The following is a 144,179-nucleotide window of genomic DNA, read 5'->3' on the forward strand; positions in this document are numbered from 1 at the left end:
GTTAAACTTATCTCCACCTCTAACAGCTAGAACAGGGAGTGTCAAGCTATCCCCAGAGGATACACTGGATGGCTTTGCACAGTATGAAAATCGCAGGAAAGTCTTAAATGACTCCAGTTTTATAAAAATAAAATGCACTGCTTTACCACACAGGAGATCTCAAATTGTGTGTCTCATTAAGAGTTTAAATGTTATCCTAGATCCACTGTGAGCCATAAATTTAATGCACGTCTGATGGCATTAGATGGGAAAATGGAGACTGTGGAAATATCATCTGTAAATTAAATCTAATTTGGCTTTATGAGGTAGGACATAAACATTTGGCTCACATATGGAGCATATACAAACAGTAACTGTAAAAATATTAGTATGAAGTTTAGATTGCCTTTCCTTCTGATACTAAGTATATTCTGCCAAAATGTTTGACATTTTTACTGTAGGTGTGTTCTCCAGTATTGCTACTTTTACTTTGTTTCAGTATGCAAATACTTCTAATACACTGGTACTCCTCAGAGTTGTCACAGTATTTACAATTGGAAGTGACTAAATATATTAAACCATATTTAATTTTTAGGTACTTAAGATATTTAAGGGAAACTTAGTTTCTTACTCCACTATGCGTACTTTTTAAAAGACTAGTAATAATCTAATACATAAATATGACAGTAAATTAGTCATAGGGACAGTATGAGTACATTATTGATTTTGCAAATGCATATTTTTGCTTAACTAATATTTTCACTGCAGTACCTCACTTATAGCATTTCTAGCTTCCCACAGAACTACACGGTGACCCTGCAGTAACTTTGTATTTCTACTCCGCATTTCAGGATAATATACTGCGCTTTTTACTCTGCTTCCTACAACTGCAGCCATAGCCAACTTGAAAGATTAAGATTCATAATATAATTGCTTAGTCACAGGGGATGTTTCATTTCATTTGTGTGAATTTTACTAAGGTGAAATTTGAATGCAGAAATTTTACGCTGTTGTGCTGGGAGCGCCAGTATGGAAATTGAGATCTTAAGATGTCGCACTACAGACGCTACTGAGAAACATGGAAATGTCTAATACAATGGAAATTGGTTGGGTTTTAAACTTGCTTCACACAATTACTGACAAATGCATGCAATAAAAGTCCTTTATACACCAGTCTGTGTCATATGTTCAAATAAGCAGGTGAAAGTCCTTATGTCAGTACTGCACGGTTGATCTCTTTTGAGGGCCAGGCATGTTTTAACCAGAGAAGCTGAGATTAGCACGAACTGTGCACAGTGTTCTCAGAGTTCTGACATCCAACATGTCAGGCTCATGAATCACACTACAGGCTGGGCAGGTAGACACATGAATACACCCAGGTTATTCTTCTGTGGGTGTGTCAGCCTCCCACAAACAAACTGCAGCTAGGCATATAGTTTTTTTTTCCCCCCCGTGTTGCTATGGTCATTAGTTTAGTTCTAACAAGGAGCTTAGGGTTGCAGCAATAATCTACAAGTATGAACATCCACAGATTGGATCAGATGATTCTTTATTACGCAAATAACTAAATTTACAATAGTAAAAACAGTAACCTTTAAATTAGTCACTAAAATATGTCCATTAATACCATCATGTTCTTCAATAGTTTACACAGAAATAACTTGTGTTCAGAAGTGGTAAATGATCAAACATTGCACTTTGATGGCATTCACTTACTGGAATAAAAATGAAACTGATGAGCAAAGCAAAATGAGCACAGAGCTCATTTGAAATTTAAATCAACAAAACCCAGACACATTGGCCTTGTCAACTAGGTCACTGCAAAAACAAGACACACAACTGCCTTTTTTGCATCTGGTTTGACAGAAAATGAAGAGCAAAAAAGAAGGTCAGTAGTCATTCTAGACATGTCGTGACAGCAGTGTTCCTTTTTGTTCATTTAGAAAGTGAGCCCTGAAAAACAAACAAAAAAAAAAAAAAAAACAGAGCTTTCAGGGTCGATCTTGTAAAAATTCCAGTGCCAATTTCTAAACAAAAACACCAAAGCTAAGGCACTTGACATTGACCTTTGCAAGTATAACACAGCTGGAGATGCATGCTTTGTAAAACTCAGAAGGAAAAAAATACACAAGCACTTGATTCCAAACCATCTGTTTAAACCATATAAATGCAACCACTGGCAACACAAATGCAGTGTCGATTCCTTTCCATCATCTACTTGGAGCTCTCAGTTTTCATGCAAACAGGTGTCCCAAAAGTCAGGCTGCTAAGCTGTGTTTATCACGGGACCCTGTCACCCCTCACAGCCACTAATGGTGTGTCAGACTCTTCTCTGGTTGCACCAAAGCAACATATCTGCTGATAAAGTCCATCTGCCACTGCAAAGTCACTGACATCTGTCCTAATTCAAAATCCACCCCAGGCCACAAATGAGGCTTGTGGTGCATTCCTTTTCACTAAAACACAAAGAACAGAAACTAGAAATGCAGAGACCAGACACGTAGGCATCAGAAGCCCAAACATTTTCCATTCCCGGGTCCATGACAAGCTAGCAGTCAGTCCATGTAGTCGAAGCCCTCAGGGATACCAAAGGCTTTATCAATACGGCTGTCATCGAAGGCAAACTTCTTCTTTGTCCAGGACTTGATGGCAAAAACATTGTCTGAGAACAAAAATTAAAAGCCATTAATTTCATGAAAAATACTGTAAATTTACAGCAAAGTGAATCTGGGAGAAGAATATTATTCAGGGACAAAATCATCTGCTCCTTTCAGAAGCAAAGCTGTTTAGATGAAAGCTGGGTTACTATCACTGAAGATTTAAGTCACATTAGAGTGGCACATTTAGTATCTATTTTCTAGTTTTGTATATCTGTGTATGACATGTAATTTTAGGAAACAGAAATGTTCCTTATAGTCTCTTTGTTTCCATTTGACATTAACAGGAACTAGAAGAATTGCATTTGCACAGCCTGGCCAGTTTATTAACTTCACTCTAATCTCAAATTCTTCAGCTAAATGATGTATGCATATAATAGAGTGTATGTTCATTTAACTATCTGAAATGAAATATCTTTAATCTGATTTTTTTATAGTTTGAAGTCTTCCTAGCAGACTCATGTAAAACTACTTTTTTTAAACAATTTATATTTTACAAAAGCCTATCATAAAACTGTATTCTTCATTCAGATCATGTCAATAAAAATTACTTCACACATTTCATGTTTATTTCACTAAAAGCAAAATGTCTATATTTTAGGACGTTTTAGAAGCTGAAACTGTCTCCAGTTTCAAAAGCAGAACAGCTTCCTGCAGACTAGCACCCTTCTGATCAGGAGCCTAAGCCAATGAAGTCTTACTTGCACTTTTAGTGATGGCTGTCACTTCAGTTCTGCATGATCAGGTTTTACTGTTCTCCCCTTTTGATATGACAAGCGATTAAATGTGTCAAGGCCTGTGTGGGCAGCCACAGACGATTCACTAACAGGGCTGCTATTAAAGTTACGGTGGTCTGCTGCAATCCACCATACGCTGAAGCAGTGCCAATAGAAACCAGTGGTGCAAGTGTAACGTTTTCTTTTAAAAAACAAAAAGGCACCGAGTCCCAGCCAAATTTTCCATCAAGCCTACAACATTTGGCTGTGCTGTGTCGTGTTTAGGAACAAACACAAATCTGACAAAACTGTAGCATTAGCTATAGCAACACAATGTGAGAACAATATAGCTTTTAGTAAAAGACAGTGTTGTAGTTGTACTAATTCAGCAGCTGTGCACAGTGCTGTAAGGAAACACTTTTATGCTAGGCATTTTAGTTTCATACTGTCCAGCCAAGAAAAGGGAAGTACAAATCGTGAGTGAGGCAGAAATGACTCAGTTTCTTTAAATGCGCTTCCTTCCATGTAAGCAAAGCAAAAGCTTTCCACCAAAACTGACATGACTTTGTTGACCAGCTACAGGCAATGTTGATCCAAAGAGTCAAAAGACCACAGGCTTCAATGGGCACCATGATCCCAAAAGGGTCAGTTGTGTCCAAGGTTACCACTCAGGTCAACAGATGCACACACACAGAGCCCGAGTGCTGACTACTTGGAGTGATAACTGGACAAAAGGTGTCCTTATAGATTTCACTTTGGGAATTCATGTGCTTTAAACAGTAATGAGTGATAAAAGCCCAGCTGCTGTCATTATTTTCTTAACTGGCATTCACCTTTTCTCTACAACTGTGTTGTTAGATGCAGTGTAGAGCTTTGACTAACCAGCATCTTCAACAAAAAAACAGTACAACTGGTGGACTCGCCAACAGTCCAAAACCCCACAAGCAGTGAATACAAAATAAAACAATTCTCACTTTTGACAAGCATTACAAACAGATATTGGACATTTTTGGTTAGTAAAAAAAGATTTTGTTCTGTATTCATTTCTGCAGCTTGAATCACATTAGATGTGCGTGCATATAAAAAGATGAGATGACTCACCGGTCCACCTGGAAACAGCTTCTTTTGCTATAACATTTGATTTTTCTGCAAAAAAAAAATTTTGGATTAGTATGTGCATCCAACTAGTCATTAACCACTTATCCAGAGGTAAGTGATAAACAAGCCCCGGTGTAAGCATATGCAGCTTTGCAGATGAAAAGCATTTTTTTTTGTGTGTCATCAAGACCTTCAATACATCTGCTGAGCACCCAACAGTCAATAACATCACCTGTAGGTTTTGCTTCATTATGTCATTAAAAGTGTCATATTTCCATTGATGTTGTGGCTGCTGAGGTGTGTGTGTGTGTGTTTAATCTCAATACTTTTAGTAACCTCTGTAACAGTGTTTTGTGTACTTTTCCTATCCTTTGTTTCTTATGACCTTTGGTGTTTGTAAGCAAGGCTTACACACTACGCAAATACAAACCAGGCCAAACAATTAAAAGCTTAAAGTGAAAACTTCAGTTGACACTTAGAATTCCCCAGACAGGAAAATACTTTCTTAAACTAATCTAAGTCCAGTAGAGTATATTAAACTGACAAAAACATTGAGGGGAAAAAAAGAAGAAAAAATCTGGCAACACAAGCATAAATGAAGGCTGGCAGCAAACCATCTCCTCTAAGGAGGAAGGTACGGTCAGGGATGTGATGGTTGGGTGGCCACAGCTGTGCTCTATAACTAAGTGGTGGTATACTATTAAATTAAAGTGGACACTATCCTACTCTTCCCCTGCAGCTACAGCAGAGCTTGAAAGAGCGCTTTAGACTGTAAAAAAACTGGAACGGAGCTGAATAATGTGAATATTAGGTCAACCATAAAGCTAAGATCCTAAGACAAGCACAGACAACGACATTAAGTTTCCAGGCACCTGGAAAAAAAAAAAAAAAAAATCACATCACGTTTCAGTAGAAGTAGTAAAAATAATCTAATTTAATCTGGCTGCTGCACTACTGCAAAGTGTTCTACAATAGCTGTGAATCCAGCCAACAAAAATGATTTGAGTCTAGGTTCAATTTCCAACAGGTTTGGAGGATTTCTTTCTTCTTTCTCGTCCTTCAGGAAACCTAAAAAAACTTCAGTACCACTAAAATATCTGGTAGGATTACCACAATAACTTATTGGTATCTATGGATGTGGCAACCACTGCTAAACATGCAGAGACCAGAAGACACAAAGTTTGGTTTTCAGGTAAGTTATGTTTATTGATTGTACCTATGTGTGTTTGTGTCACTTTGCGCATAGCATGCTGAGTTAGATAAGTCGTGCTGAGGTTAACGGGCCAAACTTCACCCATGCACATCGTGCAGTTCTTTATAATTTCTAACTTTGCACAAGTCAGCTAATTTCCCTTATTTCCACAGCTGGAAAACTACTGGAAATCCAAAAAGGCATTAATGGTTCAAATGTGAATAGTAATCCTGTTAATAACAGCATGGACAACACCCTTGAAGATGCCTAATGAACCATCATGTGTATAACTGTCACACATGCAGGAACAAGTCTTAGCCATATCAGCAGCAGACATTACATAATGTCATATAGCTGGATACAGCTTTGCTGATGGTTATCTGTTAACAAAGGTGTGTGTGTGTGTGTGTGTGTGGCACGCCTAGCAGTAAAAAACAAGATCTGCAGACATGTGGCAACAGTAAAAGAAAAAAAAAAAAGAATTTAATGCTAAGAGCAGGTCAGTTCTCTCAGTCTCACTAAGGTTGGATTAATCTACTAAACTTTTTGCTCCATCTGCATTTTGTTGTGTTAGAAATGTACTCATAATATCCGTTTACAAAGAGTATTACAACTAATAACCGAATACTTGATAACTGAAAAAAGGCTGTTCCTTATAGCCTCACACCATCCTCCTTCAGTTACACCACTGACTGTGAAAGTATTGCTTTCTAATTAAAACATTCAAAATATGTATTGTTGTTGACTCAAGTAAAACATAATTATATGCTAAAATTTGTGTTGTACACAATCCTAGTGTTTTTTTGTTTTTTGTTTTTCAAAACTGCTTTTTTCTGATTAACTTCTTTGTTCTGCTTGGATTTGAAGGTTCAGCCAAAAGATTTGGCCACAGTGTAACGCAGCATAGCAGGTGTGACACCGTGATCCATTTCATACACTAACCTAATTAAGGTTTCTAAAATCAGTATGTGGAGGTGTGCATGAGCAAACCCAAAAGCGTGGTTGTATAAATAACTGTCAAAAGCTCCACCACACTCCATCTTCTGAACAGACCGAGAATTCAACAAGTTTAATTTTTGGTTTTTGATTTTTGATTTTAGAGAGGTGTGAAAGTAACCGTACGCTCATTTTCAAGGATGTCGACTGCAGTCCTGCTGATCTGAATAAAATCAAACAGAGGTGTTTTTGTTCTTTCTACAGCGTGCACGATATTTAAAAAGCCCATCGGAAAAGCTCACCTAGTTTCAACAAAATTCTGCATTAAATATATTAAACATTACGACCTATATGATAGCATGATTTACCGTCTAATACACTGGTGACTGACATGCACTGTCAAATATTCATTATATTACATACTTTGTGTTAATAACTAAGATATCTATCTGCATTAAACTTTAGCTGCATCCACACAGGAAGTGGGTGGCAGTGACGTGGGACTGGAGACAACACAGGAACTCCATGACCTTTGGTGACTTCAGGCAACTATAAGTGAAAAAAACAGTAGCAACATGAAGTGGACGGGTCATGAGATACTTCTCTTAACTTTGAGGCGAGTGATTCAAGCGGTTACCAATGAGGGTGCAGGATATTGGTAATTGATATATGACAAGGTGATAAATACATTAGAGGGTTATCAAGCAACTGGAGCCTGGAATGCACCTAGCAGCTAACCGTCAGCTTCAAAGCGATGTGTAATGAGCGACATGTTCCCTGTGTGCACACAGCTTTAATATTTGACACTACTTTAACACTACTTACACAGCAAGTACTATAGAAGTGCTTTTTACAGGGATTGGACTTTGATTCATGTTCTCATCAATTAATAGTCTGGTCTATGGAAAAAAAATTTCCATCACAATTTGTTAGGTGACATTCTTTAACATTTTTCTTTTGGCCAACAAAACAAAAAATACTTTAAGATCTAAGCCGCCAGAATGTGTTATTGCTTTAAATTTTACTTTAACATTGACCATAATTTGGCTTAACTGCAGCGATACCGTTCTTTATCATGTCAGCCAGACTGGCCATAAATAATTTACCACGTCCATATGACCAGTATATGAGACAGCGCTGTCCCGGTGGAGTGGAAAAAAACAGAACTGTGGGCAGGAACTGGAAGGTGCGGGTAAACAGACCAGATATTTGTTTGACACCACAAGTCACATGGGTAGATGACACCCCCCCCCAATAATGCAGGTCAGCGATAACTTGAAAACAAAGCATTATCAGATTTTTGCAATGCCATCAATAGTTTTGTCTGTTGTGCAGCTCTCTCATGTAAGAGGTGTGTGACAGCCAGTGAAGTAATCTAATGCTTTTAAAAGCCTTTCAATACCAGCCCTCTGAGCTGAGAGGTCAGATGTAGTAAGGTTCATTTGACTGCACTAAAAAAAATAGATATCTAAGTCTTTCAGACCTCTGTGTCAGCAAAAGGCATTACGCTTTGCATCACTGCACCAACACTGAACTGGTTTGAGGTTTGTACTTAAAAAGGTATATCCTGAAAGCGAGGTGACTGACCACTTGTTATAATTTTTTTTTCACTTCCTCAAACATTTAATCTGAACCGTGAGAATCTTTGACCCCACAGCTAAACATGTTTGCTCTCAGTGGTGCATTCACAGGTGTCTCGCACACCAGGTACACACCTTAAAACCTTGTTTGAACAATGTGGCACATGAAGATCAGCTGAGCCCATTCATGTTGGCTGCTGAAGAATGTTGTGGTTTGCAAACAAAACAAAGTTGACTGGTAATGCAGGCATTTTTGCTCTACATTAATCACAAATGGGGTTATGCACTACCTGACGAGCACAGAAGATATGCTTTGACCCACTTTGGCTGTCACAGAAGAAATACTTCCCTTTACCTCTACAAACCTGACACTGGTGAGGTTAGGTGCACACGGAAGTAAAAAAAAACTACACTAAATGTAACTGAGAAGCAGCAGTTATTTTCAATTTTAAACTGCGTCGAAAAACAAAATTAAAGCTAAATGGAGCCAGCAGCCACAGCAAATTTCTGATAGAGATAAAGACATGAAGGGTGCAACTGTTTATCTGTTATTAGACCACATTTTATGAGTAATCAATGCAGAAAACCATGAAAAAAAGGCACCACTGTATTCATTGGCACTCATTTCACCTCAGAGGTTTTAATGTTGTGGCTGACTGGTGTATTTCCCTGGTCACTACACAACCTGGCCTTAGAAATTTTCCTAACATCCCTTAAATGCATTTAAAAGCACCTTAATTAGCTTTCAGTGAAAGTGTGAGGAGGGAATTTCAAGGTGGGAGATCCTGTTTATGTCTAACATTGACTTGATGCTATTGATCAGAGGCCAGCTTCAGTGGAGCACTGATTACGGAGGTGTTTTCTTCTATTATTTCCACTAATGTAACAGTCTTAGTGTTGAACGGCTTAAAAGGAGGATGAGCATTTTTCATATCTGCCAACTGCACCGGAGCCTTCTTTGTATCACCCTAATGTCTGACACCGTGTGGGAGGCTACACTGAAATAATACGGCTCCTACTGCACAAATTTGAGTTCATTATCTGGTGTGAAACCATTTATCCACATTAGGCTGAACACTACAGAAGCTGCTCGAATGCTTTGCATCTTGGATGACACCCAACTCTTTCCTCTACCTCTCCTTTTAATAAGAGATCCTCACTAGATGCAAAACAGTGCCATCTGCATTGATAAGCCACGTGAGGCAGCAACTGATTACATTTTGTTAAATAAACATTAATTGAATAACCACACATGTGCTGCTACGACACTTCTGCTTTGCACTATTTATTCCTGCATTAACTTAATTGCCAGTGATATAATAGCAAGTATTCCCAATGATAAAAAACAAACAAAAAAAAAAACTTTTTTCATAATGTAAAAGAATCCCACAGCTGTAAAGTTTGTGATAAAATATTTAAAGACAAATAGAGGGCCAAGTACAACAGCAGTCTATTACAACACTAACCATGAACTATGACCTCGGCAGCACAGTCAAAATCATTATGCTGGTAACATTTGGACTGTGCTACATTGCACATAAGGCTTAATGTCTCCCATCAGTAACTGTAAGTGATGTGATTGATGCTATAATTTAAAAATGACCTTTTTTTTTTTGAAAAACCAGTTGGTCTGCAGCTGTACTCACTCATCTCCTTGACGACTTCGGGGTCACATTCCCGATACTTCTCCAACTCCGCCTGCAGCTGTGTGCGCTCCTCTCTCAGAGCCCGCAGCTCCTTCAGCAGAGAGCTTCTTTCTTTCTGCAAAGACAAACACAGATTTCACACATTTCGCACATTAAAGATCTAATATTCATTTTATTTCACTGATTTCATTTTGAATTTTTGCGCCACCGTGTGAACACATTCTTACTGTATCCTGACGTCCCACTTTCGCTTTTTCAACCGCTTTCTCTAGGGATGCTTTCCGCTGCTTTGCCTCAGAAATCTTTAAAGTACAACAGTGTTTTGTTAAAGCTAACCACCAATTCATACAGTAATAATCAGCAGACAGCTGAGACGTTCCTGAAATGTGACATAAGTAAACCATGAAGCCACGTCTGCTGTTCACAACATGGTTGTTTCACCTGCAATAATACTGAGAGTGACCAGTAATATGCTGAAACAAATCAGCACTGGAGCCCTTGTAGCCTATTAATACAATGAATACAATCACAAAATCTTAATGGTGCATGACTGCTTACCCATGTACCAGACTCTTAGCCAATTACAGTGCTGTTAACTTTACTGTTCAAGCATACAATACGATTACTTTGGCTGCAAGACGGAGCTGGGTTTTATTATAACTTTAAATTGCACCTCAACTTTTTCCACACAGTCCTTGGGTCAACGCTTAATTCTCATCCTTGTATTCAAAACATCAAGCATCGCTCTATAAAATGAACACAGTGTGTGATGATCTCAGTGACCAAATGCTGCGTTATCTCACACACAGCAGTATATTGTGTGGTACAACCAAACATCATCCTTATTTAGTGAGAGCTTGCTACTTTATACGTTCTGTCCCAGAAATCTGGTGGCTAACGTTCTCTGAGGAGTCGCCGCCCTCACACCATCTGTCAGCCATGAAACGGGAGGGAAGTGGGTCATCACTGAGGACGACACGCTGGTGACCACAAATAGTTACAACTGGGATAATTCTTTTAAACCATAACATATCTGACAAAGAAAAAAAATGCATATCTAAGATATATCTTTTTCATACTCTGACAAGCTTCTTGTTAATCAGCAGCTGTTTTGTGTTTTCTTCCCAAATTCTCTTTTCACTGTTAGCAGAAGTGTCTTCCAGGCAGCACTGACCTCACGTGGTGACCTTATTACTGTAAACCATGAGGGAGAAGCTCCCTCTGAAACCAGAAAACCCAATCATCTTCTGTGAAACTAAACTCGATCTTATCCTTTCGTGCTATAGCGCCTATACTTTACATGAGCTGTAATACATGGCGATCAGACTAAAAGCGACTGCGCTCACCTGTTTTTGCAGCTCCTCCAGTTTGTGCTTGCGTGCGTGTAAGGCTTTACTGGGAAAGGCCCAGTAATAGTTGGATGTACCTACTCTTTCACAGTCCACCATGTTGTCATCAACCAGGCTCTGCAGCACTTCCTTCACAGTCATGGGAGCTGAAATCAGCAGAGCGCAAACATTAAGATGGTTTTTAAGTCTCCAGCATTAAGCTGTATGCTCGTGGAGTTAACGGCATTTCTAAATTTTTGATTTGGTTTGGGGATGATTCGCTCTCCTGCTTTATAATGGAGTTATAGCCAGTACAAGCTAGGCAGTCTCTACATCTATTTGTGAACATAAAGCAGACCTGATGTTGGGCTTAACACTGAACTCTGCTGAGGATTTACAAAACATAAGCCATCATAAGGTCTAACTTTTACTGTTGGAAATGTATGCTGCTCAAATTACAAAACTAAACCCACACATCTGCAGCCTATCCGGCTGTTTCATACAGATCTGAGAGAACACTGCATGAGAGGATGTAATAGAGCAGGAGCTACATCTTGAAAAGTGTCAGCAGTGAAATGTGATCCTCCCACACGCTTTGCTCCACTGTTAAACTGAAAGAGCTTATCTGCTGAGAGGATGTGGATCCAGCAGCAAAACAACAGAATTGGATGGAAAATGGGGAAAACTCTGGATGATTAACCAAAGTCCATATGTGCTTGTTTGTTTCACTCTCATTCACTTATGAGATTCAAGCAGCTTCAAACTATTCTTCCTCTTAACTGATTAGCAGTATGTTATTACCGCTCTTTTAATCCAACTAGTCCCTTTTGTCACATTTCTGCCCTTTATACGGGGAAGCGTACCCACAATGCGGATCTCTTGTTGCCCCCTTCCCCCATCACGCAGTAATGGGGGTCAGAAACATGTGCTTTTAATCATGGCAACGAGATCCAGTTTCTCTAGATTAATGTTGTGTCCAGTTTAAAACAGAATCCCTCCTCAGTTCAGTCAAACACACTCAACAGTTTCATTCTTCAAGGCGATTTAGCGCCTAAAAATAAAACTTTGTATTCTTATAAATTTGGTCCCAAAGTCAGGCTGCAGAACCAAAAGCTTTCCACACCCCTGTGAACTATGAGATTACTGCTATTGATAGGCTTGGTTCTGCTTACACAGACTAAAGATGGCAATAGCCCCGTCCTGGTTGCCATGGCAATTTTATAAGCATATCACCATAGTGTTCTCAAGAATTCATGAATGTGCAGCGCACGTTTACGGCATTCATCCATCTCCACGTTTTTGTCATTTTTCTGTCATATTCTGATTCTGTGCTGCTCTCACTGAGGTCTGTTTTAATCATGCCTGAAAGAGCACGCTGCCCACAAGCCGAAATATCAGTTTGCACTCAACATTTACAGGTCACTTAGAGGAAAGGTGTGATTGTGCAAGTCTCTTGCGCATCCTTGTGAGTTGTTCAGCTCACTAAAAGAAATAACGGAAGATGAAAATGGAGAACAAAAAAAAATAAATAAAATAAGGCTGCTAACGCTAACACTTTAGGTGTAAGATGCCCGCTTTCAGTCTGACTCACTCGGCCTAAACTAACCTCACACCCGATAAGAGGAAGCTTTCAAAGCTGCTGCTTCATGGGGGGAAATGTTAAATGTGAAGCTCTGTTTGTTGCTTCCAGGTGTTCTTTTCCTCTGAGTTTATTACAAACCAACATCACAGCAGTAAGATCCCCTGATGAGCGATCTGGCTGGATGAAACATGACCCCATTCTGGTCAATGGATCTAAACATGAACAAATTAGAAAAAGGTCTGGTCTATGAAAATAACTATTTTCTAAAAATAGACTGATGTCTCAACCAGCCCTTAAATAGACTTTTACTAAATAATTACTCCAGTTGAGCATGCAAAGTGCTTTCTGCTACAAATCTCACTGACACAGTCATGCACACATTCATACAGTGCTTTTAACTAAGCCTAAGCACTTTGTCAAATGACTAATGATACATGCAGACTGGAGTTGCTGGGGATCAATCCACCAAACTTCTGATTAGTGACAACCCACTCTACCACCTGAGCCACAGCCACCCCAATTAGAATTCAACCAACAGGACACCAGTAGAGGGCTTACCTCAGAGTTAAAGACTTCTCTTTGGTAAAAATGTTGTTCTTTACTCACCTATGCCCTTTGACTTCGGGGCAATCTTCTCGATGTCTTTCAGCTGAAACACATCTTTCTATAAAGGCAACAAGAGAACATGTTCCAGGGTTGTTGTTGTTTTTTTTAAACTAATATATCACAAATAAAGAAATTATTTAACTGATTTATATACTTCTACATTTTCTTTTTTCTAAATGGAAGATGGCTTTCTGGAAGGTAATATAATTAACATTTTGATGGTAAAATCAGATATTTTAAATTGCAGTTTATCCATTTTAAGGACCTACGAGTATTTAAATTTCTGTACTTTGACTGCCCGATTCAAATGTTGAAAAGCACGCTCCAGATTTCCTCCGTATTCTATTATTATCAGCATTACTTCCTGTGCAAGGATATAAACAGTGAATCAACCAACCATCTGCTGCCTGACCTGAGGCGTGTATTAAGTTTAGAGATTTAACTAAAACATTTTTGAAAACATCAAACTCATCTTATAAAGACTGTGTTAAAAAATAATTGCATAACAATACTGACCAGTATAAATAACACAGCAACACATAATAGGACAGAACACCTGTCAGGACATAAGATCCCACACACATATTTCTGTACTATATTTTCTTGCAGCTGTCTTGAGATTTCTAGTGTACATATTCGGAGTCTTAGCATACATATTATTTATTAATGCGATTTGCACTACTCCGTTGGATATGAAGTTTTGCACTCATAAGGGCTCACTGTGCACCTGTGGCCCTTTTACTCTCACTTTGTTGTTTATTTACTGTAGACTGTAGTATTTTCTTATTGTTGTAACATTAATTTCCCATACTGGATCAATAAACTCCGTATCTATCTATCTATCTATGAGGATATGGAGGCTAGATCACCTGCAACGGGAAAACTCACAGATTCAAAGAAAATCTCCATCATGCGAGTTCTCTTCTCCTCCAAACTCAGTCCTTTCTTCTTTGACTGTAACAGAAGGTTAAATTTCATTACAGGATCACAAAGCAGTAACATGTGAAGGCCGATCGACCAATTAGGACTGAATTACTAGAACCTGCCATTTACAGCTGAATGAACCAGGTGAAATAACTACATGAAATACACTGGCAGCAGGGGTATGACTGTCCTGAAATACCGGTCCAATGACAGTTAATGTTAAGTCCGGAGCCCTTTACTAAATGTACGATGTGAAATAATAGATGCTGGTTGGTGAGAGTAACGCTGCTGGTAGATATAACCTATAAGCTAGCTAAGAGATGATAGCAAACGGCTACGTGAACGTTGATGGTCTTCACAGCAGGTGAGCTAAGGCGAGCTTCTGCTTACCATTTTAGGATGTAGATTGCACCAGCAACGACCACTAACATCAGCGTTTTAGCCACCTGAATGTAACACAACGCGGTCGTTAATTATTTAACGTAAAGAATAGAAAGAATAGTCGACAAAGCAGCAGAGCGGGGAACCTAGCAGTAGTGAATTTCCCGCGGAAGGCTGACAGGTCAATGTTGCGTTTAAGCTTCTCGTAAACTCCTAAACTAGTAAAGTCATCGTAGGTTTTTCTGTACATGGAGGTACTGTCCGCTTGATAGAGACACAAAAACCAATAATAATGCCCACATACGGAATCCATTAAACACATTTACTGTTAAGTGTAAACACTACGTTTGCATTCCTGGAGCTCGCTCAATACTGAGTATCACTGAAAAAAACTAACATTATCCAGATTATTTCCGAGGGGTTATGAAGGCAGCATTGGGGAGGAGCGCTGTTTTTGTTTTGTTTTTTCTTCTCTTCATAGCTTTATATCGCCCCCTGTCGTCTAATAAAATAACAGTGACTGCAGGACAGACCAGAGAAGCACTGAGCAAGAAAACCTTCTATGGTCAAAAGTACCCACACCACAGCTTTACTTAGACCTTCCCATAAAAAGGGCGTTTCCTAAGCAGACCAAAAGGTTTTATCTGCAGCTAACGAGTAACCTTAAGGTCCTTAAACAGTTTTTATTAAAAGTGATAAGCAAACATTTTTGAAATTACTAGTGCAGTTCATTATTTATCAGATCTATAGTCCATTTTCATAATAATAAATTAATCTTATTGCAGCACATCTATTACACAAAAGCACTATTCTTTTCTGTGGGCACTTTAATTCCATTTGGCATTACAAATATGAACAAGACAATGGAAAACAAACAATTTTCAGGGTCATGTAGAAAATCCATGACCCATTGCTGGATAACAAATAAAGACAATTGTGTGCTTGAAGACAAACAAGGCTTTCTAATAGGGCCACAGTGCATTCTTACAACACACACCTCAACTGTTGGACTTTCTATTGGATCTTTGATTGTGAAGATAGACACATTGTGTTGCTAAAACACAACCTGTTAGTCATTCTGCAGATTTTATTTGAAGTTATAAGAGCATATGAAGAGGAGTGAAGGTGACTGCAGTTCTGCGCCTCTGCTTTCAGCGTGATGAAGAAACCTTTCAGCTGGGGACTCGACGCACCCTACCGGCATTCTTCCAAGCATTTAGCTTTTCGCTCAGATTCTACAACTCAAGGCGTCCGCACATGATCACGGCTGAAATGTTAAGAGGCGTCATACACAGCCTACACAGCAGAATTCAGCATATCAGGTGGCTTATGTTTGGTAACCTTAATTCATACAGTCACGCTTGTCAGCATACTGCTGTTTTTCAAAGTGATGACAGAGAGATCATTGGAGGGTTAAAGGTGGTCAGCTGGAAACAGTTTAATATGCACAGTTTAAGGTGTTCTTTAGTAAAAACAGCATGCACAAAGAGGTCTAATCATGCTTGAAAATACCCTGCTATGCCTACTTCTATAGCAAATAGGCAAACTGTGAGGACTCTTCGGAGCATTTAGCTGGAAGCTGCAGTTGCTGCTACTAGAAATGCAATTTCATTATTTCCCAGGTGACTAAGGTGTCTTTCACTTTAATTATGATTTCACTTAATACAGCCAGAGATTTTAGGAACAAGTGCAGAAGTTTTGGGGGTTTTATTTTTTTTTTCAGTTTCAAAGTTCTGCCATGTGGCAAAACCACATTAAAACTTTTCCAAATCCCCCACATTAAGATGAAAATTGAACGAGGTCTCCAGTGAGCACCAATCAGCAGGAGCAATCCGTGTGTGTGTGTGTGTGTGTGTGTGTGTGTGTGTGTGTGTATAAGGTAATCTCGCTTCACTCGCACCACAAATAAAGTCTCCGTGTTAGTTGGGGATGGCAGATGGCACAGTGACAGCAAGGATGAACAGGTGAGAGGATGAGCGCAAAAATCTTCCAGTCGCTCTGTACTAATGTGTGTATGTATATACATATATGTACACTGTACAGGCTGTGCATCGAGAGGAGATGGGCTACTGCAGGTAGCGGTAGACTTTGAAGCAGTGGTTGCCAGAATCGGCAACCACAACATGTCCGTCTGAAGTGAGCGCCAGTCCCTGCGGGCCGTAGAGGGGGTCCGCTGATGTGTTGATGTAAGAGAGGAACGAACCGCTGCCATCAAACACCTGAGAGAGAGAAATATCATCACTGCGGGAAATCAGTTTGTTTTATCCATTTGGCTTTTTTTTTGTTTTGTTTTTTAACGGAAAATGCAAAATAGTTGGCTATAAAGTATAAAAAGATGAAAGATTTCACAAATAGGAATGATGCATAGGGACCAAAATAGGTAGCAGGAAGCTGTTGTTTTAACCTCCCAAGACCCGAGCGTTTGTGTGGGAAGCATGTAACGCGAGAGGTCTGTGTCGAGCAGAATGAAATATAATGTGCAGAAAAGCCAACTGTAATGTCCCCACATGAGGAAGCAGGATCTCAGGAGGGTAAAACTCATATTTGTAGTTTACATGCCATATATCGACCCATTTCTATACATAAATATACTACTAATCGTGCTTCATTGGACTGTATGATGTAAGACCGTAAGGTGGTATACCATTTAGTAAAAAAGAAAATCAAGCAAGCATTCTATTAAAAAGGAGTCTTCAAGGTGTGGAAATTATTCATGAACACACAGTGAAGCCTGTCTACGCTTGCTGACCTGTATCCTGCTGTTGCCCCAGTCTGCCACTATGATGTTTCCATTGACGTCCACCGCCACTCCCGTGGGGGCGTTGAACTGGCCATTGCCTTCCCCATTAGAGCCAAATTTCAGCAAGAATTCCCCTTCTGTGTTGAACACCTGCAGTTTGGTTTTCAAAGAGAAGTAACAGAAGAGAGCGAGCATTTGTTACCCCAAAAAAATAAGCATTTCTGCATGCAGGTGTAGTCAAATACACAAATTATTACTTCTTTCTCTCTGCAGACAAAATGTCTCCCACTTCACTGAGTGTGTTTAAGTTCCACGTCACTGTTATGTCAGCCTGTGAAGTTATCAGTGAGCATCTGATGATTTCGGCCTCCAGGGGCAACAGCCAGTTAGTCTGAGGCTTCCTGTGCAGCCAGTGGATATCCAGATAACACATAGCTGATATCCAAGCCTGGACTTACTGGCCTGGCTTACAGTCTGATAAATGGTTTTGAGACTGCATTCTTAGCCAATGCTTTCATTTGTTGCTCTCCACACAGCCTGTACGCTCAGACATGATTGATCAGCGCTACATGGACTCTATAAATGGACTCCAAACTACTTGGAATGTCATAAAATCCTGGTCCAGATGACAAATCCCCCCCCCCCTTTGGTGAATGTGGCAACAGCCTTTTAATCTGAAGCACACAATTACAGAAAGAAATGTAAACACATTTTGGTAGAGGGTTGGAGCCTTAAAGTGGAGACTAACAATAGAACATCTATTTACCAAATGTTACAAAAGTTGCCTAAAAAAAAAATTTTTTTTTAATTTAAAAAAAAGTTATATTTGTATGTTTTTCTGAGGCACTGTTGGACTTTACATTGAAAGTGTATTCCTGTAATACACATACACTCCTCTGGAACTTGCCTTTACTGAGTGGTTGTGGAAATCTGTCACAATGATCTCGTTGTTGTTGTTGACGGCAGCAAAGTGGGGGCCTGGATTAAAGAGAAATTTGAAAAGGTTTCAGATCTCATTGCCGGAGTTTTAGTTTTGAATGCAACAACAGAAACAGCTGGGTTCAGCAGCTTTTACATGACAGATGTTTATGGGGGACATGCGGCTTAAAAACCAAATGCAGCAGCAGCAGAAAAAAAAATACATAGATATTACATTTAATGCATTAAAAAATGAAATGTTGGAGCCTGATATATCAATATATCAGTCAGGCAGTTTGCCATTTGCTGACATACTGGTACTGACATTTATAACAACTGATAACTGTAAAATAAAGATGAGACAGGAGAAGCTCCCTTTAATCATGCTTTGAGTGTTAATGTTGTATAATTTGTCCACCAGGAGGCACTTTGCAGCTTCTCTGTTAGCAACAACCAGCTGATCCGAGCAAGTGTCATAAACAAGTAATCCATGACTTTTGTAAAAATAAAATGATCTCAATGACGACTCATAGCAAAGAAAAAAAATCATAGAATGATTAATGAGACAACATGCAGTTTTAGGCACACTTTAATTAATAATGCATGTACAGAAAAATGCAAACTTGCTGAAGTTGCTTTGACTGTATTAATGATCTATTTCATAAAGTTTCCAAGCACCCGCCTCATCATGAGGTCTTTTTTTCCTCTTCATTCAGCATGCAGGTTGGAAAGAGACTATAGGGGGAGCAGTGCACGGTATTACCATTGAGTGTACCTGCAAACTGCCTGTCACCGTTGCCACGGTTACCAAACTTGGTGACCAGCTTGCCGTTGACCTGGAAGATGAAGACGCAGCAGGACTTGTTGTCGACCACGATGATGTGGCCGTTTCTGTCCACCGACACGCCTTTAGGACCCATCAGCTTCCCTGAGCCAATCTTGTTCTGGAGAGAGTTTACAGCTGTGTTACACACGAGCACCCCCACTGAACTTGAAAATCTGCACTTACTTTAACAGAGATAAGGGGGGCTGAAAGGAGAAGCCAAAAATCACTCTCTTAACACCCCAAGAAATTTGCAAACGAGGTGTGAAAAAGTGTAAATCGGCTGAGTGCAGGACTCAAGGACAAAATCAGCTCGACTTCCTGCACAGCTGTTAGGCTCTTTCGGGAAGCGGTGCAGTGGTGGCACCAGTATTTATGGCAGGAACCCACATGGTACTATGCTTACTATTACTGTTCTGAGTAAAATTACACTAACTGACAATAACAAAGAAATGATGAACTTACCTTAAATTTGCCTTCACTTGAAAAGATGCTGACCCACTTGTTGTCGTAGTCCGCGATGATGATGTCGCCGTTGGGGTGCACGGCCACACCTGTCGGACGCTGCAGCTGACCCGGAGTCCGGCCACGGATGCCGAAACGACTTTTGAACTGGCCATCGTTGGAGAAAATCTGCGTTTGGTTTAAGATACCGGGAATGATTTCAACTCACAAGACTGTGTTAAATATTAGATTATTTTCCAAAGCTGCACAAAACTAAATCACATTTTAGACTGGAGAACAAACATAGTGCACATGCTGTTCGGCTCCTCAGAGTTTAGCTTGTTTAGCGTGAACCACTCACTTCTTACTGGTCCTGAGCTTCAGCACAGTTTTTACCTGGACACACTGGTTGTTGCTGTCTGCTATCAGCACCTTTCCCTGAGAGGAGGCAGCCACTCCCTGCAGATTAGTGAACTCCCCTTTGTTTCTTCCTTTTGTGCCTATAGGACATGAAATATAATCATGACCTGTAAGTTTTTAACAAAGTCCAAATCATACAGTAAACGAAATCTGATGTTCCATCAGCAATAAGCTTTCTGTTGTAGATGTATTTATGCTGCATATTACAGCAAAATAGAAATCCCCAGGCCATTCTGATTAACTTTTATTGTCTTTAGTATACTTTTTTTTTTTGAGTACAAATTGGTAGAAAAGGTGCAATAAATGCATATTAGTACTTCCAAGAGGACACGTTTATGTCTCCAAAATGCTTGTTTTGTCGACACTCAAAGACAGTAAATGTAAAATCCAATGAACACTGGACTGAACATATGAGAAGCTGAACAAATTCTTCACATGTAATTTTTTTTTTGTTTCCATCCCTCGTTAAAAAGCCGTTCAACTGACTTTTGATTGACTTGCCTTTAGGTTTAATGTTCAGCCCTCCGCCTAAGTGCCGTTCTTACCAATTCTGAAGATAAGGTCGTCCTCAATGGGATTCTCTTTCCTCCTCCCTGTGCTGTACATACTGGCCGGCCTCTTGATGGCCTTCTGCTTGATGTGTCCACTGCCTGGAGACTTGAGCCTCTTCTTAATGCAATCTGAAGTTGGTGATACATCAATGGATTTGGTGGCCTTTATCTTAAAGGGACTTCCTTTGATGTCTTGGTCATATAAGCGTAGAGATAAAGTACAAGTGCCCTCTTTAGGAGCTGTGAACAGGTACTCGTAAGTGCCATTCTTGTTGTCAAGTATGTCTCCGTCACACTTGCTGCCATCAGGTGAAAACATTTCAGCTGTGATGACTGCGTTACCCATCTTACACAGCTCTCCATCTTTGTCCTTGGTGGTGACGGTGATGGAGGTGGGCACACCCACCACACAATGCCGCAGCCCCTCACCTGTCGCCACAGTCTCAGAGGCCACGGCGTTGGTGGTCACAATAGTTCCCAGGTTGTGGATGGACTTCTTTAGTCCCTCTGTTTCCACGAGGAAGTCCAGCTGGTTGTTCTCGCCGGGCTGCAGAGGAAGCTCCTGGCTGGCCAGCTCAACGAGACGCTCGCCCATCTGCTTCTTCACCAGCAGCACCTCGGCCTCGGTGCCCTGGCTCAGGGCCTGCTCGGTGAAGTTGCAGCTGCTGGTGATGCCCTCTTGGCCCTGCAGCAGGGTATCCAGCTGGGCTTGAAGCACCTACACATGGAATACACCAGGGGGCAGCAGGGCGACACTGAGGTTAGATTAAACTAGTTTAAAAGTTTTGTGAGCAAGCTGTCAAAAATAATTATTCTTCCTTTCCTGTAATGATTCCGTTGATTTCATTTTACTAATAAGAAAATTGTGAAAATTTTTAATTTTTAAATTAAAAAAAATTGGGCAGCACAGTGGCACAGTGGTTAGCACTGCTGCCTCACAGTTAGAATAACAACTGGAAGGTCTGGGTTTGATTCCACCTTGGCCCAGGCCCCTCCCTCTCTCTGTGTGGAGTTTGCATGTTCTCTTCAGTTTCCTCCCACAATCCAAAGACATGCACTTACTGGGGTTAGGTGAATTGGCTACTCTAAATTGCCCATAGGTGTGAATGTGAGTGTGAAAGGTTGTTTGTCTCTCTGTGTTGGCCCTGCGGCAGGCTGGCGACCTGTTCAGGGTGTACCCTGCCTCTCGCCCTATGACAGCTGACCAGGATGAGCGGAAGCGAATGAATGGAAAAAAAGAAAATTATTATTTTTGCCCTCTAGTCTCTTTCTAATCTCAGATTATATTATTGCTAATTTGCAGTTGTAATTCTCAGGTTAGGAGCAAATGTGTGGCATTAATTGAGCATTACAGGAATCTTAGTTCATTAAGTTGCTGGTAAAAAATACAATACAGTGAAATCATAAGGTGATTTATCACATTACTCCACTTTCATTTGATAACAGTTATTTTACAGTGACCACACTGGTGTTTCAATCTAACAGCTTTTTAATTGTAATTTTCTTTTAGGCCCTGGAAATAAAATGTGAGACATAATTAGAGCCGCTTGCCTCGTAATCCTGGATATTCAGACAGATACCCCTCCCACAAGGAACCTACCAGAGGTTTCTTCTGATTTCCTTCAGCTTTTTTCAAGACCACCAAAAAATGTAATTAGTAATGTAAAAAAAAAAAAAAAAAAAAAATGCCACCCCCTGTTTGCAGTTTGATTTTTCTTAAAATGGCTTCATACTGTATTTCCAGCAGTCACTGGTTAAAAATGACCTCAGTGTAACTGAACTGCAGCTAATTTAGTCTCATGGAAATTCATGTGAAGCAGCAAATTATAAAGTGCGATCTTAATGCAGATGTTTAAACTGACCTGATTACGTGGTAACTGAGGATCGGGCATTGATCAAATATCATGAATTAATCAAATCCTCGAGTCATCCTATAATCTTAGTGTAAAGATGAATCCTCCTGAACAATATTATGCTAACACAAGTCACAGTTACCCTCTAAGTGTGCACAGTACACTCATTAAAGCACAGAGACAAACTCACCGGCATCTGGCCATCATCACAGTCCTCTTCTATTCCCCAAAGAGAAGCCATGAAGCTACTTATCTCAAACCAGTGCCCAATGTTTCATCCAAACAGCTATCTCTCCCCGTCAACTCATCCACACAGTAAAACTAAGACACTCTTTGTAAAGATTACAAGAAGAGAAATTCACAGTAAACAGATAAAGTGTTTGCAGCCTGAACTCCAGTCCCTCCCTGCACGTGACACACCCAAATCAAGAGCGCATTCAGTACACTGGCTCCATCTAGCTGGAGCAACAACACAGCTGAGCCACATATCTGACTTCCCCCTGGGCTGCAGTGTTTTGATTGCACACCAGCCGCTCAATTGTAAATCATTAGTTGCCCATGTGATACAACTCCCCGAGGGAGCGTCAGCAGGCTCTAAAGCCAACCAAGTGATTGGCTGACCGATCAGTGTGGCACACCAGCTCCCACCCCAGCCCTGCCTTTCAACTGGTTGATAGCCTATCAGGCCAACCGAGCCACTGATTCACAGATAAGCAAAAGCGGCCCGTTGAATAACCTGTGACAGGTGAAAAATCTATGTTGTTTGCTCCAAAATGTGTTCAGTTAATAAGGCTCGTTTAAAAGCACAAAATTCAAACACTATCATGACTGTGACACCAAAAAGTGCGTTCAGTCACAACACTGAAACTTCACTCTGCACCCACCTTCTGCTTGAGGCCATAGTTGACCTCCAGCTCCATGAGTAAAACGCTCTTGCGGACATTGAGGGTCTTCTGCAGCTCATCAAAGGTTGTGTGGATATCATCCTCGATGGTGCTCTTCTGATTGGTCAGCTGCTGAAGAATCTCTGACAGCGTCTGCAGGGCTGAGTCAATCTCTGGTAACCTGAAGGCAATCGGGGAAAATGTCAAGGTCATATGACAGCATGGGAAAATAATCGCTGTCACTGCCCTCCAGATAATCTGCAGTGCAGCATTACATTATTTACATAATACTGCTGCTGCTGTACCTCTTCTTGACAGCATCTAGCTGGTGCTGTAACGAGGCCTTGTGTTGTTCCACTACATCTTTAAGAGGCACAGTCGGGTGCTCTCCATGTTCGCCACTCGTGCACTCCTGACACATGGCTGTCTCACATGGAGGACAGTAAAACTCCATCACCTGCAAAACAGGAAAAGCAGAGATTTGAATTGAAAATGGGCTCGAGTCATAGACCTAAATTATTTAGCCGCATAAACATCAAGGATGTGAACCATCATCCTCCAATCACCACCTGATCCTGGATGTTTACAGTCTCCTTTAACGTCTCCATCAGCCATCTACCAACTCTGCTCTACCACCAGCATCTAGACTCTGGAGTCCTGTCCTATTTCCTGCCTTTGTTCAGGACACTGCTCTCTACATCACTTCACCAGTCTATTGCACAAACTCTTGCAGCACATCAATAAATAATGTTCTTTACTTTGAAATGATCTCTACCTCTTGAATCATGCCACTAACAGCTCCTTCAATAGTCGGCTCCACACTGATATGTCCTCACAAATATGGATCAAACTGCTTTCAAATTATGTACAGACATAACAGCCCCTCAGATGATGAATCCTAATGACTTGGAGATCCCCTGAGCTCCATTCTGAACTTCATATTTTTAACTAAGTATTGAAGCTGCTGCCATGGTTGTAAACTATTCTTTAAAAAATAAAAAAAAAAAAAAAACTTAGTCATAACAAAACAAAACACAGTATGTGTTTGATTGATCTCTCACACAGCTGTTTTAGCTCTACTCTCTTTAAGGCCCCTTAACTTTCTTCTGACTGGCTGCCCCTTGTCTGGTTTCTGCTTGGGAGCTTCCTCCTCTTCCTGTAGTGCGGTTTCCACAAACCAAATGTAAACCGACTAACAAACATGTTTTCTCATTCTTGACTGGAAATGTCAACTCCATGTCAATGTGTTAATATGCACAAGCTTAAAATGAACCTGTATGTCATGGAGGAAGAATTTGAGCGACAGAGTGACAAACTGAAAGTGTGAGGAACTCTTACACTGCCTCCATGGTTGGGGCAGGAGAGCAGCTGGCCTGTAGCTACAGTGGTGATGTTATTGAGAGTGGCAGCCTCCTGGCTGCAGCTGCCTGGCGCCCGTTGCAGCACGTCCATGAGGTTGGTGATGAAGAAGTTATTCTGCAATGCCGCCACACCCTTCTCCGGCAGGATTGAGGTCTGGCGGCACACGGGGCACGACAGTGTGAGGCTGTGGGCAGGGATATAATTCTGCAGGCACCTGGAGGAGGACAAAAGTAATTTTAAAAAGACTGTGGCTAAAGCAAGATTGAAATGCCTTTGAGATATGATACATTTTCTCTTTATATAGTACGAATTATCAAACTAAAAAAACAAAACAAACTCAATAACAACAGCTGTTTGTCCTTCAAGTCAAAGAGGAACAGCAGGTCAAACTCTTTACCTTTGAGGCCATCTAGTGGTTGGAATTGTTCAACATTGAAAGTGATTCACAGCTGCACTATCAGTGACATCCACGCAAGGCAATGAATTCAAATGCAATAACTGTGCTATGAATCCTGTCACTGTGAAGCTTTTAGTGTGCGGTGTGTGACACTGACACTATATCTGAGAAGGTGTTGATTAAATTGCAGTGGTCTTGTTACGGCCTCATTATCTGTCCTAATGTAACATTAATCCATCCGTTTCTTAACCGCTTGTCTAACTCAGGGTTGGGGCCTTTCCCAGCTGTCACTGTGCAAGAAGTAGGGTACACCCTGGACTAGTCACAAGTCCATCTCAGGGATAACACAGAGAACAACCATTCACACTCACATCCACACCAGTGAACAGGCATAGGGAGAACATGCAAACTACACAGAGAGGCCCTAGCCAAGCAACAGATTCAAACCCAGGGCCTTCTTGTTGTGAGGCAACAGTGCTACCCACTGCACTGCTGTGACTGCTTGCTTGCTCAAAGCCGTAAAAAACATGTATGTTTCAAACAAATGTGTCAAATAGTGCGCTGGAAAAACAATTTAAAAAAATGACCCCAAAGATCATAATCAAATTACAGGTAATGTCATGAATCAGCTGTGTGGCAGGCAGGAAGGAAGGAGGACCCCAATGCAGGATACAGCAGACAGAGGTAAGAAATAAACTCAGCTTTATTAGGCAGTGCTAACAACATAAGACAACACCACCACAACAGGCACTGAAAACACGGGACCTAAATACACGGGAGGATAACGAGGGAAGTGGAAACAGCCGGGAACACAGGTGACGCTAACTACAAGGACAGGACCAGGGGAAGCAAAACTGAACACAACAGACAGAGACAGGACGACTATCAACATAAAACAGGAAGTAACTTATATAGTAAACACTGACTAGACACCTGATGATAGGACAGAGGTATAACTGACACCAGCACAACAGAACACAGGGGAACAGAAACAGTGAAACCATAATAAAACAGAACTATATAACCAGAACATAGAATACTGGGCCACCAGCCCAGGAACATGACAGGTAAATATAGTGCGTGGTTAGTGGTATCTGGCAGCTCAACTACAGAATGCTTCATAACCCTTTTAGTTTGGTCACAGTGCTAAATGATGGAGCTGAACATTTTAATGCTCATCCCAGTTTATATGTGTGAAACACAGCAGCTATGCTCTACAGAAAGAATTAGAAACTCTTGTATGTTGTTCACTGTAGCTCCATATTGATGCTCCAGAAACAACCAGAACAAAGAGGCACCCACACACAACTACAATTTGTCTTTTGTGTCAGAAACAAAGGCCGCTTAACAGAGAGGATGAGATCAACACATCAGAGTCAACAGCAGTGATGCAGACCTGTCTCTAAAACAATGCACAAGTTTGCAACAATGAGCTATTCATTTAAAAATCAATTATTGTTACTGCATATTCCTCATGCTGTTATAGGCTATACCATTCCATGCATTTGAAATTGTAAAACTGTGTATAACATTAATAGGATTAATTACAGCAGTTTGGTAACTCTACTCACCTCTCACAGAAGGTGTGCAGGCAGGGCAGGACTTTGGGGTTCTCGTAGCGGTCCAGACATATGCTGCAGATCAAGAACTGCTTGTCAATTTGGCGGACAACAGGACTGGGAATAGTGGAGCCTTCACTGGCCATCCTAAAGCTCTGACATAGAAGTCCCTCTTCCTCTTACCCTGCACCCTGCAGAATGACAGAGAGGGAGAACAACACTGGTGAGGACATAACAGAATGGCACCACATATGATCAAACACACAAAGATCTAATGGTGGTGAGTGGAAATCTGTGGGTCATAAAGATTGGCGTTTGAGGCTGAAGGCAAAGACAAAATGCTTTCTTCCTTCCAGAGGGGAAATACAAAATGCACAAAGAGACACATCAATCAGCACCTGTGACTGCAGGCTGTGACTCAAAGACCAGAGGCAGCGCCTGCAAACAGCTTTTCAATCAACAGGTCATCAAGATAAAACCATATCTTTTTTTAAACAATACACACTATATTGCTAAAAGTATTTGCTCGTCTGCCTTCACACACATGGCCTTGAGTGACAAGTCCATGTGTGCGAACCCTATGGATTCATAGGGTTTAATATGATGTCGGCCTACCTTTTGCAGCTATAACAGCTTCAACTCTTCTGGGAAGGCTTTCCGCAATGTTTAGTAGTGTTTATGGGAATTTTTGACCATTCTTCTAGAAGCACATTTATGAGGTCAGGCACTGATGTTGGATGAGAAGGCCTGGCTCGCAGTCTCTGCTCTAATTCATCCCAAAGGTGTTCTATCGAGTTGAAGTCAGGACTCTGTGCAGGCCAGTCAAGTTCTTCCACACCAAACTCTCTCAACTATGTCTTTATGGACCTGCTTTGTGCACTGGTGTGCAGTCATGTTTGAACAGGAAGAGGTCATCCCCAAACTGTTCCCACAAAGTTGGGAGCATGAAATTGTCCAAAATGTCTTGGGATGCTGAAGCATTAAGAGTTCCTTTCACTGGAACTAAGGGGCCGAGCCAAACTGCTGAAAAACGCCCCCACACCATAATCCCCCCTCCACCAAACTACACTTGGCACATGCAGTCAGACAAGTACCGTTCTCCATGGCAACCACCAAACCCAGACTCATCCATCAGTTTGCCAGGAGAAATGTCTCCACTGCTCTAGAGTTAGGTGGTGGTGTGCTTTACACCACTGCATCCGACACTTTAATTCAATTCATTTAAATTCTATTCTATTTTATTTATATAGCACCAAAACACAACAAACACTTGCCTCAAGGGGCCTTATATTGTAAGGTAAAGACCCTACAATAATTACAGAGAAAACCCAACAATCAAAACGGCCCCCTATGAGCAAGCACTTGCAACAGGGGGAAGGAACAAAAACTCCATTTTAACAGGAATAAGAAAGTATCCATCCATCCATCCATCCATCCACCTCCCTCAGTGTTACTGGAGGCCAAGGTAACGCCATCCAGAGTAAGTATCTGGTTAGTCACTGTGTTTCTAAGCTTTGTAGGACCGAGTACAATAACTTGATCTTAATTTAGAAGCAGGAAATTGGAGGTCATCGAGGCCTTTATGTCTTTAAGACATTTGTGCAGTTTAACTAATTGATGTGTGTCATCCGGCTTCATGGATAGATAAAGCTGGGTATCATCTGCATAAAAATGACAATGTATGCAATGCTTTCTAATAATACTGCCTAAGGGAAGCATGCAAAGTGTAAATAGAATTGGTCCTAGCACAGAACCCTGTGGAACTCCATAATTAACCTTAGTGTGTGAAGAAGACTCCCCATTTACATCAGCATCACCTGAAGGCTTTTCAGGGAGTTTTTGGGACAGCCTGATAGCAATGATTTACAATAGTCCAGCCTGGAAGAAATAAATGCATGAATTAGCCTTTCAACATCACTGAGTCAGGATGTTTCTAATTTTAGAAATATTGCACAAATACAAAAAAGCAGTCCTACATATTTTCTTAATATGTGCATTGATGGACATATCCTGGTCAAAAATGACTCCAAGATTCCTCAAGTGTTGCTGGAGGCCAAGATAATACCATCCAGAGTAAGTATCTGGTTAGAGATGGTGTTTCTAAGGTTTGTAGGGCTGAGCACAAGAACTTCAGTTTTATCTGAATTTAGAAGCATGAAATTAGAGGTCATCCAGGCCTTTATGTCTTCTAGACATTCCTGCAGTTTAACTAACTGGTGTGTGCCATCTGGCTTCATGGATAGCTAAAACTGGCTAACTATGAAAATGTATGTAATGCTTTCTAATAATACTGCCTAAGGAAAGCATGTAAAGTGTAAACAAAATTGATCCTAACATAGAACCAGGTGGAACGCCATAATTAACCTTAGTGCATAACTCCTCATTTACAAGAACAAATTGGAGTCTATTAGATAAACATGATTCATAGTACCTTTAATACCTATGGCATGCTCCAATCTCTGTAATAAAATGTTATGGTCAACAGTATCAAAAGCTGCACTGAGGTCCAACAGGACAAGAACAGAGATGAGTCCACTGTCAGAGGCCATGAGAAGATCATTTGTAACCTTCACTAATGCTGTTTCTGTACTGTGATGAATTCTGAAACCTGACTGAAACTCTTCAAAGAAACCGTTCCTCTGCAGATGATCAGTTAGCTGTTTTACAACTACTCTTTCAAGAAGAATGGTGATACTTGGTGATGTAAGGCTTGGATGCAGGTGCTTGACCATGGAAACCCATTCCATGAAGCTCTCTACACACTGTTCTTGAGCTAATCTGATGGCCACATGAAGTCTGTAGTGATTGACTGCAGAATGTTGGTGACCTCTGAGCTTTATGCACCTCAGCATACCCTGACCCCACTCTGTGATTTTACATGGCCTACCACTTCATGGCTGAGTTGCTGTCACTCCCAGTCACTTCCACTTTGTTCTAATACCACTAACAGCTGACTGTGGAATAGTTAGCAGTGAGGAAATTTCACAACTGGATTTGTTGCACAGGTGACATCCTATCATGGTACCACACTGGAATTCATTGAGCTCCTGAGAGCGACCCATTCTTTCACAAATGTTTGTAGAAGCAGTTTGCATGCCTAGGTGCTTGGTTTGTACACCTGTGGCCGTGGAAGTGATTGGAACACCTGAATTCAATGATTTGGATGAGTGAGCGAATACCTTTGGCAATATAGTGTATAATGGACTTTACGACATTTAAATTTCCATTAAAAATGAGAGAATATTTGAAATAAGCAGAATTTTGGTTTCACAAGAGGCAGGTTAGCGCAAAATACTAGACTGACCTTGTGTGATGAGATAAATTTGTTTCAATCTGCATTTATGACAGCAGCTAGTGTCATTTTTGGCTTGTGATCCTTCACAGCAAAGCAATGTTTGCAATTTAATCAGACCACGAGCTGGATAAATATCAAGGCAAAACAGTGTGTGTTGTGTTCCTTTCTCATACTGTTTAAGCTGAATAGCTTAAAGGCATATCCTGTTCACCACACTGGTACTGACACAGATGCTGACATTTATACATGTCACATGGCATGTATCTGGTCCACATAGCATATATTTTCATTGTAATTATTATAAAAATCATTAATATGCTTCCGTAAAATCTACTGCCACTCATGTTGCTACACACATCCTAACTCTTATGTCGGATTACTGCTTTGCAGATTACCTGCAGAGTGTTGATGTGGTTAGAAACAGTCTAATCAGTGCATTTGTTTTTGTGATGAGAGAAATGTGAGCAAAATATACAGCCTCCTTCATGCTGCTCATTTTGATATAATAGGTATTTATCTTGTGACCCCTTATGTTGGTAACCACTGCAGTAGAAGAGTAGCATGTGAGCTGGGGATGTGTTTGTCATAAAAAGCACTTTAAGTGCTAAATATTTGATGAAGAAGTGAAAGAAAGGCACTCTGCTTTCAGGACACATTAACGAAACTACCAGGACAGCTGAACAGAACAGTTTCCAACGTGCCCTTCAGTTTTATCTGAAACACCTCTTCCTGGCATAATTTTCTCTGTGCGATACTCCTGTTACATTATCTGGCAGCTAACTTAGACACGGAAAGTGTGTCAGTGCTTTTATTGTCTCCTCACATTCAAGGCGGGCACAGAAACAGGCCACCTCTGCTGCTGAGAGGAAACCCTCAGGGACGGCACTTCTTTGTACGCTTCTCCTCATCCTATTTTCACTTAATCTCTCTCTTTTATATCCACATCTTCTCTCATTTTCCTTTCTGAAAGCAGACGTGGGAGCCTGTAATGTTATAAAGTAGCTGCTGGGCTGCCAGTGGGTTATCATCAAACTTTCCGGAAGCAGCTCGGTCCAGTTAACAATTGTGACTATAAGATCAGCTTGGACTCACCAAGCTGATCTTATAGCCCATCATCTAAAACCAGGAGCATTTTACAACTAAGAGGATGATGAACAACAATAAATGTGTATAATTGAAATAATGGCACATAGAAAACAGATGCAAGTGAGCTTTGAAAGACAATCTTCCAGCACAGACATACACAAACACAAAACCTCAAATCTCCAGCTGTAACTTACCAGCACCAAGGATCAGATTAAGCAGACGATCACAGCATCAAATATGGCACTGATTTACATTTTTTAGTTTTATAATCCTGCAGAAAGCTACAACAGGGAAACAAGCAGAGCTGTGGTGACAGTGCACAAGGTTGCAGCAGCCACACAACGCTTCCCTCTTACATAATCAGATCCGCACCAGCTGAGCGGAATAATTCCTGCTGGATTGAGCTGTCATCCCACACGCAGAGGAAGGTACACATGACAAAGTGTGTATTTTATACCAAATCAAATGATCTTCTATCACAGAATGACTCCATGAGAAACAGTCATGCAAAAAAAAAAAAAAAGGGGGGGGGGGGGGGGGGGGGGTTCTGGGCAACAGCAGCTATTCCAAAGAGTTTCCTACAATCATATTATGATCATTAATGATATAAAAACTTACAGTGCTGCATTTATGGAGCGATCAACAGGCGTCATTCACTCCAGTACATTTCAAATGAGTAAAACAGAGACAGTCTTCCTGTCCTGAATCCTTCTTCAACTCATATCAACCTTGACACGAAATGATGCTTCCCTCCAGGTTAACAACAGAGCTCCAAACATGAGACGCCAGGATGTGTGTGTGTGTGTGTGAGAGCGAGCCGGCCTCTCCGTGTGTTTATGGGCGTGCACACACGTGAGCAAAGTTAAGGAGGGGCAATCCAGCCGAATTGTATTACACTTTTTACATCACGTTTCCCCCTCCCTCCCTGCGTTACTTTCCCTCACCACTTCCTCTCCTCCCATCACTTGCATTCCCTGCTCAGTCTGGCTCATCCATTCATCTCCCTCCTTCCTCTCTGTCTGAAGTAAATGCTGCTTCACTGCAGCGCGGCGAGCGAGTGCAGCATCCGGAGCATGTGAGCGAGCATTGGCTGATGCCTGGTTATCTAACAAATGGGAAAAAAGGGACAGCAGTTAAGGGTCTCCGTCACAGCCAATAGAGATGAAGCCGCAGCGATCTTTCTGCATGTGTGTGGGTGTGTGTGCAGGCTGCTGACTCATTGTACATGAAGAGACTGAAAATGAACACATGAGGAAATTTAGAAATTAAATATGAAGAGAGGAGAGTGAGATGACAGAGAGTAAATATTGCCTGGTGAAAGGAAAGTATGGTGATAAGTGTGTTTCAAATGTGGCAAAACCAGAGGTCTTGGAACCGCATTTACATCTTCCATCAATAAGCTGTACCTTCATAAAAATTACAGTATACAAGGGACACACTGTCTCTCCAGTGTATGAGACAGAAATAGACATAGGTGTCACAGTCCCTTGACATAAAACTGAGATGCTGCCTGCATTTTATCAATCACTGCACTGCATCTCTGTCATGGCTATTTGGTCAAAGCTTTCTGCATGTACAAGGATGGATCACTTAAACAATGAAGCAAAGCTTTAACCTTCCGACAACCTCTACAGGCATCAGCTGGCAGGTTTTCCACCTAGAACATTGGAGGCACATGAGTATTTGGTCAGTAAAGAGGATGGATTTAAAGGCCTAATGGTGCGTGACTCCAGTGGGTCTGTGACTGTACTCATTAACAGCTGTTTAGTGGTTAGAGAGTGAGAAAGAGAAAGCTCAGTAAATGACACTTGATGCATTTCTTTGACACAACTATAAAAGGTCCAGTTTTTAATGTAAGAGAGAAAACAGGGACGGATGCATCATTTGCCATGAGGGTCACTATCACAGCTAACTTCAGGCAAGTGGCAGGGTACACCCTGGAAAGCCTGCCTGTCCATCGGAGGACTAACACAGAGAGACAGACATCCAATTTAGAACCAATTTGTTTGTTTGTTGTTTGCAGTGTTAAGGAAGCAAAACAACCACCAAAAATTCTGAGGAATATTATATTGAATATACAGGAAGAAAACTGGCTTTAAGTATGAAATTATATCATATTTTCCAAGCACAAAAAAAAAAAAAAAAAAAAAGCCAACCCTGCGGTTCTTAAATTCTCTTATTTCAAATCCACGTCAAAAACAGTTGATCTTGAAGGAGCTTTTTCACACATTTAAGCATGCCTGGCAGCTCCACGGCTGTTCCAGTGATCTCATCTGAGCCTCTGCCAGACTCAGTGAGCTCAGTCAGTCAGAGGAGTGGGACACAGAACAAGAAAAAACAATCCAGGAAAGAGAATGAAATGCTGTGTGGGTGTAGCTTCCACATGCAGGCAAATGCAATCAGTTTCTAAAGCTTCATCTCCAATTCAATACTCTGAAGGATAAGGCCGTGCAATTTTATATTTTTCTCATTGCCAGCAAATGTATCAAGACCACTACTTTTCTGACTTCCATTCAATGGCACTCAGCCCCAAACCCACTACCTTCACCTGCAATGTATGATGTAGGCATGATCAACACAACCAGCTGAAGAATGAGGAAGAAAAGTGATTTAAGTGACTCTGAACGTGCTGTGACTTCTGGTGTCAGACGGGCTGGTCTTAGTGCTTCAGAAACTGTTGATTTACTGGAATTTTCCCCCACGACCATCTCTAGGGTTTACAGAGAATGGTCTGAAAAAGAAAATATCCAGTGGGCTCCCGGCTCACTCTCCGGGTGAAAATGCCTTGTTGATGTCAGAGGTCAGAGGAGAATGGTCAAATTGCTTTGAGCTGAAATGCTCCTTTTTGGGACTTTGAGCTGTCAGTTAGTACACATGCATGAGAGCTCTTATGGCAACACTCCACATACTCCAGTGCCCATGTTCTTCCTAACAAAAAAACATGTTGCAGTTTTAATATTGGAAATGAAAATCCAGCTCAAAGATATATAAACTAAATCAGGCTCTGGCTGAATGGACAACATGTTATCAGACACATTTTATTTGATGAATTTGGTGGTTTTGATTATTTCCTTTAAAACATTACCAGGCTTATCCCATTCCTGCACAATCCTGGAAGTGTTTAAAATCAATTTACTGAGTGGTTATAGAGGCTGCCTTTGATTTGGATAATGCAAATTACAGCCAGCCAGGCATGCCTTAAACACTTTTGCGTTTGCTTCCTTAAAGGCACAGACTAAAATCAAACATGTCTTTTAAATATTCATCAGCAATCAAACTAATTATCTTTCCTGATGCTGTCAAATGCTGGATTGGATCAATAGTGTGAGCAAACATTAAAAAAGGGCAGATAAAAAAGGCAGGGGAGCTCATAAACAGGCAACTGATTTAATATTTGCAAGTAAATAAGCCCTACAATGATGTCTATAAATACACTCATAGAACAGAAAGGCTGCAGCATTACCTGCCTCAGATTCAAGGAAGGTAACATGAGCATTACATCAGTCTGGACTAAACGGCAACATGAAAAAGTGACACAAACACACAGAGGGGTAAACACATCACTTCACCTGTTTCAGCTGCTCTAACGTCCGTTAACCCTGACACTTAAAAAACAACTACAAGCAGCAAAAGGATACAAACTCAGTAATATTTCAAACTTCTACAGGAGCACAAAAGAACAAGACCTACTTTATTTTACTGAGCCAAGTCGTAGTTTTGAACCATTTCCACTCACCACTGTGAAGAAGAAACACACACTTGTCTTTACTGCATTTTACTTTAGACAGTGGTTTGTGTGTTACCCCGCCATGTATCCCACAGTTCTTTCCAGAGCACTGACCCGCCACCTCTCTCTCTAAACACACATTACGCCGCGCAGTGACGACACTGCCCAGGCTGAGTGATTGTTGTAAACAACGTGCTCGTTCCTCCATTTTAACTGAACATGTTCATTAGTAGAAGATAGTGTTTTTGTTTGATACAGTTCACCTGCCCATTATTGAGCTATTATATCGTTTTTATGGTGAATTTGTCAGGTCCAAGAGTCCAGACACAGGCAGGTTTACTGTTGTGCCAGCTGGTTGTGGAGTCAACTGAGAAAAGAGTCACCGAAAAACCACTTGCCCTTTGTACAAGTTCAGTAAATGCAAGTAAACTTCAAATTTAAAACTTTTAAAAAGAAAGCTCTTTGAAAGAACATGTGTGAATTCAAACTTGGCCAATATTTACCACAACTCAGTGTGATCTTAAGTGCAAGATAAGCTACAATACAGCTGGAATATTGAGAACATTTCTCTGCATTATCTACAAATCTGGAGCTGGGAGGCAGTTTGCTTAGCATACACACTGGAAGCAAAAAGTCCAGCTCTGTCTGATAAGGTTCAGGGGTAGGCCTGCTAGCAGTTTTTAAGCTTTTATGGTGATCTATTTAGTTGTGTGGGAGTTGCACTTAATTCTGCAAATGTCAGATGTAAATTCAAAACCAGAATGTGAATGGCTGTGCTAATGGGGAAGTCAGGGGGATTACCAAAGCCATTAGGATTCATCTTGTGGAAAAGCATGAATGTCCCTATAGCATTTTCCACACATGTCCTGCAACCGCAAACTTTTCCAGGCATTGCCCAGCAGAGCAAACTACTGCAAAGTCTCTGTGATGTGATGTGAAACTGCACTGAGAACGTGTTTGATGGATACTATCTCCTGTTGTGTGCTGCATATGAGAAAGAGCATCTTTGGATAATGATTCTCTGGACACTGTCTGAAGTTCATGTGTGAAACCAGCTCATGTGTGTGAAGACTTTCAGCCATTCAGGTCTTCTTGTACACAAGTGCCAAAACACAGGTCACCGGAACCTGCTGGATTTGTTTGAATGTGTGTCTTAAATGCTTCAATATATCCAACTGGCCGGCGGGGAGACCAGGACAGATGAGAAAGGGGGTTACCTGACAACTCACGTGACCCCAGTGACTCACATGTGACCTGAAAAATTATCAGGGTGCTGAAGAGCCCACAAGAGGTTAAATGTTCCCCGCCAGTCACTTTGGAATAAAACCTTTCACATGAGAGATTAAAAATCCTCAAGCGAGTCCAGTTTGCCTTTGATTAAGCAGAACATCTACTGTGTGTATAAAATACCATCTCAGTCAAAGGCTAAACAGTTCAATCAGTTTCCCCATCACTTCCAATCCTCATGTGTTTATGAGTAACGCTACCTGCATTCATGCAAGCATAAAGTGTTTGTTTTACCATCTTTTTCGGTACTATACTACAGTATGACTGTATTTTGCTATTAATTGAGAAGGATGTTAAGTTTATGATCAAAAATACATTATGGTAAGGCTTTATATTTAATGCACAAGCATGAGAGTGATGTACGAGTACAGAAAAGGCTGTACTCACTTGTCTATGTGCTATCCATTCATTCTGGGGACATGAAATAAGCCTAGAATGACTTTAAATTTCAAATTAGGCCATTTAAACATTTAAACACAGGCTTATCACAGTCCATCATAAAAACACGAAAAAAGACCCAGCAGTTTGGACTGACTGCAGAATTACATCATCCCATTTATCATGCCCTACATGACCATAATGACTACTTGTAATAAAGTGACAAATGGCCTCCCACTTAGCTGCCTGGCAACTGTCTTCATTATGGTTGAAATCACTATGATCAGGAGCAGACAACATGAACTCAATACTAAGCTGACTGTGCTGACTCTCAAGTTTGTGTTATTATACCTGTTTATGTGTTTGTTTGTTCTCTCTCTGCATTTATTGCATTTTAAACTATGTTAGCATGCAAAGCCTGGAGCTCTGCCAAAAGGCTTACTGCCTGCTCTGTTTCAGTGGAATCTGGGGATTTCCGGGCTTTTAATCCTGAAGAGGGTGACATAAGCCCCACCGTGAATTATAAAAAATAAAAACCTCTCTCATTCTAATCTAAAGCATCCACGGGGGGGGGAAGGATGATGAGAGATTACAGTGGCAAAGCGCGCCTCCAGCCTGAGCGTCCCCTCGTCCAGTTCCACATCCATCTTCCCGCCTTTGACATTTTCAGACACCAGCAGCAAATTTGAAAACACAGATGAGAGTGTACTGGTTCATGATGTTTTTAAAGCTTCCGTTTGGACAGATTAAAGACATTTGCTACCGTCTGTTTCTGAGAATTGTGGATTATTCTTTTTGAGAATTCCTGTGAATTTCCTACCAACCCTCAAGGTTTCCCTGATGAAAGAAAATGACTGTGCTCCGAGTGAAGAGTGAAGAAGGAAACTCTGTGTCCCTGCGTCACTCGGCTGTATATCTGCCAACCATGCACTCTGGGGGCACAAGATAAGAAGGTGCTCCGCTTTGTCAGTGCATGTATGCTAACGGCTGACCTCGAAATAAGGCTTACAGATGTGCGAGCGCAAGGCCGCTATAAACTGTCCATGGTGCACATCTGTCAACCAGAATTCAGTGATGCTTGACTGGACATGCAGACAAAGCACTCTTCCTTAGTAAAAGAGTAACAACATGAAAGAGGGAGCTTGTTTTTGGTTTAGTTGATCTTTAATCTGCAGTTTGTACTGATCACATTTGATATATATGTTTATATATTGCAAGGTATGACTTATTTCAGTGAGAACATGCTTTGTAAATATTATCACATTCAATATAAGACCACAAACAGGAGTGCATCAGCTTCCCTTTGTGCAGGGGTAACAAAATCCACCTTACAGTTCACTAATATTATGTAAAGTATAAAAACAGCAGCTCCCAGGCTCTGTGGTAGATTATTTTCTTTTTTGTTTTTGCTGTTAGTTAGACATTAGACTCCAGGAAGTTGCTCCACCCAACCAACTGGTTTTAATACATGTAAATGGATTATACATTTGGGAAATAAGACGAATCACAGTGATGTGAATCAGAACGTACTGCTCAGACAATACGAGCGACAGATCGTCTCTCAGTTTAATGATGCTGTGAGGTGTCACGTTTTATCAGATCAAGCGGGCTGTGTGGGTTACTTTTGTGTCACTTCAAACTAAAAGTATAAACTCTTTTAGACTGTATTATAATCAAGAGGCTGTTCCACTCGCATAGTTTGCAAAGACTTCTAAGGAAAAACTTGGAGCTTTTTAAATAAACGTTACTTTCTCTTCAGCACACAGTATAGCATAAACATGTTGCACCTGCTACTTCTAAAGCCAGTGAGCATCGTAAACAGGAAGCAGCAGGAAATGAACGCACACAGATGTGCCATGAAAGCATGCCTGCTGAAAGTAAACAATAGATGTTTCACCACATGAACACCTGAGAAAATGAGAAGTGCAGCGAGAACCTGTATTTCTTGAATCACCTCGCCAGATTTCCAGTGTAACAGCCTGGAGTTACAGAAGCATCTTTTTAAAGAATCCTTTCCTGTTACAGACTGACAAACAACTTTTACATGCTGTATTCTGGACGGTTTGACTGCCTTTAATTAACCATAAATCTTTCCTTTATTCCTTCCTCTTGTCATCCTCTTGTTACCCACTCTTTCCAGCCCTCTTCCCCACATTCAAAACATCCCACTTACCTAAACTCCATGACTGCTCTCCTCTTCTGTTCTCTCTCTCTTCACTGAGGTGGAAAACAAATGCTGCTGTTTGTCACCTAATTCTCCTCATTTATGATATGCTGTATTGTGTCCAGAAGGCAGTAACAAGAAGGCATGTGAGAGGCCTGAGCTGCTACAATAATCCAAACAGACTGACAAGAGGCCACGGGTGAGCAGAGACAGAAGGGGAGGGCAATACAGCGGTGTAGAGGAAAACAAGGGACCAATCAGAGGAGCTAGGGAGGCTGGAGAGGGCTGGGCTTAAAGCTAGAGCTGCTCTTTAACCCCCAGTGAGGGCAGAGGCTCAACTAGCGTGGAGCAGAGACAGATAAGGAGAGACAGAGGACAGGGCAGCTGACAGAAAGAGAATAACTCAAATGTGCCAGCAGGAGCCAAATGATTTCATGTTTTTCAAAGTGAAAGTGATATCCCAGGTGCCAAACACTACCCCCCCCCCCCCCCCCCCCAAAAAAAGAAAAAAAAAATTACACTAAAGCACTAGAAGTTAGTTGTTTTTGGTTTTTTCTGTTTTTTACAGTATGTTAGTGTGTAGGCACAGGACAGCACTCTACCCACTTGCATGAAGGGCTTTATGCTGATTTGCTGTATACTTGCCATTCGAGTGTACTGGGGCTCTGCTTTTCCTCCAACACAGCTGGAATGACATCATGTTTTTACTCAATAAGTGAAAACTACCAAAGCCAAAATGTTTGCACAGAGTATTTCAACTGCATGAACTCAGAGTTTAAAACATACTGTAAGTATATCCTGAGACTCTTTGATGCAAAAGTTAAAGAGCAACAGTTAACCAAAGTCACAGTAATTGAAACAAGATGGTCCCAGAAAGCCATAATAACTGGAACAGTCCTCTCAATGATGCAATCATATGTGGAGAACTATAGTTCAAACAGCACAGCTGCAGTTATTAATCAGCAACGTGTTGCTATCTGCCCCGTTTGCCTCCAGATGAGGCAAAGCTGATAAAAATGCAAGCAAACAGGACAACTCAGGAAAGTCAACAGGGAGAAAATTGCTGTTAAAAAAACAAAAACAAACAAACAAAAACCGCTTCAGAACCATTACAAAACGGACCATGTGATGAGATTGTTTCCTTAGCTGGCAAAATTTATGTGGAAATCAAGATGTGGTCAGATCTTTTAATGACTTCTTTGAACTGTTCTTGTTCCAGGGTGGAAGGATTCTACAGCATACATATTTGATTTAAAAGACAAGAATTGGGTGCACAAGTTGAATTTATTTTGGATTTCTTTAATCCACACAGGGTCAAAAGTATACATACAGAATCAAATATATACTACACCCTCACTAATATTTGGTTAAATGTCCCTTAGCAAGTTGCTCCTTGACCAGATGCTTTTGGTATCTATCAACAAGCTTCTCACATAATTCTGGCTGGATATGTGAACAGTCTTCTTGGTAGAACTGGTAGAATTCATTTAAATTGGTTGAAAAGAATATGCAGAAGAGAATGGATGGATGGATGGATGGATGGATGGATGGATGGTTTGTTTCCTGGCATGGACCTGGCTTTTAAGTACAGTTTTCAATAGGACTGAGGTCAGGGCTTTGGCAGGGCCATCCATCCATCCATCCATCTATCCATCCATCCATCTATCCATCCATCCATCTTCTTCTGCTTATCCAATTGAGGGTTGCTTTGGATGTAGCCTATCGCAGCTGCATAGGGCAAGAGGCGGGGTACACGCTGGACATTTTGACAGTCTGTTGAAGGCTAACACACAGAGACAGACAGCCATTCACACTCATATTCATGCCTATGGGCAATTTATACTCACCAGTTAAATTAACCCCAACAACTGCATGTCTTTGGACTGTTGGAGGAAGCCGGAGTACCCAGAGTATTTGGAGAGAACCCATGCAGACAAGGGGAGAACATATAAACTCAGAAAGGTGGGAAGGTGTGTCTGTGTGGGATGGCCATTCCAGAAGCTTAATGTTAGCCTGCTTTATCTATTCCAAAACCACGTGACGTGTGTTTGAGATCATTGTCCTGTTGGAACACCCAATTGTTTCCCAGTTTTGGGTCTTCTTTTGGACCTCTTTGAAGTGGTGACACATCCAAATAACTTGTACTTATTTACAATTGTTTGAACTGGTGATCTTGGAATCTGCAGTTGTTTAGAAATGGCTCCAAGTGACCTTCCCAACTAGTGTAAATCTACAGTTTTCCATCTTAGATTTTCAATGAGTTCTTTGGACTTTCCCATTGTTCTGAGTATTGGTCAATCCAATGAGTGCTGTCAAACAAATCCTTTTTATACTGGCAAACAGAAACTATGAGAAACTATGAGTCCACCATGACCACTAATGAGAAGTTAACAGGCTGCGGCCTTACCAAGCTCAAAGACATTGTAAAGCCTTCAGCAATAAATAAGTGAGTATGTGTGTATATACATATACTTAGCCCAAAAGTAAGGAAAGTTGTGTCTGATCAATTATTTCTTTGGTGTAAGAATGCTTCTTGAAAATAAATCTTATACCATTGGAAAGCCTGTTTTTTTCCTCTTAAATGGTGCCAAATTTGTAAGGAAAATGCATTTATGGGTTGAGGAGAAGAGTTGAGTATGTGGATTATACAAACCAAACTCTGTCCTCCAAGATGACAGCTGGGTTTATCAGAGACTACCTCCAGAATTTGGGAGTGGAGAGGATGGAATGGCCTGCCTGCAGTCCTGACCTCAACCCCACTGATCATTTATTTATAACACGGGCATCATGAAAAAGAGGTCCTGGATGAAAAAGAGGAACAACACAATGTCTATAACTGAGGCTCTAGAAACTGCTAAACAAAGGCTCACAGCTCTGCCCAGCAGGCTGAAGAGCTGTACAAGGGAAACAAATGGCCTTTTCTCCAAAGTTCCATCCTGAGTGTACTCTCAGCTACAAAGGAGTAATAGCACAAGGGCAGACCCACCCAGAACAGAGAAATGCTAGAAGAACATCTGGGAGAAAGAGGTGTCACACAGCACCAACACCAAGTGGCTGGTGGACCTAAGAGCAGACTGCAGCACCCTCCCAGACCAAGAGCCAGTCAAGATCACAAAGGCAGACGTCCAACAACAAGTTTCCAGAATGAAGAGCTGGACAGCACCAGGACCTGACATGATCCACATATCCATGTCCACAAGTATAAATTTTGTCAGCAAAGGAAACAATCTTGATGGGTAGGGGTTTTGGTCACAGGTCACTGTCTTTTCATATATTTGTTATCTCTCCGAATCCTGATGCTTTCTGTAATTTGTTATAAAATCTAATGAAAGAAAAAAAAAAGGAAACAATCTCATCACATGGCTCATATTTTAACAGTTCTGAGTTTGTTTTTTTAAGCAATTCTCTCCCTGTTGACTTTCCTGAGTTGTCCTTTTTGGCTGCATTACTTCATTGTGATCTTATATATCAACTTTGCCTCATCCGGAGGCAAACAGGACAGACAGCAACGCGTTGCTGATTAATAACCGCACTTCTGCTCTTTGACCTATAGTTCTCCGCATTTGATTGAAAAGCCCCCAAAATAGCATGACATTCATGCCCATGATGAGTGGATGGAAACTTCTGACCACAGCTCTAAGTATGAGGCTCTAAATTTGTTTTCAGCTTGCCATGCTTTTGGTCAGTACCATATATCTTAAGAGGCCTTTTTAATATAAACAGTAGAGTGGTGTTTATATTATTATGTCCTTACTGATTTTTTTTTTTTGTTCCACATTTTCAAAACCATGATTGTAAAACAAGCATCCTGTTCTGTCCTGCTCTTGAGGGGCAGCCTTCCTCTTATTGTTTGCACATCTTTCATATTTGTATCTTGGCAGAGAAACATTAGCTGTTCCACGATAACAAAATCACTCATGGTGTATTTTCAGACCGTACACACACCCTCACCCACACTTTCCTACGGACAGGAAGACACTTTCACATAACACAGACGTGACGGTCCCCAGAGAATTTCCTATTTCTTGAAAGCTTTAATCTTATTGGCAGGCCATAACCAGTGTTTGCAGTAATTATCCAAATGCATCTGTCCCCCCCACTCCCACTTAAATTGATTACTTAAACAAAGAAAATGACTTTATACAGAAACAGGAGCACTGTGATTCAATTCTTTTTCAGCACAGATTCATATCACTGTGTCACATGTATTACTGAGTAACAGGAAACCACCAGCTGAATATGTGAAAGAAGAAGAAGAAATGCAGTGCAAACTAATCTGAAATGGCTCATATTATTTCATGCTAAGTCTAACAAACTAGTTGCTTACTTCTGTGTTTTCTACGGATGAAGACTGAGATGAAGCAAAAAAGAAAAGAAAGTGGAAAAACAGCTTGAAATGTTAACAACAAACACACTATGTACACAATTATTGGCTGCTATGAAATACCCATTTTGGTTTATTAATTCTGCCTCTTCATCACTCTCCAAAAAAGGCAAATAAGCTTAAAACTGCCAAGGAGGGGCATCTGGTGTAAACCTCTGCTAAATCAAACATGCAGATCTACCTTATATAAGTCACTCAATACGGATATGTATTTGGGTTTGGGGCCATTAGTTCATAAGACATGTGATGCCATCACTATTGTATTGACAATACCCTTGATCCAAGAACAGGGTAAAGGGTGCAAGTCACTCAAAAGTACTTCCTTCTCCTGTTGCTTTCCAATAAGAGAAATGACTCAGACACACTCAGAGGTACTACAGAGTTAAGAGTGACTAAGCTGGTTGTTGTCCTACCTTAATCGCTTAGCTTTAACCAGACAGGCTCTGAGCCCTGGCAGAGCTCAGAGCACTGGGCCCATTGATCCTGAGAGGTGACAGTATCACTGTGCAACAGTGCAGAACAGTAAGCCCTCAGGGGTTTTAGTCACTGTGCAAGAAAAATATCAATACCACCACCAGTCAACAAGTAATGAACTGTAAAAATATGTCAGTCAATGTCATCTGCTGATGATACTGTACGTAGCAAAGCTATCTGAGTCTTAATTCAGCTACTGTTTGTGTGTCTCTGTTGGTTTTAACTTCTTTGTGTCTTTCCCACCTTTTGCAACAAAAGCTGTTTCATGGGCAGATGTGGCTTTTTCTTCACTACTTCTCCATTGACTGAACAGGTAAAAGGTGTAGAAATCCATAAGGTGGCATTTGCATTTGGAAGCGGTTGCTACAAAACAACATGTGGTCAGTAACACAAGTGAAACAGGCCATCTGCTGAAGTTAAAACAATCAGAGAAAGCAGGAACACTCGAAGTGGACAAAAATGAAAATCAAATCTCAAGAGAAAAAGAACACAATGGTGAGCTGGGCAACAGAAACAATCCTGGACATCCATGGAAGACAAGAGGATGATCACAGGATCCTTTCCATGAAAAACTAAAACAAAAAAAAAAAGTATACAAAGTCTGTATAACACAGTACGGGTGTGATGCATGGACATGCGTGGCTTCCAGTGCCACTTAATCACAAGTTAACTAATGATATAAAAGAAGACAGAAGCTTGCAGATGAACTCTGAAGCAGAGCTTTATATTCCAAAACCCTCAAGCGAGCCCAGTGACTGACTTATTTCTCGAGCAGTGCAAGGATATTGCTTCACCTGCAGCAGAGTACACTGCAGTGGTGGCAGAACTGTGCAGCTTTTACTGCATCACTCTCCACTTTTTCTTCCCACAACCGTTTACCGCACTGAAACATCTCTAATGTAACAGCAGCTGCCATAGGAAAACTACTGCTCACACATCAAAGACTCTCTCTCACACAGGCAGGGCAGGCATATGCAGTGACACTTTAATCGGTTTAGTTTATCTAGGAAGAACGGAGCCATCAAATGACATGAACATGGCTTTCTGAATATTCTTAACATTCATGTAAAATCCCAACAGTTTATCAGAGCCAAACACTTTTAGTCTTCTTTGATTTTATTTTATTTTTTTAACTTTTATTAATTTATAGGGAATCAAAGGAATAGTTTGGTATTCAATTCATGCATTGTTTAGAGTTAAGAAGTTTGTTTGATCTGTAAACTGACTGCAGAGGGAGAGCACAAGTTCAAAGTTAACTTATTAGTACGTTAAATTGATAAAATCAAGACAAAATGATTTTATAAACTGTTCTACAAGGTGCATATGGTGAGAATATACTGAGTGTGAGCGGTATCAGAGAGGTATCTAAAGTACTTCACTAATTTAGCATCGCACTCCTAAAACACTGTTGGACTAACAATGGACAGTTTACATAAAGGGATCAAAATCAGTGCAACAGAAAAGAAAGATCATCAGGTTCCTCGGGCCTCCCAGCACCAGCTGCAGACTGTAAAATCATCTCATCCAACTCTCAGCAAGACGATAAAGGTGTGTTTTCTCCAAAATGTCAAATAGAGGTTTGGTTACTTCATTTTTTTTTTTCAGACAAATTTTTTTTTTTAAATTAATACAGTAAATTACCGTAGAAGGGCGCTTGGCATCCTGCGGTCAAAAGTCAGTCTTTTTTTAATGAACCCTGCAATCAGAGGGCTTCTGAATGAATCCGATGTTTCACTGGAGAAATGAGTGCAATTTATCACAATACTGACTCAGGCGGTTACTCGGGAGCTGTGCAGCGCTTAAAGCGTTAGTTGCAGCAGAATCTGTGCTGCGATTCCACTCTGAGATGAAGATAAAGTTCACAGCCAAATATAAAACACTCACCAAGAACTTAACATACAGACAGACAACACCGTCAGGACCTGAGTCTGCGCACTGAAAACATGAAACAAAATCCCACAGGCTCTGTAACTCACCCCTCCTGACTCAGCGCTCAGCAAGTGCATCTGTGGACACAGAGGTTCATTCAAGTTTTCACAGATTTAAGATGCTGGGCCAAGCACGATCCTGCTGCGTGTCCCGCTGCAGATTTGTCCCGTGGACCTGCGCACTACTCAGCGGTCCATATAAACCAGCAGCTGGACACTTGCGCTTTGTATGATTGGATGTATATGGTTTTAACAGATTAAAATTTCCGAAGCTTTCACTGCGTGAAGCCTAACATCACATCAAATCAAATGCAATCAAATCAAAGTGCGCACGCTGGTTCAGACCCAGCCGAGGCCTCCACTCACCTAAAAGCAGTCTTATCCGCGTTAAATGTGCCAAGTTCTTGTCTCTTTCCCTGCTTAAGTGGACCGGTCGTTTCTCCCCTCCGTCCCTCCGTCCTGTGTGCTGCTCTGCGCTCAGACTACAGCTGAACTGAGAGCCACTTCAACTCACTTCCACTTCACTTATTAAAGGGGTCCGCTGACATTAAAAGGGAAAGGCAACAGCAGCCGGAGGCAGTCCAAAGCCATCAACAATACATTCACGTGTAAAAATAATCTATTATCCAAGCATTTTATTTTCTATTTCTGCTACAGTGTTAAACATTTTTGTGACTTACTGAGGGGGGAAACTGGTTTTATCACTTAAGAAAAGTGCCTAATATTTATACCATAATATAATTAAGAGGAAAGTTGGCTTGTGTACTTTGTAAAACTGATATTTTTTTTCTACATACTTTTAAAAAGTTAGGTTTGCTATTGCTAAAAAAATTGTGTAAAATAGCTACCAATAATAATAATAATAATAATAATAAAACAAAGGACAGTTTACTGTAAGTGTGACGATGCGGTCAAGGTTTCTCTGAATATCAGCTGCGACAACGCCACCTGGGGGAATTTCACCCCCAGGAAATACAGGATTTATTAAGAAATGGGTTCAAAATTAGAATCGGAGGCTACACAGGTTTGAATAAACACCAGGGCGAGAGATGGTTCCATGGTTAGAAAAAAGAATACTTAAAACAATACTATTTAAAAGTCCAAACATGAAAACATAAGGTGACTTGGCTGTGGCACTAACTGCGCACCAGTTGAGGAACTCAGAATAATAAAAAGCAAGAGGCTGGGATGGACTTACCGGCACCCCGAGGCCCTGACAAGAGGAGAAGGAAACAAGCAAAAACACACAACGCCACATAAGCAACAACTTCCAATCAGTCCATGACTCCTAGCTCACTGACGCTTGCATTTAATTTTCAGTCATTTATTTAACTTTACAAGTGCCCCTAATTTATTTATTTACCCATGAACAGAGCAAGTGGCAACCTCCGTGGCTAAAAAAAATGGAGTGCCACAAACTGCAGGTCCTCCAATGAGCACTTGATGGCTTTTAAAATGCTTTACAGAATTAAAAACAAGCAAGTTTACAGTCTAGAACAAAAAATGGGTTTTGAATTCTATGGATAGTTTTAACCGCAATAACAACTCTGCAGAAAAAATCTTATCATCTAATGGATGGATATGTATGAAAGGAAAGGAAAGGAAAGGAAAGGAAAGGAAAGGAAAGGAAAAACACCTTTTCCCCCAAAATGTGGAAACTTTATACAGTTCCACCCTCTGCAGGACTCCTGATGGGAGTCTCAGCACCAGCTGTAACTGTGGTTTCCAGTCAAGCCCCTCCCTATTAATGCGGGAGGTTGTTGCATGGCAACTCTACATTATGCAGCTGTCCGTGAAAGGCTCTTTTCAGATTAAATAGAAAGAAAGAATCGAGTTATTTGCATTCCTTTTCCATTAATGATTGCGCTTGATGCAAGAACAGGCTGTGCAACGTTTATTGTCTGGTGTGTATCAGAGGTGGGGGAAGGGCAATACATCTGAAGACCTCACGACTATTTTAGAAAACTAATGCAGTGTGTGTGTGTGTGTGTGTGTGTGTGCACACAGTCAAAGGGCACCTGCTTAGCATGCGGTGCACAATCACAAGCTCAGAGCAAAGATTTCTGTTTCTTCTCAGCATCCCACCTCTGTTTCCTCACAGCTAAAGAGGTACAGTGACAGCTCAGAAACACTTTAATAAAAGCTAAAGAGGAAACACCACAATACAAAAGCAAACCACTGCATTTGAAATTTCACAAAGTGCTCAAGCAAAAGCACAGAAGCATCAGCAAAATGCACCCCCAGTAAAAATGCTTGTTCCTCGTTCTATTCCTGCATAATTTTACTGAGGCATTACATTTATTTAGCAGTGCTGTGGCACATTTAAGGTGCTGCTATTAACCAGCATTTATGTCTAAATGATTTATTATTTACTTAATAATGAAGTAAAATGAAAGAGTTAAACACAAATAGTGGACTGAAAACGTCCACTGTGGGGTACTGAGGTGGCCGTAGAAATCTCAAATTATATTCACATACTGTAAAGTACAAGTACTGCAAAACTTAAACTGTGAAAACTGTATGCATTGTGTTTATATCCACAGCTGATTTGATTCCTTCTGTGTTCGGTTTAGAGTCACGGCAGCAGCTTGAATTACTTTTCAAACACAACAAAATGTAACTTGATGGAAAAATCAAAATCCACTGATGCCGGCAGTAAAAAAGCTTCATTTCTCTTAAAAATCATACCCTCATGGGTGCATATAAACAGTGACTAAATTCCACACTAGAGTGTAAAATAAGGTTTCTCTGGCAGCCTGTTTTTTTTTTATTTTTAGGGCAAAGCCAGAGTGTGCAGACTGGAGTTTTACCATTTGACCATAATTTCATATCACACTGGTCACAGCTGACTGCACCTGCTGCTGTTATTAGCTCAGCAGAGCATGGCTGGATTAGCAGAGGGCTCTGTGAATGGCTGCTGAATAATTGAGCAACTTCTTTTGTCTCATTCATGCTGTTTGTTGGAACATGTGATGGGGACCAAAATTGAACCAAAAAAAAAAAAAAATTAAATGTTCCAGACTTGAGGCTCTAATTTGGCCCACAGTTATTGCAGGTAAATGTTCAATGAAGTTACTGCACAGTTACCAGGCAAGCTACTGATACTAACAAGATGTACAGTAATGCTAAAGAGCAGAGAAATCTCTGTAGTGTAGCAAAACCAAAAGCTTGAAACAGAACACATTCCTCTGCTCAGCAAATATCAGATTGGCCAATCTTATGGCAGCAACCAGATGCATTTAGGCATGCAGACGTGCTCAAGACAACCTGCTGAAGTTCAAATGAGCATCTGAAAGGGGGAGAACAATGATTTTAGGTGATTTTGAACTTGGCCTGACTTCTGGTATCAGACAAGCTGGTCTGAGTATTTCAGAAACTGCCGATTTACTGGGATTTCCCACACAACCATCCCTGGGGTTTACAGAGGATGGTCTGAAAAAGAAAACATCCAGTGAACAGCAGTTCTCTTGGTGAAAATGCATAAGCCTACCTGAGTGTTGTTGCTGACCATGTGACCTTTATGGCCACAGTGTAGCCATCTTCTGGTGGCTGCTTCCAGCAGGATAATGCACCATGTCACAAAACTCAAATCATCTCAAACTGGTTTCTTGAACATGACAGTTAGTCCACTGCACTTAAATGCCCTCCACAGTCAAGGTGTGCCCAATAAAGTGTCTGATGAGTGTAAATGAGAGTTCAGGAGTTGAACTGGAATGTAGCTCTGACAAAATTATTTCAGAAACCATTTTTGATGCAGTAAGTTGTTCGCAACAATATTTGGCATTGAGTCAATGAAAAAGCAGTTTCACAGAGTGACTAATTTGCTAATAATCTAACTATTCCATCTGAATATCTCCTTGGTTCATAGCTTCGTAGACAAGCAGACAAAGTTTTTCTTGTCTTAGTGTAGCACGAGATTTGAACAGTAGTGACTAAACTAGCTTGGGAGAGATGCATTTTCTTCCATAACTTCAGTGAGTAAGAGAACATCCTCACCTCATGTTTCAGGTCCAGGCTTCTCTCCAGAGTGCTTTCTCTCTGTGTCAGCTCGGGGTTTGACTTTCACCACACGTTCATGAAGCTCTGAAGACAGAAGAAAGCTTCACTCAGATCAGCTCTTGACTGTCACTCAGCCTGTTACCTGCTTACATGTTACCAGCTGGTTGTATTTATAAGTTAATTTATTGCTTTGCTCCCCCCGTGAATCTGAAGAGCTGCGTCCAAGCAGTTGTATCTAAGCTGGCTGCTAATCTCAGTTCTCCGCTGTAATCACAGGTAATCCCTAAGGCTGTAGTAAGTATGAGTACGTGAGTATGAAACCCTAGCATGTTGTTTGTGGGCTGTAGAGGCAGCCGCACAGTTACTGTACAGGCACACATTTGTTAAAGGTCACAGCGATGCAGGAAGAATAATAAGCCGTGACAGTATGTCCTTAAAGTGATACAGAGTAAGGTCATCACCGGGGCAGTGCAGTAAAGCTCTGACTGGATTATCACATGATATTTAAAAAAAAAAAAAGACTATCAAAACACAAATGAACCTGCATCAGCCCCAAATTCCAAAAATAAAAAAAGAGTTTAAAGCAGAGGTGATTTTTCATTTTACAACTTCATTTGTGTCTTTTTATGCTTAACACAGAAAAAATTGGATGCAAATGTTCATAAATAATTTCAGCTTCTCACTCTCAGAAACAGCTGCTGCAGTGAATGTCCAAACTACAGAGGTTACAGAGGTAGTGATTCACTCCTTTTAGGCATAGTGTTCCTGTATGGGACCACTTCTGTTGTGTCTGATCCCAGGTATAATCCCAGGTATAATCCCAGGTGTCTGCATCATGATGTTAATATAAAGAAGAACATCTCTTGGATTTTTCTTCGATCCACCAAACAACCCCCCAAACCTGCAATTATTAGATCTTTCTCTCTCACTGTGGCCAACCTTCAGCAATGAGACGACTTTTACTACCTGCAGCAGTGAAAGGAAAAAGCTTGCTCTTCAGGTGTCGCTTTGAGCTGTGGGCTAAAGAGGGATTGAGAGGAGCATAATCCATCGCACATGGCTAAAGTACCTTTGATCTAGAGATAAACGTGCCAAGTCACGAGCTGCTTGATATCTCATGCTTTAAAGTGGTACTTTGTCTGGAAGAGATGCAGCCCAGTGTTGAGCCTGCACTGCTCACTGTACTGAGTGGCCATAGTAAACCCTACATGCAGTAGTGTTATATCATCCTATAAAAATCTGCTTTAAAAATACAGAAATATTATAGTTATGGCCCTGGCAGGCCCAGGACTTCCTCTTTTTTTCCTCCCTCTGTTCTCTCTCTTCTGTCTGTAGCATCTCTCTCTGGCATTTCCGTGCTGCTCCCTCCTGCGGGTGGAGTTTCTTTTCCCCAGGTTTTCTCCACTGCACCCGTTCTGCATTAACTCATTGGCTCATGGCATTTAAGGGCTGGCTTGGGCTGCTACTCTCCATCAGATTGTTGTTGGTCATGTCTCCCATGCAGGGATGAAAGTAGTTTTCCCTTCCCTTAGCTAGTTTGTTAGTTATGCTTCATGGTTGGCAGAGTGGAATATTTAAAACTGGTTAAGTCACAAAGGCATGTTAAAAAATTTGCCTAAGTCACTTATTCCTCTTATGTTACATAATTGACAGGCATTGTTATTAGTATGTCAAAAGTCAGTAATATGATATTTATTAATAATTTCACTCAAAAAGGTTATTGCAGGGGTCTCAAACTCCAGGCCTCGAGGGCCGATGTGCTGCAGGTTTTAGATGTGTCTCTGCTTCAACACCCCGGAGTCAAATATAGAAGTCATTAGCAGGACTCTGGAGAACTTGACTGCATACTGAGGAGGTAATTCAGCCATTTGATTCAGGTGTGTTGGATCAGGGACACATCTAAAACCTGCAGGACACCGGGCCACGAGGCCTGGAGTTTAAGACCCCTGTAATAACCTTTTTGAGTGAAATTATTAATAAATATCATATTTTCAATATTTAGTTCAGTTTTTTGTGTTTTCTGAAAAAAACCTGAAAAATGATTTGGGCCATTATTTTAACAAGGTGACAATATTCAATGATGATGAATATCGTCCATATATTTAACATCAACTGATTTTAAGTTTTTTTTCCTTGTTGTCTGAAGTGTAATGTGCAGTGTTCATAATGCACAATGTGCAATGTTGCACAGTTAAGCAGCATTTGAAGTGCGATTTATTGTAGAGGAATGCGATTAATGGTTTCAAATGCCTTTGTTACTGTTTCTGACATTGTCCATTAAACAGGCATAAAATTTTATTTGATATCTGAGTGTTTCTTAGGTTTAGCCTAGTCGGTTAGTCAAAATGTTTTTTCCCTTTAATCGAGTAAAAAATTAGTCGCCATGAAAATCCCTAGTCATTACACTGTTAAAAAGCACTGCATTTGGATAAAATCAAACACAGCATATTGGCACAAACACCTCATACCAACTGTGAGCACGGTGGTGGAGGGGTGATGATTTGGGCTCATTTTGCACTCACATGACCTGGATACCTTGCAGTCACTGAGTCAACGATGAAAAAGTATTCTAGAGTCAAATCTGTCCAACATTGGTAAATTAGGTCATGAAACAGGACAATGATCCCAAGCACAGCAAGAAAGAAAAGAATGAAGCAGTTACAATGACTCAGTCAAAGTTGAGACATCAACCTGATTGAAATGCTGTGGTGGGACCTTAAGAGAGCCCTGCATAAATGAATGCCTGCAAACCTCAATGAAATAATAGAAATGCCATAATGAAGAATGGACCACAACTCCTCCACAGCAATGTGAGAGACTGATAAAATTGTATTTGCTTGCATACTGACATTTTGAAGCTTTGGGTTTGGTATTTTAGCCACTACCAAATTGTTTTCAAGAGACTAAAGTGACCATCTTTGAATGGAGTTAAAATGCTAGCTAGCAGTGTTAGCAAGCTCCATTAATGGGCTGTCAGTGTGTAACACACACAGATACATGCTAATGATTAATCAGCACCCTTCCTTCCCTGCATTTCCAGCTAATTCCCCCAAGTTTGTACCAAGAAGCAAAAAAACTAGAGGGACAAATGTTTGCAAATAAAAAACTGACCACAGCAAAGAGTAGGACCCGAAAGGACATGACCACAACAACACTGGCCACTTGCGTAGGTTACATCGTAGCTAGTCTATCCGACTATAGGGGTGTAGCCTAATCTATATTATAGATATTGAAATTGAGCAGAATAACATGAAACACAATTAGTTAATCTCTCTTTGCTTTTAATTGGGATATTTTGTAACAAGCAGGCAGACATTAAACGTAACGGTGAACCTTTTAAAGGCTGGCCTTTGACGAAAGCCTCGAGCTCAGAGGGGAGAGAAGCTAGAGAATTGAGGCTCCAGCATAGCAACAGTTCAGAAACAACTTGAAATGGAAAAAAAAAAAAAGCTATTTATTAACTGATTAAGTCGTGTTTTAGACTGCTTATTGCTAGCAGATCTATTCTGACCCAAAGTGCAGCCGTGACTGGTTCTGAATGACGGCTTTACAGCAGACAGCTGCTCCCACACTTCCAGGTACTACGTACGGTGCAGCATCTTTTAGTGGTATGCAGTACCGGACCGGACCGGCTTACTTTCACCCCTGCTCCCATGTCTCTAACCAGTCATTGTGTTTTTCCACTCTGCTCTCTGGGTTGTTCTCCAGTTGCCGGCCCGAAGCCTGAAAAGTGATCAACCTGTGGTCTTGGATTCTTGTAGTCCTGAGGAGACTTCCAGTTACTCTTGCCTATTCCATATTATTACTACAGTTTAATAACTGTAGTAATAGTAACTACTAATAAGTATTTATTTGTAAATTCAGAATAAATACATTGAAATTCCATTTAATTCTAGGGGAATCACACCCTTAGTCACACTAATATTGTACACTAATATTTCTGGGGGTATAGTTTGATTGTTGTGAGTGTGTGTTGTGGTTTCCAGTGTTTATGTGATTGACACATTCATTCATCCATCCATTAATTTTCTTCCACTTATCCAGTTCAGGCAGGCTGCGGCTGGAGCCTGTCCCAGCTATCACTGTGTAGAAGTCACCAGTCTGTTGCAGGGCTTGGCTGAGAATAGCCTTAAGGTTTAGCTATGAATGGCTGGCCATAGCCAAGACTCCTGAAGAGATTAAGCGTGTGTGGGCAGTGTTCATCTCCACAGAAGCTGTTTAAATGTAACTGTGTCCTGCAAGGAGAAGAAAAATCATGATCAAAATATCAGATCCTTGATGATTTTCAGTGTGATGTGTTCTATTTTCAGTTAACTACATATTGAACAAAAGATGTGATCATTGATTTTAGAAAATGTACTCATACATTTGCCAATCGAATCTGTTATTATTTACTCAAAACTGAACTTTGAAGCAAACTGTGAAGCTGTGTGTGTGTGTGTTTTTTAAATGACACCAGTATCTGTCATTTTAGAGGAAACTTTCTTATTTCCACATGTGATGAAAATTTTAAGATTCTGCTTCTTCTCTATGTCATGCTGACCTCACCAAATGAAACACTTTTTCTGTCTCCATGTAATCTTTCAGATATACCACATGTTGATGTACTGGTTATCTTTTGCACACAGTGTTCTGACTGGGATTGTGGCAGATACATAACTTGTCTCTATATACTGTAGGCTCACAGTGCCTCTCTGTAAAAACAAAAACCATGCAGACCGCTGTCTGTACTGCTGTTTTTGCTGTAAAACTTATATTCTATACATCACAGTGCAATACAATTGTTTACAGTAAGAAACTGAAGTTGTAAATTACAATGGGCACACTGTAAATTAACAGTTTAATGCAAGCAAATCCAGTTGCCAGTACCTCATTGTACAAGAAAATGTATTACAGTGTACTAATGTAACTGTAGCTGGGACGTCCTCTCACTTGACAGGGATGTGTAGACCTCACAGCAAAGGAAGCCATTGCTACCAAGACTGTGGCTGATTTTGCCATGTCTTCCTCTCTTTGTATTTTTGAGCCATTCAATGTCACATGGATTTCTTTGACAAGGACCCTGTCAAGTGGGAGGACGTCTCAGTTAGCCCAGCAGGTCCCTCAAGAAAAGGAAGTCCAGCCAGATCTTCATTGACATCACATATGCCTGGCAGAAATCTTGTTGATGGCCTTGGCAAACCGTAGATGTGGATCCTTTAAGGTCACTGGTTGAAGCACTGAAGGCTTTCGTGTGCAGAGTTTCTTCAAAATTCTGTGAAGGATTTCAGGCCAGTGAGTTTCTTTGCAATCAGTCGAAACTGATTCCATAAATAATCTATGCCATCCACCTGACTCAGTGAAGGGCACCGAACTGGAAGAACTTGAATCCCCCCGAGGGACAATCAGCTCAAGACATTTGTGACAGTCATCAGCCACCTCTGGGTGTCCAAATATGAGACTTTTTTGCTGTCCTCGGTTAACTGCGATTACTTTTTTAATGGTTATTGAAATATAATTCACAACACACGGGTCATGGCACAAAAATAAGGGTTATGTGGCTGAAAACGAACTGAAAACTCAAAAAGCCCATACTAAAAGTTTAACTTGGCATTTCAGGTCAACTCTGTTGCACCACCATTTCACCCAAGAGTCAAATCATATGGAAACTTTACAATATTTTCTACAATAGTTCATCAACATAAAAAGCTCTTGCTGATCATTTATAACACCATCTATATGAATAGTTTTCATTGTCTCTTGCCCTCTCAGAAAAAAAAAAAAAGAAGAATTTTGGCCCTGATGACAAAATCAGTTCACTGAAAGGTGAATAAATGTCTGTATCCCACAATATTAAGTAGACACTACAGAAGGGCTTAAATATCAAAATCAATGTGGAAGAGCGGACTGGTGTAATTTCAAACTTTGAGCCTTTGATGGTTTTCATGATCATTTATACAGTTGTCAGAACTTTGTTTAGTTGATGTGTATGAACCTCAAAAATATTCTCACACAGAGTGAATTCAGGTCTGGAGTTGTAGTGCTTTAACATTCTGTCTTTAATAATACAGGAAGAGACCCAGCTTTCAGATTGATGGTATCATACCATTAATTTTGTGGATTTATTTTAACATTCTGCAATAAACTTTGGCTTTTTTTTTTTAAATGAGAAATGGCTTTATTACAGGGGAAAATACAGCATAGGATGTAGTTTATGAAGCTATGATGAGGTAAGGTAGATAGGGACAGAATAGCTCAAACATAAGATACTCTGCTGCACTCTAGTGGTGCACACACCAGAGGGGAACGCTTACAGACTATTGTATTGTTTCATACACTGATTTACTAAAATTTATTTTACTCATTTTAATGTTTCTGTGATCAAATTGTGTTTCTACGGTGCAGGATTAGTTAGGTGCAAAACTTTCTGAACTTTTTTTGCAAAAATCCCACCAATTGTTCTCACCACAACACATCATGCTATTAACGCACACAACTTGGAATTAAAGTCACTTCTGACATTATGTCCGCAAGACTGCTCAGCAGATCAGATTCTTCAGAAATTCATGATACACACCAGCTGCCCATCTGTTCAGTTTGAAAGCACTGGTTCTCAAACTGTGGGGCGGGCCCCACTGGTGGGGCACAGAGCCACTGTAAGTTGGACATGGATGATGACGGGAAAATATTAAAACGAAACCAAAACTGAAAGAATATGACTTCTGAAAGGGCCATAAACAAGCATGAGTTTGCTGATGCTAATGTGCTGATCTTCCATCCACTAAATTGGGGGGCCAAGCAGCAAGGCTGCGGGCACCTGTAGTGATTCTAGGTTTTCTTATTATATCATCAACTTTTTTCCTCTCCAATGGGAGTCTATGGCAACTCCCAGAACCGTCTGGTCAAAAGTTGTGAAATTTGGCACACTTACTCAGGACACTCTCATTCTCATTTCCACCAAGTTATATGCCACTACATTGAGATCTCTAATGTCACCATTGGGGCAAAGTTGGACTTCACAGAAGTTATCAGTTGGATTTTTGATTTTCAAAAAGCAATTGCCCGTCAGAGCAATCAATCAAAATTGGTGGCAAAGTTGATAGAGTTCATACCTCAGCAACGCTTTCATGCTTTAAACTAAACTTGGCACATAGACTTGGGACCCTTTCAGAAGGAAGCACAATAATTTTGGGGACATTTGATCTTTTTTTTTTGGTGCAATATGGTGGCTCAAAGTGAAACAAATTTTTCACAGGTTGCAAATATTGTCAAATTTTGACAAAACATGGTCTATATGATCTTCAGAACAAAAAAGTTATAACATTTCACACAAAACATTTGTCTGCAACAATGAATCAATGAACAAAGCAGACTAAAAGGAAGTGAGCTTATATCTCAGCAATGCTTTGGCCTATCAAGACCAAACTTCACAGTAGGCTTCTGGACCCCTCCCCGAGGACATACTAGGAATTTGGTGTCATTACACCTCTGGGGGGCGCCTTAATTAACAAAAGTGTGTTTTACAGTACAACACTTCTTCCTTGCAATTCTCACAACTTGTTTCCTAGCAAATATCGCATCTCACTGATTGGCCCCCTCATTGCTGCTTGCAGCTATATGTCTACTTGGACTCTTTATTTATTGTTAATGATTAATTAAGAACTGCATCGAGTGGGGCATGAGCTTTTCTGTGTATGGAATAAAAAACCTTCAAAGAAATGGAAAGAGCAAGTTTTCAGTTTACACAGCAACGTGATTTATTTATTTATATCTTTGATGTCATCATCAGAAATATAAAGTGAAACAGTAATAACACATTTCGCAGCCCTGCGGTCTAGTGATCAGAAGTGATCAATTGCTTTATGTATTGATTTATTTTCTCCCCATCGTGGAACTTCAGATTTCAAAATGACCAAGCACAGCAGTAGAGCACCTATTTGCCTCGGCTGAATCAGATCAGAGTACAAATACGTCCTTGGGCAATAAATGCTACAGTAAGACACGTTTGTTGCAGTAGAGTCAGCATGTGTACATAATGAAATAGAAAAGATAAAAATGACTCACTGGACATGTTATAAAGTCACATAAATTTTAAGCAGCACTACCAGTTGATGCCTTTTAAACTCGTAACATGACAAAAGTGTTGGTGTACGGTGCTGACAGGACCCCTTAGTTTGCAATGGAAACTACTATGGTATTACTATTGTAACCATCCTTAGAAAAGGAAATCGTGGTGAGAAGGGCAAGTAAGCGTTCAAATTCAACAGCAGCTCTAATGCTGTGAGCAGTTGACATATAATGCAAAGGGCAGCCACTGTACAGTGTAAACTGTGGGGGAGAAAAGCATCCCTACACCTGATGAAGTTTTAAAATAGTTGGTGTTTTCATTTTGTAACAGAACAATGAGTGCTTTTAGAGCAAGAGAGCAACACTCAGAGCATGAAGGCAGATATTTCCATGACCCACCTGGGTTAGAAATACTGTTACTTATGCTAACGATGCATTTTTCCCCATATTTGAAGGTGGCTTTTTTCTTTTTTTTTTTTTGTCTGAGTTGTCTAAAAAGGGTTTAAGTTTACAGGAGGACAATCTTTCAAACACTCTAAAAGTGTCAGTTAAAGTTCTTCCAAAACTTTCAAACAGATCAACTTATTGTTTACGGACAGACACAAACGGACATTTACTAATTTCTGAAGTCACTATTTTAGTGCTGAAAATATAAGGTAATGAACTTATTTAAAAACAAAACAAAACAAAACAAACAACCAAAAAAACAGCTGGTTCAGATGGTTGGGGAAAAACAGCATTGCAAATGTTTCCTTTGGTTTAATGGGCTTCAAGGATGGGCTTAATTCAGATATTTGCTATTGGTGGGATTTAAAATTCCTGAAAACGTGTTGATAGGAAACGCTGCAGCCCTACAAAAACTTTACTTGAAACTCTGTGAGAGGAGACTCTAAATTCAGGTGGCATCAAGCCACACACACAGTGGTTTGTCACACTGGGCCTAGTGTGTCATCAACCCATCAGCTTCATTTGCATGACAGGGAACAGGAAGACACAAACAGCATGTCTGCACCCTGCAAGTCAGGGGCTCTCAGCCCTATGAGGATATGCATGATAATTTTTAAATATCTGTGCGCACACATACTTCACTCTCTTACTCTTATTTTTTTATGCAATATAAACATATGGATGGATGGCATAAAGTGAGCAGCAGAGTTACTGATTCACTTTAATGCGATGGAAGGCAGTAAAGTTTCTACTCTCCTTTTACAATCAAGGAGCTCCTACCGGTGACGGATCAGCTACATTAAGCTTTAAGGCAATGCACTTTTGAGAGTGATGTTGCCATAAAGGCAATGGCACAATGTAGTCTAAAAGGCAAGTGGTGCAAAGTGGTCAATGGTGCTGCACTTTTGTCTCTGTGTTTAAAATAACATTACATTTCTTTTTTTCCGGAAAATTAAAGACCTGCCAATATTTGAAAAGCAGAGAACGTCATCTGACCGCTCCTGTTGCTGTGATGAAGATTTTTACTGATTCCTTAAAAGCTCAACCAGTCATCTGAACTTTAATGGCATTTCTCAGGTTGTAGGTTTGTATAAAAAAGAAAACCTTTGTATGAAATTATAAAATACTTTTACCCCAATGTGAATGAAAAAAAAATGGTTTGCAGGAGACCAAAGCAGACAATATCACGTGAACCATCAGCAGAAACATTTTGTATATTGCTATAAAATACACTATATGGACAAAAGTATTGGGGCACACCTCATAAGTCTCAATAACTTCAATCTCTGCAATGTAGAAGAAAATTTAATAAAAAGGTTATAAATTTATAAAAAGGTTATAAATTTAGTAAAAATTTATAACCTCTGCTATTCCCTCGGCTATTTTTGTTCACACTGGTGCAAGTATTATTTTATATTTCCATACATAACAATGCATTTCTGTTATTCTTGAACCACACTAATTTCTGGCTTAAAGAAGAGAAAATGCAGCCACAGCCTGAGAAACAGCCGAAACGTGTTATTTTGAATGTTTTCAGACGGTTAGAAGTGTTTCTAAGCATTTCTGGAAAAACATTCAGAGCAGTGAAAGGTGTTAAATGACCCTCTGAGTGTTTTTTTTTTAAAGTAATGAATTTATCATCAGGAATAAACTGAAATGAACTGATTCTGTTTTCTGAGGATCCTCATGACAGCAACAAACTAGATCTGGGCTGAATTACAACCACAAGCCTAGAGAAAATATGAGACGACAACGTTCACAGTAGAAAAATGAGATTGTGACTGAAGATAGAATCAGAGTTGTTTCTGTTGCGTTGGGTGTTTTTCTTTCACAGCGTTTGCATTTTTCACATATTAGCTGCAACAGGAAACATTTCCCGCGTGCATGTCTACTCCATGACATTATGGAGGAGTCCTAACACATTTACAAACTACTTTTACAGTACGAGAAGTACCACAGTTGGTATACACTGGCATAATATGTGTGACTTCTATATATTGTTGTAACATTAATACGGTATACCAAGAATTTCTTAAAAAGTGACACTGCAGTTATTTTTTTTTTTAAGATCAGATTTCATCCACATCTTCATCATGCAGAACCAAAATCAACAAGTCTACTTTTACTGCTGGTACAAGGCCACTGCGATCGTTCTGAGGTATCAAGCAAAAGAATCACAAAGTAAACAAAGCACTGTTAGTCTACAGGAAGAAGCTGCAAAACTAAAAGACACCGTGACAGCAGCAAGTTAAGGTACAACAAATCTCGTAACCCTGAATGAAACGGACACTGGAACTCAAATTTGTCAGAGCTAATTAGCAGCATTACATAGTGGTGTTTGACGTCGACAGCATCACAGACACTAGCACATATTGTACACAGACAGCTAAGCAGGCAAAGAGGCTGCACTGTAAAAGCACCAATTTGCCAGTTGTCTGTTTAGTTTTCTCCCAACCTTTAAAAAGATTCTTTATATGAACACAGAAATGTGCAGTTCATTGCATCTTGTTCTTTGCAATTCGTAAACTGATACAGAGTCAGCTACTGAAGGATTCTTACATTGTGAGAAAGCTTAATATGTTTATCAGATCTTGTATGATATGCATGATATGAGTGGATAACTCTGTCTTGCAGTCAGTTTTGGTTTTACTTCCAGCTCGGCTTCCTGCTTCTGCTGGATGTCACCAAGTCTCTGGGCTGCACAGACTTTTCGGAGAAGCTGCTAGATTTACGGATGTCCTCACATGGTGTAGCTGGAGGAGGGGTTTCGCTACGGTGGGTGCTGCGGCTGGTCGCCTTCACGCTTTGCACCCGTCGCAGGCTTGTAGCTTGTGGCCGCTCATCGCTGGTGTGACCTGTGTATGATGCCCGGGTCTGCTTGTGTCGACCCAGGAGGGAAGGGCTGCGAGACGGGGTGGACGGGACTGATGGAGGGCCCAGCTCCTTCCTGGTCCTTGAAGATGATGCTACAGTATTACGGGCAAAGCTGGGGACATCAGAAGTGTTTTTTGCACCGTGTGTGTGTGAGCAGCTGTTCTCAGAAGATGCCCCGCCCTGGGTCTGAGCTTGAGCCTGCGCGAGGGCTCTCATAGTGGAGCGGCACATCTTCTCTTCAGGCGCAGGCTTGGGGATGTTCCTCAGGGGTTTGGCGCTCGGCTTGTGGATGGAAGCTTTCCTTGGCGTTGAATCACGTGCCCATCTAGAAACGCTGCCTGTGAGGCCACCTCCCCTCAGGGCTTTTGACTCATCAGGGGGCAAACTGGAGTGCCGAGGTGGTCTCGTTGTCTTCTCGCTCCTTCCTCTTGCTGGGGTGCTCTGGTCACGGAGAGGCCTCCGTGTCTCTCCGTTGTCATGCACTGTAGGTTTCTCTCCTCGCTTGCTGCTACCTGTCCTGGTCAGCTTGGTGATAGGCACGACTTTCCGCATACCCTGGTTCTCGTTGTTGGCTAGTGCTCGCACACCGTGGCCTCCGCTACCCTTGGTCGCTTTGTTGCCTTTGCTCTTTGTGGGCCCTGGTTTTCGGCTGTTCCTTTGTGCATCTTTCCCTGCACCCTGTTTTCCTTCGGCGGTATCACAGCTTTCCGTGTCCCATTCTTCTGTGGTAGTAGACGGAGTCATGGATGTTGCATCCACAGATTTGGGGGCTGAGAGCTCATTGGTTGAAGCAGACTGGTCATTGGGAGACATGGACTCCAAATTAGAGGACAGAGAGCTCGGGTCTTGCCGATTCTCCTGATCTTCGTTATAGTCAGCTGTTCTAAAATGAAGTCCTCCTTTTGTTGACGAGGTTTCCACCTCAGAGCAATCCAAGGTGACAGAGATGTCTGTTTCTGTGCAGTCTAGTATGTAAAACACTGGCTTCTTGTTGGAAACGGAGGTGTCTAGGGGAAGAGGGGTATCGCAGGTTGTTGATGAAACTGTGCTGTAGTCCTCTTCATCTCTCTCTCTCTGAGGAAAGACCCCAGCCTGAGTGGGAGAGGCCATTTTATCGTCCCATGCTACCTTTGGATTTGCCCCCCTTTCTAAAACTTTATCATGTGAAAGGCTGTCCAAATTCTTGGGAGGTGACTGTCTCTCCTTTTCCAGATCTGTCACCACAACATCCCCCTTGTTGACAAAGTGCATGTGATTGCTGTTATTGTTTGGACTAGGTAGGTCAAAAGCCTGAGGAACTCGGACTAAAGTATGCTTCTCTACACTAACATTCATGTGGCCAGTAATTGTTAGGCTGGGTATATGATTAGGCTTCTGAAAGACACAAAAGGGCCGAGGCAGAGTGCTGCTCTCTGACACAGATGAGTAAATGTTGTTGTTATAAGTGTCCTCGTTATCATTTAGCTCAGAGGAAGAAAACGTGGCCAGTGCGCCGATCGGTTCAGTTTCTGCATGCGGTGATGTCACTTGTCTGTCACAGCCCAGTTCCCGGTTGTTGTCCTGGGCTAATATCCAGGGGGTCATTCTCCGCTGAATAGGGCGGCCTAACCGAGGTAGGCTGTTAAACTTGGAATAGTCAATGGGATTCCCTGCGCTTCCGAACAGCTCCAAGTACCCCTGGAGGTCACGATCTGCTATGGAGGTCATGGTGTGCCGGTGGCGACGTGCGCTGGCAGAACGTTCCAGCGGGATGTGCGGACTCTGAGACCTCTGCTGGAAGAAGTCCAGGAGGCCCTCCTTGGTGAGCATTTCTACGTCGTTCTCGCTGCTGCTCCGACCAAATCCGCCGCTCTGATCCACGCCCGACCACGCAAAACGCTTTTCCTCTAATTCTTTGAGACGACGCTGTCTAGCTGCTTCCTTCAACTCCCGGTCCACATTGTCCTGAGAGAAACAGAAATATACGGAAATGAAGAGTTTGGAAAACAACGACAGATGATGATGACATTCAATTAAAAGAAATAATTTCAAGCATTACTTTTACTCTAAATTTACTAATTTTCCAAATTCTCTCAGTTATTTCAGCAGTGGGTCACCATGCTCTCATGCGCGTGTGCGCAATTAAAACACATACGTAGGACTGACAAGAAATTATATCATAAATTACTATATTAAGCCAGAATTTTTGTTTCACTCAAACAGACCTTAACAGCTTTCTTGAATTTGATGCAGAAGTCCTGAAAGATCCGGAAGCACTCGTCCAGCTTGAAGGTATCCTTGTCTTCGCAAAAGAAATCGATGAGAGTGTTTCCCTCTTTTCGCAGATCCAGCCTGCGTCGCTTTAAGTCCTGAAGTGTCCGTGCCGCACTCTGAGACAAGACACCAAGCACACACACACATTTTTTATTCATAGCATGTCATCCACTTATATAGAAGTCATTATCTATAGCACTTAAGTCAGCAGCTTCAGAAATGTACAGTGGCCGGGCTCCAACTTTCTTTGTGCATGTCTGTGTACATAATGTATTGCATAATTGCTGCTGCTTCACCTGCAGAAAGGGCTCCAGCTGCTGCAGCAGCTCCTGGTCTCCTTGAACCTTCTCTTCCAGGGATTTGATTCGGACATACAAGGAGGAAAATTCTTCCTCAATGCTTTCCACTGAAATTCTACATGAACACAGTAGAAAGACGGTAAAAAACACACTGGTACTTGTTACTGCATATAAAATGATGACACCGCTGAGTGCAAATTGTCTTTCTAAGACTGTTTAGAAAATATGTGGCATGATTTTGCTGAAACTGTTAAAAAGGAAGACAGGACTGCAGGGAGAAATGCTTTCACAGTCTCTATCCTGAGGGCAGAAGGGAGGAGTAATCCTCTGTGGTGCAGTAGCTGCACTGACAGCACACAGAGATGACCTTGTGAAGCTGACAGAGCCTGACTGTGCTGTGAATATGATTCTTGTTCTACACTTAAGTTAGATGTCAGCCTGGTTAATGAGGTTGGACTTGGCCGTATCAATAAAATACCAAGGCGGTGCTTCATTATGTCCTTGATCACCAAATTTGGCTGTTTAATAAGTGTGATGGTGGTTAATTTGGAAATTTTACAGAGGCTTGTGTCTAACTGGCTGCAAAAGTGATAATGGACTCTTATGTTTCTCATTGGCAAGAATTTGATTCCCTCCAATTACCTGGCTGCACTCTGGACGTCTTGAAGCTTCTCAGGAAACTTGAGCAACTTCTCGTCTTTTTTCTTTGCCTCCTGTGTGGAGATACACATGGTACAGTCAACATCTAAATGTCTGGTTTTATACAAGATAAAGTGGCCCAGTTGCTGTGTTAAAGGCCTAATCTTTGCATGGTTATGTAACTGCTTGGCAAGTCGCTCTTGGTGCTTTGCTGTTTCCTGTCACCATCTGCTGTCCACCTGCTCTCCTGCAGACTCAGAGGTCAAACACAGTTTTTTCAAGCAACACTGCTGTGAAAGATTCCTTGTGTCAGACTTTCTTACTGTTATTGTACAGTAAACTTTGCTTCCTGTGGGTTTCGACATTTGTAATTTAATCTAGTGTTTCTCAGTTCTGTTATTCTCTTTTTATGTTTTATATTTAGTTTCGACAAGTGCTACAAAAAACATTAATATAACTATTTATCTTTTGTAAAGGTAGCACAGTAGAGGTTTGAAAGCATTCAAATGAACAAGTATTTCCATCCATCCATCCATCCATCCTCTTCCACTTGTCCTTTTCAGGGTCACAGGGGGGCCTTGAGCCTATCCCAGCTGTCATAGGGAGAGAGACGGGGTACACTCTGTACAGGTAGCCACCCTGTCGCAGGGCTAACACAGAGCGACAGGCAACCATTCACACCTATGGGCAATTTAGAATCACCAATTAACCTAACCCCACTAATTGCATGTCTTTGGACTGTGGGAGGAAACTGGAATATCCACACAAGCATGGGAAGAACATGCAAACACCACACAGACAGGTCCCAACCAAGGTGGATTCAAACCCAGGACCCTCTTGCTGTGAGGCAACAGTGCTAACCACCACACCACCATGCTGCCCTCAACAAATATTTCAACATAAAATATTTCTCTGAAGCCTTGTCACATACACTAATTGGCCACTTAAAAAAATAAATAAATAAATGTACACTTCGCCAGTACAGAGTAGTACCAGGTTAGGCCCCTTTTGCCTTAATTCTTTGTGGCATAAATTCAACAAGGTGCTGGAAACATTCCTCAGAGAGTTTGGTCCATGTTGACATGATAGCATCACACAGTTGCTGCAGATTTTTCAGCTGAACATCTGTGATGTGAATTTCCTGCTCCATCACATCTCAAAGGTGATCTGGTGACTGTGGAGGCCATTTGAGCACAGTGACCTCGTATCATATTTAAAAAACAAAACAAAAAAACCCAGCTTAACATGATTTGAGCTTTGTGACATCAGAAGACTAGTACACCGGGCAGCGGCAACAATATTCAGGTAGGTTGTGGTGTTTAAACAATGCTTAGTTGGTACTAAGGGGCCCAAAGTGTACCATTGCACCAGCAGCAGCCTGAACAGTTAATAGAAGGTAGGATGGATCCATACTTTAATGTTGTTTACAACAAATTCTGACCCTACCATCAGAATATTGCAGCAGTTTGAACTTCAGAAGGTTATCTTGACAATGTCTACATGCCTAAATGCCCTGAACTGCTGCTATGTGATTGACTGAGCTGCATTAATGAGCGGTTGAAACACTGTGCCTAATAAAATGGCCAGTTAGTGTAAGAGCTCCATGCTTCAGTGGTTCTGAAACCAAGACTGAATCCACATTACAAACATCCACAATCTTGTGTCCTAATGGTGTTTTGCGCATCATAGTGTATACTGTAAGTACAGCGTCACTAACCATGGCCACAAAATGCAGCAGGTTCATCCCTGGCTTGTTGGCTTTGGTGTCAGCCAATGAAAGGAGGGAAGACAGCTTGAACCCCACAGCGTTCCCTGCATAGCCACCCTGAGAACAGAGCAAAATTTTACATGGGGAAAAACACAACAATATAAAATAATGTGAAATAATAAGGCTGCACTTATATAACTTCATGAGTGATACACTTTACTCTTCTGAGCAGTGTATTTGCTTTGTTTTCCAAAAAATACTGACAAGAATTTTTTTTTTTTTAATTTGGAAAATGTACATTTTTTAAAATGCTTAGATCAGAGGATTGAAATCAAACTTCTCATGTGTGCAGAGGCAGCAATGATGTGTTAATGTATATGAACATAATCTGAGCTCTTACCGCATTCATGATGTTTCCGGCCTGCAGCACCAGATGCAGGATGGCATGAAGCTCCTCACAGCTCATCAGCTCTTTAAGAAGATATCAATATAAACTCAATCACAGACTCCAGTGCAGATCACAGTGATCAGTTACAAACCAGCTCATTTTCATTTATCATTACCATACAGGAAATCTATCTGCAGTAATAATGTGTCCATATGAGATTCAGTCATTAAACTAAAATTACCTACTTTTAGCACTTTAAAGGAACAGGGTAAATGATAGCACATCTAAAAGTTTTAACTACATTTTGTCATAACACTTAATTATTCCACACAGTGTTTAAGTGATTGCCCTGCAATGCAGTGAAAAGGTCGTGGTACTATAGAGGAGGGTCTTAAGAAAAATCCAATACAGTACAAAGAGGTAAAACAGTGACTCGGCTAAAATGGCAACCTGACTCAACCCACGGCAGAACAATAACATAGAAAAGGTTTCCAGATCAGTCAATCAATATTGTGATTATTGTAAATTACATGTCAATTTTAGCTCCACAGGGAAAAAAAAAGAAAATAAATAATATTGGTATACACATTCATGTCCTAAATGAGATAAAACGTAATGACTTTTTGGATCCCAGTGATATCTCATCAAGTGCTACCACAGGTCATTAGGTCCAGCACTTTGTTATATGACCCATGCAAAACAAATAACATTCCCATCTAGCTCAGCTGCACTTTGTCTTAATGCTAATGAGTACAACACCATGCTAAACACCACATAATGAGGTCACTGTTAACCAAGCAGCAACCCGTGTCCAAGTGTCAAAACTGCAGTTCCTAAAGTGGCCACTTGAGGCTGGCTCCAAAAACAGGACAATCGCCAAAGAATTAAAATGTCCAGGTTTAAGCAGGAATAAACATATTCATGGTACAAAAACATTTCCCTGTTTATGACGACTGTACAGAGGGTGTTTCTGTATAACACCAATTCCCCAAAAAGTTGGGACAGAGTAAAATGCAAACAAAACAGAATGCAATGATTTGCAAATCTTATAAACAATAGAATTGTTTTTATTCACAATAGAATACAGAAAAATATCCTGTTTAAACTGAGAAGATGTACCATTTTAAGAAAAATATTAGCTCAGTTTGAATTTGATGGCAGGCTCAGAAAAGTTATTACAGGGTTATGTTTACCACTGTGTAGCATCCACTCTTCTTTTAACTGTGTGCAAAAGTCTGGGAACCGAGGAGAGCAGCTGCTGGACCTTTGGCAGAGGAATGCTGTCCCATTATTGTCTAATGAAGGAGTCTAGCTGCTCAGCAGTCCTGGGTCTTATATTTTTTTAGTTTCATGATGCGCCAAAATTTTTTTAATTGGTGAAAGGTTCATGTTGAACAGGCTTTGGCCAAAAACAGACAGTGGCCTTTCCGGATATGGTTTCTTCTTTGTACGATGGAGCTTTAACCTGCATTTGTGGATGGCACTGGGAACAGTGTTTACAGGCAGCAATTTCTGGAAGTGTTCCTGAGCCCATGAGGTGATTTCCATGACAGAATCTGTTTTTAATGAAGCACAGTCCAAGGGCTCAAAAATCATGGGCGTCAGTCCCAATGCCAGCCTTGTCCCTTTCGCACAGAGATTTCTCCAAACTCTCTTCTGATGATATTATGTACTGCAGATGATGAGATATTCAAAGTCTTCACAATTTTACGCTGAGGAACAATTACTTTGATATTGTTCCACAATTTGTAGATGGAGTTTTTTGAATACTAGTGAACCTCTGCCCATCTTTACTTCTGAGGAACTCTGCCGCTCTTTATACCCAATCATGTTACTGACTTGTTGCCATTTAACCTAATTAGTTGCAAAATGTTCCAGCTGTTTCTTTTAAATCCCACTTACTTTTCCAGCCTTTTTTGAGATTTGTTGCTGCCATCAAATTCAAAATGAGTTTATATTTTTCATGAAATAGTAAAATGTCTCAGTTTAAACATTTGCAAGTCATTCCATTCTGTTTTTATTGACATTTTGCACAGGGTCCCAACTTTTTTGGATCTGAGGTGATAACTCATCTCTTAAATTGTACTGAAGCCTTTTGCTAGCAAAGATTAGCATCCCATTGAATGTCAAAGTAAATTATAGATGCACAATGCTAACAAAGTTAGCTAGTCTACAATAGATGATAACAGCACCAGTCCACCTATTCAATTTTGTCTGCTTATCCAGGGCCGGGTTACGGGGGCAACAGTTCGTGCCAGGAAGGGCAACTGGTGTGAAATTCTGCCAAAACAAACATCTAGATCTATCTGCTGTGACAACCCCTTGTGACAAGTGAGAAGCACAAAGTAGCGTTCATTGATAATACATTACTCAACTGATATTAGATATTTTAAAATCAAAATCCTACACGTGACGCCTTCTCTTTCCCTTCTGTCCTCACATCACGTTATCTCAGATGACACGTTCCCGCTTTCTGTTCACAGCTGTTAACAGCTCAAATTTCTGGGTCACCTGCCTTGGTATGTGTGCAAAAGTGGCAGAGCCAGAGTGTGTTAGTATTACCTTTAGTGGCAACACGGACGACATCGATCTCACGGCCCATCACACCACAGGATGGGAAGAACTCTTCACGGAGGACCATGGCCTCGATCCGAACCTCGAACCTGTCAGAGACGGAGCACAGAGTTTAAATCTGAGAAGATTTGACTCTCTGGCTCAACAGCTAAGATTCTTAAGAGGAGGCAAACTGTTATTACAAACCACCAGGCACAGAGAAATGCCCCCTGCTATCTCCTGGAGAGTAACTCAACATTCCAGCTTACTGCTGAGTGGCGGTGAAAGTTAACGGCTTTGAGCACCTCAAGATCCTCATAATATTTCCACATCATCATTTTTAATGTAGGGTAACCCAAACATGACTTCTGAGTAACTTCATTGGACAAATGCTGCATTTCATCCCCAATCAGTCTGCATTAATTCTCCATAATAACCTCTGCAGTGACTGCATCCTCTGAATTACACTAATGCCATTTTAATGTGCTATCACACAGTGCTGCTGAACAAAAAGGAAATTCAAAGGGAGTTAATTAGTCCGCTTCAGAAAAAATGAAAACAGGTTTTCAGCTGAATGAACTGAAAACATTATGTAATACGACACTTTATACTTGTGGACGGAACATTTTTACATCCAAAGGAAGGCAGACAAAAATGAAGTCCAGCACAATATATTTTTTATAAAGCTGACAGATGTGAGGATTCCCCAGTAGTACTAGTATTACTGAATATGAACACTTGTGATAGATGAAATATAAATATATAGAAATAAATATAAGTCAGTGCAGAAGTAAGCTCTTCTGCACCTCAGTTTTGAGTCTTTATCTTCCACCAACTGTCAAACTGCTGCCTTCACATTCCTCTTCAATGGAAACTGGATTATATACATGCCCATTGAGATCAACTCACCGTGGCAGCTGGATCAAGAGATACATAAAGGAATCAACCAGTGTCAGCTTGTCTGGATTGCCTTTAAATGCCTGCAGCTTCTTAATCTGCAGAGAGAATAAAGAGGAACAGGAAGCTCAGCAGGATATATTGTTCTCAGTCCACATAAACTGCCTTTCATCATTAGCTTTGCTCTGTGATTCAAAATCTTTAGGCTATTCATACTTTGCTAAAAATCACACAGACAAACACAAACGCCGACCTCCTCTGCGTCAGGCAGGAGCTTCAGCAGGTCTTTGAGCAGCTCTGCTCCGTAAATCTTTCCTTCTCCTTTTCGTATGTCTTCAACAATGGAGTGGTTGGATCTGAAAGACAGACCGCTTGTTTCAGTAAAGTTCAGTGATAAATTGCACAGGTGCCCTCTTTAATGCCTGCTCTCTGTTTACAAAGGCACAAAACCCAGCTTTTGCACAGAGAGTCGGGTGTCTCTGTTTGGAGTTCCATCATTAACAGGAAAAACAAACCAAGACTTTATTAGCAATAAAAATAAAGTAGAAATCAGTTTTTACAAACCCTTTAGATGCAATTACAGCAGTTATATGTGTGAGGGTTTAACAGACTATAAAGGACAATATTTAGTAAGCTGACACGTTATATGATCCAACTGCTTTAAAGTCTTCAAAAGGCTCCAATACATGTTTATTTTAACTGTTGAGGCAGCAATTTGCTGTATTAGGTTACATTAACAGGTTTTTTTTTCTCTAGGGTGAGAACATGGTAAAGCATAGCATAAAAAGGAATTATTTACTCCATGTGATTATTTTATTCCATTCTTAAAAACAAACAAACAAAAAAAAAACAACTCAGTTGGAGACAGAGTCAAAGAGGATTGAGATGGTTGGACATGTGCAGAGGAGGGGTAGTGGATATACTGAATAAAGGATTGGTAGTGAAGGAGGACATGTAGAGAGTTGGTATGACAGAAGAAGATGTTAAGGACAGGGTGAGATGGAGGCAGATCTGCTGTAGAGAAGAGACTAAGATAGGATACTGTTCTTAGAAAGAAATGAAACCAGCAGAGGTTCAAAGCCTCGGTGACGCTCATTAAGAACTTCCACCACTTTTAGTCAATGACACATTCACCTGTATTCGTTTTTTGCAAAGATGACATTAGATTGGATGGCGGAAACTCCAACACACCCTTGAATATCCATGAGAGAATCCGCAACCAGGAGGGAAACCGCATGTTTCCTCCTGAATCCGAGGTTTGCCTAACGGGGGGAATTTTCATCTCCAGTACTGTGGCGCAGGCTGACGAGTGTGAACACCCAGAAATTGGAACACACCTTTGCGTGTCGTGGTACTTTAAATATAAAGAAAAATTATCTATGCCGCTGGGCAATCACATTATCTGGCACAACAAGAAATCTAATTTGCTTAAGCTCTTGTTTGCACCTCTGGCTGGTAATCTGGTGATATCAGTGACGGCTCAACATCTGCAGGATCTGAATGCTTATAATTCAACGTAACAGGTGTATAAAAAATGATCAACAGACCGAGGTGGAAATAAATAAATACTAAAATAAACTGTAGATTTAATTCACTTTAGGTTTGAAGGTTTGAATTTTTAGATGTTTTTATACAGCATAAAATGCAGCTTATGGTATATTTGGCCCAAATTTAGTGCAGCAGCAGTGATGATGATGATGTGCTGGGCAGAGGATTGATACATGCCCCTTGAAATAAAAAGCCACAAACAAACGTAAACACTGACTGCGATGAAGTCACTGCTCCCATTCGGTCTTGACTCAGTGCAGTCAAATATCATTAAAATACTGTGGAGAGCCATGCAAATAGCCCGTCAGGCAAAGAGATACCTAACACACATTTTGCTCTCTATTCTAGACAAGTTATGTAACACAGTCCTGGTCAAACGCACTTTAAAACTTCCCAAACCAAGCAATACATTTTTAACAATGGATGCCTAAGAAGGTTTATTAGACTACCTGGCACAGATTTTGATCCTTTTCTTAGTTATATAAGCTGAACAGATTTGTCTCGGTCCGGCACTGAAACACAAAATAAGAATGTGTTCATGATATTGTTAGCGTCTGATCTGATGGAGTCTGTCCTTGGGAAGTGCATGAAGAGCTGTATAATAAGTCCAGCAACCTTTCTTACAATCTTTTGCTGATTAGTCATAGAGAACTGTTTGGTTATAGGGTACCTCATTGCTCTTCTAATAATGGTCATTTATTCCTCTCCCCTCAGTAACTGTTTTTAGATTGTCACAAAATCAAATTCTATGTATTCTTATATGTGGTTTAATCTTCTGGACCCTAATACTGCATTTAATGCTGAGAGCAACAAAAAATTATTAAAGCTACAATGCCACCAACCCCACCACTGATATGATGCTCTGGTGTTTGTCTAGTACATGTGCGTGTGTACCTGCAAACATTTTCAGAACTGGGTTTGGGTATAGCGCTTTTCATGTGATCACTCAGCGCGCTTTAGACTACAGGTCACATTTTAACCGTAGCGCAGCGGAGAATGTGTAAACTCTACAGAGAAAGGCCCCAGCCAGGAGCACCAACGTTCTCACCCATCTGATCATGTTTGTGCACCACTAGGATTTTGTACCTTGCTTTTTTACTCAGGTAAAAAGTGGGAGACTTACTTTTTAAACTGCTTGAGGAAAATGCCCACGTTCATCCCCCTCTTTGAGTCAAGGATGTTGATCTGAAAAAAAAAAAGAAAGATACGATCATAAAACCTTAATTTTGTTGAAGCTGCAGTTTAAAAAAAATACAGTGAAACAGACATGTGCGAGGTTCATACCTACTTCATTACCAAGCTTGTAAGGCGCTCGCAGAAAACAGGTGACTGTACAGTACATTCATTTTTAAAAGGCAACCTCCTGAGGCCCAATTACTGCTTTTAAATAGCAACTGGGCACTTCTGTGGTTTGAACCAAAGATGCACTGCATTGGCTTCACTGCATTGGCTTCACTTTTCACACCCTGACATCCATCAGACTATCTTCATCGTCTAAGTTACCCAGTATTGGACACATTTGCAGACACATTGGGAGTGAATGGACATCATATTTACAATAATTAATAACTAGTTCAATAGAATAATCTAATCTAATTTTGCAAACTGATACCTGATAAGTAACTGTTTGGTTTGGTAATTCATGCCTGATTCTTCACCCCAAATTCCTGTTTCACTGTCATATCAGCAGTCTAAACTTGCCAGTAATTGTCAGAAGCTCAGTATTTTAAGTGTCCGTCTTACACCATCATGACAGTCACTCACCTCATCTTTCTTGCTCTCCTTAAAGGAGCGTGATCGGGATACACGAGTCGACGTTTCAGGTGTTGCTGCTGACCCCCGTAGACCCGTCACTGCCTCCTCCTGCTGTCCGAACAGCTCCTCCACGGAGCGAACATCGATCTGGTACTGCTGCTGCCGCACCGCCAGCGTCCAGATGTTCGGCTTCCCACGCACCTTCTCCTCTGGAATAGGCTTCCAGTAAAAGCTGCGCACGCGGCGCTTTTTCCTCATATTGTGGTTGGTGGATGTCGTTGCCAGGGGCGGAGGGGGCGGTGGTGCCCCTGGGGGTGGGGGCGGGAGGGGCGGGGGTGGCGGAGCTTCATGATGGGTGGTGTCAGAAGGCAAGGTAGATTGAGCGTGTCCAGACATAGAAGATGGGTCCGAGGTAGTGATGGAGGAAGTGGTGCAGCTGCTCCCCTCACTGCTGCAGCTCTCTGGCTCATTTGTTGTGGATGGACAACTCATAACAAGCATCACAAGGATGAGCAGTCAGCATGCAGTCTCTGCGCTGACACAAACTAAACAAATATGCGATGAGTATCTCCTGTATTTCCAGAGAAGTCTTCTGTTAGGTGCATCAGTTCACAATGCTGCAGCGTTGGTTGGTGTTTCTTCATCTAGTCACTATGAAAGAACTGCATCCTCTGATTCTGTCCATCTCCATCACTCAGGTGGTCATCCATCGCCCTAAGTAGAGCCTTTGAAGGATACCTCCCAGAGGCAGAGGGCAGGGGGAAACAATGGCCATGGAGCTACAAGAGCAACAAAAATGACATAGGACAGGATTATAGAGAGGTAGTCATGCATACGGTCGTCATCGGGAATCTGGAATTTGAGGAAATTAAGAAAGGGCACGACAGAACAAAGATGAGGGGTACCGAGTCAAAGGGGCTCTCAATGAGGGAAATGGCAAATCCTGTTCTTTTCTATTTTTGAAGGGCTTTGAAGTCAGGCTGTGGGGTGTATAATGGTCATAGACACACACACACACACACACACACACACACACACACACACACACACACACACACACACACACACACACACACAGCTTAGCTTCTGTTACACAATTTGCTTTTATTTTTGAACAGTTCTCATCTAACCAACCACTACAGGCTGTATCCCAAAAGTGATGAAAGAGGTAATACCTGAACATGTGAAACAAGTAACTTCTATTTAAATACATTTTCTTCAACATTAATCCATTTAATACTCGTAAAGACAATAAAACAATTACCAAAAATCCAGTAAGAGTTTGTTATCTAAATCAGAGGAACACATAGCTAAAACTAGAAAAAAAATGAGTAAAATTATGCAAAATTTTTTCAGACAATTCTTCAAGGTAACCATGGAAAAGAATACGAGGTGCATATGTGAAAATGCTCACGTGACGTATTATTATCTAGCTTGGCATGCTTTTAAATACAGCACCTGTATTTGTACTTGTGACCAGAATACTGAATGGGACATTCTGTTGGTTGAAAATGAATCAAGTCACAGGCAGCAAAATTGTAACTGCACCTCTGACCTTTGACACAACTGTGACATTTCTGTGAAGTAGCTCCTGATATGACACCATCACCATATGCTGCTTACAGTAAAAAAAAAAAACAAACAAAAAAAACTACAATACATTAATTTCTGTGATACTCGATGCATCGTGATATACTTCAACACAAGTAAGAAAAGGGGCGCCTGGGTGGCTTAGTGGTGAAGCCGGCGACCACATACACACGTCGCATTGCGGTGCAGGCGGCGTGGGTTCGCGTCCCGGCCTGTCGCTGATTTGCGCGCGTCTTCCCCTGTATCTTTCCCCTATTTCTCTCTGCTGTCACAAAAAGCTGCTGTGGCCAAAAAAGAAACAAAAAATACAATACACAATCAATTTGACTCATTTACTGTCTAATTTTCTTTCTCCTGCTGTCCAGTCCTCCATTTTCTGCCAGTTTCTTCATCTTAACTGCAAATTAGTTAAAGTCTGTTCCCTTTATCCTCAATTTTTTCACCACGAGGAGTCATTAAACAGTGATTCTGTCACATTTCCAGGAGAACCCATATGTTTTAATAAAAGCCTTGCTGTATGGCAACAGTGGACTGATAATGTATAGCAAGAGGGTGTGATGAGCTATGCTGCTGTATCAAACTTTTATTCATCCATCCACCAGTTAACCTAAACCAGGGGTCGGCAAGCCTCGGCTCCGGAGCCGCATGCGGCTCTTTCAGGCTTCAGCTGCGGCTCTGTGCAGCTCGCGGAAGTAAATTATAAGTATCCAATTGAAGTGCATTTTATTTTTTCAGTTCGGTTTTTGTTGTAGTTTTAAATTGGAACATTATTGTGATCTTGAAATATTAAAATAAAATCATTTTATTTATTTTCTCAATATATGCATCACTCGCGGTAGCCGCTACCAGTTTCTGCTAGTATTTGCGGCTCTCAGTGTTTTGTTTTCCGTGGAAACCAGGTTCAAATGGCTCTTTCTATATTAAACCGACTCCTGACCTAAACCCACTAATTGCACATTTTTGGCCTGTGGGAGGAAACTGGAGTACCTGGAAAAAACCCCATGCAGACACGGGGAGAACATGCACACTCCACACAGAAAGGCCCTGGCCAAGGTGGAATTGAACCTAGGACTTTCTTGCTGTGAGGCAGCAGTGCTAACCACCACACCACCATATCAAACTCTTAAGTGCACCCTGTCCCAAGGACATTTTAAGTCTGCCGACCCGGAGTCTCTGGAAGTTGTTACAAAAGTAGAGTGCTTGTCACCAATGACAACATCTCCTATGAGGGCCTGCTTTGTATTTTTACAGTGTTACAGGCAACTCTAACACTGCTAGAGTGACTTGCTTGTGTATGCGTATGTGATCTGTGTCTTTAAGTTCTTGGTCTTCTCCCTTGGTGACAGATACCTGTGAGGTAGATGGGCTGGAGCTCTTCCTCAGCTCTCTGGCTTTCTTTCCCTCACTCACTACCTAGCTCTCACATTGAACCCCATATTGGTTGCACTATTTTGTTAATAAATGATGTTCATTAGAAAGTAAGCTGGTGTTGTGTTCCTCCTTGTGTTGCAGCCCTTCGAGCCAGCTGCAACAGCTTTTCATTGTTATATTTCCATGGATAGTGGTCGTCCGTTTGCATGTGCCCGCAGGATGAGCTATTGCTATTAGTAAATGCATTGTTAAACATGTCTGCTTACCACCAAACACATAAATCCATTCAATTTGAATATAGTGCAGATATTTGGGACATTGTAAATTCTTGTAGCTTTATTCATCTTGTTTATGAACACTTTGGAAAATTCAGCTCATTGAACAATCTCTGAAACGAGTGACGAAATGATAATTTAGTCTGTGGATATTAAGAACCACCACTTAGGCCAGAAGGAAAGGAAGTACTTGAGTTTCCCCCTCTTGCCTTTATTAACTGAATGCCTGCACTCACTGCAGCTCTCAGTTGGAGGGAAACTGTGTTAGGTTTCAGGAGAAGACATCACTCACTGCCGGAGCCGACAGTGATCTGATACTCCTCTTTTTAAAAGGATAAATGAACAGAGGATCTAACAGAAATCAGAAGATGAATCAGACATATGGTGGTGACTGTGCATCATTTCCAGCACCTTGAAGAAAAAAACTTATTTTGAGGGGAATTAATCTGAGTCAATATCAGGCAATTGTTGTATTAGCAAATATTTGGTATTGATAACTGTCTATGTGGTCACTCTCTGGTGATTTCTAGAATCACCGCTTACACAATCATAACATCTTAGTGGTAGTCTCCCATTGGTTCACAGCCTGATCAACATGATACTCACAGGTTATTACTAATTAATAAAGCAGGCATCACTAATAGCCTCATGTTGCCAACATCAGCCCTGTATGTTCAGGTGCCCTGTCCTCAGAACTGGACCACACCATCAGTCATCTTTAATTCATAAGATGGTGAGAACATCTGACCTCACACGGAGTCGTCTCAGTCTTCCGTGTGGAGACGTGGCCACTCACAGCAAAAGAAGTTACACTTCCTGCTGCTAAATGTGCTGCTTTAGTATCTGTTTACAGTGTTCCCAGTCATATCAGCTTTAAAGGAGCACTTTTTTCTTTCTTGCAGAAAATTACATAAGAAGATTAATAGCTTGCATGTTCATTATTTATGAAGCTCCAACTAGACATCGTTAGTCCACAGTTATCAAGTTTCAGAGTAAACCATGTGTTCAAAATTCAGACTGTGGAACATCAGAAACTGAGCTTTTGATATTCACTCATTAGGTACTTTATTATTAGGTGCATCTGTCCAACTGCCCATTAAGCTGATCACAAGGGAGCAACGCAATCCATTTACACATGTAGACATGGTCAGGATGACCTGCTGAAATTCAAGACATGGATTTACAGAAAATGATGTGCAAACCTAAGAACAGGAAACTGAGGCTACAGTTCACCAGGGCAATACAGGATTGGAAACAATGTTGCTACAAAATATTAAGGTTCTGAAGGCAAAAGGCATCCAACCTGGTACTAGCAAGGTGTAACTAACAAAGTGGTTAGTGAGTGCATATCAGTCACAGTGAGTACCTAAAGAAAAGAGCTGTGGTTCACATTAAAGGTGAATTCACAGCTAATTCTCTGCAATACATTGACTTTGTGTACAACAGATAACCAGACTGATTCCAATATCACAACATTTCAGAATTATTAATGGTTGAGGTTTTTTAATAATGATAGACAAGAGGCTGAATGATCATTACGTGACTATTACTGCACATCTGGCAACGCTGCAGCTAGGAAACAGTTAACTCTATAAACAATTAAGACTTGGAAGCACCATAAAGACAACAAACATATCTTAATTCACTAATTGGCACTTTATAGCTTGTTAACTTCATCTGTACAAAGCCATATTGTCCTATTATGGTGTCCTTTATGGACTACACAAATGAGACATAAAGTGGTGTTGATAAGGGCCCTTCTGACAGATCTCTTTTTACCTAAAAACAAATCAAAGTTAGCCCCCACAGGATGAACATCTTCTCCTGGCTCTAACCTTGTGTCTAGTGGATCATCCTTTTAGCTATAAAGCCAAGAGACAGTGTGCCTTCTTTATAGCCTGAACTTATGGTTAATTTTTTATATGAATTAAATAAAAATAAATGTTGATCAGTGAGCTTTAGGTGGAGTTTTTGTTCAGTTTTCAGACAAAGCCAGACCAGCAGAGCGGGAACACGTGTGCCAAACCATTCTTTTAAAACTGAATCCACACTTTCCCGTCAATGTGAGCACATTTCAATGTGCTCAGGTACAAGGTACATTAGTTCTGCCTCTCTAAAGAAATAGGCTCAGTGTCAGTGACTGATTTGTGGTATTTCACATTCATTTAATGAAATTTCATACTGCACGAGGGGACAACCACCGACATTAAGGCAGTAACCAATGTCATCTGTCTAACATGAATCACAGAGGAGGAAAAACACCTGTGAGTAACACTATACCGCGAAGTCCTGAGGGAATGAACTCAGATGGTTTCCAGGTTCCATACATCCACCTGCTGCCATGAACGAATGCAGAGCTTCATCTAAAACATCCACCTGCTGTCAACCCAGAGGCATTCCCACTCCAATCAGTCTTCATTAGTGACAGGGAACACCACGCCCGCTATCATTAACTGACCCTCTACATTTAACACAGCCCAAGCTGACAAAAGCCAGTGTCTGTCCTCTACAACATCCCTTGCCTCCTAAAATACATCACTGCTACTGATGCAATGAGAACCAAAGCTTCAGTACCAACTGGACCTGAGTGGGGTTGTTTGACCCTGACTAGTCTGCATATTTTTTCAGCTCAAATCTCACCAAATTGTAATTTTCATATTATTTATTCTCTCAGGTGAATAACAGTCCAAAACTCAAGAATACTGAGTTTATGAACGGAGGTGGAAAAAAAAAGCTTTAATCTGAGAGAGATGAGAGAACTGAGAAGAAAAAGAAAAATTCCCTCTGGCCTCAAGAAACTTTTCTAAAGTTCAGCTTTGTGAAGAGAGTTGAAGAGGAGAACAGGAAAAAGAAGTTCTCTTTTCTTTACTGCCTTTAGGGACACTCACTGAGAGGTGAAAGCAAAGCCCCTGAATGAAGAAACAGAAACATAGCAAACCTTAACCCAAAGACCTGTGAGAGATGCCAAACCTACAAACAACACTGAATGATAATTTGAATGTATGAATTTGAGTTGATTAGCAAAAATATTCAAACATAATTCAACTTTTTATTTGCATATAGGGCCTCCTCCCTCCCTCCCTCCCTCTGGCCTTCCCACCTCACTATTTGGAGTGCATGAGGAAGGTGTTATGTGGTAATGTGCATCATTTCCTCTTTTGTCTTTTCTGCATTTGTCATTTGTGTGTTTCTTCTCATGAATTTCTTTACCACTTTTCAAAATTGACAAACAGCTGTTAAAACACCAAATGAGAGCTGTAGGCAGTCTACACCAAAGATCACAGCAGCTTCTCCAGAGACGTGTGAGGGGTTCAGCAGCCTTACACAATTCCATATGAAGCTTTTTTTTTTTTCCCCATTCCTTGCTGAACGGATTCTAACTGGAGGTCCACTATATTGCCAAAAGCATTCTTTCCTCATGGCAGTGGTGTAAAGCACGCCCGCCACTGGACTCTAGAGCAGTGGAGACGTGTTCACTGGAGTGACAAATCACACTTTTCCATCTGGCAATCTGATGGATGAGTCTGGGTTTGGCGGTTGCCAGGAGAATGGTACTTGTCTGACTGCATTGTACCAACTGTAGTTTGGTGGAGGGGGGATTATGGTGTGGGGTTGTTTTTCAGGAGTTTGGCTCGGCCCCTTAGTTCCAGTGAAAGGAACTCTTAATGCTTCAGCATACCAAAACATGTTGGACAATTTCATGCTCCCAACTTTGTGGGAACAGTTTGGGGATGGCCCCTTCCTGTAACAACATGACTGCACACCAGTGCACAAAGCAAAGTCCATAAAGACATGGATGAGTAAGTTTGATGTGGAAGAACTTGACTGGCCTGCAGAGAGTCCTAACCTCAACCTGATAGAACACCTTTTGGATGAATTAGAGTGGAGACTGTGAAACGGATTTGGGGGTTGAACTTAGCAGTGAAACATGGTCGAGGGCTTTTTCACTAACAAAAAAAACATTTATCTGCAACAGACTCAGGGAGAACCAATTTAGAATTCTTCACAGGCTACAGCGTACTCCACAGTTTATGCATAAACTTCACTCTCAATATTCACCTCTCTGTATAAAATGTAACACAGTTGTGGGTGACTATTATCATTGTATCTGGCAATGTGCATTGATAAACAGGTTTTGGAAGAATGTTGCTATAGAACTTTGTTCTATTTTTCATCAAACAATTCCTATGGATCCTAGGTTGTTTCTTTTTGGCTTATCTGTGCATGGCCTGTCCCTGATGCCTGAGGAGATGATGTTACTACGCAAACTTTTAAATCTGGCAAGACGCTGCATTCTGTTACAGTGGATCCAAGGACAGCCCCCTTCTGTTACACAATGGTACAGAGAGACATTTAGGGTCCTCCCAATGGAGCGCCTCAGTGCCCTAATAAAAGGCAATTTGGATGCCTTTTATAAAATATGGCAACCCCTTCTGGATTACTTACCTCAGGATTTAAATGATATACTTTGCAAAGGAGGGTCACATTTTACTTTTAAAATATAACCAATGTTAAGTCTACTTTATTTTATGTATGCCCTGTGCTGGCCTGTTCTGTTTTTGTTGTTGCTTGTTTGGGTTTTGTTTTTTTTTTTGTGTTTTCTTTTTTTTTTGCTTTTTGCTTTTTCTCTCATCATTTTTTTTTCTTTCTCATAAAAGTAAACGTTCAATAAAATATATATATAAAAAAAAAAAGAGTGGAGACTGTGAGCCAGACCTTCTCATCCAACATCAGTGTCTGACCTCACAACTGTGCTTCCGGAAGAATGGTCAAAAATTACCATAAACACTTCTAAACTTTGTGTAAAGCCTTCCCAGAAAACTTGAAGCTGTTATAGCTGCAAAGGGGGTGGGTTGACATCATATTAAACCCTGTGGATTAAGAATGGGACGTCACTCAAGGTCATATGTGTGTGAAGGCAGACAAGTGAATACTTTTGGCAATATAACGTAACTGACAACAAGTTTCCAGGGAGCCATCAAGTCTAAAACAAACACAATCTACTCTAACTATCAAATGAGTAATGGTGAAGGTCAAGGAGCCACCACGTGCTATAATAATCCCCTGTTGCTACCTTCTACTTCAATTTCCTGAGGGTGAGCGTGCCCCTGCAGAGCCCAAGTCTTTTACTCACACCGTAGGGGCACAGAGGCGCATTCACACGGGATTTGGACAATTCTGCTCCGTCATCATCACCATGGGAACGCTCGTTAGCAGAAGCTGGTTTACGTAGCGCTCAGTAGGGTGTTGCTGTCAGACCTGTTTGATTCCAGCTACCTTGATCCTAACTTCTCCAAACAGAGGTGGTGATAGGCTGCCAGTGATGGGATTTCAGTAGCAATGAATTTTTTTGGTCTTCACCCATGACAAACATGTGACAGGCTGCAACTAACGGTCATTTTTATGAATTGTTCAGTCTGTAGAACGACAAAATAAAAGGTACAGAATGTGTCTTAAATAATCAACATTCCAAGATCAAAAGATATTGAGTTTATGGTAAGATGAAACAAGAACAGCAATTTTGTTTTATCTTAATGTTCACTGCTCTGAGCACTTTCTACCGTCCTGCTTGTGTATTCTGGTACATTTCACCCTGTGTTACCTCCTGTCCCTTCTCACCCCGTGTAAAAGGTAACCCCTACCTACCTCTGGTGAATAATAAACTGCATAAAAAACAAACAAACATGATTCTTGCAATTAAACTGGGCCTTCACCTCTTAAAATGTCTTTGCAGACTGCCCTACAACAGCAAAACTGTAATAATACTGCAACAAATATACACACTTGTACTGTGTGTTTTTATACTGTGCAACTATTTAATATCCTGTAGCTGAAAAGGACACTGTGTTATTTGAAAACTCCCCCGTGATGCTGGCTTATCTTTCCGATTTCCATGTGTTATTTACATTAAGGAGGACATAGAAGAGAGTCGGAGTTAAGCATATTGTAGCAACAGCACACATGAACACAGCATACACAAACAGACAGTGGCAAGGCAACTATTGCCCAGATACCAAAAACAAAAGAGCCGCCAAAACTTCTCTTTTCACTTACAGACAGTATGAAATGACACCATTTAGGGCAGGAACAGCAGAGCGACTGCAGCTCAGGATTCTGAAGGTGACTGCAGCAGCTTTGGTGATGTATTCAAGCAATTAAAAAAAAACAAAAAAAAACTGCTCTGTCTCATAAATCACATGAAGCCACTAGTCTCATCCTCAAACAAAGGGGGCCATATCAAATAAACCTGGCAGTGTCTCTTCTTTATATTGAAGTTTGTAATAAAGACAAAATATGAACTATCGGATCAACAGCCAGCCATTTGTGACCTCGTGCCTGGTTGTATAACACAAATTAACCACCACCCCGGACGTCACCAGAACAAACAAACCAGCATACACTGAACAAGGAACCTATTATTCAGGAAATCCTGGATTTATCGAATATTTTCGAAGATTGCCCGCTTGTACCTTTATGTCTGCGTTTTCTAAGTAAAGCTTAGTAGAATCTGACTGAGTAAATTATTTATATCACCATGAATAAAGTAACTTCTCTTCCAGTCCAGATGCTGCTGTCCTGAGCAGAGCATCTCAAAGATGCTGACCCAGAGGCAGCTCACCTGTGTAAACTAATGGTTTAGTTAAATATTAATAAAACTGGAAGCAACATGTACAGAACTGAAAAAAAAAAAATCCCTAAAAAGTATTTAAAGTACATTTCCTAATTTGGATATTTTACTCAAAACTATTTTTTTTAACTTATGTTAATTTGTTCATAACCGTTAAATCAGTTAATCCTCTCATAGGATTGTGCTGCTTGCTCCTCTGCTCATCTTTTAACATTTACTGAAAGGATGTCTGACCCACTTTAAAAAAAAATCTCATCTGAATCTTTTGTAAGAGTCAGATGCCATTATTTAAATAAAGAGTAAAAGTGATGTGAATAAGTTAGGTGATGTATGGCTGTGTTACGACTGAAACAAACAACTGTGTTATGGAGCAGAGTCTGCACAGTGGATTAGCATGGCTCAAACAGAACTCAGCACTTTCCTCTCAAATCTGAAAAAAAGCGGTTTGGAGGAGATTATTTCATGGTTCAATCTGTCTAGAGTTGTTAGGCCAAGGTACTGCATGGCACCTCGTGCCATGTGAGGCTAAACCCACAACTCTGTTAAACCTGGATCGCTCCAGTGCAAGTGATCTGCTTAAGATCAGATTATTAACATACAGCTGCTCACCAGCAAGTTCATTTTGTCATTTCATGTACTGCAACTCTAAACATGCAACTTTGCTGATGTGAAGAAGCAGGGAATAGGAAGAATGTTTCTTAAAAAATAAAACAATGTGCAATGCACTTCACTCTTAAATGGATGGAAAAATACCTGCTCGACCTTCAGTATTGATTATCGATTACATCCTCAAAGAAAGTGTCCTGGATATCCTCTAAACATGGCACAAAAATTGGCTTGCAATTTATAAATGTTACTGTAAAAAGATCCTTTTTTTTCTACTCACATTCAAGCACCAAGAAAAGCCATTGGGGAGATGTCACAGTAATGTCTTGAATTTGCAAACTTTTACATGCTCAAGCACCAGACTCCCAACCAAAATCATCTTGTTCCTTCCTGTAACTGACTAAAAAAAATACTGGAGTGCATCAAAACCAGAGTGGAGTGCTCATTTTTACAAAGGGCAGACCTACAGGGAAAAAGAAGTGCCTGTAGTTGGCTTTTGCCATCGGTGTGAATGAACCTTAAACGACAGATATGTGGGTTTCTGGGTTATTAAGTACAGTCAGGAAAACGCAGAACACTAAGTGGGCTATTTGTAGCACATAAAGTTCTGATTAATGATCATGTCAAGAATTATGACATTGTGTTTTGCTGCTACACAGTTTAATGAGTCATATAAAGAAGGTGCAAGCTAACATCAGTGACTGAGCTCCTTTTTCCAGGAAAAATGCAATTTCAGAAAGCTTTTCATAAATATACTGTATGTGTGCTCTAAAGAATGGACTAGTTCTTTTATAGCGCTTTTCTGCTCATACAACCTCATTCACCCACTCACACACATTCATACAAGCACTTCTTTCTACAGCTAAGTTCTTTCTATCTAACATTCACACACATTCATACTCCAACGGTTGCACCAGAGAGCAACTTGGGGTTCAGTATCTTGCCCAAAGATACTTTGACATGCAGACTGGAGCAGTCAGGGATCGAACCACCAACTTTCTGATTAGTAGGTGACCTGCTCTACTTCCTGAGCTTGGGGGTTTTAGTTGTTTTACAGCTGATTTAGATTACCTCCTGTGGGCCAACCACTCGTAGGAAGGGCTGTAGGGTTTGGCGCTCTGTGGATTGGGTGGCAGTCAGGGGAGGAGGTCCTGGAAGTCCGATCCCCAGTTGATGAATCTGACGATAGGAACACAGAACGTCCCCTCTTTGGTGAAGAAAGAGTCTGAGCTAGAAGTACTGCCTAGATCTAGTCGGGCTCATCTCAATGCACAGCTTGGGCTCTCAAACCAGCATTCTTTGTCCCTGTTTCCCTTCCTTAAGAATGGCTTCTTCACAGCCACCTTTCCACTGAGACCATTTCTGATGAGGCTTCAGTGAACAGTAGATGGATCATCTCTCAGGTCCTGTGTCAGGTCTTTGCTGGGTTTTTTCCCCACTTCTTAAGGACATGACTTTTAGATATTATTCATCTACTGTACATAGTTTTTTGGCCTGTCACTAGGTAACAGGAGCAGCTTTTGGTGTTGCAGCACCTGGGAACGCTGCTCTTTGTGGGCGGGGAATGTTTCAAACCTCAGTAGAAATAGAAAGTTGAGTAGAGCTCTGATGTCACACAAGCGCTTAGTTCATCATTCGTATCTGTTCACAAAAAACAAACAAACTAGTGTCTGCTACAGAAAACCTCAGAAGAAGAAAACATGATCAAATTTGAATTTCTCCAAGTATGTAATTATGGAAGGATGTCTGTGTGAATGAACATGTGTTTGTTTGTATGTTGGGACATGTACACTTATTTTCTATCTGTGAAGCTCTTTGTAACTGTGTTTTTAAAAAAAATAAAGTTAATATATGTTTATTATTATTCTTGTATACAGCCTCTGTGAAGCCTTATATCATGCTGAAATGAACAACCAAAGATCCACGAGAGGATTAGTGCACACTGCTCCACAAACTATAATTTGTGAAATGAAGGAAAATGAAGAGGCAAAGAAGGACAGAGAAAATATATCGAAGGAAATGATGGAGGTCCAGATGGCACTTGACGAGGAGAAAAAGAAAATGCGGGAGGCAAAGATGGATACTGAAATTGCAAAGATGGAAACCAAAAAGAAATTGATGGAATTCCAGAGAATACTGGAAGAGTTGAAAAAAGGAAATACAGAAGGCAAAGACTGAAATGGAAACAAGAAAAAAGAAAGAGAAATTGCAAAAATGCAAGCTGAAATTGCAAACATGGAAAGTGAAAATCCAAACAAGGAATCGCTGGATGTCCGGAGAGTACTGGAGGAGCAGAAATGGGAAGAAACAGAAGTAGAAAATGCAGAAACGGAGCTGAAAGAAGACGGGTGTAAAAAAACAAAAGGAGGCAGACAGAAAACAAGCAGCACAGAAGCAGCTGAAAAAGAAAGAAAAGGTTGAAGAAGGCTAAAAAGGAGAAAGCAAAGACAACAAGTGGCATCTGGATGTGGTTCAGCTGTGCCAGCGGCAGAACGGTTCAGGATGATGATTAAGCTCATTCCTGAGCAACAGTCCCCCCCTTACACTTTTTCTTCATCTTCTTCATCCTACAACTTTAATCCACTTCCTCTGCCTCCCTCATTCTCCCTTCTCTATCCTTCCTCCACCCCCTTTCTCTCCCCCAGCCCTCTATTCTTTCCTCCTCCTTTTTCATCCTCCTTCCAGCCCTCTTTTCTCCATCACACCTTCAGGATGAGCCACAAAAATGTTGCTGAGGAAAATTACATCTGAAAGATGCTGCTTACCCTCCTGCCACCAGCATCAGCCTTCAGAGAAGCAGAATAAGAATTAAAAATAAAGTGTTGCATCAATCTGAAACAGTTATTTAAATCTACTTGTTATTCGAGTCTAGTTAAGCCCTAATGTTTTTTTATTATTTCTCTTTCAGTTTATACTTTAAGAAATAAAAGCTTAAAATTACTAAAGTATTACTGGAGCTTATTAGTTAGACTTTGTCCCATAATTAAACTAGAAGGGCACTCAGTAGCACACATACCTTCCCCACCCCAAATGTAGCTAATTATGCTAAGGCTAATTAGTTTACTAATTAGCGGAGTGATCTAGCGAGAGGAAAAAAAAAAAAATCAGTATCGTATCGGCGACGGGCGGAGTGCACGGGGTGCGTGCCAGCTTGCTAATTGCAATGATAGCGAAGAGTTCCAGTAGCGAACCGGTGAAATTCTCAGTTCACTTTGCATTACTGTGAGTATCTTCATTTAAAATAGAGGAAGAATTATGAATTATGAACAGTAACTGTTTATACCTGAGTACCAAATGTCATTACAATTGATGGAAAAAGTCACTGAGATATGAATTTTAATGATGAAAGATTTTTAATTTTTTGGTGGCCTTGATCTTTGACATTTGACCTTGAAAATGAAATCATATGTTCTTGGGTCCCTAAGGAAGGACAGACAAAAATACAAAATAAAGAAAAAACAAACAAACAAACAAAAAAATGCCCTTCCATTCCTCTGACAATAGTCAAGTACAAGGACTGGACTGGAAATGAGTGAAAAAGGAGCCAATGTCCAAAGACGACCTTTGGAAGACCTTCAGAAAGCCTGGAGAACGTTTGCTCAAGACCACTTCAAAAAATTACAAGGAAGTTTTGGAAACAAAATACAAAGAAGCGAGGGGCGATTCAAGATTTTGGCATGGTGTACTATGTTGTCAAGCAAGCTTAGACAGCTGCTACATAAATCAAGTAATAACACAGTAATAGTGAGTTGACCAACGGTCAGGCAAACATATTGCAGTTATTAAATCATGTTGCTGAAATTTTGAGTGTGCACTAAGAAAAAAGTGAAAAAAAGAGTTTTTTTCAGTAATTATGAATGAAATATTTTCTTTGTCACCCAAAAATTATTTAGCCTTGCTTTAAGAAAAACAGTGAATGCATTTCTTGACCTGGCTTTATCTGCTTTACCTACAGCAGAACTGTAATTACTGACATATCTATGCCAAACAGATCAGTCATGGACAACAATACAAAACCCTCCCAGCATGTTTAAAGCCTTTGTTTTCATTGTCTATGCTTCATTGAGAACGAGCCCTAACCTAGTGACAGCTGGGAGAAATGTTTTTATTTATTAAACACACTGCACTTAAAGGCTGTAAACCAGTAAAACAAGGATTGCCAGCAGTGTCACTAATCATATTACAGCTTACATCAACTCTAAATCACTTCCAAGCTGAAGACAACAGTCTAGCATAAATATATCTTAACTTCAGATGCCAAACCTCAAAATGGCCTTGTAGCTGCCTTCCCTTCACTGCGCCTCACTGTGTATCACAAACACCTACAGCAGCCCCAAACACAACATATCCCCCAAGCTTAACACAAATCTGCTAATAGCAGCCTGCGTCTGAAACGAGGTTTTCAGATTTTAAAGATTAAAGCTGCCAGTTGTGGAGCACGCGAGGTGCCTCTGTCAATTACTGTTTAAGCAGGCTTCAGTTAAGACCAATATGAATGACTGTCCTGGCTGTAGCGCTGGTGATACCACACCTGTCAGCTAACCTGCAACTCAGGAGGGAATTCATCTAATCATATAACCAGCAGTAATACCGGTGCTAAATCACAAACAAACAAAGAGTCTGTGCTGATCTTCTTAATAACTGGCCAAGCAGAACATGTTTGGAGCAGCACCTCATTCAGTACATGCACCAGAGCTTTCTACACATCAGACTCAAACTTTAAGAACATTTCCACTACTGCTGAAATTAATAATGGACTAAGTGATTTATTAACTGGCAGAGTATTAATTTATAGCACTGTTGATAAGATGGATTCATTATTGGTGCTATTTGTGAAAAAAAATGTCAATGGGTTTTTAATATACTATATAAACTATATATAAATATTTTAAGACACTTTAAGACATCTGAAGATCATTTTCATCTTCAGACTAAATAATAAGATAATAAACATGTTAGTTCACACAAGATCTTTGTAGAAACAAGTTTTGCCACTAAGCAGCCATCTCTGCAGTTATTTTGTGCTAATGACACCGTGCTCCCATCTATACGAATAATTACGAAGGTAACCAAGCCATAAAAGTGCACGTATTGATTCACCAGTCAAATATGATTTTTAAAAAAAAAAAAGGTTTAAAGTGGCTTTTCCCTGAATTCTATACTTATTTTGCATGTGTGCAAAGTTTCAGGATATTACAGCTTCATTAATGGTTGCCCACAAAATCAGCATCTGTCCCCATCCCACCACAGCGCTGAACAAATGTCATGCCCATTCACACTATGGATACAGTTAGCCAAGGAAAAAAAGATAACTATGCTTGCCCACAGCTTTGCTATGATAACTGAAATTGTCATGAACCTCAGCTACCTGCTTGTGTCAGTGAAACAATGTGATTGGATGATATGACTCCTTGTTCCCCTGCTATAAAGATGATGATTGGCTCTCAGGAAGCAACTTTGGTATTACAAAACTCTCCGTTATAAATTTATATGACTGTCATGTCTCTGCCTAATAATGTCTCTGGTTATAATTCTAATTAGTAGTGCTGTTTATACTTTGACATGACACAACTGAGATATTTCACAATACCAGGGCTTTTCTGCATAAAGGCTCAGTCACACTGGAGTTAAAAATAAGACAGCAACCTCCTTGCGACTAATTGGCGGTTGCCTAATGACTGCATTGATTACTATAAATTTTTTTTTGTTGTCAGGGACTGATTGCAAGTAGTTGTGGTGACCATCTGGTTGCCCAGAGGTTGAGCGTGCAACACCCTCAACCTCTGGGCGACCGCTTTTAATCACAGGTCGATTGCACAGGTCACCGTGTGGGAGGCAACCTGTCTCCAAACAATCGCGGTCCAACTCAGACGGACTGCAGTCACTCTCAAACAGACTGGCTAAGGTCTGCAAACAGCTGCCATCTAATTTATAAATGCAGACAGCTTGCCAACGTGTTGCAATCAATCCGAGTCAGTCTGCACCAATGAGTGCAACTCGTCTGCAACACATCTCTTTGCAATAACTGGCCGGTTGTATTGTGGTAATATTCCAATATGAATATATGTTATTTTGCAGTGAAATCACTGTCTTACTATTTGTGGAATTTCTGTTTCAAAGCTACGAGGTTCTGGCTGGACTCTAAGTAGTTAAAGAGAATTTCTGTTGAATGTTTCTGTGTATGTAGATAGGAAAAGATTTGCAACAGCAACATACAGTATTTGTAATGACTTTTGTCAGTTTATCACAGTTAATCACAGTATTATCACAAACAGATTGCATGTAATTGCTAACTTGATCCCATTCAATTGCAAACTGATAGCAGACTGATTCTATCTTATTATTTTATTACTATTATTATTACTTATTACTTTATTTTATAGCCATCTTGATGCACCCAAGTTGCTTTGAAGACAGCAACTGACTACAAGTGGTTGCAGACCTGATCCCTGTCTTTGAAGCAACCATATCAAAGGCAATGAGACTGCAAGTTCACTGCACACAGTCCCAGTAATTCTGGTTGTTTTGCGGACTCCAACCACTGTTTCCCCAGTGTGATTATAGCATAAATCGCCAACTCCCATCCTGGAAAAATGTGGTTTCAGTCAATTGTTAATTAGTGTTTTTTTTTTACTACAAACAGAGCACTTTGTCAACTGGTCAGAAAGTTCAGCAAAAAATGGATAACTTTCTGTTAAATATAGTACCACAAAAGCACTGCCTTTACTGTATTGTGCTGAACATGCTTGTAGTAACTGTAGTATTTTAGTTTATGTAGTTTGTATCCACCCATTCAATGAGAATTTTTCCCTCCAATTCCTAACCTGTATGATATTCAACATACTAGAAAAATGAAGCCTTAGAGATGACACAGCATGGACAAATCTTCTTCAGAGGGAATTTTCCAGAAGATCAGAACATCAGATCACAAAACAAGTCCTGAACCTCCTAATAAAAAATACAGAGGGTGAAAAACCCAAGTGAAACACAAACCTACTCAGGCGGGATAGTGACACTGAGGAGGGATGAGATGGCACGGGATATGCTGTCTGTAAGGCTGCGGATAAAAAAGAAAAAAAAAAAGAGCTGTGAATTATCTCCCGTTTGTTCTTTTGTTAACAGATGATCAGCGTCTGGCCTGCAGCAGACCACTGCCTGTCTATCTTCTCTGGCTCTGGGCTCCAATTGTTGCTTCAGCAATCTGAGCCTCATGCCAAGATCGGCTTTAAGTAAATCTCGCTGCCCCTCTTGGCTTCACGGTCTGCCACAGTAGTTTAAGCTTTAATCGCATTATTTTGCGTATGATTTAGGAGAAAGGAGGCCTTAACCAACAGATCCTGAGTGAGAATCAGGTACACGAAGGTGACAAATAAAGCAGGTGTTCAGGTCACCATAGAGACAACAGCAGATTAACATGGAGGAAATGAAAACATGTTTGCGCAGCAGTGGGGAAAGTGTTTACCCAGGGACACCAAAACACACAAGCAGGCTTCATTAGGATACACTTTAATGCCTGCGAAAGACTACCAGCAGGTAAACATGGACACAGATAAACATTACCCACTCTGTACCACTCAACACTGAGGAGTACTGTGAAAGGTGTGGCCCTTTTAAGTAAATTTCCTTGCCTTAAAGCTTTTATTTTGTGCTTTTTTTTTTCTTTATTAGGCAGTTTATAGCTGACAGATTTGGACATGTTTTCATGGGGGTAAAAAAGTAGCAGAGTTGACCCAAGTTGCCAGCAACTATTCAGCCCCCTCTCCTGCTCCCACACAAATAAATCAAGCCCCCTAAACATCTTCCTCCTCGGGCTGACGTCAGAAGATTGAGTTTTCTGTGTTACTCTCTGCCTCCACAGCAACCCGGGGGTGTCACTGCCCTCCTCCCCCTGACCTGACCTGGGGAGACAGCCCCCCCCCCCCCCCCCCAACACACACACACACACACACACACACACACACACACACACACACACACATAGGGGTATTGTTCCCAACACTTGAATGGACTGCACTCTAATTCATCTGGGCATGGATAATAGTTTACAAAAGCCAAGGAAGGCAGGAGCTAAGGCACAGAACAAAACCAGCATAGGTTTACATGTTGGTGAAACACTGCTTCTTACTTTAAATACATCAAGCTATAATGAATATTCACACTTTGGAACAAAGTTTCAGGAAATGCAAAGCACCAAAGCAGGACTGCACACTCCTCATGTTGGTCTACATAGCATTTTTGATGGGATATTCCCCACTCTTGTGTTAAATTTAAGAACTCGGCCTACTTTTCTGTAATGGAAAATGAGGTGTAATTGAGAAAAGAAATAATCTTCATATTTTTCAGGTTTTGCCGTATGAAACCGATGCTGCCAAGTTCTACAGAGAAGCCTTGGAAATGCTGAGATATAGTTATGATGTTTATGCTGCCAGTATAGAGAAAAGCGACAGACTCAGGGCTTGAACTACACTAAATCTACAAAATGATGTAATTTTGGAGCTGGACTGCATTGCAGAACACCTCCTCTGCTGTCACCTCAGAGCAAGACATGAAGGAGCAGGAAGGTTAAATACTCACCGCCTTGCTAAAATGTTTCCTCCCGGTGCAACGACTCTCTACAGCTGAGTTACATACTGCACATCCACACGTACAGAGCGTGATGATGCGGCGGTTACCGTCCCGCCTGACTCACCGGACGGACGAGAGGGCTCGTCGGGATGCGTAATTCCGCTCCGACACCGTTGGAGTTAGTAAGAGATACTTTTCAGAGGAGAAAATCTTGTGTCGTCTCCGGCTGTCAGCCTGACAGGTGAGCTGCTGGCCGAGCTGCAGGTCAGTGTGACGCTAGACGGCAGCGGGAGCAGCGGCAGACTGTGGCGGTGCTGTGCGTTTCCTCGTACGTGATTGGGCCAGGTGGAACAGGCGCATTCACGTGCCCCCCCCCCCCCCCCCCCCCCCCGCGCGCACCAGAGAGAGAGTGTGTGACCACTGGTGCAATCACAAGGCTGCAACCAGCGTTAAAGGTGCGATAGGTGACTTTGGTGTACATGGGTATGTTTAATTCCGCGTGACCACAGGTGGAGAATAACCGAGTTATTAAGTACGAATTTGAGGTAGCCAATATACCTCCCTGCGTTTGGTTGATAGGAATATGTGCTGTATGTCACTGCACTACCTTTAATTGGAAACTTTTGTTACATCGCAAGATACACTATAGTGCCAGAAGTACTCGCTCGTCTGCCTTCACACGCGCATGAACTTGAGTGTCATCCCATTCTTAATCCATATGGTTTAATATGATGTTGGCCCACCTTTCAACAGCTGCTTCAACTCTTCTGGGAAGGCTTTCTGGGTTCATGGGAATTGTTGAGAATTCTTCCAGAAGCACATTCATGAGGTCAGACACTGATGTGGACTCTAAATCATCCCAAAGGTGTTCAATCAGATCACACCAAACTCACTCATCCATGTCTTTATGGACTTTGCTTTGTGCACTGCTGTTCAACTCCTGAAAAACAACCCCACACCATAATCCCCCCTCCACCAAACTTTACTCTTGGCACAATGCAGTCAGACAAGTACTGCTCTCCTGGCAACCACCAAACCCAGACTCATCCATCAGATTGCCAGATGGAGAAGCGCGATTCGTCACGCCAGAGAACGTGTCTCCACTGCTCTAGAGTTTGGTGGTGGCGTGCTTTACACCACTGCATCTGACACTTTGCATCACGCTTGGTGATATAAGGCTTGGATGCAGCTGCTCGGCCATGGAAACCCTTCTAGGAAGCTCTCTACACACTGTTCTTGAGCTAATCTGAAGGCCACATGAAGTTTGGAGGTCTGCAGTGACTGACTGCAGGAAGTTGGTGACCTCTGTGGACTATACGCCTCAGCATCTGCTGACCCTCACTCTGTGATTTTACATGGCCTGCCACTTAGTGGTCGAGTTGCTGTCACTCCCAATTGCTTCTACTTTGTTATAATTCCGCTAACAGTTGACTGTGGAATATTCAGTAGGGAGGATCAGGTGGCATCCTATCACGGTACCACCCTGGAATTCACTGAGCTCCTGAGAGAGTTTGTAGAAGCAGTCTGCATGCCTAGGTGCTTGGTTTATTCAATGATTTGGATGGGTGGGTGAATATTTTTGGCAATATAGTGAATGATGGGCAAAATCCAAATTTTGAGTTAAAACAATTTTGACTTAATAACTCAAAAATTCAAGTTATTTTCTCAGAGTTAATAAGTAAAAATTTTGAGATACTTAGTTAAAAATTTTAACCTGAAATTTTGACTTGTGAATGGAATTTTTTTTTTTTTTGCAGAAACAGGCCTCTATAAATGCAGGACTGTTACTCATAGCACAGTAAATTTACACTGTGGCATACTTTCATTTTATTTCTACCACTACACATGCACTTCCAGTTTTAGACTTTAATCCTGTTGCACTTCAGAAGGAAGTTTATACTGTTTATACATTTACCTACACAAAAAGTACCCGAGAGCTTCTAAAGGTGGGGGTCTCAGGAGGGGGGGTCATCCCCAAATCTTTCAGCTTTCCTTACCAGACTTGCTGACCTCAGTAGCATAGCATTTAGGCACTTTAGTAGATTTTTTTTTTTTAGCCGACAGTTCCGTGATTCCCGGGTGAACGTTTCAATACATTTTTCAATAAATCTGATATAAAACAATTAGGATCAAAATTACACAAAATATTGTATTATCATAGTGTAAGACATGAGTGCAGATTAAACATTACTAGTTTAAAATGGCAAAGTTTGTCACTTTTTTTAAGCTATCATTTTAACTTCCATTCATTTTCTTTAACGACTTATTCATCCACACCTATGGTGGATGTGAGATAATGTGTTCAGACTGTGGGGGCTCACATAGACATGGGAAAAACATGTGAACACATAGAAAGGCCTCAGCTGACCAGGAGGGTCAAACCCAGAATCTTCTACACTATTCCAATTAATTCAATGTAAGCAAATTTCCCACTCGTTTTAGTTATACCACATCTGAAATGCTTTAAAAAAAATCTAGATTTTTATTTTAGCTAAAAAACTATAATTATTATGTTATGTAGAGAAAAGAACCTAGGGCCCCATCTACATCGTTATTCACACATATGGTAAATGGGCTACAATTAAATAAAACGTAATTTGCAACAATTAAGTGGCTCCTACATTGTGAAATAGTCCTAAAAAAATTCCCTTTTTTTTTTAAAAACTTGCTTTTCACCAGAAAACATTTATCTTTTCAGCTCTGCAGGGTGGGACAGTGAAATGCATCATTTGTACCTACAGACAAAACATGTCACTGATTTTGTGATGAACATCCTCAAAGCTTTTTCCCGAGGATTAACCAGATCCTGCCAAATGTATAATTGCGGGTGTGGCGGGCTTGTGATTGTGAAAACCTATAGAGGAATCTGAAAGCACCTGGGAGTTAAGTAAACACAGACAAGTCAGAGTGAAACGGCTCCACGCTCTTTAAAAACTCTCGGGTCAACTACACCAGTCTGAATCCATATGTCAACAGAATACAGCAGCCTATCTGATAAATCACTGCAGTCTATGTGAGAAGGAAAGCTGGAAAAACACAGGTTATTTATGCTTTGTGTAGTTACACATTTCACAAGCAGGTCAATAGCAGCTTGCTTTTCTTTGTTGGCCCCTGGTGGTGACTTTCTATACAAGCTACTACCATTAACCCCAGTTACAGTAATAATAGTAAAACTCTGGAGACACTTCAAGAAAAGTTTTTTTAATTTTCCCAAAAAGGTTACACAACATTCAGAATCCTTTTAACTCAACATCTGTTAATGTTTCATTATTACAAAGGTAGATACCCACTAGTACATGGTGCTACTGGCACACCATTATGCAGGTCTGCAGGAAAACAACGCCAAATGGCAGCATTTGTCATACTAAAAAGTAAAATAGAGATTACAAATATATAGCCATCTATTTTAAGGAAACAGATTGTTGTACAAGATTCATGCTCTCAAACTGCTTTAGCGAGCCACAAGAAAAGTACAAATCCACGAAGTGAGGAGACGCCAGCAGACAGACGTCCCTTTGAAAAATCAGACTTTCACACAGCCCAGCATGCAGCCTACGCAAAAGGGTGCTGGTGTTTCAATTTACAAAAGACAATGTTCCTCAAGTTAACTGTATTTTGGTTTAAAACTTATCACACCCTGCTAAACAAGTTGGTTTCTGTAATTTATCTCAAATGGAGAAATGTGCATTTGTGCAACATGGATAAATATCTCTGAGAACAGCATGTCTTCAAATAAGATTTACACTAAGTGGAGTTTTGCTTTTTTTTTTTTTTGTGGTGCGTTTAAACAATGGAAAATGATACAGGCTCCAGCTCTGAGGGTGGAAGGTGCTCGTTTGCTCCGTTCTCATACAGTTTTCTGAACACTGGTGGTCAGCGCAGCTGTTTTCAACAAGACCAGACAGAGAACCAATTCGAGAAATCAAGGCACATCTATTGACGTAAGGCTGATCCTTCATTTTTATCTGAAAACTAAGAGACTCGACACTTTTATCAATTCACTCACGCGCCCTGAATGCAGACAAAAAAAAAAAAAAAGAACAAGTGCTAAAATGGAGGGATCGTGTAGATGCAAGAGTCACAGCACACATTTGTTGTGAACATCCATCTCTTTACGTGGAGTGTCTGAAACATTTGGGAAATACTTTGGTTTTTTTGCATGAATGCGGAGACGGACACCCCTCTAAGTCATCCAGCAGTCAGTTACAGTAACTTAACATAAAATCCACAATCAGAAACATGGCTGCCTGGCTTTGCCCAAAAACACGGTAACCATCTGCACAACCACAACTTGATTTTATACACTTTGGCTTTCGTATTCATGAGCTTTAGAGGTATTAGAAGGCAGATTCCTTTCTAACCGGTGGACAGAGTCAGGCTAACCTTGTGCCCAGTCCTTATCCTAAGCTGACTGGCTGCTAGCTGTGGCTTTAAACTGAGTGGACAGAGCAGTATGAATAGTATTACATGAACCTCGGCAAGAAAGCAAATTCCCAAAATGCCAAACTACCACTTTAATCAGAGTCTGGGGGTAAAAGTCATCAATTCATGAAAGAGTTTGTGTTTTAAAAAAAGAAGCGTCCTGCTTAACCTTCTTAAAGCATTCATCCCATCAGCTGATAAGAGTAGTATAAAGAATGTGAGTAAAACGGCAGTTGTTTTTTTAATCCCATAGCTGCCCCCTTACAAAGCCAATATTGTCCACTGTGCTGGGATACAACATTCATACGCTGGAATGGAAAAGGCCATGTAGAGTTTCCAAAGGTGTTTACTGCAGCAACATCTGTTTGGACAGTCAAACAGTGTAAAAGTGCGTTTTTCAATGATCAGAAATAACCAAGGAGAAGAAAAAAATGATTTAACAAAGAACAACGGAATGTAGGAGTTTTTTTTTTTTTTCCTTTTGTGCATTATTTTAAATTACAGTTCTCAAAGTTTGAAAAGCAGTGAGAGTAGCGTTAAAGAGGGAAGAAAGCTCCTGTAGTTTCTCTGTAATTTGACGTCCTGTCAAATGGAGCCAACAAGGTTTGGAGTGATTAGTGCTCTTCCAGCCATGATGGACTGTCCCCGCCCGGCATTTTCAACTTGATGTGGAACTGCTTGAGTGTCTGTTCCAGCTGCTGTTGATTTCCAGCATAGTATGCAGCTATGGCATTGTGGAACAGGATGAGCTGGTTATGCAGGACTTTCACCTGAGAGAAAGAAAAAGACACATAATTAACTGAAAGTTAACATGTGGGCAGTGCAATGTAGAGCAAACTAGCCAACCTTGTTCTCCTCCAGGAACTTTAGCTTGACTGACACGTCGTTTCGCATCCTCTCGTACTTCTCGCGGTGGATCTGGAACTGCTGCTGAGACAGCTCGATCTTCGGCATGGTGTTGGTGTCACGTGGCCCCAGATTCAGCTCCTCCAAATCTGTACGGTATGCGTCGTACTCAACCCTAGAAGTGTTTAAATATATAAACCACATCAGAAAAAGGCAAATGCAGTCATGAAGAAGAGTTTTCATTTATACACAGATCTTATGGTCCCACCACAGCATTTCAATCAGGTTGAGGTCTGGACTTTGACTGGGTCATTGCAACACCTAGATTCTTTTCTTTTTCAGCCATTCTGTTGCAGATTTGCTGCTGTGCCTGAGAACACTGTAGATCATTGTCTGGTTTCAAACTGTTCTGAAGCAAAAATTAGCTGTCAGACAGATGGCCTCACATTTGACTCTAGAATAATTCGAAGTACAGAGAAGCCCAGGTCCTGCAAAATAAGCCCAAATCATCAGCCCTCCACCACCGTGCTTGACAGTTGGTGTCTGTGCTGATATGCTGTGTCTGTTGCATTATGGCCAAACATCTCCACTTTGGTCTCATGTATCCAAAGGACTTTTCCAGAAGTGTTGGTGGTTTATTCAAATGCAACTTTGCAAACCTATTCTGTGCGGCTATGTTCTTTTGAGAGCGAAGAGGCTTTTTCCTGGCAATCCTTCCAAACGAGCCAGACTTGTTCAGTCTTTTTCTAACTGTACTGAACTTTAAAATTTAACATGCTAACTGAGGCCTGTAGTCTGAGATGTAGCTCTTGGATTTTTACACGGTCTGACGCTGGGACATCCACTTCTGGGAAAAATGTCAGCCAGCTTGAATGTTTTCCACTGAATAATGTGATGCTGATGATCAATTAATCAAATGCATTTGAGTAACAGCACCTGGCTGCTACTTACTCTCTTAATTCCTATGGAAGCAGGAAGAGTGTACTGAGGTTTTCACAAGACTCTCCATGTTAGCGTACATAAGGCTGTTTTAATGCATACAATGCGGGTGGGGTGGGGGGGGGGGGGTGGGGGGTAGACGAGAAGGGATTAAATTGGTAATTAATCAAATTCAAAATAATAATTATTATATGTTTGAACTTAAAATTTTTAAAGAAAGACCATTTCTGTGGGTGTCAGGACAAGGACTTAGGTAAATAAAAGCTGGTTTGGTGCAGAAGCAGAACAAAGCTCATGTGCACACTACCTTGCAGTTTCGTACTGTTTGATATTGATCATGGTGTCTTCGATTGTTTTGTCCACGAGTGTGTTCACACTGGAGATGAAGAAGTTGATGGCACCCAGCAGCGTCTCTCCGTTTTTGGACAACAGCTTTTGGGTTTCAGCGTTGTAGCCGAACTCCTCCTAGAAAGAGTAAAATCATGCACAATTATTAGTGCTTATTAAACCACTATATGAAAACTATAAAACTGGCCAAAATTTAAACACACAGGTTTAACCTGTCAGTCGACTTACGCACCCACTTATTTTGAAGAAGGTCTACTTAAGGCGTAATGAAATGGCACATGGTTATGGTAAAGGACAACAGTGCAGAGTGCAATGAAGACCTAGAGTGTCAGTGGTGTAGTAGCTCCTCAGGCTCATGACCCATTACAGTTCACAGGTTATTGTAATGTGTGAAGTATAGAAAACATTTTGTTGTCTTTGGTTGGCTGTACTGCACAAACTAATGAGAACTAAAATCCACTGAGAAGAAACAAACCATCATATGCAGGACAAATTAATCTCATTGTCACGTTGTGACTAACCACATGACATTGTAAGATCCAGTGAAGGCCCCGGGCCCACAGGCCTAGAGACCAGTCAGTGACTTCCTGCCAACCACCAGTCACTAGGGGAAAATGTGTACTCCTCAACCAGCTGTCGACAGAAGCAACTGGTGATTGCTTTGGTTGCTAGCATACTGCTGTGGTCATGGTTTAAAGTGACGGACTTGTCTACAAACACTGGCCAGCTACTCTCCGATGAACCTTCACCATTTACAGTTTGTGTTTCAAACTGTACTACCACTCAGCTAGTGGTTAGCAAATATTTGCAGACAATCATGAAAAACTACAGGCAACCATGGCAATCTACCTGCAACCAAATAATTATCTGGAGGTTTTTGGTGCAGCACCTTCTCTGCGACAGACTTCTCCAAGTGAGAGACAGCAACCTCCAGGAATCACTGCCAGCTGGTCAGGTAATACATATTCTTCCCTAGCAACAAATGGCTGTATCACAACCAATATGGCAGACAACTCTCAAGCAATGTACATGTGTCATCACATGAGAACCCTCTAAATATTAGGAAAAGCAGCAATTGTGAAAATATCCTTGATCACAATATGTATATGTAACAGTGGTTATCAACCATCTTTGTTAACTGTGCCTTGGTCTCTGTCATTTTACACTTCTGCACAAAATAGACATTAACCGAGGAACGGGTGATAAAGGTCTATTCAAAAATATTTAAAGAAGGCAACAGTGTTGCTTCAGAAAAGTCCAAGGTTACAGAAAATCATTAACCTATAAATCTGTTAATATATTTATTTTACCTCCCAGAATTACTGTTCAATTCTAACTTGACCAATGAACATCAGAGCTTTAAACTTCCTTCCTTCCATCCATCCATCCTCTTCCGCTTATCCTGTTCAGGGTTGCGGGAAAGCGAGAGGCAGGGTACACCCTGCACAGGTCACCAGCCTGTAGAGGAGCTTTAAACTTCATTAAAAAAAAAAAAAAAAAAAAAAATGCAAAAGTTAAAGGCCACTCAGTTCATTTCAGGTTTGAAACTGTCTCGTAGGCTTGTGAAAAAAACCTGGAAATGAGTTTAGTTTGTAGCCAGATCAAAGTGAAGGAAATTTTTTGAATGGGATCCAATCTTGGTGATAAATAGACTGACAAGTTTTCTTTGTTCTATAGGCTGCAGTTCCAGCAGTGTAAAACAGATGTTGAAGAGGAGGAGCAAGCAGAAAAATATATTTATTGCAGCACAGTGGTTAACACCGTTGCCTCACAGCAAGAAGATCCTGGGTTCAAATCCATCTTGGCCGGGACCTTTCTGTGTGGCTTTTGCATGTTCTCTCCAGGTACTCCGGTTTCCTCCCACAGTCCAAACACATGCAGTTAGTGGGGTTAAGTTAATTGCCAATTCTAAATTGCCCATAGGCGTGAATGTGAGTGTGAATGGTCAGGCTGGCAACCTGTCCAGGGTGTGCCCTGCCTCTCGCCCTGTGACAGCTGGACAAAGTTATATGCTGAACGCAAATTAGGCTGAAGGAGAACATCGTCATGACTGAAAATTCTGGTTTTAAGTTTGATATAGAGTGATCCCTCACCTATGGCAAGGGTTTTGTTCCAGAGAACTCCGCGATAGGTGAAAATCCGCGAGGTAGAGGCGTTATATTTATTATATATTTATTTTATTATTTATATAGATTATAAGCCTTTATAAATCATGCCCACACTCCTATAAGCCTTTCCCACTCTCTTACTACAACTTGAAGGTGATGAATTATGCAGCTGTGCAGTATTGATGGCGATGAAGGTGATGATGATGAGATGAATGTACAGCCAAGAAGAGCATTACAGCACTTTTGAAGACACCACTTCATCAGGCGGTGCAGTATCTTCGTCCTCGGCCGTAACTTCTCTTTCTGCTAAACGTGTAGGCGTAACTTATCTCTTTGTCTGAGTGATGAACATAGTTAAGGGGAATTATATAAATACTTATAAACCGCAAAACCCCGCGATTCAGCAAAAACACCGCAATACAGAATTTGATATTTTAAATTTTTAAAAAAGCGTGATATAGTGAAGCCGCAATAAGTGAACCACGATATAGCGAGGGATGACTATACATCAAAGACGCAGAAAGCTCACAGCCCAGCAGATGGGTCAGGAGCCAGTACTTTTTGAGCATTTTTTGCTGTGTATTATATGGAGTCTGGCTGTTTTTAAAGTTTATAGGGACTCACATGGAGTTCTGGCGACTTGAGGCTGAGGTCAGCAAAGGCATCTCCCAGCTGCCTTTGTGTCTGCATAATCTGGGACAGCTGATTGGCCAGCGTCTGAGCCAGCCTGATCACATGCTGGTACTTTCTCTTGTTGTCACGGAGGACTTCAATCTGGGCCTCTAGCTCCAGGTCCACAGTCCGCGAGCCTCGGCCCAGCTTCTCTGACAGGATCTGCCTGGTACACTGTGGAGAACAGCAGGATCATTTAGACAAAACATACAGGAAAAAAGTGAAATCTAAGCATATGAACAAGTACGGCTGGGAGTTTCTAATTAAGACTGGAGTCACAATAAAGTCTAAAGTGATAGAAGACATCAATCAAGTGTGCTTTTCAGTTTGGGAGAAAATTCATTTCTCTGCCAACATCCCGATTAACGTATGTCGAGAAGAAGAAGCAGGTTAGAACAAGGACATAAATCAAGGACAGAGAGGTTTACTTTATATGTGTTGATGCTCCACTTTCTCACTAGGTCCAGTTTTTCAATTGCTGGGTTCTTCAAGTCATCTGAAAGCACCACTGCTCCGCTCTTCGGCTGTGCTGTCATCGAGCCTGAAGAGTTAAAAATCATTTAGTCAGAAAGAACATCAGTTACTGGTTTCTAGGTAGGAAGTTGTTGTGGGAAATTATGGTGGTACAATTCAAGTGTTAATTATAACAATTAAAGCCAGTGTAATGAGACTGTTGTGTCAACAGTAAAGCTGCAATGCCAATAAGCCATCAGAAAGTGACATCAACAAATAGTCCATTTAAAATGAAGTCTACAGTTTTAAAATGCTGTCAGTCATAGTAAAAAAAAAGACATGAGCTTCATTTTGTTTTTGATCTAGAAAAATGCTGAAAGATACGGAGCTTCAGAGCTGACAAAAATGTAGAAGATCACTAAGTAAAAAATCTCAATACATCAATGAACAGCACAGTCAGTTACAGCAACTGTGACATTTTTAATATCAGTGTAGCAAATGACAAAAAAAAAGTGAAGAAAATTTTGATTCATTCATATTTTCTCTCATCTGACCACCTTTCTACAATATGATGGCAGCTTTGAGGCTCCATAAAGAGACACTGGGTGCCAACTTTCGCGAGGACAAAGGCTGCAGGCAGGAAAATCCACAGATTAAATGCAAAGGCAGTTTTCTTTCCAAGCCAAGCAAATGTTAAGGTTTCAAGAAGTTACATTAGATCTAGAAATTCTGAGATGTAGATCTTAGGAAAAAGATTAAGGAGTATTTAAATGCTCACCGATAGCCACTGCAAAGCATGAAACTACTTATGTTAGCCCAGTCTTATGCAAAGGCAAAGTTTGGAGAACCAACAAACAAAAAGGGAGAGAGAAGGCTTGATTTGGAACAAAGCGCAGCCTGTGGGAATAAAGAGCAGGTAAGGATCTGGTGAGAACCAAAGGAGGTACAGTAGATTGTGGTTAAGTGTGTACAAAATGGTGTTGCTTCATCAGACTCATACTCCATCGCGTCAGGGTACCTTTCTCAGCCTGACTATCGCTGGAAGAGCGCGCCAGGCGGCTAGCAACAGCCGAGCTGGGAGCTACAGGTGACACGGGAGACGTGGGCAGGCTTGCTGACCCTGGGAGATATTCAGAGTTATCATTAGTGTGTTACTTTTGTTCCAACACAAGTGTAAGGGGGACTTTCTCACTGGTGTTTATTTCCAGTGTTTTTGCCCTCAGCTCTCCCCGTGCTGTAGGTGAACGTGCTAAAGAACAAAAGCCTACCTCAAGCAATGTAAATAACATGGAAAATCGCCATGGCAACATGGTGGTGAGCGGGCTGCAACAGCTCTCCGCTCTATGGGGAGATTTTTTATTTGCATTTGTAACAAGGACATGATGATAAAAAGGAAAGGGGGCCATACACTGCGGAGATCAGAGCAAACTCATTAAATTCAATTAGATGTCCATCTTTAGAAATTCAAATTTCTACCTTTCAGATTTCACAGAGATTTAAAAAAAATAAACAAAAAAAAAAAGTGGAGCAGTGGGAACACTGAGGAGGTGGTTTGTAATCACAGACTGCTGCAAATAAAATTCAATAACGTAACAAGCTGACAAAGCCTGATAAGACTGATGAGATGCTGCTTCATAAAAACTCTGAATAGTTCGGAAATGGTGCACAAAGCAACAAGAGAGAAACTGCTCACCTTTGTATGGTCCTGATTCAATGATGCCCTCTGTTGTTGAGGCAAAGTTGCTTGAGGTGACACAAGTCTCTGAAAGGTTTATGGCCCCAGGGCCACTGGGATAAGAGTCCTTGGGGGGGGGATTAATAGTTTTAGTGGCACAAACATTTCTACTACTGCACATTCAAGTTAAATAAAATCAGACAGAAAACAAGGCACGTTCCCTTGGGCAATTGATCAATCCCTGCCTCAGCAAGTTATTTTATCAGGACTGAACGTTTTAAAGTTCCACACATGCCTGTGGTTGTCTGTGGTTGATAAAAATGAAGCCAATGCAGAAGTACCTATAAACCTTCATTCTATATGAAGGCCACCAGATGGTGACAGCTGTGGCTGCAAAAAGACTTCGAGTCCTATGGAAATCAATGAGAAAACAGGTTTCTTTCTTGACCTCTGTAAATACTTTGCTGCAGAGTTCACTGTCTCGGTTACTTGTTTTTGGTCATACTGATGAAAAAATTACGTCTATTTTGTACATTTTGGTCATACTATCTTTCAAAAAGGAGGATTAGCCAAGGTACTTTCTGCTCACTCATTGGCTTATCAATCACAAGAGCAATGACCATGTGGTTTCACAGACTCGCCCCTTCTCATCACGTTCGGTTTCTTGCAACCAAATGGGGAATGCTCATCTTGCATCATGAGACATCAAAACAGAAGTTAAGCAAACAGCGCGTAACATCACGTAGCTCCGTCCCTCTTTTATGCCGGCTATAGGCTGCAACGACTGACAGTGTGACTGTGAGCTATTAGGAGCAATCAGCAGGTCCACTGGAATCACTGCCAACTCAGACTGATGAGAAAGTAATGTGTCCATGTGATTAATTTCACTGTGGAAGGTGCTCTTCTTTACTATATGGTTACATTACTGCTTGACCAAGTTAAATTTAGCACCACCAAACACCTGCTGCTTAGAGCTGCTTAAAAGCATGCCTTTGATGCTCTTCTTCGGCAGACATCCTGGCAAATTGAATATCAACTGAATATATATTTAAAAAAAAAAAGCAAAAATAGTGAATGCATCCCTTTACACAAATGTTCCTTGTTTTCTGACACTTTTCATAGAGTACTTGTTTGGATTCTTTAATGAAGCAAATTGTTCTCATGAGCCCTTACCCTCTTGAATACAGACTCGGGACTCTGATCTAGGTCTCCATTGCTGGTGACTGGGATCTCAGCCGCTGCGCTTCTGTGGGATTCCTCGGCCATTGTGATCTCCTGCAATAAGGAGGGTGAAATGAAGCAGGTTATTTCTTAAGAAAAAATGAGTCTGGATCTCATAGCCTGCAAATAAAAGATTCTTCAAATGGCCAGCAGGGGGCGAGTTGGCTGTTTCAATTCAACTCAATTCAATTTTATTTATATAGTGCCAAATCACAACAGTCGCCTCAAGGCGCTTTATATTGAAAGGTAAAGACCATACAATAATTACAGAGAAAACCCAACAGTCAAAACGACCCAATATGAGCAGCACTTGGTGACAGTGGGAAGGAAAAACTCCCTTTTAACAGGAAGAAACCTCCAGCAGAACCAGGCTCAGGAAGGGGCAGTCATCTGCTCCGAACGGTTGGGACAAAAGTTTTATAGAAGTCAATGAGAAAAATGATAAATTCAGTGAGATGTAACTTAAGTAAACATTTTCCAAGTGGTTTTATAGTTAAAATGGCCAGCATAAAGCCTTCTTCAATACAGCATGATCATTTTGTAAATTATGGTCTCCTTTAGAATAAGAAATATGCAGTATCAGAAACAAAGTCATTATGTCGGACAATAATTCACAGTACGCTGTGTGCACAAAATGAAGTTGATGTTATAAACTGATTTTGTGAAAGTGTATACTACAATAAATTCAACCACAACTATTTGATTGTGGAAGTTTGTTTCATTCCAAAAATAAATTCAGAGGTAACTGCCGCCGATCCCCCGCAACTACATTAACTCCAGGTGAGCGTGTGCCCCTGTCCAGAATCATTTTACAGCTCTTCAGTGTTTGTCACTGAACTTGGCTAGTTTGCAGTCGAATAGCATATGACCCCGAGCATACGTCATGGATAAATGCATTATCAAAAGACCATGCTTGAATGACAGTAACTGTCAACAAGGCAAATTCAAATAATGATAAAGATAGCCCTTGAGCAGCATCTAGTTCACCTGAAAATTTAAGTTTAGAGGTGCAGCATATTAACCTTGATGCTGTTTAAGATGTTGAACACCCTCCCCCTGTTCCTGGTCCGAGTGATGAATCAAGCAGCGTGCTCTGAGGAAAGGCTAGACTAGGGGATTAGTCTTCTGAACACTTTCTTAGAGGATTTCACTAAAATGCCCCATTTTTTCAGTCAAATTCACACTCAATAAAATGCACATAGCATAATTTGAAGATGAAAACTTTACCTAATATCTAACCAGTGACTCTTCTACAATAATATACTGAAACCATGCTGCAGTTAAAGTATGATCATGACACTGATCAATCCATCCTCCTTTCACAATTTCCTTCACTGATGACCCAGTCTGGGTAAAAAGCTCAGCGAGATTTAAGACTATTGTTCTGGATGATTTCAGCACCAATCAGGAAATGAAGTTTTTATGCAATAACTGACATACATTTTCAACACTCCCCTATTTTACAACATCAGTTCTTAAACCTACACAGAATGTGTCGTCAAGAGAACGACACAAATGGCCTTCCACATAAATAAACTCCTGGTTTAGTGGCATATTATACACATAGCAAAATTTGTGTATAATAAAGGTTTAGCACAGAATGGCTGCGATACCCTGTTTTATGGCTCTGTCCATGCTAGAGAATAAAAGCCTAATGTTTTATAATAACATCAGTTATTTCACGTAACATTAAACCCTGTGCGCCACGATTTCTAACTGCTCATTCTGTGGTCTAAAACAGACAGTCCTGCACAGCAGGAATGAGCATGGAACAAAACTCTCAGTTCTCAGAATAATAATGTGGTGGTTCTTGTTTTTTAATCACTATAAAAAAATGTAAAAATAAATCATGGGCTTAATCATGATGCAGTGATACATTGGCTTGTTTAGCTCAACAGTTACATGTTGCCTCGTAGCAAACCACAGGGTGGAGACAACAGTTGATGGCCACGTCAGTTTTGTTTAGGCTATAATAAACTGCCTGCAGTTGGAGGATGAAAATACAGCTGTGCTAGTTTCAGTACTTTTTTGTGGACTAATCACTGTGGACTTGGAAACTGGGACACTGACCTAATCACTGTGACATTCTGTATGGAAGCTTTGTGAGGCCTATGAATGTAAGGCTCTGGCAAAAAGTATTAACTATAACGTGTTTTTATAATCAATACACTAGAATTTGTATCTTTGAACAAGATCCTTTATTTATGGACTTTGACCCCTTTCTAAATAATGCAAGTAGTCACCAGATCACCTGTTAGGAGGATCTGGTTTCTGTCTTAATGGACTGAATGGTTTCACTGTGAGAGCAAAACAGTACGTTTATATTATCACCACATACAGTATTTTCTCTCTTATTAACCCACTCAATTCTCCACAATAACAAAGTAAAAGTAAGTTGTTTTTTGAGTGTTTAGTATATATATATATATATATATATTTTTTTTTTAAATCAAAAATATAACACTGAAGTATCCCATGACACATGGGTATCTGGCAGCAACAATGGCCTCAAGACCTCTTGAGAATCACCCAACAAGGTCGGCGCATTTTTGGATACACAGCCAGGTCTCTTCAGAGATCCTGGTCTGGACTCTATCTGAGCCACAACAGGACTTTCATGGTGTTTTCCCAAAGCCACTCCTGTGTTCTGTTGAAATTTTAACACATCTTGAGAAATACATTCCACTCAGGCTTGCACTATTTTATCTGCATCCATCTCCAAGTCCCTGTCGCATCAAATTATTCCCACAGCATGATGCTGCCACCACCACGTTTCACTGTAGGGCTCATATTAATGAGGTGATGCTCTGTGCCTGGTTTCCTCCACATGCATCTTCAGGAGTTGTGGGCAGATAGTTCACTCTTCAGTTCCGCAGGACAGAGGATTTTGCTTCTACTTGTTGAGATCTGTTCAGGTACCTTGTGGCAAACTCCCAGCAGGCTTGATTGGCAAGTGCTACATCATTGTTTTTCCCATATGAACGCTCTTCAAAAAGGACCTCTAGAGCATAATCATAATGATCACCACATTCTTGGATACCTGTCGGACCGGTTTCTATAAAGACTGTTGGTGCTTCCAAAGTTCTCCCATTTAGAGAATGATGGAAGCTAACATGCTCTGAGCATTTCCAGTGCTGCGGAGATCTGCACTTCAGATCTGTGCTGTGACACAATCCTGTCCAAAGGTCTAGAGGCAATGGTCTCGACTTCTTGACTCGGGTTTCACTGACATGTGAAATCCACTGAAGTTGTAGAAATATCTCATGAACCAGTAATGGAAGTATGATGTGCCAGAGCTCAATTTTGAGGGTTACAACCAGGGTTATTATAGTTAACGAAAACGAACGAAATAACGAAAACTGAAATTGAAAAAACATTGTCGTTAACTGAAATAAATAAAAACTAAAATTAAAAGGAAGAAACGACAACTAACTAAAACTGAATTGTGAGTTTACAAAACTAACTAAAACTAACTGAAATTATAGATATTGTTATTTTTTCAAAAGTCTTGTGGATTGATATGAAATCATTTTTTTCCTCTCCGAGTTTAAGCTCGGAACGCCGTCGGGCAAATGGGTGCGCATGTGCGTGCGTGCGCACACCGCGCTGCTCCTCAGAGAGTCCCATGTGGAGTGGTTTTTTTTTTTTTTTTTTACTATGATAGCACAGATAGCAGCGAGTGTCTTGTTGTGGATGATGTTGTGGATGATGTACGGAACACTTCTTAGTCAGGAAAAAAAACACCAACATCAAAGTAGACCTAAAAAGCGCACACAAGGCAGCTACGGAAACCGCTCTCATCCTACAAGGCAACCCGGCCTGCACCTCCAGAGAAACGTGACTACTCGTCGGGTCAACGCAGCCACAACGTTGTGTTTAGTCCTTGTGCGTTTCCGGCTACTTTATCAGTCAGATAATAACAATCAGGACTAATAATCAAAGCATCAATATAAGGACTCACAAATGTCAGCAAATTCCTGGAGGGAGCTGCTGAAACTATGGGAATGGACGTGAAGAAATGAAGAAAGTGAAAAAACAGGGACAAATATGTTTGCACCCTAAAAACTGAGCACAAAGAGCGAGGACCAAAAAACCCCCAGCACACAACCACAAGGTAATTAACACACGCAATCCAGCTATACATGCATAAATGCGGACATGAGGTCGGACACTTCCGTAGGCTACATAGGCCGCAAACACCCTGCAAGTCTAATCAGCGAGCATCTAACCAAGCTAGCTCCAAACCAGAAGCAGCATCAGGTGGAGAGAACATCAGGATGCAGCTGGATTTGAGCTTTGACTCCTTCAAGGAGTTTGTTTTTGTCAAACACCACATGTAGCTGTTGTTAATCTGCTGCACTGAGGCTGAACTTTATTGGGAGTTTATTGTAGAATTTATCGAGTTTTGGAGTTCATATTGTTAGCAGTTTCTCCCTGTTGATGTTCATGTGTGTCCTTAATATTACACACATTTAGCATGTAGTTCTGCTGTCTGTGAACAGTTGGTTGCTGAATATATTTCTTTAAAGGGTATCTTTAAAGGGTACCTGATTAAGTATGAAAATACTAAAACTAATACTGAAACTAACTAAAACTAAGCATAAAACCAAAAATAAAAACTAATAAAAACGAGCAAAACCACTCTGAAAACTAATTAAAACTAACTGAATTAGAGAAAAAAAAGTAAAAACTAACTAAAACTAAACTATAATGTAAAATCCAAAACTATTATAACCCTGGTTACAACAAAAGGTTGGTCGTATGTTTCTTGTCGAACTCTGTTTTTCCTTTGTCATTATGAAGAACTGTGTGGTAGTTTGATACTAAAATTACCTACATCCATTTTTAAGATAAATCGAGAGTTTCTGCCAAGGTATTGCAAGCCCAGAGGGTCTCTGGACCTAAACTGATTACCCCTGAAGACAAAAAGCTACACCTACACTGTCTCTAATGGCCAGCACGAGATGCAGCTTCATCATGTTCATTTTGTATATTATGGTTCCCATTAGTGTCCAGATAGACAATAAATCAAGATATTCCTTAGTTGTGATTGACAAGCCGCTACCATATGACTGTGCAGTGTCCCTCAGTTACACAGCCAGATCTGCCCCACTTGTAACACCTGATTTCAAAAAGCTAAGATGGGAACAGTGAAAAAACTGGGCTTGAGGCATCAAAAACAGGACTTTGCAAACCAGATGGGTATCCTAGTGGATACATCTTTTATATACAGTTTATAATGTCACTACATCAATCAAGTTCAACAAATGCCCCTGCTTTCCAGCTCAGGTTTAACCACAGGCTTCAGCCCAGAATGTAACAAAATAAGATATACTGGAAACATACCACTCTCAAATAAACTGCAAATTCATAGATGTGCCATTTTGCTTTGTTCACATTTTTTTTTTGTTTATATAGAATGTTCATCAAAAATCAGAAACATCCATTTTTCATTTGTTCAACCACAACATAACATGAAAAACTCCAACAACAAACACAGGATGGCATGTGTGATAAAGACACTACTTTGCTGGCTGCACCACATGATGGGCACATAAATACTTAAAGGCCATAAGACACCTGCATGCAGGCAGGAGAGATAAGCACCGCTCTGCTTGTCCAACTACCAACTGCAGATAACACTGGCTCCTGCTTGATGGTCCACTATGACATTAGGTTCAAACAGCTTGTCTGAAAAAGGCATATCTCCAATTAGAAGCATTAAAAAAAAAAAAAAAAAAAAAAAAAAAAAGTGTAAATAAGCACTGATTGTAACAAAAGTTGCTTACCAGCGCAGTTGTTGGTGATTTTATCAATTTAACTGCGAATTCTAACCGTCTATATATCCAGATTAATGACTTCTTACACAGAAAGACCTAAAGAGACTAACCACAGACTAACGAATTACCAGACACCAAAATGATCACACCCACTATCTGCAGGAGAATTGGCTAATAGGGTTATTCGACTGGCTGCAAATGAACCAGGCATGTGAAAGGATGAGGTACGGCATGTCATAGGTTGCCATTCCCCAGGGTTCAGTATCCTGGATACAGGCCAACATGACATAGAAGGATGGGATGGATAACAACAATAAGCTCACTGTCAAATTAGCTGTGTCAGCCGAAGGGGAAAGAATCACGTCTTGCCTCTCAAACTACGAAAGAACCTGACACAATAGTGTTGCACAATGCTGCGCTCAAACTGCCAAAAAGAAGAAGAAAAAAAAAAAAAAAAAAGTGGAAAACTGAGTATTAAGCAAAACCTGAAATGTGTCTATGCCAAGAGAGGTGTATGCAGGGTGACTAAAAGAAAAATGGGGAAAAAACAATTAAGATTTTTGATATGAAATTCTTGGGATGTGACATGCAATGCTGGCCCTGAGCCGGAAACTGAGTAAGAATCAGCAGCCTGAGGAGTTGCATTCCAGCAACAAGAAATATTGGACTGCGTGTGAATGTTCAGTCAAGACTCCAAATCTCTCTGCTTTACCCGACCACGTGACCAAAGTGTACAACCTGAGAGCTGTTTGAACACCCAACTAATAAAACAGGAGGAACTATATCATTCACACAACTAATACTAATACTAATACACTTTCAGTTATCTATCCGAGATGTTATTTAGTTTAAACTAAGGCAAAATGTAGACAGATGCATTCTGACTGCCAGCAGGGGATAATGACAGCAAATAAACATTTTGCAACACATGTATATTGTTATAATACAAATAAACAGAAATAAACTTTTGTCAGCAATCAATCACTTTGTTATAAGCCAGAAGAGAAAAACGCATGAAGCCTTGATCATTCCCAAACACATTATAAAGCAACACTTGGCAATGAGTGAGAAAACCACCATCAACAAAGACAGAAATGGCTACACCAGCTAATTTTTTTTGAACTCCTGCCAAGCAAGTGGAATATGAAACACAAATCAAACACAAAGAGCGAAACAAACACAAAATAATGCTACATGATGATGTTGTTTCATGTTTTTAATTATTTCAAAGTTCCACAGCAATATTTAACCTAATCATATAGGAAAGCGATCGCCACCACCACCACCACCGCCGCCGCCACAGCAAAACAAGGCCAAAATAGCAACATGAGCAAGAGCACAGAGAGGAAGTGCCAGAACAGGTTGATTGTTTAAAGGGAAGTTAAATGTCACCTTTGATTCAGTGTGAGTCTCTCCGCTTTCCTCTGGTGTTTCAGCACGGTGTTTTGTCTCGTGTCCCCTATCGTCTGCACTACCAGACACCGTTTCACTCCGAATGCCCTCATCATCCTCCTTCTGACCCTCCCTATTACTGCTTTTTGCATTTTCTTCATCACTGTTAATGTCAATGTCGTACATCACATCAGCTTCATCCTCTTTTGAACTGCCGCTGTCTACACTCTCCTGTTTTAACTCCTCGCTCAAACTCTGCTCTGCTTTGTCATCCTCCTCACAATCCATCTGAGGGTCCTCGGATGAGGTCTTCCCCGACTCAGCCTCAAGTCTAACTTCAGACATACCTGGAAACAGACAGATAGGAGGTATGAAAAAGTCCCACTAAGCTGGCTGACTGCTTAAAGTGCATCTTCTGACACAGTTTGCGCCTGTATGTAAATGCATTAAATGAAATCCCTGTTTAGTGTTATTTGTAAGGTATTTTAGGACTTCTCAAAGACTTCTTTGTGTATCTGTATGTTGCTGAGTGATGACTTTATATCAAATACATTGCCTGGAAATCTCAATCTCTTTGTCCTCACTTTGTACAAAATGAGAAAGGAATTCTGCATTACCTTGTATAAAAATATGAATAATCTGAATAAAACAAATTGAAATGAGGAGTTTGGATTATCATTGCACAAGACATACTCTTTGACACACCTACAATACATCCAGGTTCTGTACTTCCTTATTTGCCCCCAACCAGACCTTTGAATCATCTGCCTGGTATCAGTTTGGTCTTATTTGAACTAGTTTAATAAAAAACAGATACTTAACTCTGAATCGAATGCATTTGAGAAATACAAACCAGGGTTATGTTATTGATCAAGGCACTGATAAAAACAGAAAAGTGAAATGGGTCAGATGTACACATTAGTCTAAAACTACACTGTAATCCAATGCCAAACTAGAAACTCCAGTTCAGTTTAACTAATATGGACACTACAGGATTGTATAATTTTGTAATGAACTACAATTTACCTTGCATTTTAAAACTTGAACAATATGCTTTTAGCTTGGGAACATTAAATGACTTCTAGCTTTTATTAATAACATAAAAAAGAAATGAAAATGTTAGCAGTCACTTGAGATACTGGAGCAACTACCTCAAATATGATAAACTGCTGGATAAGGTCAATGTTTTTAGCTCTCTACCGGGAAAAAAAGTGCACCTTTCCATATCGTGTTAACAATGGCAATGTTTATGGCAATGTGAAAAACGACGTGGATGCTGCTAATATTACCCGGAACAGCCTCGAGTTTAGCAATACAGTACTACCTGTTGAAGTACAGTCACGTGACTTGCTACTCGGGCGTCCAAAAGTGATTAAAAAAAAAAAACTTTCCAGACCAAATGCATAATGCAGTAATTTCATTGCACGATTAAGCATCACCCAGCCCGTTACTTAGCTTTACCCGCTAGTCGGTTAGCACTGAGCTGCCCACTAATTTGACTTAATGTGAATCTATCCGAGCTGTTGACGTGTAGTTAGCTAGCGTTAAGTAGCTAACAAGCCGACAAGGAACTAAGGGAAAAAACTTCCAATGAAACCACTTAAAAAGTTGACATCATCTTTCAGTTTCGCTGGGTGTGCAACTCCCGTGCCCCAATTAAATGGGGACGAACAAAACTTTAGTTGACATTACCTGTATGCGTCTGAGGCTAACCGTTTAGCTGTGAGCTGTTAGCTGCTGCGGTTGTTTGCTGAAATCCTCAGCGCCTGGCCGCAACGGACGTTTTAACGCAAAGGGGCTGTTAATGCAGATGGTGCATAGATATACTAGCAGTTTATCATCGGCGGTCCTTCGCGCTTCACGAACACGCCAGACTCGCTGCTTGATTCGCCCGGAAAGACTGTTCCACTCTGCGGGCCCCTCGGCTGTCAACTGAAGCAAACTGCATTATTTGCTGCATGCGCTCTCCCCCTGCTGTTAAAATATGTTGTTTGCAGTTTGTGTCGGATGACCGAAATAGATTTACTATCTATTTTATATCAGAATTGGGATTTGTAATTTAATGTACAAAAAATACGACAAGAAGAAGACTAATAGGCTAGGAAAGCATTCATGATTAATGTTTATGTCGGCTAACGACTACTTTCCTCCTGTAGTCTGCTTGGAAACCGATTTATCATAGCAAACTCAATTTCCCATGAGCGCCTGGGTGGGGACGCACATTTACGTTTCAACGCAAGCTGGAGCCCTGGTGAGGCAGTCCAGGCAGAGGCCATATTGGAATATATGAAGTCGGCTTGCAGTTTGATGGAACTGAGTGTCTGCCGTTTTGGGAGTCTCTACACCACTATTCAGGATTTATACGTGAGTGATTGCACCAGGCATTCCGCTTGAGACTCTGCCAAGTCTGGACGGCAAGTTGTCTTGCTTCTTTTGTTGGGAAAAATGAGTCCAACCGATGCTAAACGGGGGGCTAAACGCAGGAAGAACAAGCGGGGCGGTGGCAGTAGCTGCAGTGCTGTCTGCAACAACAGCGGTGGCAAGGCCGGGGTTGCTTCGGCCCTGGGCTGTGAGGGAACAGCAGCACCTGCATCTGTCGTCAGCTTTTTAACACCTGGCAGTACAGGCAGCGGAAATATCGGATCCATCACGGGCATAAACGACGAGGTAAGAGTGTCACAGCACTGGATGTCAGAGCAGGGGCGAGCAGCTAGCAGCGCTATCAACGACACATCTGATTTGGGCCCGAGACTGATGCGAGGAAGGCAGCTAGCTAACAAACAAGTGCAACGTAGCTGTAATTAACCGGCTTAATCATAGCTAATGGTAGTTGTTATTCTCTGTGGAATAAAGCGCCAGCAGTTAAACAGTCCTCAGTGTAATACACAAACTGCCTCGAACATTAGGCTAACTTACTAAAGTCTTGGCCGAATCCTTGTACTATCATGGTTAGCTTGAGTTAGGAGGTCGTAGGTGTATCGACAATGATTCAAACACCACGAAGCATTAGTTGTGGCTAATATTCTTCATTATGTAGAGCTAACAGAAGTAAAGAGTGCGTTGCTCGAGCCAAGGTTATTCAGGAATAACATTAGGATTAACCTGGGTGGCTCAAAGGCTGCCATTACCTAGGTAAACATTGATGCTAGCTCGTGCTAATAGTTAAGAGCACTAACAATTTCATCACCGTCTGGTCGTGTTTTTAATTGCTGAGCTTCCACCGTTTTTCTGTCTGTAGAGGTTTAAGTTTAACTTGGTCATATTTGCCCGTCATATTTGCCCAGAGATCAGCTAAAATCACTCTACTCTCTCCAGCTGTCCACGTTAGCCCAATGAGCCCGTATACCTCAGTACCACGACAGTGAAACTTACAGTGAAACCTAAAGATGTCTGCAAGCTTATTTACAGGATCAGCTCTAGGATATTGGTTAGCTAATGGGCACGTAAATCATACTTTGGCATTTTTATTCTGCATGGAAGGTAAATATGTCTTATTTGTGTTTCTGTATACATTTATTGTGCTTTTATAGCCATCCAGGAAGCCAAAGTCTCCTCGTATAGAAAGTGTGCGTATTGTATGTTTGGGATTAGTGATATTACAATACCAGATTTTCACTGCAAGTGGATAAAAACATTCATAATGACAATGATCTCGAGGTATCTGCAGAAAATTAGAAGAAAACAATGCTGGTAGTCAAAGTCACACTTATTTTATTTATTTATTTATTATTTATAATAAGGTAAATAGGAAAAATAAATTACTTGCCTAAACGATTATGGGAAAAAAATGTGACTACTCAATGCTAGTGCTATTGTATGTACTCAGTTTGTACACAAAATATAATGAAGCTAAAACACAGCACTCACTCAGTCAGGCCAGTGACAAACAGGAGAAACACCTGTGAGTCATGCTGGAGGAGCTAGTGTTTGCTTGAAAAACTGAGAAAACAACAAAATGGCAATTAAATTAAGAATTAATTCCTCAATGTAACCACAGGCTAACTGTACCTGTGTCAATGACTCAGTCTCGCACTCATATATATATATATATATATATATATATATATATATATATATATATATATATATATATATATATATATATATATATAAATATATAAATAAATAAATAAAAAAATAAAATAAAAATATAAAATGAAGCAGCATTTGCTTAACAAGTGAGCCATGATAAACTGCAAGTTGAGTCTGTAACCCTAGTTGTACAGGCACTGGATCTTTTACGACATGTTTATATGCACATTTTACTGTAGTATTCATTTTTGATTTTTAAATATTAGTTATCATGAATACTTGTGTACCATGACACCCCATAGTAACAATACGTGCACAAACAGCCAGCCCGTTTTACTCACAGTACCAATTACGAACATGGTGGTTTGTCTTAGCCTGTGGTGGTAACAGTTTTAAGTTTACAAAACATAAAACTGCTTGAATGTAATTCTTTGGTCTAAACTGTCGATTATGAATACTATTCAGCCAGCCTGTGCATGGCTAGATAAAGATTATATTTTAGTATAATTTCTGTGAGCTGACTTCTTAAATGTGCACACATAATTTATGGACACTTATTTTTTTATATATTAGTCTTTATGTCCAGCATGTGCAGGTCTGACTCTATTCAACGCTGGACTGATATCGCGTTCATATTCACCTCTTATCGTTTCATCAGTATCAGTGTATATGTTGTCCGTGTGTATATGTTTTTTTTTTTTTTTGTTTTTTTTGGGGGTTTTCTTTTTTTTTTGTTTTTTTTTTTTGCAGAACATAATACAGAAAAAGAAGCTTGGGGTAACTTAGAAATTGTGTCATCACATAGTATGTCAAGCAGAGGGTGGCTTCATGGTCAGTTTCTGTTACACACATAAAGGCAGTCAGCTGATATAAAACCCAAGTGATCAGCAGTTACTTTTATAGATCTTCTTTGTAAAAGTGTTACTGTCTGTAATTAATCGCCTCCATAAATGGACAGCGATCAGTTCATTGTAAACTATGAGTTGTTTGTGTCCATCAGGTCAAAGTGAACAACAGTGTTACACCACAGTTTACGGAAGGACCGGTGAATGCTGACTTCTCTGGAGTCCTTCAGGTAACGTACAATCAGGTGCTTCAGAATCCACTGAATGATACAAAAAGCTTTTTCACTCAGTCATGTCCAAGTTTACCAGTGTAATACACACCTTGATAGCAGAATTGTGGGTACACTAGATGGGAAAACACATTCACGATTTAAACATTCAATGTCTCTGTTAAACCAGTCATTTTAAATATGAAGCTTATTCAAATCTGGTAGGACTTATTCATTCACCTCCAGCTGTGCATCAAGATGCTTCAGTGTTTGTATTTTTTTATTTATTTTTTTTTACAGTAGCATTTTAGTGCTGATAAGTCAGAAATAGTTTCTTGTTACCCTTTTTTTTTTTTTTTGCCTGATTACTAGTGACCAAAATATTGCAAGAAAATGTACCCATTCGCTGTGTCTATATATATATATATATATATATATATATATATATATATATATATATATATATATATATATATATATATATATATATAATATAATATAATATAATATAATATAAACATTTTCAGAAATACGGATACATGAGCCAAGAATGACTTAGACTGTTATAAAGTTCATATAAAATATCACCATGAGCCGCATAAGTGTCCACGTGTTTCCTGCTTACATGAACCATAGTTGGTTGGGTTTGCATGTGTTCTTTCTTTGTATTTATTGTTTGAGACTCAATTAGCACACATGCACTTTCCAGGCTTGTTAATAATATATTGTGTGGTCACTGATTGAATCTACCTTATGTTCTGACATCACACCTTGTTGTTTGTGTAATGTTATAAATGCTTTTTTTGTTATGCTGATGATAAAGTGCTCTGGAGCAGACAAAAAGGCAGTTGGGATAGTTGGACTTAGGGCACAAGGCTTGGTGGTATGAACCAAAAATCATGTGCCAGAATTTTAATTCTGGGTTAAAATATATAAATTATATCTTGGTATTTTGTACAAAGTGGGACATATGTTCAGTTGTAAATAAAAGCCATATGCGAGCTGTCAGAGGTATAATGATCAATACAAAATGTTGAAATGGAAAATGTACTTTGTACCTCCGTATTGCAGAAGAATGGAAAGAAGGTAAAACCTGTGCGCTAATATGCTAATTGGCATATCCATGTTTGATGCTTCTCTTCATGGTCACGTATATTTTAATTCAGTACACCCAAATTCCAATTAAAGCTGTTTTCTCTATTCCCAGTTGTGTGTCTATCCAAGTCCTGCAGTATCCCCTGAATGATTTGAGGGAATATCTTGATTTGGGACTAGAGCCCAACTGATTTATCAGTGGGCCGATATTGTCGGCAGATATTAGCTATTTAAATATAAAAAGGTGAAGGGAGAAATACCCTTCAACCATGGTATGAATGTTGATGTTGCACAAAATTTCATACACTGATTATTTAAATTCCACAAAAATATCTAAAAAGGATTAAAAAAAAAAAAAAAAAAAAGATTTACCACATTTTCTATTCAACAGGTCCAGTCTGACATAATGTCATGCTTGGATACTGATATTCCTTTAAGTGTAAAGCTGCTCAGCTCTAACCCACAGTACTCACTGAGTCACGATCTCCGGGAATACACTTTTAAAATGTAGCTGAAATGGATGGAAATCAACCTCCTTAAAATCCCATAGCCATCCTACCCAGCGATGCATACAGTTAATGTGTATATCATTAATTGAAACCTCTAGTTTCTAATTATGTGTTTGTGTCCCTCTGTGGTTCACTCACTGAAAGGGTTGTTAAGAAAAGGTTTCAGTGTTTTAATGAAGTGCAGTGGGCCTGACAAAGCAGATGCTGTACCTTGAGTAGAGTGGGTCACAAAGGATTAGAGTGCATCTGAGGAACCAGTGTTGGCAAATTTAAGTTTTCCTCTAAAATCTAATCTGTATTATTTATTTATTTACCTATTTTTTAAGAATAGAGGACAAACTAAATAGTTCTTAAAAAAAAAAAAAATTCTGTCTAAATAACAACTGCCTCATTTCTCTGTAGGGAATTTACAAAGATGCCTTTGTGTGTTTTTTAGAAGCATAACCACAGAATGATTTAATGCAAATGCTAATATTTTTCCTCTCTCTTCTTCCTCCTCGTAACATACCTATCACAGACCCCATTCACATTTGGCCTGAACCAGCGGGCGCCGTACACTGCTGGTGATCGCTGCCTCTTGTGCCGATGTGAGCGTAAAGACACTGTCGTGCCTTCAGAGGCAGGCATCTCAGGCCAGAATGGTACGGCGCAGCCTGCCAAGACTCCCAGTGCCCTACAGCTGCCTCTGTGGGTTTGCTCTGACTGCAGGCGCACCGTGGAGAAGGAGGACCGACATACTACTCTAGAGCAGTCGTTGGGGGTAAGTCACATGAGTATGGAGAGAATTAAAGTTGTGAAGATAACCAGGAATTTGTGGCTGGGGAGAGAGAGTGCTGTTGCTCAAGTCTTTGCTTGATTCCACTGTTGAGACAGTATCTGTCTCAACATCGATGCTACATTATCTGCAGTTTAACTTGCACAGCTGCGGGCTTTCAGTGGATGGTGCAGCTCTTGTGTTCACCTGGCACTTCTGGTTCTTTGCCAGAACGGCCAGAACAGTTGCAGCAGCTGTTGCCGTAAGAACATAATGATGAGAGCAGAATAATAAAATTATTCAAGTTTGCATTGATTCTGCCAACTAGCCAGCAGCTTCTAGCAGTTTCAGCTTGAAATGTGCAATTTTTTTGTTATATTGAGCAAGAAATTTGTCAGTAGATGAAATACTTTAAATATATAGTAAATAGTGCATAATAAATACAGTCATGATTATGGTATTAGATGCATCCTTAACACATGGTCACATTTAATACACCTAATGGCTAATCAAGAAAATAACTAGCTGTGAGTTAATTGACTTAATTAGATTCCTTCCTTTTAAATTATTCTGTCTCCTGTGGACACCCAAGTGTGACTGTAAATATTCTGTTGAAAGATGACGTGTGTGTGTGTGTGTGTGTGTGTGTGTGTGTGCGTGCGCGCGCTCTGATTCCTCTTTATATAAAGAGCCTCTTTATGTCCCACTGCCCATGAAATGTGCACAGCTTGTCTGTGCAAGGACAGCACTAATTTAGCTGTGGAAAAGTCTCGTGATATGAAATCAATATTTTTTTCCCCTCTAGAATACAAAGTTGCGTTTTTCTTTTTTCTTTTTTTTTTCTCCTGTGGAATGTGTATATTAGTGTGATTATTAATTGTAATTATTAAAACTCTTTTCTACAGACAAATTTTAAAAAGGCAATGACTCAACTTTGTTTCCGTTCTTGCAGATTGTTTTATGACTAATTTGCTTGAGAAATCTGCCTACAAATAAATTCTGCTATTTGTAGGCAGATGGTGAGACTGCCTACATAAGATACATATTTAAGCAGATTGCAACTGCATTTATAGCTACAATTTGGGCTTCATCCAAAGTCTCAACTTATCTGATTTCTTTTATTTTAATGCAGGTTATTTTATGGTCACTCTTCTATGCTTTTGAAAACTCTTACATCATAAATAAGTGACATTTTATCAGCCCTAAGCATTTTCGTTGTAGAGCTGGTTCTTATTCTTGCTTAGTTATTGTTGTGTTGGCCTTGGATGTTGGTCTTGGGTTTGGCTTCCTCCTAAATGTGTTGTTAAATGCATCCTAACTGCAGGGGCGTACTCTGCTGACTCACAGCATTATGGTCCTGTAGTAAACAGGGCCAAGTGACTGGGGAGCTTTTATTTTGAAGTGGCTGCAGAAAAGAAAATTTGCACATACTTATATTGTATGTCTAGTAGCTTAGATCAGATGGTAGGTGGTGTGAGCCTTAAGTGTCTGAATGTGTGCCCCATGCTGTGCATTTTTTTTCTGATGCATAAATGATAGTGTGCCAATATAAGCCAGTCCTCACAAGGCTTGCTGCTTTGAAATAATATAAAATGAAATAATTTAAAATATTCTTAAATACAGAGAAGCGATCGACATTCAGATTATATATTGGTGTCTTATTTTCGCTTTCTGAACAGTCCTGTTGTTGGCATGCCTGAGGTTAACATGATAAATGTTACCAACATCAGCACAAAAATAAATGTTTGTAGATTGTTCTGTGTCTTATTCTGCTGTTTGTTTGTTTTATTCCCCCCATAATTCCTATAGAATCAGGACTTTCTTTTGCACATGCCTGTGGGTAATGGAAACTTGGGCCAGGAGGCAGCCACAGGGGATAGACTGACCACTGCTGCACCTACTCTACCCATGCTTCCTGCACCGGACCTCACCACACCAATGCCAGCTGATACAGTGTGCAGCTGTGAAGCTTGCAATGAGAGGCGGTCAGTTCTGATTGATTCTTTGATTGTTGCTTTGCGGTTTTTAAGTGATTCTTAATGAATTCGTGGAAATTACAGGGAGATCTCTGCTGAGTCAGAGAGGGAGTCGCAGCAGCTGCAGAACCACTGGTCGGAGCTTCGCTATCTGGTGCGCTGCATCTACCGTCAGACGGGAACGCCACTTGCAGATGACCACGACCAGCCCCTAGAAAGAGACAAGGATGGCATGAAGGAGCTGGTGGACAGGTATGGCCATGACCAGTAATCAAATCTCTTTTTCTCAGTTCTCTTGTTCAGGTTGTGTGTGGCCACTAGATGTCTCTGTTGAGCTGTAAAGCCTCTGATCACAGAGCACTTCTCTAAAAACAGCCAGAGGCGTGGGAGCCTTTGCACTGATGTCAACAAACTGAATCTGCTGCCTTTTTCCAGTGTATTTGAACAGGTCCACAAGCCCATAAAAGGCACAGTTGATTGCGTGTTATGATGTAATTTAATTCATGAGGAAACAATGACTCTCAGAGGGGAGATTTTTTAAACTGTACACACAGTGTTACAAGAGAAAAGAATAGTTTTATTTGCTTGTAACATCACCAGATGGGAACCCCCCCCATCGCTTGTTCCCACATTCTCAGCATTTTAAAGATTAAATGGGGTATTTTTCTCCTGTAGACTCTGTGAGAAGGATCCCTATCAGCTCTACCAACGGTTGGAGCAGCAGGCTCGAGAATACGTCTTGGAAATGAAGGTGCGGCTACTGAAGCACCTTTCTGCAGGCTCCAAGACTATGGGACCATCAGGGACCGTGGCTGCAACCCAAGGTCCTCCTCAAGCCCATCAGTTTATCTCCCTTTTGCTAGAGGAGTACAACGCCCTCTGTCAAGCTGCCCGAACCATCAGCAGCTTCCTGCTCACCCTGGTTAGTTTGTGTTGTTTTTTGGGGTTTTTTGCCCCCCCCCCCCCCCCCCCCCCCTCACATACAATAACATGTTTGACATATTCATCACATTCTTAATTTTTCTTTCTGTTACTTTCCCCCCCCAGGAGAATGAGCACCTCCAGAAATTTCAGGTGACGTGGGAGCTGCACAATAAGCACCTTTTTGAGAATCTGGTTTTCTCTGAACCGATCTTGCACAGCAGCTTACCGGCACTCATTGCACAGCTTAAGTAAGATATCGCTTCTATTTAAAGAAAGACACTATGACTAGACGTTCATCGTGATGATTTATTTACTAATAAAGACACAAATTACACGGTACCTTCTCAGGCACTTTGTTTGAACGAGTGTCCACAGTACTGAGCCGGCAGGCTTATCCCTAATCCTCTTTTTTCCAGACATGGCACAGCTTCCCATGATTCATACAACGAAGATATGTACAGGACGTTGTTAGAGAGCTACCAGCAGCTGCAGCAGGAGATGGCTTCAGTGGCCACTCGGTGGCAGGAGTGTGAGAAGAGGATTGATGATTATGTGGATGAACAGGTATGGATATCTGAGATGAATCAGTAATAACTAAAAGTATGTTTTGTGCAGTGGTGATGTTTAAACGGAATAATAATAAATTGTGTAATGTGTTTCTTTTGTAGATGCTTTTTAAGGTGGAGGGTCAGAATATTACCAACCAAAGAACAGAGCCACACAAGTCTTTAATTAGCAAAAATGTAAGCTAATTTACAGTTCTGTGTGAATGCTGATACTTTTTTTTTTTTTTCTTTCCCGTCTTTGATTTGTGTCTTAAGTTTTTGCTTTTATTATCCGCTCGTTTCCAGACTTTAAAGACTAAGCAGCGAATGCTGAAAGAGGACTGGGAGTTCTTTAAGCAGAGGAGGTTTATAGAAGAGCAGGTACGATACGTGATTGCGACGCTGTCATTTTAGAATTAAATTTTGCAGGCGTGTCCTTCAAAGCGCTGTAATGTTTGCTTCTTTTTCTAGTTACCCAACAGTAAGAAATCCCCCACTGGAGATAACAACTTCACAGACACTATGAGAATGCTCTCATCCCGTCTGAGTATTCCAGACTGTCCAAACTGCAATTACAGAAGAAGGTGAGCTGCCAGGATTCAGTGGGTTGTCTCTGTCTGGCCTGGGATTAGGTTACTTTCAGTCCAGTTTCAAACATAAACATAAAAAGTAAAGAAATAAAGTGTGGTTCGAGAAACTCATTTGACTTCTGCCATCTTCTTAAAATACTTTATGAAAATGGCTGTATTGAGATCGTGCTGTAATCAGTGTCGCAGTATAATTTTTTCCAGTATCAACCACTTCTTTCAACAGGTGCACATGTGATGACTGTAGTCTCTCCCACATCCTAACGTGCGGCATAATGGACTCTCCCATCGCCGAGGACCTCCACATCAAACTACCCTTGCAAGGGGAGCCTCCCCGGGACTTCTTGGCAGAGGTGCACCCTCCTAGCCTCTCCTCTGGCAGTTCAGCATCTGGCTCCAACTCCAGTTCTCCCATCACCATCCAGCAGCATCCAAGACTCATTCTGCCTGAAGGGGACGCCAACACTTTGTAAGTCGGAAAGTCCTCTTAAAACCTGGTATAATCACTAATCTTAGCCTTTACATAAAAATACGTGTTATGGGAATGAATCTTTCTAAAAAAAATTTTTTTTTTTTTTTTCTCGCTGTCTCCTAAGCTGACTTCTCACTTCTCTCTTTTTATAGTATTAGTGATGACGACGAAGTGCCTCCGTTGACCAGTAAATTCGGGGACATCTACCCTATGAGTGGTTATGAGGATGGCAGTGTTGTGACTGCTGCAGTGAACGGTCTCCATAACGATATCAACGGGGAAGGCGAAAACGTGGGGCTGAAGACAGGGGTGAGTTCTTCTCAGCCAAAAAAAAAAAAGCTGTGAATTTCCCTGCCGGGTTTCTGGATGATGAAACTGACACTCATTATGAGTGGGTTGCTGGTAATTTGGGAAATGTTTTGTGCACTGGTCCTCACATATTCTCTGATTCAGTCTTTGTTCTACACGTTTCTGTCTCAGTCTCCTCGAATTACCAGCAGCAGCAGCTCATCAGAGGGTGACGAGGAGGAAGCTAATGGTGAGGGTGGTGGGGAGCCCCCAGGGCAGCAGGAACAGCTTTCTTCAGGAAAGACTAGCAGTCCTCCACCCTCTTACAACCACCAACAGGTATTTATACACACACAGTGAGCTTTCATTGTCTTTCCTTTTAGGAGCTGTATGCATATAAGGAGTTATTGTGTGTTTAGAGATCAAAAATTTTAATGAACAGTACAAGAATTTTCTTAGTTGCTGTGGGTAGCAGGGTTATCGTAGTTTTGTGTTTTACATGAATTTTAGTTGGGTTTTTTTGTTTGTTTGTTTTTTTCAACCCATTATAGTTTACAGTGTGGATTTGCTCATTTCAGTTTCAGGGTCGTTCCAGTACTTTCAGTATTTGAGTTGCTATTCCATTATAATATGAGTGGTATTACTGTACCGAAACACTAGACTCATCATGTGTACATCCCAGAAAGCCCCCTCATACTGGTTGTGTGGATTAAAGAATAAAGGAAAATATATAGCAGATGCCTTCTTCTTTCAGTTTGTTTTGCTAGTACACAATATCAGTTCTTTTTCTAAAGTGTATAACTCAAGCTAATGTTTACTTTAACCGGCTGTAATCCCTGCAAGCAGCTGGCAGAAGTGCTACTGAAGGAAGAAGGTGTTATATTTGCAGGGCCAGACACCCAGACATTGGTACTGATAGGCTGTGAACCACTTTGTATTATCTTTTGTAATGTTGATGTGACACAAATGACACATCTGATGAATTTCTGATTTAACAGCTGAGCTCAAATTTGAGTGTAGTCACACTAATTGAATCAAATGTTAGTGTATTGGGAGGCAAAGTGAACCTCCCCCCTCCCTTGCCACATTCAGATACATGATGTATAGCTATCATTACACTTTAAATAAACTTGTTTCAAACCTATATTACCCCCCTCAGGCAGAGCAGGTCCAGCATGCCTGTGAGTGCCACGTGTGCAACCAGGACCCCAGCTCCTCCACCCTGGGCCCTGCCACTTGTTTGCCCCCTAGTCGGCTCCACGCTGCGCCTTCCCCCGCTGTTGGACACCAATTCTTCACAGACAGCAAGACTCCCCCCGCACACCCCGCCCTCCACTTGTACCCACACATCCACGGCCACCTGCCCTTACACAACTTCCCCCGGCCCTTACTGCACCCCACACTCTACCCACCCAGCCCACCTCTCACACACAACAAGGTGAGGATAATAATCGTTTAGAGGTAGACATAAATTATATTCTTCCAATCACTATGTAGAATTATAGCGATGAGAGTCTCTTTAAGGGAAACTTGATTCATTTCCTTATCACTGGGGATTTTTTTTTAAAGGTTCCAGGAACAATGCTAAGATTAGTTGTACTCTAGTTTCACTTAGTGTCACTGTAGTTCTTTTTTTCTGCCACAAGGGGACAGGCTGAACCCAAGCAAGGAAAAACCTGAGGGCAGCCCAAAACTTTGTGTGCCAGCTCAAACCTGTTCATCTCATTATACCTTACTAATTACATTTTTCCCCCCCTTAAGCCTCTGCCCCCCAACCCTACACCAAACCACTCAGCGGCCAAGCAGCCAGCCTTCAGTGCATCTTTACCAGAGCATGTATACCAGAACTGCTTTGGTGGTGCGGGTGGTGCAGGTGACTGGAATAGCTCTCTGCAGTGCCTCTCACTCAAGTTTGAGAACTTATGGGATGCTGCTGTGATGAAGAGCTGGAATCCATCTGTGCTGTTGCCTGAATCCCTGCCAGGTGAGCCACCCTGGCCCATCACAAATAACCATTGATTTTTGAAATAAAAAATAAATAAGCTGATTTTCCTTACGTTTGGTATTAACCCAACAGGTGATATGCTTGGACCACCCCTAGCTGATGTCCCACTACCTCCATCATCATCTATTGGCCCCCAAGGGGAACATCCCTCACTGCCCACGCCTCTGCCCTCTTCCTCTTCCTTGTCATCGTCTTTATCATCCTCCTCCTCATCGTCATGCTCCTCTTCAGAAGCCAAAGAGCAGAAGAAGACCGGCGCCAAGAAGAAATGTCTCTACAATTTCCAGGATGCCTTCATGGAGACGAATCGAGTGGTGATGGCCACCTCCGCCTCCACATCCTCAGTGTCCTGCACTGCTACCACTGTCCAGTCAAGTAATAACCCACCCATCCACCTAGCATCTAAAAGACCCAACTCTTTAGGTAATATAGGAAGTAGGAGTAGTGGTTAGGTTTGTACTGATGGGGCTTTTTGTTATTAAAATATTGGGCCGCTCAAACAATTTAACACCTACGGTTAAAGGGACTTGTTTTTCTCATTTCCACCTCCATACTTTAATTCTTGTGCTTCGAGCTTTGCATGATTCACAGATCAGAATATTTTTTGGTGTAACCCCTCAATTCATTGTTTGTTTGAAACAAGCCATTTTAGCTTCCTATCTTTAAACCACCAGAGTTTTTGACTTAGGGCTGGGCGATATGGACCAAAAGTAATATCTCAATATTTTTTAGCTGAATGGCGATATACGATCTATCTCTATATTTTTTCTTCCCAAAAGGTATACACAAAAATGCACTTCTGAGTCAAAGCTACATGTCCCAAATATCACACAGGCATTTTTATTAACATTCAGCTGTAGATGTACGTGAGAAATTACTCAAAAATTAACTATTGGCATATTTAAATAACAACGCTCCTCAAATAAATTAATGCTTTTTTCCTCTATAAAAAAAGACTTTCACAGCTGTGCTATTAAAATGTAAACAGAAAAGGTACGGAGCAAAATAGTAAAAGGCTGACTTATTCTTTATAAAGCCAGTCTGCAGTGAAGTAGACTTCACCAAAGTGCTTCCTCCTGTGTGTACTCCTGTACATCTAGTACTCTGTGCAAATAACAAAACATGTAAACAGACTGAATGAATAAAATTCCATCCTTCAGTCAGCAGGATTCTAGCCAGCTCAGTAAATCCATACACATATGCGCTGATGTATCACAGCAACGGGCCACCCGCTCAATGCACGAAAAAGACCCACTTCTGCTATTAAGGCCACGTGACTTACAGAACAAACCAACTTGGCTGGGCCCTCTTGCCTGCAGCCAGGGACTCTTGGGGGTCCGAGCAATGCCAAAGCGTATGAATGGATGCAGTACGAAGGCTGTATGTACACAAAACACGGCGACAGCAGAGGATTTCATGTTTCCAAAAGTCGTCGACGTCACTGGAAAAAGTCGCTAAATTTTTCGCTAGTCGCTTTTTGGAAAAAAATGTCACCAGAGGGGTCTGAAAAGCCGCTAAATCTAGCAACAAAATCGCTTAATTGGCAACACTGCCATGCTGTCACTTCCTGCATGATTTATGGGTGAAGCGCTGAGGGAGAGAGGCGGGGCAGAGACAAATTGGGAGAAGAGAAAGATGAACTGGTGGATCTACATGCATGATTGTAACGTGACATAGACTATATCGATATAAACGATATTGTATCATCTTAAATTGTGTATGAAAATATATCAGTATTTCTTAAAAACTCGATATATCGCCCAGCCCTATTTTGACTTGTGGGGAAACTTTGACACTGTGTATTATGAGTGTCCACCATTGTAAGAGTGAGTGTGGCATCTAGTTTTAACCCCATACTTGAATTCTCACTGTCACTGATGGGACTTAATGTAGTTAGCCATTTAATAATAGCTTCTCCTCAACAGGATAATTATTCAGTTTCTCTATTGTAGTAGTTTTTTGGGGGGGTATTTGTTACCTCCTGGACTTCTCCAAATATGAAAAGCATATGGGAGGCATGCTTGATAATCTATATTTTTCTCAGTGTTAATTCTGTTATTGTGTGTAGGCTTGATTGCACAGTTAAGGACTGACACCTAAATTAGCACAAAACATAGTGAATTTAAATCTTCCTGGTGTCCACACATTGAACAGTTACTCCAAATCCAGCCTTTGAGTCTGACGTCATTTCCGGGTCCAAATGCTCTTAAATAAACAGCAGTGGCAGAACCAGTGACTGTTCACTATTACAGAAGATTGTAACATACCTTATCAGCTGCAGCCATTTCCTCTTCTCTTTGTCATCGATAAAATGACAGCTGAGTGTGTGTTTTTTATTTATTTATTTTTTTAATTGGATCAATTAAAACGAGGGACACAGCATTGCAGCATCTTGATCACATGACAGTTTGGACCCAGAAATGGAATTCTGCGTCATCACTTAACATCCGGATAATCATATGAGTGTTTTTTTTAAATAAGAAAATAATGTATTAGTTTCTTAAATACATGGTCATTGTTTGACGGTGACGTGAACGACAGGGCATAAGCTAGATAAATACAGTAGATATGAGTAAATGTACTGCTTATCAGCAATATAACCAGTATTCAAAAAATACAAAGATAACTGACGTCATCAAGCAGAAACTAAATGCTACGCTGCTTTAGAAGAAGTGATATTGACGTGCGAAGTGTGCGTCAACAACACTTGCACGCACTTGTTTGTTTTGCTCTTTGGAAGCTCTGAACCTTTTTTTTTTTTTATTTTTTTTTTTTTTTAAATATTGTAATTCTGGTCCTTTTTCTTTCTTCTAGATGACGTATTTCATAATCTAGGTAAAGAGGACCACAGGCAACCCACTCCCACCACCCCTAGAAATGGTTCCACAGGACTTGCCTCCCTCCCTCCACTCTCGGGGCCCCCACTGCCCCCAGCACCCACCACACACCTTCCAACAATAGGATCACAACCCTTTCCAAAGATGGCTACTCCAGCCCCAGACTTTGTGGAATCGCACCAGGGTCTTTGCCTCCCACCTGCAGAACCTCCGGCCACCTCAATGGATGGTCCTGTCAGTGCCCCACCCAGTGTCTGCAGGCAAGTTTGATAACTGACTAATATCAAAGGAAAAATAGCTACTTTTTGTGATGCAGAAAAACCAAAGTAATCCAAATTTAAGGTGCTTTAAGGGACTGAAATATTACATAATTTATTTCAGTGATCCTGACTGTGAAGGCCATCGCTGTGAAGGGAATGGGGCATACGAGCATCCACCATATGATGGAGAGGAGAGTCAGGATGAGGATAGCTGCTCTGAGCATAGCTCTTCCACCTCCACTTCCACCAATCAGAAAGAAGGAAAGTACTGTGACTGCTGCTACTGCGAATTCTTTGGACACGGCGGGGTAAGATGCTTACACTTATGTACAGTGGTGTGAAAAAGTGTTTGCCTCCTGCCTCATTTCCTGTTTTTTTGCATGTTTGTCACACTTAAGTGTTTTGGAACATCAAACCAATTTAAACAATAGTCAAGGACAACACAAGTAAACACAAAATGCAAGTTGTAAATGAAGGTGTTTATTAGTAAAGGTGAAAAAAAATCCAAACCATCATGGCCCTGTGTGAAAAAGTGATTGCCCCCTAAACCTAATAACTGGTTGGGCCACCCTTAGCAGCAACAACTGCAACCAAGCGTCTGCGATAACTTGCAATGAGGCTTTTACAGCGTTCTGGAGGAATTTTGGCCCACTCATCTTTGCAGAATTGTCCTAATTCAGTTACATTAGAGGGTTTTCGAGCATGAACGGCCTTTTTAAGGTCATACCACAACATCTCAATAGGATTCAGGTCAGGACTTTGGCTAGGCCACTCCAAAGTCTTCATTTTGTTTTTCTTCAGCCATTCAGTGGTGGACTTGCTGGTGTGTTTAGGATCATTGTCCTGCTGCAGAACCCAAGTACGTTTAAGCTTGATTACACGAACAGATGGTCTGACATTCTCCCTCAGGATAGACAGCAGAATTCATAGTTCCATTTATCACAGCAAGTCTTCCAGGTCGTGACGCAGCAAAACAGCCCCAGACCATCACACTACCACCACCATATTTTACTGTTGGTATAATGTTCTTTTTCTGAAATGCAGTGATCCTTTTACACCAGATGTAATGGGACACACACCTTCCAAAGAGTTCCACTTTTGTCTCATCGGTCCACAGAATGTTGTCCCAAAAGTCTTGGGGATCATCAAGATGCGTTTTGGAAAAATTGAGACGAGCTTTAATGTTCTTTTTGCTCAGCAGTGGTTTTCTTCTTGGAACTCTGCCATGCAGGCCATTTTTGCTCAGTCTTTTTCTGATGGTGGAGGCATGAACGCTGACCTTAACTGAGGCAAGTGAGGCCTGCAGTTCTTTGGACGTTGTTGTGGGGTCTTTTGTGACCTCTTAGATGAGTCGTCGCTGCGCCCTTGGGGTAATTTTGGGCGGCCGGCCACTCCTGGGAAGGTTCACCACTGTTCCATGTCTTCGCCATTTGTGGATAATGGCTCTCACTGTGGTTCGCTGGATTCCCAAAGCTTTGGAAATGGCTTTATGACCCTTTCCAGACTGATAGATCTCAATTACTTTCTTTCTCAATTGCTCCTGAATTTCTTTGGATCTTGGCATGATGTGTAGCTTTCAAGGATCTTCTGGTGGACCGTACTGTGTCAGGCAGTTCCTATTTAAGTGATGTCTTGATTGGAACAGGTGTGGCAATAATCAGGCCTAGGTGTGGCTAGGGAAATTGAACTCAGGTGTGAAAAACCACAGTTATAGTATGTTTTAACAAGGGGGGCAATCACTTTTTCACACAGGGCCATGATGGTTTGGATTTTTTTTCACCTTTACTAATAAACACCTTCATTTACAACTTGCATTTTGTGTTTACTTGTGTTGTCCTTGACTATTGTTTAAATTGGTTTGATGTTCCGAAACACTTAAGTGTGACAAACATGCAAAAAAACAGGAAATGAGGCAGGGGGCAAACACTTTTTCACACCACTGTAAATGTATTGACCTCAGATTAACTTTTTTTTGTTTGTTTGTTTTTTTTTTCTTCTCCCCGGTACCCTCATTGATTGCAACATACTGTGTTTTGTTCACAGCCCCCAGCTGCTCCTACTAGTCGAAACTATGCAGAAATGCGGGAGAAGCTGCGCTTACGTCTGACAAAACGCAAAGAGGAACAGCCGAAGCGCGAGGAGCAGCAGCCAGTGATAGAAAGAGATGGAGGGGTGGAGGACCACAGGCGGGTGGAGGACCTGTTGCAGTTCATCAACAGCGCTGACAGTAAACCTGCTTCCAGTTCTAAGGCAGCAAAACGAGCGAGGCATAAACAAAAGAAGGTAACTGTCCCTGCTGATCAGGCCAGAGGACTTTGTGTTCATCCCTTGAGTAACTCTGTTGTCTTTTTTTCCTTTTTCTTTTTTCTTTTTTTTTTTTCTTCTTGAGTCAACGTTGTCAGTCAGTGCACTAATAGTAAATGTCTCTGTGTGCTTCAGATGGAGGAGAAGGCCCGTCTGGAGGCGGAGGCCCGCGAAAGGGAGGAGCAACAGTTGTTGGAGGAACAGCAACGGCAACAGAGGCAGGAAGAGGAAGAGGCACTTCAAAAAGAACTGCTCCGACTGCAGGAGCTGCAGCAACAACGTGCTGCCAAAAAGAAAAAGAAAGAAAAAGCAAAGGAAAACACCGCTCCCCCTCAGAACAACCCACAACCCCTTAAACAGACGGCTCAGAACGTCTTAGATAATCTTCAGAATGGAAAATCGCAGCTGCTTCAAACTCTCATCCGCCTCCCTGACCAGAAGGAGCCCACGTTTGACTCAGTCCCCCGGCCCCATTTACAGCACAGCCCAAACTGCGCTGCTGAAAAGGGGTTTACCCCTGAGGCCAACATCCCCAATTCTCCACCTAACCTCCACAATTGCACCTCTTCCTCTCAGCTTGAGGTCAGCAGTAAATCCAAGGGTAAGCAGTCTGCTAAGGTGCCCACCTCTGAGGCTGCTGGAAAGAGAGCCCCAGAGTTACCCAAGAGCTCCGATGCACCTGTAAAACTCACTAATGGCACTACCACTACAACAGACACCAAAGCAATGCGAAGTAGGCCTGCTGAAGCCCTAGCTCCTCTCCAACCTAGTGAACCCCAGAGGGAGGAAAGGAATAATAACAGAAGTGCCAGTGGGAAAAGGCAGCAACAGCATCCCCCAACTCAAATAAAGGAAGACAGGATAAGCCCCCCTGTGTCAAACCCCTCTCCGTCTCCCCCTCCAGCCTCCCAGCCCGAGCAGGCCCAGCAGAACGGCAAACCTCCTACCGCAGAGTCCCCACAACCCAAAGGCAAGACCAAGAAGAGCAAGAAGAAGAAGGCAGACAAGATGAACAACTCGATAGGTTGGTTTTAATTCTGAAAAATTTGTCTTCTAGGTGTAAACGTCCTGACTGCTTTGTCCTAAAGCTAAAGTAAGAGATCTTGTTTGGCTGAAATCACATAGTTTTCCTCATTTGTCTCCTGAGTGTTCTGTCACAGCCACAGCGGTTAATCCTGCTCAAATCTCAAACTCCAAGTGCTGTGAAAACTTTAAAACATGCTTGAACTCACGCTGGGAAGTTAATCCGGCCAGATTAGAGCCAGGAAAAGGTGTATGGGACCAATGAGAGATTAATTTAATGATGCATCTATAAATGAAAACAGTTGAAATTAGATGTGTTGTATTTTGTTTTAGATGATGTATTCCTGCCCAAAGACATTGACCTGGACAGCACTGAAATGGATGAAACGGAGAGGGAGGTGGAGTACTTCAAAAGGTGCGTGTGGTAAAATAACTTTGCCAAATACTGGAGATATGTTATAACATCAAAGGGCTAATATCAGCATTTCCCCCCCCCCCCCCCCCCCTTTTCCAGATTTTGTTTAGACTCCGCCCGGCAGACCCGTCAACGGCTATCCATCAACTGGTCAAACTTTAGCTTGAAGAAAGCTACGTTTGCTGCACATTGAGGGTGTTTAGTGACTTGACTGTCAGAACACAATCAGTACCTTAACAGCTATACAAACCCAACCCTCCACCTCCACTATCCCTTTACTTCCACCCAACCGTCGTCCTCCTGGAACTTCTCCCGCTGTGCCCGAATCACACCCACGCTGCCTTGCTTTGTTCTTGTCACTGTGTGGTTCCAACACAGACCCATCTGGACTGAGTCCACCTGCAGAAATAAAAAGTGAAATGAAATTACACAGAATCACAAAATGCTACTCTACACCTGATTAATTTTCCTTGCCTGCTTGTGTGCTTCTAGTCTGAGTTGGGCATTTCTCTTGACTGAAAAGAAAAAAAGAAAAAAAAAAAAAAAAGCCATGGTCTGAAATTATTTTCTTATATTGGCTTACCTGTAGTCAGAAGATGCTTGTCTGGATGGTTTCCTTTCAAAAAAGAAAAAAGAGAGACAATGGAAACTATATAAAAAAAAAAAGCGAGAAATGTAATGAATTAAAAGCTGTATTTGACATATTGTGGCTTACTATCCCATCGTTTCCTGTTCCCAGCACGGCCTTTCATCCACATAATTGACAAGGGAGCTTGGTTAGCTGGTTTCCACTCTCCTGTCCCCCTACCTCTTCCTCCTCCCTCACTACTTCCACCTTATTTCACAGAAAGGAGGAAGGCGTAATACTTGACATTGTTCTTTTTTTGGTTTTTAAGTTCTGTTTAACTGTTGAGTAAACGTGTACCAGTTACAGTTTGTTTTCTTTATTTTTGACCTGTAGCCAGCTTGTACCAGAATACTTTCAGAATGAAATTGAAAAAGAACAATACTCACACTATCAGTCTGTTATAGAGTGTATATTGTATTAACACTAAAGCCAAACTGGCTACTTTTAACATATTGTTAAGTAATATTAAATCTTGTCTTTCTTTTTTGAAAGATGGAATACAGTAGTATGGCAGGATTATGTGTCTTGTGTCACATCTTATTTCCTACATGCAGTTAAAAAAAAAAGTGTCAGAAGATGTGCATACTTAATAACTCACATATATTTGCAGAAATAGTTCATGAAATGTAAAGCTACTGTGAGCAGCCAGTCAGTTTAGTGCAAATAAGTAAAGGAGGAAGCAGCTTTGCCTCGCGCTTTCCAGCGGTGATAAGAATGCTCCTGCCTGGTGAGTACAGTTGGTTGGCACATGCACTCATGGCAAAGAGAAAGTACAAAAGCCCTGTAAATACTATGATTTTACATATCAGAATTTGGTTAAAAATAATGTGTGTAAATGCTCAGATGAACAACAGCAAATGACATAATGTTATTTATTTTTACCAAAACTAAGCCCATAAGCAGAAGTGTGTGAGAAGTAGCTTGCAGAACCACATTTAACAGCAAAGACTTTGAAGTAATCATTTCCTCTATGACTGTCAGCCTCTCACATTCTCATTGTGGAGGAATTTTTTGTCCACTCTGCTGATTCAATTCACTGAGGTTTGAGGTCCCATCACAGCATTTCAATCAGGTTCATGTCTGGACTTTGGGTCATTGCAACAGCTTGATTTATTTTTGTAGTAGTTTGATGTGCTTGGGATAGTCGTCCTGTTTCATGACCCAAAATAAGCCCAAATCATCACCAGTCCACCACCGTGCATGACAGTTGGTATGAGGTGTTGGTGCTGATATGCTGTTTGATTTTCTCCAAATGTGACACAGTGCATTATGGTCAAACAGCCCAACGCTGAGCTCATCTGCCTGAAGGATGTCATTCCAGAAATCTTGTGGTTTGTTCAGATGTAGCTTTGCAAACCTAAGCCGTGCTGCCATGTTGCTTTTAGAGGGAAGATGCTTTCTCTTGGTAACCCTTCCAAAGAAGCCATACTTCCCTTTTATAATTGTGCTGTCGTGAACTTTAACATTTACATGCTAACTGAGGCCTGTAGAGTCTGAGATGTAGCTCTTGGGTTTTTTTTTTGCAGTTCTCTGACCTTTGCACAGTCTGACCTTGGGGTGAATTTGCTGGGACATCCATGCCTGTGAAGACTGGCAACTGTTTTGAGTGTTTCCCACTTGTGAATAATTTTCCTCACTGTAGAGAGATGGACTTATAACCCCAAACTGATGGGCAGCAATTATTACTTATCTAAGATCATTGCTGATGTCTTTCTTCCTTGGCATTGTGTTAACACACACCTGAATGGTCCAGACCATCAAACTGCCTTTTATAGAGGTGCTCACAGTTGATGATGCTATGGAAGCAGTAAGGCTGTACTTAGATTTCTCACAATGCTTCTGCATTTTTGGTTTAGTTTTTGTTAATAGTGGCATGGTGTAATACAGAGTGGAGCCATTCAAGAAATTGCAGTTTTTAACACTTTTTGGAGTGGCTTAATTTTTCAGTCCCCAATTTTTAAAAATTTATTTATTAAGCTAAATTTGTGCTAACATACTGGCTGTCAAACTGTGTGATGTTGACAACCAGAAGAAAAAATGTGGAATATAAATAAATACACACTAAATAAATAAATGTATATAAAAATACACAAACTAAAATTCCACTTGGCCCCTTTTTTAAACAAAAAAGTTACATTAAAAATAAAAGATAAAAATTGGTGTGTGGGTTGTGGCCTTTTTTTTTTTTTAGCTTCAGCAGTGGGGCATGCCAGAAAAAGTTTGAGAACCACTCTGCTAAGGAGGATTTTTGTCACCAGGTAGGTGGAGCCACCATACTCGCTGCTAAACGTAGCATTATGTTTGTCCATCAGTAATGAGAATGGTTTCATTTTCTTAGATGCTAGAAAGTAAAATTACCCCATTATGCTTCCATTTAAATTTAGTTGAATTTAAAAAAAAAGAAAAAAAGCTTTGGTGCAGTCCCTTATTTTGAAAAGAAGGCTAACTGTAGGTTTCTATTTTACAGACCAATGAAAATGGTATCACTCCTCTTTTTCCAATAAACAAACTCAGCAATTAAGTATATTTCTCAAAATGCCTTAACAGCTGAAGTAAATCACAAACTTGACTCTGACCATTTGGTGAATCAATTGTACTTCTACTAATCCAGGAATTTTACCCACTGTTGCTTTCTGCTTGTCTGCGGCTACTTTCAAAGTTGCAGGGTGAGTCACACCCTCATAAATGAGTTCCTTTTGGGAAATCCACAAACACATAGTCATAATCAGTCTAGCTGGGCTTTGTAACTGAGTCAAGTAGATCCCAAGGTTCAGTTTCAGTTATGAAGTACATTAAACAAACCAAAAAAAAAAAAAAAAAAAAGGGCCGCCTAGCTTTGGGCCTTCACATGTAATTTATTTCTTATGCTCACCGTAGAACTGAGTTGACGCAGTTGTGAAATCAAGTACATTCCCCTCAGGGTAAAGAGAGCATGAAATGAGGTCATGCTTTGGTTTATCTAGATATAGATGAGTTAATACATAATTTTCAGTGAACATTACTGACGGGACAAGCAAATTAAAATCGGCGCGAGCTTTTTTTTTTTTTTCCTTTTCACCTGTTTCATTTGACTTTAAAGACAATTAAAAAAATAAAGAAAGAAAGAAATGAGGCATTAATTATGATAAAGTTTTAACTTCTTTCAAATGGGCTCACTGAGTTTCAGGAAGTGATCGTGAGTTTCAGGAAGGGTAAATGGGTTTATAACATTTCAGGATGCAGCATCATTACTATATTTTCATCCTTACCGATCAGCTGAACTAAGAATGGACTTTCAAGGGGAGATGGTGACGGTTGGCTGGACAGTACATTCACAGCTCATATTTGGAGCCAAATGGATAATGTGGAAGAGGAAGTGAGGTGCAGTTGGTCATCACTGTGACTGCTTCCTCTTAACTTTCCCATGGGTGACTATTACAAAGGAATTTCACTATGAGCTCTTACGTTATGAATGGGAGCAGAGGAGTAAATGCGCTTCATACATAAACAAAATAGCTCTGTTTAGCGAGCACCACCAGATATGACTCAAAATATTTCAGGTATGAATGACTGTCTGGCTGTTCGTAGCGTGGCCTCGCTCTCGGCCTCCAGTGATGTAAGATCGGATCTACCGCATTATGCAAATGCCGTACAAAAGTACGCAAATGTGGAGAAGGCAAAAACACCTAGAAACTAGGTGCAAATGTAGGCCGCGATCTAAATAATACAAAAAAAAAAAAAATGGTGCAGTGTGTGTGTTTTGATAAATGCAGAGATAAAGGCCACTTTCGGCACCGTATTTGCGAAATCAATAATAAATTCACACGTGTTGAAAAATCACTTCAAGTGAAGTTACACGCTTTCCTTTACGATGTTCCTCGTTTCTTAAGACTGAGATCTGGCGACGGGACTGGGTGAGTGTCAGTGGGTTATTAAAGGCATCAGATCCGCCTTGCAGCTTGTAATCAGAATGCCGCTCTCTTCATTAAGTGCCTGGAGCACTTCAGGATCATATACATTTCTAAGAAGGGAATCCCCTCTTCCTTACTGGCTTCAGTCTGCCACAGTGTTGCTTTTGATGGCTGAAACTTTGGACTTCCTTACCAAGAAGCCTTTAAAAAAAGAAGAAGCCAGCATTAATAACAATGATCTGAACCAATAAATGTTAAATTAAAATGATTTTCCCAAGTCTACACCACTCCATTTCAAATAAATCTGCTTTTTTTTTTTTTTTTTTGGGAATTTCCTCGCAATGGCGGGAAATTCCCATTCTTTTAGGATACACAGAAGATTAAAGGTTGTAAATATCTATTCTGTATTTGCTTGGATAAGTGTCAAAGTGAAGACAGGCTCATGTTCTCCCTCTCTGTTCAAATAGCTGTGACGGCTACATCAGCCAGTACATCCTGATGCTTTGAAACCTGTTTCCAACAGGAACTGGTCTACCGCTTTAACCTTTCTTTTTTTATTCTTTAGTTCTTAGAAAAAGTTCCCAGACATTTAGGTGGGGGGATGTGTGACTTAATTTTTTCCACTCTCAGAGTGGTGTGTAGAGCCTTTTGTGTGTATGATAGTTCTGTCACTTATAGACCCTGCTGAACAGTGTGTAGGTGTGTGGTGGCGAGGGGGGAGAATCCCCAGATGAGGTCTTTTTTTGGTCCTGTGTGTATTTCTACCAGTCTTCCTGTGGTTGCCTTATAGGCGAGATGCTAAAGTTACCCTTCAAAGCCAAAATTGGAGCCAGTTATTTCGTGGGCATATGAACTAGAGCCAAGATAGTGTTATGTAAATGAAAGTGTGCGTAAATGTGTTGGAAACTGATACAGTCACCAGTATCTCCCCCTGTTAGCTGATGAGTAAGGTAACATGTGATGCCGTCTGGTGGCTTTTCAGCACCTCGGGGACCAGGGTGCTGTACCAACTTTTAAACCTTAATTTGTTTATGCTTGTAGTCAGTTTCACTGCTTACTCCTCAAAGTGTTTTCGATAACTGCAATAACCTTATTTCTAGTGTCGGCAGAAAAAAAAAAATTTCTTGAAGAATTGCTGTTTGCCATAGAGTTCAATGGGAAACGAATCAAAGCTGCAGCTAAACGGTTGATCCAGCTGAGCCTGGTTCTGTCTAGTCATTACAAATTCCCCATAAGCTCCTAATAAATTAGGCCTTGGATTATTAGTTCATACAAAAGTTAGCTTCATATTGACTGTACAGAATTGACAGTGGATGATCAAATGACAATGTTTCCCGAAAAGCAAGAGTTTTCTTTAAAGAAAAAATGATGAGGTAAGTTATTTACTTGAATTGATTTGAATTTTATTGGTACACATGAACTATTGTGCTTTTCCTTATTTTGTTTCATATATGTTCTGTTACAATGGTGGATGGTTATATTAACCCTCTGAGTACTACCCTGACCCTGATTCTGACCCCACTCTGAAGTCAACTGGCCACTCGATGGATCAAAAACTCTTGTTTTTTTTCCCCCAAAAATGTTGGCTTCTCCAGTGTTTATGGTTAGGGTAGAGTTAGGTTTATAACCAGTGATGATGTACACCTCAGTAAGATTAAAGCTCAGGCTTTAGACTGCTCTAAATGCTCACTACTCTTGGCTCCAGATGATGCCAATGAGAGTGACTACCCCAATACGATCATCCCAGGTGGACACAGCTTTGGCTTGACCCTTCTGTTTGTGATGGACAGCCAATTATAAGAAGGCTGGCTTAAAGAGAGAAAGGCCTTAAAAGTAGAGGCACTAAAACAGTGGATGGAATAAGGGACTGCACCAAAGCCCAAGACAAATAAGGAACTTTGAACTAGTGGCTGAGAATGAAAATACAGTGCTGGAAAGATTGCAATGAAGGTGCATTTTAATATGGCTGAGGTAAGACTAGGGGACTTTTATTATCCTAAAAATGTCAAGTTATTAAGAGTGAGTAACTGGCAGTTAAGGTTGCACAGTTAAGGTTGCTAAACAAGCCAAAAAACCCCCCACCTGAGATTACTGAATTAAGCAAGATCTTCCTTTACTGTTGATAGATTTATGTCAAAAGATGTAAGAAAAACACATTTTCTTTCAAAGGCTCTAATCCTGTCCTCGCCTCGCCTAAAATGTGCCCATCAACTGAACAAAAAGACAGTGCAGCAAAGATAGGTACGTGTTCACTCGCACAAAAAAAAAAAAAAAAAACTGCAGCTGTTCGACTGCGTCTGCCTACTTCCTTTTTAAACAGGGGATGTCCAGCTTCCTGCACTTACTTCACCAAACTCATGACAAATGATTCACCAAACAGCACATTTGGCCTGTGTGTGTCAAACTGATACTTCGCCGTGACTGAATGCACGACGTTTCAGTCACCGACTGATATGCAAGCATTTGCTGAGGGTTTGGATGTAACTTGAGCCCTCGTCTCTGCCGGTCCTCTCAGTACCCCTGTACTGTTTGCTTCAGCTACACAACAGCTGGGAATCTGGTTGTGACAGTACAGCATGCCCATTCAGGCAACACTGGGAAGGGGTTTTCCACCAGGAATGAACACACACACACACACACACACACGTGCTAAAAAGACATGCGCACAGATTAAGTAGTGCCAGCATTTTCGTGGTTAAGTGGCTAAGATCTTGGGTTCAGTCTGTCTCAGGAATTCAAACACAACCCCCTCGATAAATCACCATAAGATAATGTGTGTGGGTAAACCGTCTTTTATTACAAAAATAACGCACTGCCCCCAGAAAAACAACACATCTCCAAAAATATGCCAGTTGAGATGTGATCTTTACACACGCTGATCAAAAATTGATCTCCAACATTTGTCTCTGGTTCAACCACTTTTCTTTTCTTTTCTTTTTTTTTGAATCCCAAACATTTACCAAAAATATATATTTAATGGCTTTGGTGGGGAAAAAAGAGGGCAACAAAACATTGCAATAAAATGATTTGCCATTTTTCAGTTTAAGACAAATAAATATCAATAGTTACATAGTTGTAAATCTGTTATTAAGAATATATATACTTTACAAAATAGAAACATGTTAAGTTTGATAGCACCACATTATCATCTAGATCCAAAATAAGAAGCTTATGCATCATGAATTTATTTAATCGTACGACACTACGATTAGTTTTAAACTAAATGTCAAGAAAGTGCAATAGGTTTGTAAATTGACACTGAGGTATATTATATTCAATATATTGCATTCCAATCCTCTTCCCCACCACAATAATTTCCCACAATGCCACAGGAGAACTCTCAGAACCTGACACTGGATTAAAAAAAAAAAAAAAAAACATATGCAAACTTAGGCTTGATTAACCAGTTGACTTGTACAGTTTTGCTTCACTATGTACAAAAAAAAAAAAAAAAAAAAGTCAAAAGGTAAGTCAGTTGTTTGATTTGTAGTCAAGCTTCTCAGAACTGGAATCTCCACTCAGGGTATTTTCTGCAGTGTAGTGCTGGTCTTCAGTGTTCAGTTAATGTCAGTAAGAAATGACTGCTATTTCCAAATCAGTGTTCCTCCACTTATAGTCGGGCACAGTCTAAACAGTGGTTCAGGTACTCTGTAGTTTCTGTGTCACTGAACGTGGCTTGGCACTGTGGGCACTGCAACTCTGACAGGACTGGGCATTCGTTCCAGGCAGAGTTTGGGGTTGCTGCCGCAGCTGCGGGCTGCTGCCGCCTCTCAGCAGTGGTCCTCAATAGAGGCTCTGACGTGTCCTTACTTCGCTTTGAGGAGATCCTGTGTCCTATGTGCACGCGGCACATGGGAACCACATCTCTGCTCTCTCTGCTAGCCCCCTGCTGAAGACAGGGAGGCATGTACACTGTCAGCACAAGCTACATGCACTGGACGGCAGTTACAGTAAAAGGAAGTGCGTGCTTCTGTAGATGCATTTTCATCCACCTAAGGGAAGGGCTGTTCTCTCACCTGTTTGTGCAGCTGCTGCTTTAGCTGCTCCTTCAGGGCATCGATCTGGCCCTGTGCTCGCTCTCTGTCAGCGCGCTCTGACTTAAAGTCTTCAGTGTAGATGAGAACCTTAGGAAGCAAAATAAATAAATAAATAAAAAAATAAAATCACCTTTACTTCTCATATCCAATTATTTTACACTGTAAATGTGCTTAGTAGAATTCAGCCAAACACCAGGCACGATATAGCACCAACCTGCTGCTCAAGTGTCTGAATTCGATCATTGTCTTGTCTCCTGATCTCCTCCTTTTCTCTAACAAGCCTCGCACACTCCCTCATTTTGTCCTCCAGTAAGTTATTGAGCCTGGAAATCTCCTGATGAAGCAATCCGCTGTTGACTGAGCTCGTTACAGGCATCAAGCCCTGCCCAGTGCTCTCCTTCAGCCTTTGACATAACCCTTTGATATAGTCCTCCCTGCTGGAATCATACTTTTGCCACTGAGAATTCAGGTTTTGTACCTAAAAAGAAATGAAAAACAAAAAATCAGATCTTTTATCATGTGCCATGTTGTTTATTACATTAATATTGTGTGTAGAAGTTATTTAAATATGCTTTCTTAAGAACATAATTTGTGCTTTTTTTCCCATTGCCTGACTGATTTCAAATAACACTAATGAGACTTACGTATGCCACACGTTGCTTTAACTGTTGATTCTCGTCCTGAAGTTGACGGATTTGGGCATTAAGGCTATCCATATCAGAGGACTCTGACACCTGTACAAAATTACAGAAGAGAGGTTACAACAGGACCCTCCCCAAAAAAAAAAAAAAAAAAAAAATAGCAGTAGTATGAAGTCACTTTAAAAGAGCTTATAAAAGCAATTGGTGACATTTGAGCATGAGGTCCAGTGCACACATGAATAAAACCATCAGTCGCTCCCAAGACATTACACACCTCTGTATTCTTTTGCATCTGGGCCATATCCTCCAGTTCTCCTCCCCCTCTTTTATCTTTCTGCAGTCTGGTCATCAGCTCCTGGCACACTTTCACGGTTGTGCTGAGCTGGCCGCGCAGCTGGTCGGCCTCCTCGGCCAGGGAGGTACAGAGGACGTTTCTGGTGGCCTCGGCCCGGTCCCTCTCCTGCAAGGCTGCCCGCAGCCTCTGGATCTCCTGGTCCTTCTCGTGATCCGGCTGACACCTGATGGTCTCCAGCTCCAGCTCCTTCTCTCTGAGCTGTGCATTCAGCCTCTGGATCTCCTGGGAAGAGATGACAGATTAACGGCATGGCAACAACAGCTTGAAACTGATGCATCATGACAAATAAAGTTAGTTAACACCCTCCATGTTGCAACTCATATTAGTTCTGCGATTGACTTTTTTTGATCCCTGAACATATTTTCCATAAATAATTTAAAATGAATGCACCGCAGAAGATAACAGTTTACAGTTCAGGGGGACAAACTGGTATTAAAATATGGTGTCAAACCACTTGGTAGACCTGGAGGGAAACACAGCAGTCAACATGTTTTACCTCTGCTTGTCGGGCTGCCATTAAGTCCAGTTCGTTCTTCTTCTGCTTCAGTTTGTATATTTCATTGAGCAAGCTCTCCACCAAAGAGTTGGAGGGACCGATGAGCACAGACTCCTTATCTCCCACCGGCATATACAGCCTTTCGTGTCTCCCCAGCCTGGCTTTTAAATCTGTAATAATGTTGTCCTTTACACAGATCTGTTTGTTCAGAAGGTCGATTTCCTGCTGCTTCTCATGACACACCGTATTAAGAAAGCTGTAACTCCGCGTTCTGTTGTTTATACTGAGGTTATCCATTGTGGGTTTCGTAGATGTTTGACAGACGGTACAGCTTCTTAAAAATCCAACATTGACTCCTCTTCTTCGAGTCCCGTGTCTTTAGAAAAAGACCAACGTCGTCAATTGTGTTGCAAATGTGGCTCATCAGAGAATAATATCCCCCGAACCGTCTTCGGGGATTTCCTAGGGAACTTCCCCGCGGACTTTTTTGAGCTTCGTCAAACCGGAGCCGTGCCTGCTTTCAAAAGGTTCAGTGTAGAGCTCCGCAAGTAGAAAAGGGGGTTTATAAACTGTTAGCACGACTTGGTAAACACAGAAACGCATATTTTAAGTGCTGCTAAAAGCTTAAGCTAAGTCTCAGAGATGGCTGAAAAAAAGAGACGGTTGCTGCCTTCAAGTCTGTCGTAAAATCAACTACTCCAAGCAATAGTTATTATGAAATTATGTAAAAACAAAAATGGTTACGTATGTGTTATTACTGTCATCATCATTATAAGGACACATAGTTTGGGTTTAGAAGCAACAAAAAAAAAAAAGTCATAGCTTACGCATTAGTCAACTTTGTTTCATAAAAAACAAATTCTGCCTACTGTAGATTTCAACAGAAAGTATAAGCTATAATATTGCAAAGAATGTCAGATTATACTACATGAAAAACTTTAATTTCCCAGCGGTAGTTTACCGGGTTTTTACACATTCACCCCCCCCCCCCCCCCCCCTAAACGTCACATAAGGGCATTTACTCGTAGAGTGTCATAACAAATTCCCCAAATGCGCCAGTCATTTTGTCAGGCATTAATTTTTCCCACAGCTTTAAATGCACCGCAAATCATTGTCATTCAGAGAATTCGGAGCGTAGTCAGGGCCTCGCTGGTAACTATGGTGCAGTATTAATGGCTTATTTTAGGATGCAGCGGGCTGGCACTGAGCATTGTGTGGTTCCTAATGATCCTGTTAACGATCCTGAAATTTGGGAAGTGACACAATGCTGGTTAGTGTAGAAAAAACAAGAATTTACCACAGCTGGATTGGAAGCAGCTTCATTCATTGTGACCTCGTGATGCTGTATAACGGCAATATTCACGAACAGTGTGAGAATAGGTTATAATCCTTACAGCTAAAAGTTTTAAAATAGTGCTACAAAAAAAAAAGTTCACTACAAAATAACAAAATAACT

General features: G+C 40.8%; 6 protein-coding genes across 15 annotated transcripts; 1 reads left to right on the forward strand and 5 right to left on the reverse strand.

Moving 5' to 3' along the window:
- Nucleotides 1-1,511: 1,511 nt before the first annotated feature.
- Nucleotides 1,512-14,826, reverse strand: mnd1 (meiotic nuclear divisions 1 homolog (S. cerevisiae)). Its single transcript, XM_030738516.1, has 8 exons — nt 14,635-14,826; nt 14,209-14,274; nt 13,321-13,378; nt 11,151-11,299; nt 10,032-10,106; nt 9,805-9,919; nt 4,454-4,498; nt 1,512-2,641 (listed from the first exon to the last, which is right to left on the reverse strand). The coding sequence occupies exons 1-8, from the start codon at nt 14,635-14,637 to the stop codon at nt 2,535-2,537; spliced, it is 618 nt and encodes a 205-aa protein (XP_030594376.1). The 5' UTR covers nt 14,638-14,826; the 3' UTR covers nt 1,512-2,534.
- Nucleotides 14,827-15,415: 589 nt separating this feature from the next.
- Nucleotides 15,416-45,787, reverse strand: trim2a (tripartite motif containing 2a). 4 transcript variants are annotated; one of them, XM_030735103.1, is made up of 12 exons: nt 45,666-45,787; nt 26,589-26,767; nt 24,597-24,834; nt 23,564-23,715; nt 23,259-23,439; nt 20,516-21,239; nt 19,947-20,050; nt 19,572-19,739; nt 19,059-19,227; nt 18,273-18,343; nt 17,375-17,515; nt 15,416-16,844 (listed from the first exon to the last, which is right to left on the reverse strand). In XM_030735103.1, exons 2-12 carry the CDS (start codon nt 26,720-26,722, stop codon nt 16,692-16,694), a joined length of 2,235 nt encoding a protein of 744 aa, XP_030590963.1. In that variant the 5' UTR covers nt 26,723-26,767; nt 45,666-45,787; the 3' UTR covers nt 15,416-16,691. The 4 variants fall into 4 exon arrangements, with proteins under 4 accessions (XP_030590963.1, XP_030590947.1, XP_030590956.1 ...); XM_030735087.1 differs by lacking the exon at nt 45,666-45,787 and adding an exon at nt 38,523-38,694; XM_030735096.1 differs by lacking the exon at nt 45,666-45,787 and adding an exon at nt 31,576-31,929.
- An 11,222-nt stretch (nt 45,788-57,009) lies between these two features.
- Nucleotides 57,010-92,036, reverse strand: fhdc1 (FH2 domain containing 1). Its single transcript, XM_030735908.1, has 13 exons — nt 91,750-92,036; nt 90,173-90,232; nt 72,715-73,484; nt 72,074-72,135; nt 69,656-69,758; nt 69,415-69,500; nt 68,515-68,615; nt 65,965-66,035; nt 65,574-65,681; nt 63,860-63,930; nt 63,215-63,332; nt 62,870-63,034; nt 57,010-62,609 (listed from the first exon to the last, which is right to left on the reverse strand). Exons 3-13 carry the CDS (start codon nt 73,204-73,206, stop codon nt 60,438-60,440), a joined length of 3,549 nt encoding a protein of 1,182 aa, XP_030591768.1. The 5' UTR covers nt 73,207-73,484; nt 90,173-90,232; nt 91,750-92,036; the 3' UTR covers nt 57,010-60,437.
- A 2,920-nt stretch (nt 92,037-94,956) lies between these two features.
- Nucleotides 94,957-113,540, reverse strand: arfip1 (ADP-ribosylation factor interacting protein 1 (arfaptin 1)). Of its 5 annotated transcripts, XM_030741361.1 has the most exons (10): nt 113,289-113,540; nt 111,597-111,943; nt 104,377-104,478; nt 103,222-103,330; nt 102,547-102,648; nt 101,504-101,616; nt 101,028-101,249; nt 98,255-98,412; nt 97,009-97,183; nt 94,957-96,932 (listed from the first exon to the last, which is right to left on the reverse strand). In XM_030741361.1, exons 2-10 carry the CDS (start codon nt 111,939-111,941, stop codon nt 96,777-96,779), a joined length of 1,482 nt encoding a protein of 493 aa, XP_030597221.1. In that variant the 5' UTR covers nt 111,942-111,943; nt 113,289-113,540; the 3' UTR covers nt 94,957-96,776. The 5 variants fall into 5 exon arrangements, with proteins under 5 accessions (XP_030597221.1, XP_030597300.1, XP_030597449.1 ...); XM_030741440.1 differs by lacking the exon at nt 102,547-102,648 and having other exon boundaries at nt 113,289-113,539; XM_030741589.1 differs by lacking the exon at nt 111,597-111,943 and having other exon boundaries at nt 113,310-113,538.
- A 2-nt stretch (nt 113,541-113,542) lies between these two features.
- On the forward strand, nt 113,543-133,609 carry fam193a (family with sequence similarity 193 member A). 3 transcript variants are annotated; one of them, XM_030741110.1, is made up of 23 exons: nt 113,543-114,263; nt 116,629-116,703; nt 118,804-119,046; nt 120,850-121,025; nt 121,101-121,268; nt 121,692-121,938; nt 122,064-122,188; nt 122,357-122,504; nt 122,609-122,683; nt 122,792-122,866; nt 122,957-123,069; nt 123,299-123,541; nt 123,697-123,853; nt 124,025-124,171; nt 124,992-125,270; nt 125,594-125,816; nt 125,910-126,260; nt 128,652-128,934; nt 129,056-129,242; nt 130,978-131,217; nt 131,374-132,262; nt 132,595-132,676; nt 132,776-133,609. In XM_030741110.1, the coding sequence occupies exons 1-23, from the start codon at nt 114,042-114,044 to the stop codon at nt 132,867-132,869; spliced, it is 4,842 nt and encodes a 1,613-aa protein (XP_030596970.1). In that variant the 5' UTR covers nt 113,543-114,041; the 3' UTR covers nt 132,870-133,609. The 3 variants fall into 3 exon arrangements, with proteins under 3 accessions (XP_030596970.1, XP_030597038.1, XP_030597113.1); XM_030741178.1 differs by having other exon boundaries at nt 125,910-126,212; XM_030741253.1 differs by having other exon boundaries at nt 113,543-113,960.
- Nucleotides 133,610-139,988: 6,379 nt separating this feature from the next.
- On the reverse strand, nt 139,989-143,030 carry tnip2 (TNFAIP3 interacting protein 2). The gene is made up of 6 exons (XM_030738770.1): nt 142,724-143,030; nt 142,147-142,449; nt 141,876-141,965; nt 141,446-141,709; nt 141,211-141,318; nt 139,989-141,083 (listed from the first exon to the last, which is right to left on the reverse strand). Exons 1-6 carry the CDS (start codon nt 143,018-143,020, stop codon nt 140,805-140,807), a joined length of 1,341 nt encoding a protein of 446 aa, XP_030594630.1. The 5' UTR covers nt 143,021-143,030; the 3' UTR covers nt 139,989-140,804.
- Between the last annotated feature and the right edge of the window lie 1,149 nt (nt 143,031-144,179).

Source organism: Archocentrus centrarchus, chromosome 1 (assembly GCF_007364275.1).
Source record: "Archocentrus centrarchus isolate MPI-CPG fArcCen1 chromosome 1, fArcCen1, whole genome shotgun sequence".
NCBI classification, from domain to species: domain Eukaryota; kingdom Metazoa; phylum Chordata; class Actinopteri; order Cichliformes; family Cichlidae; genus Archocentrus; species Archocentrus centrarchus.

Excerpts from the sequence above, each read along its gene's own strand:
- fhdc1 (XM_030735908.1), bottom strand. The coding sequence starts at position 73,206 with ATGCTTGTTATGAGTTGTCCATCCACAACAAATGAGCCAGAGAGCTGC. Across the intron at positions 69,759-72,073 it reads TTCCTCAAGCAGTTTAAAAA|ATCCAACCACTCCATTGTTG; the intron begins GTAAGTCTCCCA and ends TCTGTCTTTCAG. Across the intron at positions 66,036-68,514 it reads CGTCCGTGTTGCCACTAAAG|AGCTGATGAGCTGTGAGGAG; the intron begins GTAATACTAACA and ends ATCTTCTTAAAG.
- arfip1 (XM_030741361.1), bottom strand. The coding sequence starts at position 111,941 with ATGTCTGAAGTTAGACTTGAGGCTGAGTCGGGGAAGACCTCATCCGAG. Across the intron at positions 104,479-111,596 it reads AGACTCACACTGAATCAAAG|GAGATCACAATGGCCGAGGA; the intron begins GTGACATTTAAC and ends TCCTTATTGCAG. Across the intron at positions 97,184-98,254 it reads AAACAGTACGAAACTGCAAG|GGTTGAGTACGACGCATACC; the intron begins GTAGTGTGCACA and ends AAACACTTCTAG.
- fam193a (XM_030741110.1), top strand. The coding sequence starts at position 114,042 with ATGAGTCCAACCGATGCTAAACGGGGGGCTAAACGCAGGAAGAACAAG. Across the intron at positions 122,684-122,791 it reads AGTCTTTAATTAGCAAAAAT|ACTTTAAAGACTAAGCAGCG; the intron begins GTAAGCTAATTT and ends GCTCGTTTCCAG. Across the intron at positions 122,867-122,956 it reads GGAGGTTTATAGAAGAGCAG|TTACCCAACAGTAAGAAATC; the intron begins GTACGATACGTG and ends TTCTTTTTCTAG.
- tnip2 (XM_030738770.1), bottom strand. The coding sequence starts at position 143,020 with ATGGATAACCTCAGTATAAACAACAGAACGCGGAGTTACAGCTTTCTT. Across the intron at positions 142,450-142,723 it reads TGGCAGCCCGACAAGCAGAG|GAGATCCAGAGGCTGAATGC; the intron begins GTAAAACATGTT and ends ATCTCTTCCCAG. Across the intron at positions 141,319-141,445 it reads TTCAGACACTTGAGCAGCAG|GTTCTCATCTACACTGAAGA; the intron begins GTTGGTGCTATA and ends TTGCTTCCTAAG.
- mnd1 (XM_030738516.1), bottom strand. Across the intron at positions 9,920-10,031 it reads AAGTGGGACGTCAGGATACA|AAAGAAAGAAGCTCTCTGCT; the intron begins GTAAGAATGTGT and ends TTGTCTTTGCAG. Across the intron at positions 4,499-9,804 it reads CGAAGTCGTCAAGGAGATGA|AAAAATCAAATGTTATAGCA; the intron begins GTGAGTACAGCT and ends TTTTTTTTGCAG.
- trim2a (XM_030735103.1), bottom strand. The coding sequence starts at position 26,722 with ATGGCCAGTGAAGGCTCCACTATTCCCAGTCCTGTTGTCCGCCAAATT. Across the intron at positions 24,835-26,588 it reads CTGCACACCTTCTGTGAGAG|GTGCCTGCAGAATTATATCC; the intron begins GTGAGTAGAGTT and ends GTCCTCCTCCAG. Across the intron at positions 21,240-23,258 it reads ACTATGGCCTCAAGCAGAAG|GTGCTTCAAGCCCAGCTGGA; the intron begins GTGGGTGCAGAG and ends TTCCATGTGTAG.